The 144,179-nt window shown below is 43.9% G+C and overlaps 1 protein-coding gene across 2 annotated transcripts; it reads left to right on the plus strand.

Annotated features, from left to right (window-relative positions):
* Positions 1-14,073: 14,073 nt before the first annotated feature.
* On the plus strand, positions 14,074-93,865 carry Hfm1 (helicase for meiosis 1). 2 transcript variants are annotated; one of them, XM_075943348.1, is made up of 38 exons: positions 14,074-14,154; positions 14,940-15,052; positions 15,859-16,150; positions 18,134-18,321; positions 18,575-18,622; positions 24,308-24,378; positions 24,805-24,937; positions 26,119-26,270; positions 26,973-27,050; positions 27,256-27,411; positions 32,049-32,249; positions 32,332-32,420; positions 35,020-35,063; positions 35,499-35,600; positions 35,956-36,101; positions 37,994-38,088; positions 38,739-38,872; positions 42,209-42,256; positions 44,049-44,129; positions 50,572-50,663; positions 51,993-52,099; positions 52,183-52,230; positions 57,193-57,290; positions 57,370-57,501; positions 62,644-62,729; positions 63,246-63,329; positions 63,456-63,613; positions 64,936-65,039; positions 65,436-65,582; positions 74,948-75,028; positions 75,610-75,725; positions 78,080-78,159; positions 80,199-80,302; positions 87,610-87,843; positions 90,114-90,204; positions 92,153-92,264; positions 92,363-92,514; positions 93,742-93,865. In XM_075943348.1, exons 1-38 carry the CDS (start codon positions 14,084-14,086, stop codon positions 93,809-93,811), a joined length of 4,338 nt encoding a protein of 1,445 aa, XP_075799463.1. In that variant the 5' UTR covers positions 14,074-14,083; the 3' UTR covers positions 93,812-93,865. The 2 variants fall into 2 exon arrangements, with proteins under 2 accessions (XP_075799463.1, XP_075799462.1); XM_075943347.1 differs by lacking the exons at positions 50,572-50,663; positions 52,183-52,230; positions 57,193-57,290; ... (13 more) ...; positions 92,363-92,514; positions 93,742-93,865 and having other exon boundaries at positions 51,993-52,093.
* Positions 93,866-144,179: the final 50,314 nt, after the last annotated feature.

Here is a 144,179-nt window from a genome sequence, read left to right on the forward strand (position 1 = left end):
CAGTGGTAAATGAACCACACAGAACAGCAGTCATTCCACACGAGAACTGTACCGGTCAACATAGTAAATGAACCACACAGAACCACATCATCCCATACGAGGAGGACTGTATTAGTCAACAGTGGTAAATGAACCACACAGAACAGCAGCCATCTGAAGGCATAAGATGCTGGCAGACAACCAATAGGGATGAAGGTCAAGAGGATCAGGCAGAATGAAAGAAGCCAGACCCGAGATGCAGATTCCACTGCTAGAGAACAGGAAGTGCCCCTTAAGGATAAAAAGCAGGTCAGTGGTTGCTAGGGCGCAGGGCAGACAGGGCCAGTTGACTTTAGGAAGGAGGACCTCAGGGTCCTGGAGATGCTCTGTCAAGGCGGTGACTTCTTGAGTAGATACAGCTGTTATAACTCAGTGAGTTGTATTTTTAAGTGGATACAGTTTGAGGTACATAAATTATTTATTCATAAATTTTATGATACAAAAATTGGCCTTGTTCATTAATCTTCCGGGCTGGAATCTATTTCTCATTCAGCACTGGTTTTGACTTGGTGATTCTGGGGCTGCTTTCAGAAGCCATGCCTATGAAAACATGGCCAAAAAATAAACATAAATACACTGCTCCAAGAGTCCCCGGAGCATCTGGAAGAAACCAGCTATTTCCTGAGTCTTCTTCTCTGGGTTATAGACTGCTGGATTTCATCCCAGGCTGTGTTTAGATATCCTTTAAGTCCCGGGCTGCCTAGCTTGCCTATTTTCCCACGGTAGTTTGTCAACAGTCCTGATAGGACGAAGTAGAAGCCAACGCTCTAGGAACCACCTGTCAAGCTTTGCTCAAGAGGAGTAGCAAAAGAAGGGCCGCGGCCATATAAACAACGTGAGTTTTCTGGGTCGCTACTGTTTTTAGTCTTTACAATCATTTTATTTTAATATTCTCTGCGTATGGGCTTTGTGTCTGTCTGTATGCCTGTGTATCATGTGCATGCCTGGTTTCAGCAGAGACCAGAAAAGGGCATAGGATTCTCTGAACTGGAATAATGGATAGCTGTGAGCTACCCCATGGGTGCTGAGACTCAAACCTGAGTCCTTTGGATGAGGAACTAGTACTCTTAACCACTGAGGTCCCCAGGTCCTAAGTTTTAAATCTTAAAGAAATTAATTATTATAGAATTTGCAGTATAATAAAGGGGTTTAAATTATTTATTTGCTTAAGTTTTTGCTCCATTTTAGAACCCAGAAATGAAAATAGATAAGAATGTTCTGAGCGATCGTATCAGTTAGGAGACAGACTCCACTAGAGATAAATGCTTACAAGTGAGGCCTTAAGATGGCTTTGGGGCTGGGAAAGGGCGTTCAGCTCTGTGTCTGATCTGCAGAAGTGTGCGTTCCCCCATTCACATCACAATTCCTACCTCCTGGAGTCAAACTTCCCGGAAGCTCCATGATCTTAGCCTTGGCGAAGAGGCCAAGAAACCATGACTACACATATGTTTTATACTGAGGAGCGCAAAGCAATCTCCGTGGAAGGGAAACTCAAAGCATATGGTGACTGGATGGTTGGTGGTGGGAAATAAAATATTAACAAATGTCAGAGCGGCTGTGAGACTGCTGCGGCACATACATGTTTTATGTGATCTGTGCATAGGGTGGCAGAGCTGCCACTCAGGAGCAAAATCAAGAGAAAAATACTTTGTATACTCTATTTAAATCTACCCTGACAGTAGATGTTGCAAATACAGTGGAAATCTCTTCAAAGTTTTTAAACTTTTTTTTTTTTTTTTGATTTTCGAGACAGGGTTTCTCTGTAGCTTTTGGTTCCTGTCCTGTCCTGGAACTAGCTCTTGTAGACCAGGCTGGCCTCGAATTCACAGAGATCTGCCTGCCTATGCCTCCGGAGTGCTGGGATTAAAGGTGTGCACCACCACCGCCTGGCTTTTTTTTTTTTAGACAGGGTTTCTCTGTGTAGCCCTGGCTATCCTGGAACTCACTCTGTAGACCAGGCTAGCCTAGAACTCACAGAGATCCACCTGCCTCCAATTACTGCCTGGCCTATTAAACAAAAACAAAAACAAAACAAAACAAAACAAAAAAAAAAAACAATGTCAGTGTCTGTTTAAAGGCAGAAAGAAGAGCTAGGGGCCAGACAAAGGCAATTTCAGGTAATATAATATTCAATAACATTTTTTTTTTGGTATTTAAAGGCAAGGTTTCTGTGTGTATCCCTGGCAGCCCTGGAACTTGCTCAGTAGACCAGACTGGCCTTGAACTGGGACCCACCTGCCTCTGCCTCCTGAGCTCTGGAATTAAAGGTGTGTGCTACCACTGCCCAGCTTTGATGATAGAATATTTATATCAAGATATTTTCTAACTTACCTCTGGATAAAATGATTAAAGTCAGTAGTGTAGCTTAAAGAAGCAAAGTCACTTCTTGTTTTGCTTTGCTTTAAGAATTTATTTTGTGTTTGTTTTTTGCCTGTATATGTCTATGATAAGATGCTAGACCCCTGGAACTGGAGTTACAGACAGTTCTAAGCCATGATGTAGGGGCTGAGAATTAAACCCAGGGCCTCAGGAGAAATAGCCATCTCTTCAGCCCTATCTTTCTTCGTTTGAGACGTTTCTTCCTTTGCTGTGTAGTCCTGGCTGGCCTGGAGCCCACTCTGCAGACAAGCCTGCCTTTGCCAACGTTGACTCTCTTTTCATTAGAAAGATTGTTACCATGTTGGTACTTTGTAAAACTAAAGCTTAAGGAATAAGATCACTAAAAACAAAGCAAGCCACCCCACTTGCATTTGTATAACTGTCACTATCTTGGTATTTCTAAACATTAAATTTTTCACATTTGTATTATTTTGGTGAAAAGGTAAGGTTCTATAGAATACTGCATTCTTGTAGGCTTTTTGAGACAGGTTTTTTCTGTGTAGCCCTGGCTGTCCTGGAACTCACTCTGTAGACCAGGCAGGCTAGCCTGGAACTCACAGAGATTCTCCTGCCTCTGCCTCTCCAGTACTAGGATTAAAGACAGGCACCACCACCTGGTGAATACTGCATTCTTAAATGACTGAAAGTTTATTTTAAAGCAACATAGTAGCCATTTGCTGCTCTGTGTGCTGACAGGGACAACTTCTCTGCACCTTTCTGCTGCTGAGTTCCATAATTTAAGACAACGTCTTAGTTCGGCTGCTTTAACAAATTTCCACAGAATGGATATCTTAAACAGGTTAATGCTCTCATTTCCGAGATCTGAGACATCTAAGGCCACATGCTGGTAGATTTAGCTTCGGGTGAGAGACTTCCTCTGACATTCCATGCATCTGCTTGGTTTGTTTTGTAGACAGGGTCTAATGCAGCGCAGGCTGGCCTTGAACTGAATCCTGCCTCAGCTCCCCAGCTTCAGGGAACTCAGGCACGTGTCCCTGTGTCCGCCAACCTTTCTGATCTCCTACAAGGCCACAGATCTTATTCACTAAAGCTCCACTTTGAACTAATTGTTCCGCAAAGGTCCCACCTCTAAATACCATCACATTGGGAATTAGATTTCACCATTTGAATTTCTGCAAATTAGGTTAGTAAACATCTGGTCCATAACAAATGTATCCTGTTTTGCTAAGACCCTTGCCTTCATTAACCCAATGCATCCTGCTGCTAAAGAGACGTTCTTCCAGAGGGCCTGAGCTCTGGGCTACCACCCACACTCCTTCAGGAGACCCACAGTCCAACTCCAGCTTTAGCCTCTCAGGGAACTGCACGAACATTCGTGTATTTTTTGCACCTTAAAAAACAAATGAACGGCCGGGCAGTGGTTGTGCACGCCTTTAATCCCAGCACTCGGGAGGCAGAGGCGTGCGGATCTCTGGGAGTTCAAGGCGATTCTGGTCTACAAGAGCTAGTTCCAGGTCAGACACCAAAAGCTACAGAGAAACCTTGTCTTGAAAAAAAAAAACCAACCAACCAACCAAACAAACAAACAAACGAACAAACAAACCCTATGAAAGGAACAGTAATTCAGCCTTTCTACTATGAACTATTTATGGAGCCAGAATTAGTCAGGCCGGGCGTGGTGGCGCATGCTTTTAATTCCAGCACTCGGGAAGCAGAGGCAGGTGGATCTCTGAGTTCAAAGCCAGCCTGGTCTACAGACTGAGTTCTAGGACAGCCAGGTCTGCACAGAGAGATGTGGTCTTGGAAAAAAACAAACAAAACTCACAACAACAACAAAATAAAAGTTAAGAAAAAGTCCATTTATTAGTTTATGTTCTGAAATAGTAGGTTTCTCAAGTTACAAGGATTGATTTTTATAGTCCAGGAGAGTTGAAAGAAATTGATATTATTGAACATTTATGAGTTAGGAATTAATACCATAGAGGATGACAAATTAAGATATGAAGTTGAGTTTTTTCCCCCAAAGGTTATAGGTTACATAGCTGTTAGGCAGTAAACTCGCAAAGGGAAAAAAAAAGACTAAGTCAGAAGAATTATATGGGGCCTGGTGGACAGAGGTGGAGGATTTTTTTTTTTTAATCTAAACATCTCTGGGAGAAAGGGATCATTGAATCGCTATTTTACCAGCTACAAGTTTTCCTATAAAAATACACCGGGCCAGTCCTCACAGGACAACTTTGCTAAAGACGTTTAAAAAGGTAACTTAGGTTTGTAATTTGAGTTTGCCGTTCAAGAACACGCCATTCTTGACTTGGTCATTCATCTTTAATCAATTCAAAGTCACTGAGACTTCTTAAGGTTTTATTTGGTTGATGATTGATTTTCATTTTTCTTGACAGTGTCTCTGTAGCCTTGACCGTCCTGGAACTTGCTCTTTAGACCAGTCTGCGCCCGAACTCACAGAGCTGTGTCTGCCTCTGTCTCCTGAGTGCTGGGAGTAAAGGCGTGCACCACCACCGCCCGGCTGCGCTGCGACTTTTGAAAAATACTTATTTCTGGGGCTGGAGAGATGGCTCAGTGGTTAAGAGCATTGCCTGCTCTTCCAAAGGTCCTGAGTTCAATTCCCAGCAACCACATGGTGGCTCACAACCATCTGAAATGAGAACTGATGCCCTCTTCTTGCCTTCAAGCAAACACACAGACAGAATATTGTATACATAATAAATAAATAAATAAATAAATAAATAAATATTTAAAAAAATACTTATTTCTGAACTAAAGTTGTCATAGTAACGGTGACCTATTGGTTGCCATTTTAAACGAGACACTTGAGGTCCTTTTTAGGTCGTGAGAACACCGAGTCCCAGAGCAGCGGTGGTTAGGACGGTTAGCAGAGCCCTGGGTGTCCTGCCCTGGCATGCGCGGCTCGAACCCAGCGACCCTGCTGCGGGGAACGGTTGCGCTGGGGGCGGGAGGGGCGCCGCCAATCCATTCCTTGGAGTTTGACTGAGCCAGGCTTCGCGGGGGTCGTTGGAGGAACCGGCGGATCGGCACTCGGCGCTGCGGCCTGGGCCTGGCGGGCCTCAGGCGTGGGGAGCGAGTGAGCGACCGGCGGGTGTGAGGGGGCGCGTGGGTGAGCGGGGCCCTGAGTGAGTGGGGAGGGCGCGTGGGCGAGAAGGGGGCGTGGGTGAGGGGAGGCGTGGGTGAGCAGGGAGCGTGAGCGGGGAGGGGGCACGTGGGTGAGGGGTGGCGTGGGTGAGCGTGGCGCGTGGGGGAGCAGGGGGCGTGGACGTGGAGGGCTAGTGGGCAGCTCCGCCTGGCGCCCTCTGCTGGGCGGACGGGTGAGCGCGCTCGACATTCCTGTCAGTGGGAGGCCTGAGGCGCGGAGCTGTCCCGGACGGGGGCGTGGGGGGGTGAGGCGTCTCCGCGTGCACTGGGCCGCGAACCCGGACCGAGGGGTCCCCGCGTGCACAGGACCGCGGGCCCGGACCCGGACCGAGGGGTCCCCGCGTGCACAGGACCGCGGACCCGGATCCGGGCGAGGGGTCCCCGCGTGCACAGGACCGCGGACCCGGACCGAGGGGTCCCCGCGTGCACAGGGCCGCGGACCCGGACCGAGGGGTCCCCGCGTGCACAGGACCGCGGGCCCGGACCCGGACCGAGGGGTCCCCGCGTGCACAGGGCCGCGGACCCGGATCCGGGCGAGGGGTCCCCGCGTGCACAAGGCTCGGACCCGGATCCGGGCGAGGGGTCCCCGCGTGCACAGGACCGCGGACCCGGACCGAGGGGTCCCCGCGTGCACAGGGCCGCGGACCCGGACCGAGGGGTCCCCGCGTGCACTGGGCCGCGAACCCGGACCGAGGGGTCCCCGCGAGCATTGGGCCGCGAACCCGGACCGAGGGGTCCCCGCGTGCACTGGGCAGCGAACCCGGACCGAGGGGTCCCCGCGGGCATTGGGCCGCGAACCCGGACCGAGGGGTCCCCGCGTGCACAGGACCGCGGACCCGGACCCGGACCCGGACCGAGGGGTCCCCGCTTGCACAAGGCTCGGACCCGGACCGAGGGGTCCCCGCGTGCACAGGACCGCGGACCCGGACCGAGGGGTCCCCGCGTGCACAGGACCGCGGACCCGGACCGAGGGGTCCCCGCGTGCACAGGGCCGCGGACCCAGAGCCCCGGGTCCATTTTCCCCTCAGCTCCTATCAGATTCGCTGGGGGCGTTTGCGGGGCTCCGTCGTCACTGATGAATGACTCTAGCGAGGCAGTAATCGTGTGAGGACTCGTGCCCTTCTGAAATACGCATTTATTCGTTTGTTGTTTGTTTATTGTGTAGCCTCGGCTATCCCGGAGTTCCCTGTGCAGCCCTCCACCTGCTTCAGCCTCTCCTGTTGGCATCACCGTCGTGAGCCACCCACGTCTAAGTACGTTTTTAAATGTACAACTTTTAAGAAACCCACAACCCGGTAATTTTATACACTAAGTGAAAGATTACAGAGAATGGGATATTAAAGTTGCCAGTAGAGTTAGAGAAAGGTGTGTTAACTTGTACAAGCAGCAAACTATGAACTGTAAAAGTGAGGTGATTGCTTACTGCGTTTTGGACTCCATTTTGTGGGGAAACTTGGTTTTTGTTGTGCCCAGGCTGACCTCAGCTGAGACCTCCTTTGATGCTCCTGCCTCCACCTTCCCAGGCCTGGATTTTACACTCCCACCACCATGCCTAGATCTGAAATAAGAATTTTGTGGTAATTTAGAATATCTGAATATAACCCTGAAACATTAATTAAAAATTTATCAACTTATGTCAAAATGTGGCAGGGTTTATTTTAGATACTATGTTTTTAAAAAATTATTTACTTACATGATGTAAGTTCCAAATTCACCATCTTTTTAGAGCCTTAATGGTGTGACTACATGAATCTTGAGCTAGAAGAAAAATTCAAAAATTAAACTTAACATTAATTAGGGGTAATCAGTTAGCTGAAATTGTCTTATTTTATAAGTTGGTTGCTAGTACATGCATTCCAAATGAATTTTTATTGATTATATGCTTTCTGTCAGGAACTGTTTTAGGTTATTGAAACACATTAAGAAAAAAAAATCCCTTCTTTGCAGAGAGAAAGATAAACAACTAAGTACACAGTACCAATTATAGATAAATGTTATAAAGAAAAATAATGCAGGAGAGAGGGATGGGAAATCTGAGATATAAATTTTACCATAGTGCTTCAGAATAATATATATATTAATATATGTGTGTATGTTAATATATATGTGCTGTTTTTATTATGTACTATAATGTTTGCTGTTACTTTGTACTAGAGCTAGAAAAAATTCTTGTGACAGTATTTTCTGTTTATTTAGGTCTTTTTGTATAGTATAACATTTAAAATTAGTTTTAATATGTTTTGTTGTCTTATTTTCTTTTAGAAGAAAAAATTTGATCATACATGATAGTAATGAGATTTTCTACTTAAACTCTGAGGTAGCAGAGCCATGTAAACCTGGTTTGATGGGTTTTAATAAACTTTTTGTTGATTAAAATACAGTTCTGATGCTAGACGGGAAACATTGCAGCTTCTTGAACAATAAATACCAAGTTGATTAGCATAGGTTTTTCAAATAGCTTTTCAAGTTCTGAAATTGTTTGCATAAGTAGACGTAAAGATTTGTTAGCTGTTTCAGGATGACTCCCTTGTTCTTTCTGCCATTTTCCTAGGCGTGTTATCATGCAGTCAAGATGGTGTTTATAGAATCGTGTTTACTTGTTTTATTTTTTTGCTTTCCTTTTGTTGGTGAGTTTCCGAGAGCTTTGGGGTCCAGCCCAAGGACTCTCTTCAGGGTTCAGATTGGACGCTACAGCAGGTGAAAAGAACTTTTTTCTTAGGTTATCTGAGGGTGACCTCTCTCAGTATGTGCTTTTCCTCATCCGTCTCTTTATTGTTCTGTTCCTCCTAGAGTTTTTTTCTCCTAGTTCTTCTCCTAGCTTCAAAACTTGTCTCCTTACAGGAGCCCTGAAGCAATAAAAAATTACAAGAGTTACCTCTCATTGGTCAGAAGCACATTCCTAGATTAAGCAATAGGGAGCTTGTAGGACGGAGGCTGTTCATTCATTTCCGGCTGCCCAGACCCTAAGTAATCACACAGAAATTGTATTAATTAAATCACGGCTCAGCCTATTAGCTCAGTCTTATTAACCGACTATTACATCTTAAATTAACCCTTTCCTATTATTATGTATTTTGCCACGAGGCTCGTGGTTTAGAGGTAAGGTTCCAGGGTGGGGTGTCTGTCTCCTTCGGCAGCTACAGACAGGTTTTGAAGTGGCTATGGTCCTTGTAGGACAAATAGATCTAGTTATGAAGCATGTCCCAGCACATTGTCTGTACACCAAAATTTTATAGCTAAATGAAAAGTCATCTTCCTGACCACCCACAGATACGTGTGCCCACACAACTGAGATGCAATCATGAGATTACATGTAGACATCACATGAAAATGCATGTTACTGGAGAGACACCAAACTACTTTAGCAAAAGTGCGCAACAGAGTCCAGGGTTGATGTCCTCCAGACCTGGCCTGGACAGGGTTAACCTCCGTCAGGGTCACTCTGGTGGGCTGATAGCTGGATTATCAGTTGTCACATGCTGTATGTTTCCACAGCCTCTGACAGGGACTGGGTGATTAATACATTGAGAAGAGTAAAATAAATAATTAAATATAATCCAAATAACTAAAACAACGAACCCCCCCCCACAATGTTCTGGTTCAGTAAGAGTCATCCTAAAGTGTGTGCAGGGTTGAGCCTCTCTCCTGCTGCATCTTGTCAAGATCTGCAGCGGAAATAGCCCTCCTTCTACGTTCTCCTACGTGTGATTATGTCTTCATTAGAGAACTCTCAGTCCTCCTATGTGTGATTATGTCTTCACTAGAGAACTCTGTTAGCTAGCGGGCTACCGGCTTGAGTTGGGGGCAAAATAGCCCGACATTGGACGCCAAAATGTAGCGGCGTAAACGAATGCAGACAGTTTGTAAAAATATATATAGTTTTAATGTAGAAATAGACTTACAGAACCACCATTCCCGCGGAGACCAGGAAAGTAGAAGAGACAGCTCGGAGCACGCTAGCCAACTTTATAGGCAGACATTAGCCTGAGGCGAACACGCCCCCTAAGGGGCGGGACTTATCCCTACAGAACTCAATCTTGGTGATGTATTTTCTAACATGAAATGGCCTTTTGCCATGAGAACGTATTTACTTAGTTTTTAAAATTTTAATTTCTGTCCTGAGGACAAGTTATTGACTATCTCATAAGAAATGGAAATGTAATTTATGTTTTATGATTTGTTTATCCAATTTCATGTTTTGACCTATATAAATGTGATTATGTTTTAGGATTTAGAAAATGAGGTAAGTTTTGATGTGTAGTGGGGGTAATAATTAAAATGAAAAATGAGCAGTGTGTGGTTTAAGCAGTGGTGAGGATTTGTCAGGTGAATATACTTTCTGAGCATTCATGCAGTATGAAGACAGGAACACGTGGGAAACAAAGGAACGGACAGGCATTCGTGCAGTATAAAGATGGAACACACGGGAATCACAGGAACGGACAGGCACTCGTGCAGTATAAAGATGGACCACAGGAAATCACAGGAACGGACAGGCACTCGTGCAGTATAAAGATGGACCACAGGAAATCACAGGAACGGACAGGCACTCGTGCATATAAAGATGGACCATACGGGGAATCACAGGAACAGACAGGCACTCGTGCAGTATAAAGATGGACCACAGGAAATCACAGGAACGGACAGGCACTCGTGCATATAAAGATGGACCATACGGGGAATCACAGGAACGGACAGGCACTTGTGCATATAAAGATGGAACACACTGGAATCACAGGAACAGACAGGCACTCGTGCAGTATAAAGATGGACCACAGGAAATCACAGGAACGGACAGGAACTCGTGCATATAAAGATGAACCATACGGGGAATCACAGGAACGGACAGGCACTTGTGCATATAAAGATGGAACACACTGGAATCACAGGAACAGACAGGCATTCGTGCATATAAAGATGGACCACACGGGAATCACAGGAACGGACAGGCACTCGTGCATATAAAGATGGACCATACGGGGAATGACAGGAACAGACAGGTACTCGTGCAGTATAAAGATGGACCATACGGGGAATCACAGGAACGGACAGGCACTCGTGCAGTATAAAGATGGACCACAGGAAATCACAGGAACGGACAGGCACTCGTGCATATAAAGATGGACCATACGGGGAATCACTGGAACGGACAGGCACTCGTGCAGTATAAAGATGGACCACAGGAAATCACAGGAACGGACAGGCACTCGTGCATATAAAGATGGACCATACGGGGAATCACAGGAACGGACAGGCACTAGTGCATATAAAGATGGAACACACTGGAATCACAGGAACAGACAGGCACTCGTGCAGTATAAAGATGGACCACAGGAAATCACAGGAACGGACAGGCATTCGTGCATATAAAGATGGACCATACGGGGAATCACAGGAACGGACAGGCACTTGTGCATATAAAGATGGAACACACTGGAATCACAGGAACAGACAGGCATTCGTGCATATAAAGATGGACCACACGGGAATCACAGGAACGGACAGGCACTCGTGCATATAAAGATGGACCATACGGGGAATGACAGGAACAGACAGGTACTCGTGCAGTATAAAGATGGACCATACGGGGAATCACAGGAACGGACAGGCACTCGTGCAGTATAAAGATGGACCACAGGAAATCACAGGAACGGACAGGCACTCGTGCATATAAAGATGGACCACACTGGAATCACAGGAACACACAGGCATTCGTGCATATAAAGATGGACCACACGGGAATCACAGGAACAGACAGGCACTCGTGCATATAAAGATGGACCATACAGGGAATCACAGGAACGGACAGGCATTCGTGCATATAAAGATGGACCACACTGGAATCACAGGAACGGACAGGCATTCGTGCATATAAAGATGGAACACACTGGAATCACAGGAACGGACAGGCACTCGTGGATATAAAGATGGACCATACGGGGAATCACAGGAACAGACAGGTACTCGTGCAGTATAAAGATGGACCACAGGAAAACACAGGAACAGACAGGCACTCGTGCAGTATAAAGATGGACCACACTGGAATCACAGGAACGGACACGCACTCGTGCATATAAAGATGGACCACACTGGAATCACAGGAATGGACAGGCATTCGTGCAGTATAAAGATGGACCACAGGAAAACACAGAAACGGACAGGCACTCGTGCAGTATAAAGATGGACCACAGGAAAACACAGGAACGGACAGGCACTCGTGCAGTATAAAGATGGACCACACTGGAATCACAGGAACGGACAGGCATTCGTGCCGTATAAAGATGGACCACACTGGAATCACAGGAACGGACAGGCATTCGTGCAGTATAAAGATGGACCACAGGAAATCACAGGAACGGACAGGCACTCGTGCATATAAAGATGGAACACACTGGAATCACAGGAACAGACAGGCACTCGTGCAGTATAAAGATGGACCACAGGAAATCACAGGAACGGACAGGCACTCGTGCATATAAAGATGGACCATACGGGGAATCACAGGAACGGACAGGCACTTGTGCATATAAAGATGGAACACACTGGAATCACAGGAACAGACAGGCATTCGTGCATATAAAGATGGACCACACGGGAATCACAGGAACGGACAGGCACTCGTGCATATAAAGATGGACCATACGGGGAATGACAGGAACAGACAGGTACTCGTGCAGTATAAATATGGACCATACGGGGAATCACAGGAACGGACAGGCACTCGTGCAGTATAAAGATGGACCATACGGGGAATCACAGGAACGGACAGGCACTCGTGCAGTATAAAGATGGACCACAGGAAATCACAGGAACGGACAGGCAGTCGTGCATATAAAGATGGACCATACGGGGAATCACAGGAACGGACAGGCACTTGTGCATATAAAGATGGAACACACTGGAATCACAGGAACAGACAGGCACTCGTGCAGTATAAAGATGGACCACAGGAAATCACAGGAACGGACAGGCACTCGTGCATATAAAGATGGACCATACGGGGAATCACAGGAACGGACAGGCACTTGTGCATATAAAGATGGAACACACTGGAATCACAGGAACAGACAGGCATTCGTGCATATAAAGATGGACCACACGGGAATCACAGGAACGGACAGGCACTCGTGCATATAAAGATGGACCATACGGGGAATGACAGGAACAGACAGGTACTCGTGCAGTATAAAGATGGACCATACGGGGAATCACAGGAACGGACAGGCACTCGTGCAGTATAAAGATGGACCACAGGAAATCACAGGAACGGACAGGCACTCGTGCATATAAAGATGGACCACACTGGAATCACAGGAACAGACAGGCATTCGTGCATATAAAGATGGACCACAGGAAATCACAGGAACGGACAGGCACTTGTGCATATAAAGATGGAACACACTGGAATCACAGGAACAGACAGGCACTCGTGCATATAAAGATGGACCACACGGGAATCACAGGAACAGACAGGCATTCGTGCATATAAAGATGGACCATACAGGGAATCACAGGAACGGACAGGCATTCGTGCATATAAAGATGGACCACACTGGAATCACAGGAACGGACAGGCATTCGTGCATATAAAGATGGAACACACTGGAATCACAGGAACGGACAGGCACTCGTGGATATAAAGATGGACCATACGGGGAATCACAGGAACAGACAGGTACTCGTGCAGTATAAAGATGGACCACAGGAAAACACAGGAACAGACAGGCACTCGTGCAGTATAAAGATGGACCACACTGGAATCACAGGAACGGACAGGCACTCGTGCATATAAAGATGGACCACACTGGAATCACAGGAACGGACAGGCATTCGTGCAGTATAAAGATGGACCACAGGAAAACACAGAAACGGACAGGCACTCGTGCAGTATTAAGATGGACCACAGGAAAACACAGGAACGGACAGGCACTCGTGCAGTATAAAGATGGACCACACTGGAATCACAGGAACGGACAGGCATTCGTGCCGTATAAAGATGGACCATACGGGGAATCACAGGAACGGACAGGCATTCGTGCATATAAAGATGGACCACACTGGAATCACAGGAACGGACAGGCATTTGTGCAGTATAAAGATGGACCACACTGGAATCACAGGAACGGACAGGCATTCGTGCAGTATAAAGATGGACCACAGGAAATCACAGGAACGGACAGGCACTCGTGCATATAAAGATGGAACACACTGGAATCACAGGAACAGACAGGCACTCGTGCATATAAAGATGGAACACACTGGAATCACAGGAACGGACAGGCATTCGTGCAGTATAAAGATGGACCATACGGGGAATCACAGGAACGGACAGAGAATGACGTGTTTCGTGTTGAGGCATTTTCAGAGAATTTACAGAAAACAGAACTAAAGAGTTGCATGTGGCTGTATTTAGAAAGCATTCTGGGAAATTAGTGATTCTCATTTACCTGTCTAAAAATCACCTTTACATCCCTGTAAATGAATATAAACCTTTTCTTGTATCTTGTAGATTTCAGACAGAGTCTGGTGTTTTGCAATGCCGAAATCAAACGATTGCTTGTTCCCCCTGGATAATTTGTTTTTCAGCAGCCCAGATGAAGCTGGAAAGTAAGTGTGTCTGAAACAAGGGTCGTGCAATGTTTTCTTTTCAGTTTTATGATTTTAGGGGCTTCCAATTTTTCATACTTATGGGATTAATCTAGAATATAGTAATGGTGACATTTACGTGTTGATTACCTGTAGTTATTGGTGAGGTATGTCACAAGTGGTTGTCTGCTGAAGCTGAGTGAGGGGACAATGGAACGGGGTCCAGCTCCCATTAAGCTAGTGTCCCCACACAGCGGTGTGTGTCAGTCCTGTGACACAGGGACAGATGAGAGCATTGCCATACAGGGCAAAGCAAAACCATGGCAGAAAACTTATTTACAAGAGTTTGTGTAACATGAGGGCCTGCTTGTTGGGGTTTCTGTCCTGCTCGGTTCCACACAGGGAGTCTAATGATAAACTGATTGGCCCATTAGCTCAGGCTTCTTATTAACTCTTGTAACTTATATTAACCCATTATTTTTATCTGTGTTAGCCACATGGCTTGGTACCTTTTTCAGCAGGGCAGGTCATATCCTGCTTCTTCTGTGGTCTGGGCAGTACTGCAGGAAGAGCTTCCTTCTTCCCAGAATTCTCCTTTTCTCATTGTCCCACCTCTACTTCATGTCTGGGTTTTTCCACCTATACTTCCTGCCTGGCTACCAGCCAATCAGTGTTTATTTAAAATATAATTGACAGAATATAGAATTGTCCCACACCAAGTTTTTATTTGAGTCATGTTTAATAAATAAGTGATTTTTGATAGCCTGTCCTTATTAACATATACTCACATTTTGTTTTCTATGTAGCTTCCCAGTTAAGGGGAAATCACTGGATTGGTTTCTCCCTCCAGCTCCACTGATTTCAGAAATTCCAGATATTCAAGAGTTAGAGGAAGAAATTGAAAGTCATAAACTGTTAGGTAAATTATCATGTTTATTGTGAAGTCAAACTTGTATAGTTGATGCCAGTATAAAAAAAACCTACTAGCATATTAAAGTATTAATTCCTTTTTTCACGTGTCCATCAAATCTCAGGATCTAGAGCATTTACTTCTATAAACACACTCACACACCACACTGTCACACGCTTGTGTGTAATGCTGCTGACACACTCACAGAGTACAACACTGTCACACACTACAAAAAATTTCTCCCCTAAAGAAGCACGTTCAAATAATATATATTTCTTATACGATAATATTCAACACTTTAATGTTTTAATATGGCTCATAATTTATATATGTTTGCATATGAATTTTTTTATGCTGGGCTCACTGTGTAGCCTTGGCTAGCCTGAAACTCACTGTGTAGATGAGGTCTGTCTGCCTCCAGAAATAAGCATCTTTGTTTTATGACTACAATGTACAGATTATAGTACTATTGTACTGAGTCTTTCAATTCTTGTATTTATCTACTGGGCTCTTTAGAAAAATTTGAACTTTGTTATGTTTATTTAGTATCTGTGTGTATGGGAGCTACTACCACAGTGTTTGTGAGGTCAGAGGATAAATTATAGAAGTCACTTTCCTCTTTCCACCATGTGGGTCCTGGGGCCAGAACACAGGTTTTCAGGCTTGACAGCAGATACTTTTACCCACTAAGCCATGTCACTGGCCTCCTTTAGAAACTTTTAATTGAGACTTTCTGTCATTATTTAGAAAATTTCTTTTCACAAAGAACATGGAATATGTAATAATTAATAATTAGTATATTTCTTTTCTTGTAGGCCAAGAAAAGGTACCAAAAATGTTAACATCAAATTTGAAGATTATTAATGAAGACAAAAATTGTATTTCACCAACACAAAAATCCCATTTTCCCTATAATATGGGTACACATGACTACCTACATGTAGGAGGCTCAAGTAACAATGACTCATCCCGTATTGCTGGCAAGCTGGTGTATAGCTCGTCTCAGAGATATAAAGACCACGTGGGCGCTAAGAATGGTCCTGGTGATTCAGAATCACCTAATGTCGCAGAGGATAGAGGAGAGGGGACAGCAGCATTCAAGAAAAGGTAACTAACAGTTACACGGTACTCTGAGCAATCTGAGTACTAGGTGTACGCTGAACAGAGTTACATTCAATAGGAGGTGGGTGAGAAAGACAGCAGCAACATAGTCCAGGAGCTGACATTACCAGGCCTGGAGTCCACTCCCAGGGACCTATGTTCCTGCCTTTCAGGATCTGACATTACCAGGCCTGGAGTCCACTCCTAGGGACCTACGTTCCTGCCTTTCAGGAGCTGACATTACCAGGCCTGGAGTCCACTCCTAGGGACCTACGTTCCTGCCTTTCAGGAGCTGACATTACCAGGCCTGGAGTCCACTCCTAGGGACCTACGTTCCTGCCTTTCAGGAGCTGACATTACCAGGCCTGGAGTCCACTCCTAGGGACCTACGTTCCTGCCTTTCAGGAGCTGACATTACCAGATGTGTGTATTAGTTATTTTCTGTTGTTATAATGAAGTACCATGACCAAGCGACTTTCATAAGAAAGTGTGTTTGACTCCTGTTCCAGAAGAATAAAATTGTGTCATGGCAGGGGCTGTAACAGCAGGCAGCAGGAGATCAGGTCAGGAAACTGAGAGCTAACATCTTCAGATGCAAGCACAAAATAGAAAGAGAAACCCGGTGGTGGCTGAGGTGGCTGCGTCATCTAAACCTCCCCAGGCTGCACAGCCAGCTGGGAACTAATGTTCCAGTATCAGAGCCTGGGGGACACTTCTCATTCAGACCCCCACAGTAGTATTTGGGGAGTTTAGTTTGTTAATATACTTAGCTCATGGAGCTAGAAAGATGGCTCAGTTTGGTCAGAACACTGACTGCCCTTCCAGAGGACCCAAGTTCAACTCCCAGCACCCATATGGTAGCTATCAACCATCTGTAACCTTAATCATAGGTTATATCTTCTGGCCCTCCATGGGCATTGCACACACATACACACATACACAGACACACACACACACACACCACGTGAATATAGGCAAGGTACCTGCACACATAAAAATTTTAAACATCTCAAAAAATTCTTTAAATAAAAAGATAAGAATAAATATACTTAGTTTACTTCTTTTCCATTTGTAGGGAAAGGAAGTTGGGTATCCAGTACAGATGTGGTTGACCAGGAACTGTACTTATGAATATATGTATTAGCATCTTCTGGCACAGATGGCATGATTGATAGTTATCATATGCTTTACAAATGAGAAGTTTTGCTTGTCAGTAATACCCTTTCAATTTGTAGATAACAGGCATCTTCTCTGTCTGGTCATGGCTGGGGATCTCTCCAGAGAAAACACACACACACACACGACTGTGTTAAAGACAAAATCCTATTTCATAACCTAAAGACCAACCTAAGGCTAAAAAATGAAAAGAAATATGACTGAAGGCAATATATAAAAATGGGAGGAAAAACTGTCTCTTTAGAGCATTGGTTCTCAACCTGTGGGTCATGACCCCTCTAGGGGTTGAATGACCCTTTCACAGGAGTGACCTAAGGCCATTGGAAAACACAAGTATTTACATTACAATTCATAATGGTCAAATTGCAGTTATGAAGTAGCAATGAAAATAATATGTTTGGGGCCACCACACCGTGAAGACCTGTATTAAAAGGTCGCAGCATTGGGAAGACCGAGAACCTCTGACAGAGAGTACTTATAGAACTACATGCTAGACTATGGCTGGATCATGGTCAGTTCTGACTCAGTGCCTCAGCTTGTAGATCATAAAGCCTGTGACTAAGAGACAAGGATCACTGGATCCATCTTGGAGACAAGCTGTCATAAAATCTTAGATGAGTTTTAGGAAAATAAAGAGACATATCAGTGATAAATTGTAGTTATGGACATTTTAAGAGGGTATTTTGTGCTAGTTTGTAAGCAAATGTTAGAAGCAGAAAACGTGGGGTTTTTTTTCAGGTTATTTAGAACATATGGCAAAATACATGAATGTGATTGTGCTAATGAAATTATAAACTTGGATTCTCGTGTTAGCCCAGTGAAACTTACCCAAACAAAGATAAACAAGGAGAAATCATGGCACGGTAGCAACAATAAACAGAAACTTCAGTATTCCACAAATAAAGGGAAAGCAAAAGACGGGTTTCCTGCTTCTGAAACTGGAGAAAACATATTCGAAGTGCCGGCCTTCTCCATCACATCCCAGCCTCGTGACGTTCAAGGTAATTGCTTATCAGTTGCTTTTTGTGAAAATGTAAACTAATTTGCATTTCTTAGCATAAGGAAGAATACAGAATAGAGTAAGTTTTCTCTCCATGTGCAATTTATGCATTTCTTTATTGTTGCATTATTTATAGCTATATCTTAATATTCTTCACTTATCTCTTAGTAAAATGTTATACAAATTTTATTGGAGTTGTTTTATGGAAATGGTTAAAAATATCCATATAAATATGTTATATCTTTTGGTTTTAGGTATAACTCCAAGTGGCTTAGGTTCCTTGAAGGCTGTCACAGAAATTCGTATCCTTTATTTTAAAATAGCTACTTTATATTTATGAAATTGTATATTTAAAATATTTCATTTCATTATACTCCTGTGTGTTTATTTGGTTAGCATAGAAAAAGATGGAAAAGTAAATATTTTGGGCCATGTAAGAGATACATTGTATGCTAATCAGTGCTACTCCAAGTGTGGTGTGCAGGCTGGTCCAGTCAGGGAACTACTTTCAGTTTGGCAATTTAAGCACAGAAATTTGCTTACATTAGATGGTGGGATAAGAATAGAGATATTGGGTTAAATCAAATAGGGGAACTTAAAGCAAATGGACATTTTGTGGATTTGAGGACAATTTTGCTGTTTTAGAGGGAACCTCATTTGGACGTTGCCTATGATCAAGTTTGCATGTTTGGGCATTTCTAATGTGATACCTGAGTGCATTCAGATTATTCTGGTGGTAATATCCCTGTTACATCTGAAAAGCAGAAAGTAAATTTCAGATATTGAGCAGTGTCTTTGTTACTTTTCTACTGCTGTGATAAAACTCCACGACCAAAGCACTTTATAAAAGAAAGCATTTAATTGGGCTTCCAGTTTCAGAAGGTTAAGAATCACCCATGGCAGGGCAGAGCGGCAAAGCATCTGAACTCACATCTTGATCAGCATGTGGAAAGCAGAGAGCCTAAGAATGGCTGGAACCCACCCCCATTGACACACCTCCTCCAACACCTCCTAATCCTTCCTAAACAATCCCACAAACAGAACAAATCTCAGAATCAAGTAAAAACTGGATTGGCATGGTAGCCTGTCACAGAACTAGAAAGGTGGAGAAAGAATCACCAGAGCAAGCTGACCAGCAAGCTCCAGTTTTAGTAAGAGTACCTGCCTCAATATATGAAGTAGAGAGCTAAGAAAAAAAATCACCTGAAGTCAGCTTCTGGGGCACCACATTGTGGTAGATTGAAAGAAAATAGCCCCCAAAGTGAGTGGCACTATTACAAGGTATGGCTTTGTTGGAGGAAGTGTGTCACTATAGGGGTGGGCTTTGAGGTCTCCTAGCTCAAGCTACTCCCAGTGTCACAGACCACTCACTTCCTGTTGTTTCTGAATCGAGATGCAAGGACTCTTAGCTCCAGCACCATGTCTGCCTCCATGCCACCATGTCCTACTATAATAACAGTGGACTGAAGCTCTGAAACTTCAGCCAGCCCCTATTAAATGTTTTTCTTTATAAGAATTGCTGTGGTCATGGTGTCTCTTCAAAGAAATAGAAACCCTAACTGTTGCACCAGTAGAAGGGAAACAAATACTTTCATAGTAGGCAATTAACTATTATCTAGTTAGTCCTAAACATCCCATCTCTGAGGACTAGCTTTCATAGTACCAGAAAGCACCATGCAAGCTTCCAAGAGGGAGCAACCAACCGGTCAGCTGTGACGCCTGCACCACATCAGCAACCAGCACAGCACATGAACACAAGGTGCAGTGTGGCTCATACGCCTTGTAACCAGCAGCTCAGAAGACCTGCTCCGTGAGAGAGAAATCATGCTGATCCTGGAAACCTAGCTCACAACTTAGTGAAGTCATGGATCTCAGAGGAGAACCTGCCAGCATTCTAAACTTTACCTACAGATACCTTAACAAGGAAGCTTGTAGTGTGAATTCTGTTTGGTCCTAATAATAAAAACCCAGAGTCAGATATCGGGGTAAATGCTGAGAGATCAGAGAAGTAAAGGAGCCAGTCACTAAAGAGACCTTTTGCCTCTATCAAATCCTCAGACCGAAGGGAGCAAAATCCTGCTCTACAAATCCTCAGACTGAATCCTGAGCTCCCATCTCCTGCTTTATAACCTCTCTCTGCCCAGCCATATCACTTCCTGTCTCTACCTCCTTAGTGCTGGGATTAAAGCCTTCACCACCTGGCTCTGTTTCTCTTTCAGATTAGATCAATCCTGTGTAGCCCAGGGTGGCCCTGAACTCACGGAGATCCATCTGTCTCTGCCTCCTGAGTGCTGGGATTAAAGATGTGTGCCACCACTGCTTGGCCTCTGTGGCTAACTAGTGGCTTAGTTCTGCACTCTGATCTCAGGCAAGCTGTAAATGTTAGATCACAAAATATCACTACAGAAACTTCTCTTTGCAGCAGACAGAGACTATTACAGAAAACCACAACCAATCAAATTGCAGAGTAGTGGGGTCCAGTCCCAGTGAATAAATCTACAAAACACTCCCACACTTAGGGCTCAAAGAATATTGCAGAAGAGGAGCAGAAAGCTTGTACGAGTTTCCTGTCAGAGTGTGGCTCCTAGTAACTGTACTCGTGAAGTTCGGGCAGCATGGCGACCCAAACATGAGCTGAACAAGGATGCCACCCACAGACATGGCAATGTGGGTGGGGAAATCCCAGGAAGCCTAACCCTACACGAGGAACAATAGGCAGCTGAGGAAGGCTGGGAGGGGAGAGCACACCAATCGTTTGTTCAGTGCCAACAACCCTGAAGACATATACACAAATAACATCATATAGGCCGAACAGGCAGTTTTTATAAATGTATATTATATAGACATATGCATACAATGATGGTAAAAAGAGGCCATGGATTGAAGGAGGGCGGGGTATATGAAAGACTTTGGAGGGATAAGAGGGAAGGGAAAATTTAATTGTATCTCAAAAATGTAGTTAAAATATTTTCTGATTAGCTCTATGATGGGAAGTTCTTTTGTTAGAAACATGCTCATAATTTAGTACTATCCTTTGACAAGTTTTAAAGACTTTTCATGTTAAGGCAGCTCACTGAAGCAGTGCTACAGGCACCAACTATCTGTATTTGTATCCACTGGCTTATTTTTTAACAGCTTCCTATACAGCCAGAGCCACTGATCTGGTGTACTTCGTTATTTAAAAGTATGTGTTCAGAGTAAAAGACAGAAGAGTTTGTGGGTTGCTTAGACTTGTGTATTTGCAGTTCTCTCTCAGTATGTTGCTCTTGGTGAGATTGCTCTGGCTGTCATAACCAGCTCAGTTGTGCAGACATCCCCAGTGTAGCAGTAACTGCAGTAGTGCTGAAACAAAAGAAAAATGTGATGTTGGGTGCTCACCGTGATGAGAGATGTTGTATTTAATGGCAGAGGTTTGTCGTGCACTGGGAGACTGAGTCTGCCTGTACTCCAAATCAAAGATTCACTTCTGTGAATGTAAACTGATGCAGACCTACTTAATGAGAGAAATCCCAGCATGATTGGCCACTCCTAGGCTTGTTATAAATAAATATTTTATATGGAAAAACTTCCTTGCAGGAAAATGGGATTCTTTAGAATGCTGATGGACTAACTCTAAATTTTGTGGGTTTTTGTCACATTTTCAAATATGTTTTTTAAAGCTTTTATTTTCACTTGTGTTTGTGTGTGTAGTTGTCTGTATATATTATAGCATGCTGGAAGTAAAATGAAGATTTAGAAATTAACCATTTGGTTTAATAAGTGCAAACCTACATTGTTAGGCACTGTTCTGGACTTATGGGATATGGCAATTAAGAAAAGAGAGTGAATCTTTGTCCTTGAGTTACTATTTTCACAGTGGAAGACAGGGGAGAGATAAAACTGAACAATAGCACTGTGTAAAATGTCATATGATATTTTAGAAGGTGATGAGTTCTGTGGGAAAAGAAAGAGTAGAGTAAGAAAAGAATTAAATTGAGACTGCTGGAATTGAAGGCTGAAGGTACAGAATTTAATAAAGCAAACAGGACACACCTAAGATGGTGAGGAGTGAGCAATAAGATGGATGATGTCATGGAGGTGTGAGGCTGATGATGTCATGGAGGTGTGAGGCTGATGATGTCATGGAGGTGTGAGGCTGATGATGTCATGGAGGTGTGAGGCTGATGATGTCATGGAGGTGTGAAGCTGATGATGTCATGGAGTTGTGAGGCTGATGATGTCATGGAGTTGTGAGGCTGATGATGTCATGGAGGTGTGAGGCTGATGATGTCGTGGAGGTGTGAGGCTGGTGATGTCATGGCAGGCGTGAGGATGATGATGTCATGGCAAGCGTGAGGTTGATCCTTTGGAGAGTGCAGGAGAGGAGTATGAAGTCAGAAGAAGAGGATCAGAAATCAGAGCAGTAAGGGCTGGTTGGAGATGGGATGAAGGGCCAGGGGGAATTTAGACAGAAAAGTCATATAATCTGTTTTAAAAGCATTACTGCAGCAACCCACGAGTATTTAAATCCCTCAAAAAATACTTTTTAGACAACTATGTTCTTTCAAATATATGTTTTAAAGGTTTTATATTTTCATTTGTGTGTATGTGTATGTATGTATACCTGCTTGTGTGTATGTATATGTGTATGTGTGTATACCTGTTTGTGTGTATGTGTATGTATATGTGTATATATGTGTGTGTGTATACCTGCTTGTGTGTATGTGTATGTATATGTATATGTGTGTATACCTGTTTGTGTGTATGTGTATGTATATGTGTATATATGTGTGTGTGTATACCTGTTTGTGTGTATGTGTGTATATATGTGTGTGTGTATACCTGCTTGTGTGTATGTGTATGTATATGTATATGTGTATGTGTGTGTATATACCTGCTTGTATGTATGTGTATGTATATGTGTATGTATGTATACCTGCTTGGCTATATATGCACTACCTGCATGAAGATGTCCGTAGAGGCCAAAAGAGGGCAATGGATCCCCTGGAACTGGATCACAGGTGTTTGGGAGCCACATGATTTTGGTGCTAGGACAGAATTCGGGTTCTCTGCAAAAGCAACAGTACTCTTAACTAGTGAGCCGCTGTTCCTGCCCCAGTGCGTCCTGAAGGCCTCACTTCAGGAGCTCCTTTTCTGTAGTGTCCTACATCTAGTAGTGCCAATAAATGTAGTTGACCAGCTGCAACTTCATGCAAAGAGTGCCATTAAAATATCCTGAGTCTGGCAGTAGTGCCTCACCTTGGAGATGGGATAATTATTTACTATCCTGTTAAAATTTTTAAACTTTGTAACAATCCAAGTTCATTTTACTGAGCAAATATGCTGATAATTATAATTAAATCAAACAACACAAATAATATAAAAATGCAGAGATTCAAGATTAACTAACCAGAATCAGAAATGCAGTAAAAAACAGTTAATAAGTGAAAATTTGAACATTAACAGCAACATAAAAATTAAGTGTCTTAGTCAGGACAAGAAACAGACCAAGAATAGTTCTAACAGGCATGTCTCCATATGTTCAGATCTCCATCATAGTTAACTCTCAAACTATATTCCTTATATCAGGCATGTTTAGAATAAGGAATGTGGAAGCAGAGTAGAATAATTTCCATTACTTTTATTTTACCTTTAAAAAATTGTATTTTATTTGTATGCGTATTTTGCCTGCATCTGTGTATGTTGCACCACATGTGTGCCAGGTGCCTGGCAATGTCAGGAGAAGGCATCAGGTTCCGTGTAGCTTGAACTTTGGCTATGAACCACGATGTTGGTGCTAGGAATCGAGCCCGACTTCTTTGCAAGAGCAAGTGTTCTTACCTGCCCAGTCTTCTCTCCAGCTCCCTTCCATCAAATCTCAAGATGCCAAAACGCAATTGTTAAAACCTTCTCATTGGATAAGGACAATAGCATTAAAACTGAGTTCTTAAATTAAAAGTAAACATTTCTAAATTCTGAAATATTTAACTCCTTAATGTTATTCTAAGCGGCAAAATTTAGGAGTATATTCAAAGAATTCCCTTACTTCAACTATATACAATCCAAAGCCTTTGATGATGTAAGTATTTTATAATTATTTACATATCTTCTCTTCTCACTAACTGTGACTCTTTGAGGAGAGGGAATAGTCTCTACCACATTCAATTACTAGCACCTTTTAGGAGATTAGAAAATCCTTGTTAAATGAGTGCATGTGAGTCACATCGGTGGACTGCTTATATTTGCTAAGTTCATTATAATTTCTCTTAAGGGTAAAGGAGTGGTTTTTTCTTAGATCCAGTATTGATTTTGACAAAATAGTATGATATGGCAGAATATGTTGTTTTTGAGGTTGAAATGTCCAGCACAGGACCACACTTAGCAATTGTAGAGGTAAACATATTTGAAGCAATATTTCTAATCTTAAAGCATGTTTTCCAGAATATTGAGAATGTAAATAAAAAATCTATAAATTAATAATCTGTTGACTTTTTTTCTCTCTTAGCTTCTTTACACAGATAGGAATTTTGTGATTTGTGCCCCCACTGGTTCTGGGAAAACTGTAGTGTTTGAACTTGCAATAACTAGATTGTTAGTGGAAGTTCCATTGCCATGGTCCAACATGAAGATTGTTTACAGTGAGTATATATTATAAAAATGTTGATTTATCATAACCAGAGAGTGAAGCAGAAATGAAGTCAATTCAGAGCATAGAGATTATCATTTGGTACAGCTTGGTAGCTCATACATTAAGAAGTGTTATTAATTTATGTGTTTATGGTACTCTGAATGAACCTATAGACAAGTGCTCAGTGCCTACAGGGTCTTTCTCTGCTCCTGTGTCTGGTGTAGACGCTGAGCTTGGGGAGGGACTTGCACGTGCTAGGTAAGAGCTCTACCACTGAGTTGTAGCTCTGGCCCTTTGTACATTTTAATAGGAACATGCCACAATTAGCTTCATCTGTTATATTAAATTTGAAGCACCTTTTCCCAGAATTGTACATAAAAATAGTATTTGAGTTGAGGATTTGAACTTTACATTTTAAAAAAGAGGACAGTCAAGATGTGGTATAGGAGGTCCTTCTATCTATGTGTTGCTTTCATTGGTTAATTAATAAAGAAACTGCTTGGCCTGATGGGGCAGAACGTAGGTAGGCGGGGTAGACAGACTGAATTCTGGTAGGAAGAGAGCAGGCATAGAGATTGCTGCCACAGAGCTAGCCGCCAGGTCAGACATGCTGAATCTTTCCTAGTAAGCCACGACCTCGTGGTGAAATACAGATTATTAGAAATGGGTTAAATCAAGATTGAGAGTTAACCAATAAGAGGCTAGAGCTTATGGGCCTAGTAGTAATTTAATTAATACAATTTTGTGTGGTTATTTCGGGGGTTAAGCTAGCTGGGTGGTGGGATGCGGCTCATACCTTCTACAACAAAGATGAGCAAATAATCATATATTTCTCAAATGTAGAATTTTGTATAGAAACATTTGTTTCCTCTTTTGGGTGTATATTTCATAAGACTCCCCAAAGTAGTGTATGCACACAATGTAAAGAAATAGCTGATCACAGAAGGCTTCATAGGAAAAAGCAACAATCACTTGTCCATCTCTCCCCATCTTTACATGGCCTGAGCGGTCACTTCTGTTTCAAACTTAGCTCTTTTTGGTGATTACTTTTTAGCTTACTGTGTTTATTACTTTAACAATATTACATAGCAATAATAAATACACACTTATTTTTAGACAAATTTATTAACTAGAGCTTGAGAAAACAATTTTAAAATTGCACTGGTGTTCAAAATAAATGTATTATTTTAGTGGCACCAATAAAAGCCCTTTGTAGTCAGCGGTTTGATGACTGGAAAGAAAAATTTGGATCATTGGGCTTGAATTGTAAAGAACTTACTGGAGATACAGTAATGGATGACCTATTTGAGATTCAACATACCCATATAATTATGACTACTCCAGTAAGTATTATTTGTTTCATTATTTACTTGAAAATAAATTTGTTTGTCTTCATTAAGAAAAATTGTTAAAAGAAAATGCCAAGTACAAGCATGTATTTGTAATATAGACAAATTACCATAAAAGTACTATTATCCAGGTTATGGAGAGACTATCCATAGATAAAAAACGTGGAAGAGAAATGATCACATATATGAGCAATGAGTAAACAAAGCAGTTTGTAGTTGTGGATAATCTATAACCATGTTTTTCCTTATATTCATTTGCCCAAGTGTGTTGTAGAAGTAATACCTTGACAGGGCTTTAATCTATGTAATTAATGGGTTGGGGAGGGGGTTCACTGGGGAAGAGTCTTCGTTGCTCTTCTGGAGGCCCTTAGTTTGACTCCCAGCACCTCTCCTCTCAGGACACGCACTACATGCACTTGCTGTACAGACATAAGTGCAGACAAAGCACCCACACATCAAGTGTGGATCCATCGCGTAGTTAGTTCTTGACTTGTGATTATTTCAAAGGCTGGAGACCTTGCATTTTAGGACTATTAAAATCACTAACTATTAATCCATGATTCTTTGGGAGAAATTTTTAAGGAATCCACCAAAATGTTCCCTTGTTTGTAATATGTCTGATAAAATTTATCAGTGTCTTAAACAATATTTGTAGTTCCTTATCAGAATAAACTGCTTGTGTTTTTTTTTCTGTAGGAGAAGTGGGACAGCATGACCAGGAAGTGGAGAGACAACTCTTTAGTCCAGCTGGTTCGACTGTTTCTCATTGATGAGGTAGTGAACGCATTCGCTTTCAGGGATAAATATAGAATGTTATTTAAAATGGATAGAGAGAAATGACATTTTCAGTAAAATAATGTTTTTAGTTCTTCAAATTGGAAAATATGTATTTTTCCAGGGAAAAAAAGTTGGGTATTTTGATTGACTAATTAGAGTTTTAGTTTTATTCCTAATGATTCCTTCTTGATTTCTTACCTAGGTGCATATTATAAAAGACGAAAACCGTGGTCCAATTCTTGAGGTTGTTGTTAGCAGAATGAAAACTGTCCACTCTTCATCTAGGGCTTTGCAGAATGCCAGCCCTGTCCCTATGAGATTTGTAGCTGTGTCTGCAACCATTCCCAATGCTGAGGACGTAAGTCACAATCTTCACTTGCTTCACGTTGCATTATGTATGGAGTATTTAGTCAATTCGATCTCAGAGGAGATGGAACTTTCTGTCAGTCACTTAATGAATTGTAATGATATTTTCTTTGTATTTTAATAAACAAAGCTTGCCTGAAGATCAGAGTGCAAAGCTAAGACACTAGACATCAGGCAGTGGTGGCTCACACCTTAATCCCATGTTTGGGAGTCACACACCTTTAATCCAGGCATAGGGAGGTGGAGACAGGAGCAGTATGGCTGGATGGAGAGAGGAATATAAAGGGGAAGAGACAAGAGCTCACTGGAGTGTGGATTCTGAGGTTTGGTGGAGACACAGTACAGTCTAGGTAGTCTTAGGATTGCCCCTTTGATCTGAGCATTAGTAAAGGTAAAAGGTCTATTTAGTGGCTTACAGCTCTGCTTCTCTGGTCTCTGAAATCTATAGGGGTTAAAGTGGAAGATCAACGATTACTAATCTTAACTGAGACACCTTTTACCTCTAATGAACGTTTGGGTGCCATTTGTAGATAGAAATTTCTATCCCACCCAGTCCCGTATCCATTTAGTCCCAAAGAAACAAACAGAGGCTTATATTGGTTTTAAACTGTTTGGCCTATTAGCTCAGGCTTATTACTAACTAGCTCTTACAACTTAACCCATAATTCTTGTCATGTTTAGCCACGTGTCTTGGTACCTTTTCTCAGTAAGGCATTCTCATCTTGCTTCCTCTGAGTCTGACTTGTGACTGTGTCTCTCCCTTTCCTCTTCCCAGAATTCTCTTAATCTATTGCCTTGACTAAACTTCCTGCCTGGCTACTGGCCAATGGGCATTTTATTAATTAAACTAATATGAGTGACAAATCTTTAGAGTGTACAAAAGTATTATCCCACAGCTTAACTGAGACCAAGGGGTTAGCCACTGGATTTTTCTTATTCACACTACAATAAATTTAGTATATGTAGAAGGTTAATGCTAGATTTCATTGGTATAACAAAATTATGGCCATAAAATTTGATAAAATTTAATAAAATATTTTCAATGCAATGCAAATCTGTTACTTGCTTTTATCTAAAATTCCTAGTTTTCACTTATTTTGGACACCTTGTAACTTGGATAGTAATGTGTCATGATCATTGAATGAGCTGACTTTTTTTCTTTTGGTTTTTTGAGGACAGGGTTTTTCTGGGTAACAGTCCTGACTGTCCTGGAACTCTTTCTGTAGATCATGCTGGACTTGAACTCACAGAGATCTGCCTGCCTCTGCCTCCCCAGTGCTAGGACTAAAGACATGCATCACTACCACCCCGGCTAGAATGAGCTCTTAATTGTACAATAGAATGTGGTGGAGGGGAAAAAGCAATGGCTGAAGTGACCATCCACTCCCTCAGTCCTGTGCCCTGTATGTGGCAGCATCAGTGGTTGTTTCAAAAGGACAAATATGTGGACTTGTCCTTAGGTAACCACTAGGATGATTTCACGGTTATTGGACATGGTGTTTAGACCAAGAGTTGTTTGCTGTATTATACTTTCTATAATAATATATGACTTTTTCCTTAATTCCTAAACAATCTTTTCTTTTTATTATATGTGTATAGGTGTTTTGTTTGCATGTATGTTTGTGCATGTTTGGTGCTCTTGGAGGTCAGAAGAAGGCATTGGATCCTTTAGAACTGGAGTTACAGATGCTTGTGAGCCACTGTGTGGTTGCTGGGAGTTGAACTCAGGTCCTCTGGAAGAACTGCTAGTGCTCTTAACCTGTGAGCCATCTCTCCAACCCCTAGGCAAACTTCTTAAAAGCTAGTATATGGTCTTACAGTTTGTCACTCCTGTTTGCTTCTCAGCCTATTATGTTTTGGGTACTACTTAGAAACTATTTTTGTAAATAGTTGCTATATTGTCTCTTCCAATAGCAAATTTTGTTTTTTATCTTTAAGTTTCTTCTTAAAATTACAACTGGTTTTGTTCATGTTCAAGAACAGTATAGAATTTTTTAAGCAGGTAGACAGAGTATAGATGGCAGAAATTTCTATGCATACAGATAAGCACTGGAGAAGCCAGAAAAAGTTGAACACTCAGATTATTGCTTCAAAGGAATGAGGTTGTAACTGGAGGTTTCTGTCCCGCCCACCAGTCCCTAAATAACCACTCTGAGGATTAATATTAATTACGAACTGTTTGGTCTATTAGCTCAGGCTTATTACTAACTAGCTCTTACAACTTGAATTAACCCCCTTTTATTAATCCACATTTTGCCATGAGGCTCATGGCTTGTTACCTCACATCTTGCTTCCCCAGTGACTACTGTCATCTCTCAGACTGTGCCTTCTTTTTCCCTGTATCTTTGTTTGGATTTCTCACCTGGCTGTATTCTGTTTAGCTACTGGTAAAATCGGCTTCTTTATTATTAACCGATATAAAACATATTCACATCATACAGAAGGACATCCCACATGGTGAGGTGCTTAGCTGTTTGTCCTGGAATGCTGGGGGACAATCTAGTTTATAACCAGATCCTTTGTTACCTGTTGAGCCAGGTTCTGTCCCATATTCTCCAGGATTCATTTTGCTTATCCCAGACCCTTCTGCCCTAAATCTTGAGTGTTATATCTAGGCCATAAAACCCTTCCTTATGAGTGATGTTACTTGTACTTTATGATAGCCTAAGTAACTTCTGTGTTACCTTAGGGCCAAGCCAAGTACCCATCTTTGTGGAAGAAGCCAGGTGTACTTTGTAAAGAATTTCAATGTAGACATGTCTTATTTTATTGTTTGAGAGGGGCCGTGCAGGTGTCAGTGCAGGTGGTGGTCTGCAAAGAGGTGAGAATGAACTCAGTTCAGATGGCTCCTCAGCGTGGATCAGACTTGGGGAGTCTGATGCCAGGTAGTTCTTATTCAGCATATGTGAAACAGTATAATTTGGAAAACATTTCTGGGCAACAATTGTTCCTGTTCCAGATCCCCAGGCAGCCATCATTCCAGTTCCAGGTGCACAATGAAGCTTACGGTGTGACTACTTGGAAACTCCTGTACAGAGTGCACGTGCCCACGAGGGTGGGTTCTAAAGGGTCTAGAATCTGGTGTGGTCTCTGACCAAGGTAGCAGAGAGGTCAGCAGGCTATAAAGTACCGTGACACCCCTAAGGATGGGTTCTGTTAACAAGGAGATAAAGTACTGTGACACCCCTAAGGATGGGTTCTGTTAACAAGGAGATAAAGTACTGTGACTCCCCTAAGGACGGGTTCTGTTAACAAGGAGATAGAGATAAAGGTCTAAGGAGGGAGAGTCTGAGGTAGCCGGTCTGGGAGGGAAGACAGGTGTTTTATCTCCTCACTGAGAAGAGAGGCTTCAGTGTTTAACATTCCTGGCTTCCCTAGCAATCTGTAGGCACAGTGACCTTTGCGCCTGCAGCATTTGTTCACTTGGGACTGAGTTAATTCTTATAAGATTTTGTTTTCCAAAACTGTGCAATGCTTAAATATAGCTAAAATAAATCAGTTGATGTCAGACTCTTGAAGTTTGGCCCAGCACCAGTTACTTAAATTGGGCTGAATTGAGTCTCATTCTCACCTCACCTGGATCCTTTCCCACTGTGCAGCCTGCAGGAACCTTCACAACAGGGTCTTAGTGGGAAGCCCTGACTGACCTGGAGCTCACAGGGGTCTCTATGCCTTTGCCTCTGAATATTAGGATTAAAGGCACATGCCACCATGCCCCAGACAGTTTTGACTTATATAAAAAGAATAAACTTGAAATGTATAGAATATTCTTCTATATCTACATGTGTTTCAGCCTGTTTTCTGTGGCTGTAACAAAATACCTAAAGCTAGACAGTTGATTTTTTAAAAGAAGCTTATTTTTCGCATAGTTAGGAAAAATAAGACTTTAAGGCTGAGTGACCTCATTTGTTCAGCCTGGTGACTGCCCTCCTGGCTGCCTCGTAACGTGACAAATGGCTCGTAATGAGCCAAAGAGATGCTTGCTCTTTGGTCTGAACCTCTAGCCTCACGGATGCTAGGGAAGTACTCTGCCCTGATGTACATCCCCTGCATTCTTTTTCAGTACATTGTCTCACCCTGCAGCTCAGGCAGGCCTTAAATTTTATAGTTTCCCCACCACAGCCACACACATTGCTGGGATTTCAGGCCTGCAGCACCGGAGCTAACTAGACTCACTCTTTTCTAACAGGACTTCCTCTGTAAGACCAACATCCCTCTTCTCTAGGGGTGGCATCCACAGTGATGTAATCACCTTGCAGTAGGTTTTATTTTTAAAGACTCTCTCTCTACATTGTTGCTACAGTGGGACCAGGCTTCTAACATACAAACCCTTGGAAACATGTACAAAGTACATCTTTACCATAGCATCATGGAATCATCATACATAGTTTTGTTTTACCTATAAACATTCCCATGTTATCAAATATTCTTTACTTTTTGTGGTTTTACTTTTATATATTTATTTAACCTACTAATACAGTGTCATTTCCCTTTCTCTGTTATAAACAGTGCTGAAGTTAATATATCTTTGAAAATACTCATACTTATTTCCTTAGCATGATATGGACTAAAATAACTAAGTGAAAGGCTAGTTTCAACTTTCAGGAGACATTGCTTCTGTTTTCCCAGATCGCAGAGTGGCTTTCGGATGGCGAGAGACCCGCCGTGTGTCTGAGAATGGATGAGAGCCACAGACCCGTGAAACTTCAGAAAGTGGTGCTGGGCTTTCCCTGCGGCAGTAGCCAAACGGAATTTAAGTTTGACTTAGCCCTCAACTATAAAGTGTACAATGTGATACGAACTTACTCGGATCAGAAGCCCACACTTGTGGTATGGATTATTAGTTGCTGGTTTTGTATGTGATGTTCAGTTTTTAACCTGGTTGATACAGAATTCACTAATTTATTTCCAGTTTTGTGCAACAAGGAAAGGTGTGCAGCAGGCTGCTTCTGTTCTTGTGAAAGACGCTAAATTTATTATCTCCATGGGACAGAAACTCAGGTTTGTACTTTAATTTGTTCTCGGAAGTGGGAGGACTTCTGGGGATCACTTAGGGGAGATGAGAAAGTGGCTCGTCCTTAACCCTGGGCAGGGTACTTGATATTTTCAAGCCTAGGATTCTGACCCGCACAGTAAAAATAGTAGTGGCTTTACAGACTGGGGGAGAAAGTGTGAAAGGAGAAGGAACACCGAAAGCACAGGTCTGAGGAAAGGAGGCCGTGGGTAGTTGTAGGTAGTTCGGAGCCCTTTGCTTGTAGGGAGTGCACACCGTGTTCAAGTTGTGCTGGCCCCTGCAGTCAGAAGTAAGACGTGGCCACTTAGAAACTCGGCTCCTTGTCCAAACGCTGATTCTGAAAGCAGTGTTGGAAGATGTGTGGAATTGTTGTGCTATGGGAGACTCATTTGCATAGACGCTGTCTTCTCAGGCAAACACTTCCTGTCCTTAGTCGAATCCACCTGGGAGACGGAAATGTGCAGGCTGTAGGCTCCCTTAGTGTGGGGCCACAGACCTCCTCTCTGTCACCGCACGCAGCGTCTCCAACAGGAGCATTTCCTCTTCTTACCTCATTACTTAAGGAAAGTTTCCTTGACTCTTTTCTTCTCTCTCCCACCACATTTAATCTTTATTTTTTTTCGGCTTTGAAGGTTTTCAGCAGTGAAGTGCCAGAATTGGAAGGAGTGTGACATTAGAGACACAAACATAAATTGCACACTCCACTTCCACCTCTGACGAGCCAGCGAGCCGTCTCTCTCAACTTCAGTTTATAAAGCTTTCTCTTTTCTTTCCTTTCTGCGTGAGACTTTTTTCAGCACTGGAGATGACTCCTAGGGCTTTGTTCACATAGGCAGGCAGGCTGGCAGGGGTTACATGCTCAGTCTTCCAGCTTCAATTCTTTGTTTTACTTTACTTTGGAAACAGAGTCTGACTATGAAGCCCTGACTGGCCTCAAATTTGCAGTCTTGCCTCAGCCTCCTGAATGCTGGAATTACAGCATGTATCACCATCTTGGGATCAGTTAGCTTCAGTATCTTAACCAGTCTCAGTATGAGTATAAACTACCTTATAATAATTTGATAGTCACATATGGCAAAGTTTCTATAGATCCTGTGTGTAGTACAGTTCATGTCGCTAGTAACACGGCGTGTCTTCTTGCCTCCTCTTCATTCCGTTGTGAATCCGTAAAGAAAATCGTGACTGAGAAAATCGTATCTCATAGTTTTATATCTGCAGTAAGGAAATAGAAAACAACATGGGGTTTCTTAGATGTGCTCAAGAGCCAAGCTTACCAACCGTCTACATCCTTGAGAGTACCTAGAATTCCTTTCCAAAATTACCAAACCTCTTTAAGGACTTCCTCCTGCCCTTTAGTTTTCTTTACATAGTAGAAATGTCGTTAGGAATATATGCCATTGGCAGAGATGCATGCAGTGCAATAAAAAGTTTGTCTGTTTTTTTGTTTCACTTGCTAATGATATAGCAGCTTTAAAAGTTGCCCTTTTCCCCATCTCGTTGACACTCGGAATTGAGCGGGCTTTCTTGCTGACAGCCTCCCCAGCCCTATCTTTGCTTTTACTTTGCAGCACAGGCAGTGCTTGTGCTTGTGGTCCTTCTGCCTCCATCTTCTGTTGTGATTGGAGGATGCTCTCCCACCCGCCAGTTCCCGAATAACCACTCAGAGGCTCAATATTACTTTTAAATTCTTGGCTGATGGCTCTGGCTTATTATTAGCTAGCTCTTAGATTTAAATTAACCCATATTTTTAATCTATGTTTTGCCACATGATTTGTGGCATGTTGCCTCATTTTCTGCATGTCTTGCTTCCTCTGTAGCTGGCTGGCATTTCTAAGACTCCACCCTTCTTCTCCTGTATCTCTGCCAGGATTTCCTACCTGACTCTATCCTGCCTTGCCATAGGCCAAAGAAGCTTTATTTATCATCTAATGGGGCAACACATATTCACAATGTACAGGAAGACATCCCACAGCTGTCACCAAGACTGGCTTGAAGCTTCTTATTTCTTGCAGGCATTATTAGACAAATTACAGAGTAGCTTTCTTGTTCTGATCCCATGCACACAGTAATCATTTGCATTGGTTTTTTCAAATGTGGGAAAATGAGAGAATTTTTTCTAAATTTTTGGTTTAGAAGTGAGTTTAAATGTTAAGAGCTAATACATTCTGAATAGGAAAGCTAGACTTTCTATGCTTTCCCTGTTGGTATACATTTATTAGGGCATTTTATATAGTGTGTTCTGTTTCTATTCCTCCCCCCACTTTTACCCCCCCTTCCCACTTCTCCTTGACATGGCCCCTGCCTTTTAAAGCTAGCTTTCAATACTTTCCACTGCTGTAGAGTAGCTGCCAGTACTCAGGGGATTCCCTTACCACTGGAAGCGTGCCAGGACAAACTCGTAAAAAGTATATGGGTAAAGTTTTTCTTTAATAAATCTTGTCAGAACTTGTGGTTCTTGTTTGTTTGTTGTTTAAAGATAGCTTTCAGATGATGGCATTGTGAAGGTTATTTATTTTTAAAATAATAGACTATTTCAGATTTTTCTAATGTTACAGGGAATAACTTATTAATTTTGTATTTTAAAAGGTTACAGAAGTCTGCATATTCTATAAGGGATTCGAAACTTAAAGGTTGGTTTAAAGACAGTTTTCTCTTTGTTCTGGAAACTGAACTTGGAACCCTTAGATGTGTCAGGCCAAACATTCTACCACAGAACCACACCTCCAACCTAGAGATAACTGAATAGCATGTTTAAGTGTAGATAGTCAGGTCAGTGCTGGCGAAGTGAGAGCAGTGGCTGTCGGGTGTGTTCCTGCTGCAGATGTCGTGGTGTGTAGTGTCGCCTATCACCATGCTGGGATGGGTGTGAAGTGGGGCTGACGGGTGTGTTCCTGCTGCAGATGTCGTGGTGTATGGTGTCTGTTATCACCGTGCTGGGATGGGTGTGAAGTGGGGCTGACGGGTGTGTTCCTGCTGCAGATGTTGTGGTGTATGGTGTCGGTTACCACTGTGCTGGGATGGGTGTGAAGTGGGAGCAGTGGCTGACGGGTGTGTTCCTGCTGCAGATGTCGTGGTGTATGGTGTTGGCTACCACCATGCTGGGTTGGAGCTGTCCGATAGGAAACTGGTTGAAGAACTGTTTACTTCTGGAGATCTCCCAGTTCTTTGTAAGTAAAACATTTCTTGCATATATTAAAATGTTTTGGAAAATTATTCTTAAGAGGAAAAGCTTAAGTGTTCTGATGAATTTCTTCCAAGAACTGAAAAAGAGTTGTGAATGCAGGTATCACACCAACCTCCTTGGCAAAGTTAATGCTTATCATTTAGTTGAATATGGTGCAATTTGAAAAGATCTTATTAGCTATTTTATTTTTAGGGTACATTATTATTTTAGATTACAAAGTCCTGTATTCCTTTTTCTAAATTTAGTTTTCATTCCATTTATATCAGTATATCTTTTATAATAAAACACCATCCTAGGATAATAAAATTATATCACTTGATTATTCTCCAATTTGCTAGTTACCACGAGCACTCTTGCCATGGGGGTGAACTTGCCAGCTCATCTGGTAGTTATAAAGTCTACCATGCACTACACTGGAGGCATGTTTGAGGAGTACAGCGAGACAGACATCCTGCAGATGATCGGGAGAGCCGGCAGACCTCAGGTAAGGGGTAATTGCTTTCTCTTTTTAACATTCTAAGTATAGCAAAGAAAGGGGTTGTCTGTTTTTAATTTGCATCTTATAAATAATGTAACTTAAAAGTCAGATTTAATTGAGGAATAAACAAGACTCATTCACTGAGATTAGAAGAGTTTAAGTGCTCTTGCTATTCTGACCTGTCTGAACTACTCTGTTTTTGTAGTAGTGATTATCAATCACTGCCCTCCCTCACTTGTGAAGGACCCTTTATGTCCCTCCAAGTCACTCTCAGGTGTTTGCAAACCAAGCCAGCGGTTATTTTTTTTTATTGATTTTTATTGAGAGCTACATGTTTCTCTGCTCCCCTCTGTGCCTCTCCCCTCCTCTTCAGCACCCCCCCCCCAAGGTCCCCATGCTCCCAGTTTACTCAGGAGATCTTGTCTTTTTCTACTTGTTTTTTTAAACCCTTGTTTATTTATTATGTATACAGTGTTCTGTCTCATGTATGCCTGCAGGCCAGAAGAGGGCATCAGAACTATTTATCAATGGTTGTGAACCACCCATGTGGTTGCTGGGAATTGAACTCAGGACCTCTGGAAAAGCAGCCAGTGTTCTCAACCTCTGAGCCATCTCTCCAGCCCCCCTAAACTACTCTCTGAATGTAGATGGATGGATGTTTGAGTGAGTGTACTGGTAAATGAAATGTTGGGTTTTTTTGTTTTGTTTTTGTTTTTAGAGACAGGGTTTCTCTGTAGCTTTGGAGCCTGTCCTGGCACTAGCTCTTGTAGACCAGGCTGGCCTCAAACTCACGGGGATTCACCTGTCTCTGCCTCCCGAGTGCTGGGATTAAAGGCGTGCTCCACCACCGTCTGGCTATTGGTAAAGGAATGTTAAAAGGCTTTTTTTTTATCTTATTTTTATTCTGAATAAGGATGTTTTTGCCATTTTTGTGTCTATTTTAGAAACTGGATCTCTGTGTGTAGCCTAGACTGAACTCAGACTTGCCATCTTTTGTCTCACCTCCTAAATGCTGGTCCGGCATTTGGGGGCAGTTTTTCCTTGTGAAGGATTATTGTACATTACAGAACATGGGCCATCCCAGGGTTGTAGCTCTAAATGCTACAGTTCAAAGTCTGCCAATATTTATCTCAAAATATGTTTGACAAGTGCTTGAATGGAGTCATTCATTTAGATGCTATAAGAAAATCCTGGAAAAGTATCTTTTTCAAAGTATCAAAATGTTATTTACACAAGTTTTTAATTTTAGAGGAAAAATTAAATATATCAAATTATGTGGTGTCCTAGTTAGGGTTACTATTGCTGTGATAAAACACCATGACCAAACGCAGCTTGGTGCGGAAAGGGTAGATTGGACCCACGCTTCCCCATCACTGTCCGTCATCGAGGAGGAGTCAGGGCAGGGGCTGATGCAGAGGCCGTGGAGCGGGGCTGCTTACTGGTTTTCTCAGCTTGCTTTCCTATAGAACCCAGAACCACCACTGCCCAGGGATGGCACCGCTCACAGGGAGCTGGACCCTCCCACATCAATTGCCTACGGCCCAGTCTTACGGAGGTGTTTTCCTAGTGGAGGTGCCCACCTCAGATGACTTTAGCTTCGTGCTAGCTTGTGACATGGAACTCTTCAGCAAATATGGAAACTATACTAAATCTTAAGTTTTTATTTCAGCTTACAAGGTTTGACATTCACATTGTCAAAATTATGTTCCATTGAAACAAAAGTGGAATTTGCAGTTATACTCTTGGGCGTTTTTTAATTAAACTTTTTGTAAATATTAAAGTTCAGAAGCAGATTTTAGTCCTTTTGTCCTGCTCCGTGTGAAATGTAAGTGTGGGGAAAGGTTGGCCCTGTTGTGTTCTAGTCTTTGCTGACCTCTGTGCTTTGGCTGCTGTTGCAGTTTGACACGACAGCTACTGCAGTTATCATGACCCGGTTAAGCACAAGAGAGAAGTACGTTCAGATGTTAGCGTGTAATGACACCGTAGAAAGCAGGTAACAAAGAACAGTTCAGAAAGAAAATTAAACTAATAGGACTTGTTGTTTCCTTTACTATCTGGGAAGGATTTCGTTGTGGAGTTTTCTAAGGCTGTTTTCTTGAAATAATTTTAACAATTTACCTGTAAAGCATGTCATTTAAGGAATTAAATAGTTTTATGTATTGACAACATAGTTTTATTTGGTGTTGGTTTTTAGTACACAATAGGACATATCTTTGTTATGAAGTCCTAATAGGTAATAAGGTCTTGCTAATTATCATTCTATTATCACTTAAGAGTATTAAATTTGCAATCACTCACTTTTAATAAGAGAAATATTTTCACACCTTAAACTTTGTTTTATAATGAGAGAATATGAGTGTCTGGGACAGTTTTCAGTATGTCGTAAGTGCGCCTCTTTGGGGAAAATCAGACATAATTCACAACCACACTATCACCGTGCTGACTTATTATACAAAAATGTATCTTCTAGAACTATGAAATAAGGAGAAATCTCAGATTTTTAAGATGTTGAACTGACTTTTTAAGATTTCCTCCTATATTTTTGAAAATTACTTTTTATGAATTATTAAAGTAGCAACTAGTATATATTATATATTATTAAAGTTTAAAAAGTAAGTTTTATGTTTTTGAAATTCATGTTAGTTTGCACAGACATCTGATCGAGCATTTAAATGCAGAGATAGTGCTGCATACCATCACAGACGTGAACATTGCTCTGGACTGGATCCGGTCAACCCTCCTGTACATCAGAGCTCTGAAGAACCCATCTCACTACGGTTCGTGACTTTGACCTCGAAATTCAATGACATTTTTCAGACCAACTGGGTTCTCATTCATACTGTTAAAGACTAGATTATAGAAACTAATAAGCAACAGGAAAAATAGTTACCAGTCCCCAATGTGTTCAGAGGCAAGAGTGGACGAAAATGAGAACACACTGTCTGCTCTGTACCTATTCTTTTAATGTTTTAAAATGGACTCAATGAAAAAAACCTTAAGTACCTAAACTAATTTGAAATAAGTTAAAGTTTTAAGTTCTGATTCTTTTTCATACTTAGCTGCTCTCTTGTTTTAAATTTGTAACTGTTAATTTTTCAATTTTAAGAACACAAAGCAAATAAGGTGTAATTTTATTTTCCATTTTTTAATGCAAGCCATGTCCCGTTGTACTAGTTTTCCAACAAATTACTTAAAACATAATTTCAAGGAACAGCCAGAATTTGTTATCATGTGCGTGTAAGTAGCCAAGAGTCAGCCAGTGTCGTCAACACACCTGTCAAGGCTGCAGTTGTTTGAAGGCTGTGGCGGGGCCTGAGGACTCTCATCCAAGAAGGTTGTCTCATGCAGCTCTTGGTTGGAGGCTTAGTTGTTTCTTGTGGACTTTTCCTGTATCTCTCTTCCTGCAAGATGAATAATGCAAGACAGACTCGCTAAATAAAAATTGCCTTTCCTTATTTGTAGCCGTGGCCACACATTATCATTTATTTTAAAACAAGTTACTATTCCTGGCCACATGAAGGGAAGAAGGACTAAAGAATTCAACTTTTGAAGGCAAGAGTATCAAAATTCTTATGAACATTTTTAAAGAGATAAGTTCTTGCTTTGTAACCTGGCAAACTGCGAATCACAGAAATCTCCCGTCTTAGCTGCTCAACATTTAGAGCTGTGTACCACTACCGTCGTCTGTGGATTATTCTCTGGTCTGCACTGCTCTTTGTAGTTCCCCCCTTATGTCTTGGAGGCTTTCTGATCAGTTGGCTTTTAGACCAGCGTATAAAGTGGGGCTCCTCTAGGAGCCATCGAGCTTTCTTACTCTTCTTCTCTCCCACTGCTCTCCCTGCCTCCACCTCCACCTGGTGCCGAGAGGTCACCTGATCCATCACACACACACACGCACGCACGTGATAGAAATGTAGTCTTGGGCTTTCTGAGCTGGGCTTACTTCACTTAGCATAGTGTCTCCAGCTCCATCCATTTTCCTGCAGATGTCATGATTTCATTTCTCTTTATGGGCAGAAAAACGCAGTGTATGGATTACTGTACTTTCTTTATCCATTCATCTGTTGATGAACATTCCGTTTCTTTCTGTTGTGATAAACACAGCAACGTACATGGACAAGCATGTGTCTCTGTGTAGTATGTTGGCTAAGAGTCTTTTGTGTATTACCTTGGAGTGGTAAAACTGGGTCATAACCTAACTCTGTTCTGCTTGTTTCTTAAATAAATACCTAAAGATTTGTTTCTTCTACTTACATATTTTTGTGTGTTTGTGTCTGTGTGAGTGCTCATGTACAGGTGGGTGGGGTGAGTGCTCCAGGTAGAAGAGAGCCTCCCACGTCCTCCTCTGCTACTCTCTCTAGCTGAACCTGCAGCTCATGTTGTCTCAGCTGGGTCATCCTCTGCCCCACCCCCTTGAAGGTGTGTTTATGGGCTTGTGGAGGATGTTCAGCTTGTCCTGTAGATACTGGGATCCAAATTCCAGTCCTCATGACTGAATAGCAAGCCTTCTTTTTTGTTGTTTTAGTTTGTTTCTGTTTCCCTGTGTAGTCCTGGATGTCCTGGAACTCGCTCTGTAGACCAAGCTGGCCTTGAATTCACAGAGATCCTCCTGCCTCTGCCTCCCAGGTGCTGGAATTGAAGGTGTGCACCACCACCACCCTGCCAGCAAGCTTTCCTAGCTGAGGACATTTCTCTAGCCTACCACCCCTTTTTTTGAGGAACTTCCACACTGACTTGGAAGCTTTTAAAAATAGCTAATAACATTCCTTGTTAGCTGTGTATTATTTCTATGTTTGTGTATAGGGCATGGGTTGTGTGTGCTCATGAGTGCACATGCCCACAAAACCCAGGAGAGGACATTAGATCTCCTGGAGCTAGAGTTACAGGCAGTTGTGAGCTGCTGATGTGGGTGCTGGGAACAAACTCAGACCCTCTGAGCTCTCAACAGCCCCATGTGTCATTTCTAAGCCGTTCTAGTTGGTGAACATGTTCATCTGAAAACTTATCTGCTATTATCAACAATGCATTTTCACATGTGTAAATTCGTTTGCATGCTAAATTCTTGGAAATGAAGTTTCTAGATCAGCGGGTACATGCATTTTAAAATGTAATAGCTGTTGCTAAGCTGCTGTCCTTCAAAGGTTACATGGTTGTGAGCAGTGGCTGAGAGCACGTTGTTCCCACAACCCTGCAGGGTTTATCTTATATCGTTTCATCCATGTCACTCTGGGTTCATTTGGGTCTTACCTGCACTTCCTTCTTCTCATGAGCACTTCATTTTATAGTGATTTTTATGTTGCATTATCACAGTAAAGTGCACAAATATTAGGCATGGAAGTCAATTAAATTATACACATATAGACACAGACACTGACATATAATCACAGTCCAGCTCAGTATATATAGAATATTTGTTTTTTTTCCCTTATTATCTTCCTTCCTTCCTTTCTGCCTTCCTTCCTTCTTTTTTTTTCTTTTTCAATTCAGAGTTTCTCTATGTAACAGCTCTGGCTGTCCTGGAACTTGCTTTGTAGACCAGGCTGGCCTCAAACTCACAGAGATCCACCTGCCTCTACCTCCTGAGTACTGGGATTAAAGGCATGCACCACTGCCCAGCATGTCTTCAGTTTCCTTAAATTCATAGTATTCATGAGATTGCTTCATATAATTGAGTCTCTTGGTAATAATTTTGTTATTATAACCCCAGTTATATCAGTATCTCACAGTTCAGTCAGCTGTTTTGTGGATGGAAATAGATCATTTCCAGATTTTGATGTACACCTACCTCAAGTGTACTTACCCCCACACAAATACACATGCACATAACTAAAAATAATAAAAGTAAAACTTTAAAACTGACTCTACATGTTTTTGTTGAAATATTGTATTTATGATTACTTAATACAGTTTTAAAAAACAAAGCCAGTTGATATTGAAAAGATTTCAAAATAGTGGTTGTGTTCTATGAATAATTGAGCCTCTCTGAGCTCGTTAGATTGTGATTAGTCTATATGAAGTGTAGATGCTTTTCTTTATGTGAAGTTTAAATTGAACCTATAAAGATTAATTAAATACATTTCATTTTTTAAAATAAAGTTTCATGACTTATACAGGTTTTGTATCTGGATTGAACAAAGATGGAATCGAAGCGAAATTACAAGGTTAGATATATTTCCTTCTATTAGCTCTATATATTATATAAATTTTTAGGAAAAATGTCAGTTACTAAAGAAATACAGATATGTAAATTACTTTTAAAAGTAAACTTATCTGGATAAAAAATGTTGAATTGTTTGCTTTCCATCACAAACTTGGCATGTGTAGCTTTTCTATATTTGTTGAATAATTCTGTTAGAATATCTGCCCATATATATATAATATAGTAACTTGGCTTATTTGGGCTTTGTCATTAAAATTATCCTGATCTTTGAAAACATTGCTAATAAACACTTTATTTTTCTTTCTAACCTTAATTTTAATTTAAAATATAATCCTAGATTTATTGTGGAGTTCTCATCCAAATCTGTGCAATATTTCCTTTTCAAATTTCAACTTTTTGAAATTTAACTTTAATATTTTATTATCTGTCTTTAACTATAAAATGCAATAAGCACTTATAATTAAATATTAATATGTCTTCATTGTGTTAATACTTTCAGTAAAAGCAATAAATTTTTGATCTACTAAAATATTAATTTTAATTTGTTCTCTGAATATTTGTATATAAAAATAAAAATGCAGAGATAAGGATAAATAACAAATTGTCTCACTTGAAGAATAAACACATTGCTGGGTGTGGTGCGTATACTTGTAATCCTGGTGCTCAAAAAGGTGCAGGAGGAGGACGGCAGGCGTGAGCTCCAGACAGACAGGCCTGCATGGTGAGACCCTGTCTCAGCAGTAGAGAAGAGCCAGTATGGCATTTAACATGCAGTAGTCACGTGTACTTATCATGCTGCCGTGAAAATGTTTATTAAGTAGTTCTTTTATTCTCTGGCACCATTTTGTAATTGAAAATTTAAAATTAAATAGTACATTAATGATAATGATAATTGCACATAAGAAATCAGATAGGTAAAATTATATCTTTCTCTGTTCTGATAACTTGAGTGTTTAATTTTCTGTTAAGTTAGCAAATCACTGTTAATATTTGCCTTATTTTCCATTATCAGTTGATACAGTGAGTTGTCAGTATAGAGGAGTATGTATTGTATACATTAATAAAAAGATATAGTTATAGGAGAGGAAAATAGTTTTTGTTTCTCATTCATTGCAAAGCCCATGGACAATTTCCCTATAACAAAAGGTTGAAACATAATAAATTTTTTAATCAAAGTTTTGCATGCCATGGGAGCCTCTGAAAGTGAAGACCTCCAGACCTGGGGGAAATTGTCCTCTTTTGCTGACTGATGAAAGAAGTGGACATCTGTGATGTCACATGACTGAGTAAACAGCCATCATCGTGTTGATAAGCATGGGAGAACATGCCCTGCTGTGCGTGCTTAGACTCTGCTTGGCCTCTCTGTGTGAAGTCTCTTCCCTCAGACGTGGAGTAATCTCTGGAATGAAGGTTCTGTGAACGTCTCTGAGGACAGAGCTGCTCTGTGACTCTTTGTGGGATGTCAGGGTAGCCGTTCTGAGACGTCTCAGTCATCCTTCGAAGGATGCTGGGCGTAGTGTTTTCTGACAGTTCCCTTGGAGTCTGCCTCAGGTCTCAGGATGGACAGAGCCACAGGGTAGGCTACTTCCTAAATGATTATGATTCTTGGTCAGTAGCCTCTAAGAATTACAACAGAGGTTTTCTTACATATATTTCAAGGGTTTTTTTTCTTTTTAAAAGACTTCAGCTCTTCCAGAGCAGTTATGCTATAGCATACCTATTTAATAGTAAATTCTATTTTCATGTCTTCCTTATTTTACTAAACTTAAAATGTGTTTTCTATAATTGAACAGAATTGTGTTTGAAGAATCTGAAAGATTTATCATCACTGGACTTAATAAAGATGGATGAAGATGTTTATTTCAAACCAACAGGTATTTTTCCTTATGATGTCATTGAGTTTAATGCTTGCTAAGACTAAAATTTAGACAACAGTAAATAGACTATCATTATTTTTAGCTGTAAGGCATCAGTTCATGCAAGTTCCTTTTGAAACTACAACTTCTTGACACAGGATTGATCTCACTGATTCTGGTGACTCTCAGCTGAAGATTTGAGTCTGTAGGCCAGTTATAACTAATAAATTCCTCTGCCCCTTGAGTGCACAGCCATGGATTATCTGAGTGGCGTCGCCTTTCCCATCACAGGTTTGTTGACCGAGGGTCTGTGAGCTTCGTGCTTTATGCTGGGAGACTCAGTAACTCCAGCCTTTCTCACTCTCTGTGGCCTTTGTCCTGCAGGCACAAGGCGGGACCACTCTGCTTCTGGCAGTGCTTGCCTAAGGTGCACTGTGTGAGTTCACTGTAGCCTTGCTTCTAAAGACACACATGTACTTTGCACGGCTCATGATGTCACCCCATGGCACACTTACACACAGCCTTAAAATACCCCAGATCTGAGACTGTTGTATGTTACACAATGTTTTATATGTACAAAATTTTATTCTCTTATAAAATAATTAAATTATGGAAAAGAAAGACTTCCAATATCTTGAAAAGGGGGAGGCTCCAGGAGGTCATGCCTATTTTATGCTAACTTTACAAGTCCTTCTCGCCCAGGCTGTGTCTCTGTTTAAAGCCTTCAGTCTGCCAAGACACTACGTGTTCACGAGCTCTCTCCCCCTCTCTGTCTCCTCTCAGCCTTTCTCTTTTGTTCTCAGCTTAGTTTTGTTCAGTATTTAAGGAAAAGAATGAGGGGAAGTGTTTCACAGTTTTTAGGATTTAGATCTAGAACTGATTATGGAGGAAAATACTGACTTTATTATTATAATTAATCATTGTAAGGAAAAGTGTATGGAAATTTTTTTATAAAATTCAGAATCTATTTACTTTTGGCATTTATCCTTCTATTTTTAATGAATATTTTACGTATTTGTGGCCATTTCCTAGAAATGTGGAGTTTGTGTCATGCTTCATTTATAGTCAGTGTAAAGTTAGAGTCTAAAACAGTTTGCTGCCAAGTCTCAGCCTTGTGTTTTAAACCTTTCTGTTACAAGGGAGAGGGCCCTTTTGTTTGTCCTGCCCGCCCAACTAGCTTACACCCAAAATAACCACACAGAAACTGTATTCATTAAAACACTGCTTGGCCCATTAGCTCTAGTTTCTTATTGGCTAATTCTTACACCTTAATTTAACACATTTCTATTAATGTGTGTATCGCCACGTGACTGTGGCTTACTGGAAAGATTCTAACCAGCATTCGTCTCAGGCAGGAGATCCATGGTGTCTCTCTGACTCTGTTCTTCTTTCCAGCATTCAGTTCTGTCTTCTCCACCTACCTAAGTTCTGCCCTATCAGGCCCAAAGCAGTTTCTTTATTCATTAGCCAATGAAACCAACACATGAACAGAATGTCACTCTGTTGACATGCCAAAAATTCCCTTCTTCAGGAAAACCTGTGGGTCACATACACTTCTAACCGTTCCCTTGAAACCTGTGGCTCACATACACTCCTAACCGTTCCCTTGAAACCTGTGGCTCACACACACTCCTAACCGTTCCCTTGAAACCTGTGGCTCACATACACTCCTAACCGTTCCCTTGAAACCTGTGGCTCACATACACTCCTAACCGTTCCCTTGAAACCTGTGGCTCACACACACTCCTAACTGTTCCCTTGAAACCTGTGGCTCACACACTCCTAACCGTTCCCTTGAAACCTGTGGCTCACATACACTCCTAACCGTTCCCTTGAAGCCAAGTGTGCTGCTGCTTTTTCCAGCTCCTTTCTGCATGCTTGTAAGGACTGGATTCTTTGAGATCTTCTGAACAATAATTAGATTTATTTCATTCTATCAGTTCCTCTTACCTGCTGCATTCATCCCCCTCCTCCTAACTTCCCTACTGTTTTATTTCCAAAACAAGTTATTCTGAAGCTCCAATTTAACTAAAAATATTGCTCAAGAATTGTAAGTAAGCCTGTTATTTTACAAATCTGATCCAAATTTTGAACTCCTTTAAATAGCCATAAAAGCTCCTTATGGCCCCTCTAGTTTATTATCTATCATTTCTTAATTTTAAAAATTAGGCAACATTTACCAAGCATTAGGCACTACAAACAAATTTTGAGGTATGTACTTTTGTCACTCAGTATATTAAGAAAAGTGCGCACTATCTTCTGCCATGTACTAAATGGAGACTCAGGCCAGGCCAGCTGCCCGGAGCTCATGATGATCATCAAGCCATAGCCCTTTCTAAAGCAGGCACAGATAGTCGTCTTCATTCCTCTGGTTTGATAAATCTTGATTCTCCCTAAGATAATGGCTTTGTTTCCTCTCTGCCAGGTCATATTAATCACTTTAAAAGTCCTGCTTAAAACTCATATTTCCTATTAGGTTATCTCATACTGACCTGGATTTTGTTCTCTGTCTTACCTGTGGTTATATCTAAGGTTCATAGATTGTGTTTTCTACATTTTTGAGGGTATCTTCGCTCAGGGGTTTATGATATTTTGTTTATGCCATAACAAATAAAGCTTTCCTAAAGATCAGAGTGCAGAACTAAGCCACTAGATGCCATAGAGGTCAGGTACTGATGGCATGCACGTACCTTTAATCCCAGCATTCAAGAAACAAAGGCAGCGGGATCTCGTGAGTTCAAGGCCACCCTGGTCTGCATGAGATTGAATATGTGTAAAAGAGAAACAGAGCTCAAACATGGGTGATCCCAGCACTTGGGATTCCATGCCTTTAATCCAAGCACTAGGGAGGTGAAGACAGGAGTGAGATGGCTGGACAGAGAGAGGAATATAAGGTGGGAGGAGACAGGAGCTCAGAGCAGTCTGAGGACAGGATCACCCCTTCTGTCTGAGCATTGATAGAGGTAAGAACTCTAGTGGCTGCCGCTCTACTTCTCTGTCCTTCAGCTTTTACCCCTTGATGGCTGACTCTGAGTTTTTATTTAGAATTCATGCAATACAGGGGTCATTACAAGCACACAGCGCCCACTAAGTAGGTGTTAAGGAAATACTTGTTTAACTGATTGATGTGGGATTTCCCTTGGTATGCTGTGATTACCATTGATAAATAAAAAAACTGATTTGGACCTACAGCAGAGCTATAAGAAAACAGAGCTGTGTGGGGGAAACTAAGCTGAATGCTGGGAGAGAGAAGGTGCGGTCAGAGAGAAGCCATGTAGCCCTGCCTGAGCCAGATGGAATGTTGTAGGAGCTGCGGGCTGCTTTCCTGCCACCCAGCTCCCAGCTGCCTTGTTAGCTTATGCCCCGAAATAACAACACACAAATTGTATTTTTTTAAACACTGCTTGGCCCATTAACTCTAGCCCTTACAGGCTAATTCTCATATCCCAATCAACCCATCTCTAATAATCTGTGTAGCATCTGTCTTACCGGGAAAGATTCAGCATGTCTGACCTGACAGCTTGCTTCATGGCGTCTGGCTCTGAGAGGAGCTGCATGATTTCTGAGCTCGCTTCCTCTTCCTCCCAGCATTCTGTTCTGTTTACTCCACCTATCTAAATTTTAACCTATCAGGGCCAAGGCAGTTTCTTTATTTAACCAATGACCTTCCTCCATCATTTCCCCTTTTTCTGTTTAAACAAAAAGGAAAGGCTTTAACTTTAACATAGCAAAATTACATATAACAAAACAGTTATCAAGTAAAAATTACAATATTTACATCTATTTTATCTTTTTTCATAACTAAGGAAAACAATAACTATCTATATATTCTTTAACTCCATCAAAGACTCCAGAAGGATATAATATTAAATGAGAAGTAAGCAACTTACAAAACTCTAGAAATTACAGAGATATCTCACTGCCTGGACAGTCACCCAAAGTTCCTCTGCACCATTGGGGCATCCATCTTTGGCCTACAGTCCCATAGTTTCCAGCAGATATTTCCATGAAGCAGGAAATTTCAAAGGCCGTCAGTCACTATCTGTTGTGTCCTGCAGAATGTCTCGCAGACTCCTTCATGAATCAGGAACCCTGAAAGATCATCTCACCTTTAGGCAAGTTCAGTAGTCCTCTCTCTGCGGGTTCTCTGTGTCCAGTTTATGCAACAGTCCAGGCAAGAGCAGTTTCTTGCCCAAATGGCTATCAAACTCCATAAGGTGCCTCTTTGATGCCAATCTTCTTCTTGAAGTAGATTGGTGCTGCCAGGAGCAGACGTGTCTCATTGTCATGAAAAGCCCTAAGTTATTAAAACATTTAAAATGCCATATTCTATAATCTTTTAAAGATATGAAGAATGCCTATCTAAAATATATCTATGTACATCTAGAAAACCTTAACTAACATGACTACAAACTTGACTATTATGATTATATATTAACAACCTATATACATTACATTTTTAAATGAACTACACAATCACAATACCTTAATCAAGAGCAGAAATACATATACATATAACAAAATTGACCTTAAAATCCATACCAATGCAAATTATTCATATCTATATAATATCCTCCTTTAAATGTAAAAGAACATTTATAAACAATATTTGGGAACATGGGCACAGTTTTTTCTCTCCAAACTGCTTCCTGCTGAATGGGGCATCATTAATTAGGTCTTTCATGGTATAACCTGTGTGCTAGTTTAATCTCAGTTGGCAGTTGAGCAAAGCAATTTTTTGAGGGTGTTCACAGCAACCTTTCAGGAGGACGTGGTCTATCATAACATATTGGGATAGATGCAATCCACAGGGTCACATCCTCTGTGAAAACAAAAGAAGAATCTCTTTTCCAAAGCATCATATCCTTAGATCCAAATTCTGAAGTCAAGGTATTTTCAAAATCTCTACGTTGGATTAGTTCAGCAACATTTATAAACAAATATCTTTTAGCAGCTCTTGCTCCTTCCTCAGCATTCAAACAATTCAAAGAGAGCACAATAGCATACAGTATCAAAATTCTATGTTTATTTTCCATCTTTGTACGGCTTCATTTTAACTCTATTTTGTTTATTTTTACTTTTATTTTATATTCTCTGTATATCTTTGTCCTGGAATAACACTGTAGACCAGGCTGTCCTTGAACTCTCAGAGATCCACCTGTCTCTGCCTCCTAGGCATTGGGATTAAAGGTGTACACTACTACACCTTGAACTCACAGAGATCTGTTTGTCTCTGCCTTCTAGGCACTGGGATTAAAGGCGTGTGCTACCACACCCAACTACTCTCTTTCTTCCTTTTTTTTTGTTACTTTAAGAACTTTAACTTTTAGCCTGCATATATTTTTAACACACAGTAAACCATTTAGAAATTTTCTTTGTCTTTGAATCTCTCTTTACTGTATGTCTCTCTTTTTCTGACCACACGAGCCTTTAAATTACTGAGCAATATTGGTAGGACTAAAGCTGTTGCTTTGGCGGCTGGATTCAGCCCATTCCTTAGTTTTCTAGCCTCATGGCGGAGATACAGGCTGTCGCCATGTTTATCGCCACAACTCTGGCATTTCAAGGTCCCTGCCAGCAAGCGAGCTTCAGCAGCCTGTGCTGGCAAACCGCACGAACTGCCTGCGTAAAAGAGTCAGAGTTTGCCCTGGCAGGACGGCCCAGAAAGTCGGCATTTTTAAACAGCGCAGCTTTTTTCCTGCTATGGCTGAAAACCGAAAAGCATGCGTTCAGCTTTTCGTCAACACCATTTAAGTGTTTCATGGCAGGACCTCTTAATGAGCTGCAGGGTTTTGCAGCTAAAGCTGAGTCAGGAAGCCTCTCTTAGATGAGAGCGCTTGCTTGCCTCTAGCAAGCAGAGTAGACCCAAGAAATTGTTGCTACCAAGAAAACATGCTTTACTCTTTCCCAAGCTTTCTCAGGCTTTCAGTGGATTCAACTGTCCACACGTCTGGGCACCATTCTGTTGTAATAGGAGCTGCGGGGCTGCGTCCCCAGCACCCCGGCCGCCTGGCTAGCTTATGCCCCGAAATAACAACACACAAATTGTATTCATTTAAACACTGGTTGGCCCATTAACTTTAGCCCTTACAGGCTAATTCTCATATCCCGATCAACCCATCTCTAATAATCTGTGTAGCATCAGTCTTACCAGGAAAGATTCAGCATGTCTGACCTGTAGTACACACCTTTAATCCCAACAATGGAACTTTAGCCTGTAAGCCACAGCCACATGGCAATACACAGATTAATAGAAATGGGTTAAATTAATATGTAAGAGTAGCCAATAAGAAGCTAGAGCTAATGGGTTAAGCAGTGATTTAATTAATACAGTTTCTGTGTGATTATTTTGGTTCTGGGCAGCCGGGATGAACAAGCAGCCCCCTACAACAACTGATTTCTTAAAAAGCAAGTTGTTCAGCTAATGTGAAAATGTTTGTCTTTCCGTCTTTCCTAACAGAGGCAGGAAGACTAATGGCTTGGTACTATATTACATTCGAGACAGTGAAGAAGTTTTGTACAATCAGTGGAAAGGAAACTTTATCAGATTTAGTAAGTTTTCATTAGAAGTTAATAATTGTAGAACAAATGTAATATTGGAGAGACAACTGATTTATATATCTCCTATAGTTTAAAATTGAATGAGCAGAAAGGAAAAATGATTTAAATGGTTATTTTTCCCTTTGATCCTGAGTTAAGGAATATAATGCCTAAGAATATATTATATTGTCATTTGTGTTTCTTATCAAAGTTAAGAAAATTTATATACAAATAGGTGTGGCTACTACTCTGCAACTTAAAATTGACTTGGTAATGACGATTACCTCAGGAGTGCCTTCCTCATGTGGTATGTGATAAAGACTCCACGAGAGTATGACAGGCACGCTAGCAGACCTGCCGTGAGGGAGTGGCTGTGACTTCTAGCAGGACGGCGTGTTGCTGTGCTGCCCGTGTCTGCTGCCATCTGCCTGAGTGCAGCAGTAGCAGTGGAGATTGAGTGGTGATGGCCCAGGAAAAAAGAGCAGATTCTGGAAGATTCTGGAGAAAGAGACCAAGAAATAGATTGTGCTTACAAGTCAGCAGGACCAGGCTTGCAGCTACAGTAGAGGACAGACCGGGCATTCTGCTGGGTCCTTCCCCTGTTGCTGTTGCTGGAGACATGAGCATAAAGGAAAGGACTGGTAGAAGAAGATATTTGTTCTCAATTTTAAACCATGCTTTTCTATTTTAATTATCAATTAGTTACCACAATAAGGTTATTATATTAAAGACTGCACAGTAAGAAATCTGTTTATTGTTAGGAGTCATGTGAGCAAGCTTTGATGAAGTAAAAGGTTTGTATTTTTGGGTAAATATTCTTCTCTAAGAAGATTCAAGATTAACAAATATTCAGTATCAGCACCATCTGGCTGATCTTATTATGTGAGAGGTTTAGAGCATGTAGTCCCATCTCCCACTACCAGTCTACAATTCCAAATCTCTCCGCATGTGAAGCCTCTTTCCGTCACTAAATTATCGGAATGGCGGTTTGCCGGCTACGGGAGGTGCGGAGAGCAGTGAGGAGAGCAGCCTGCTCTGCGTGCCTCCCTCTGCACCACGTAGGACCCAGCAGATCTCCTTCAGCCTTGTAATCTGTCGGATGCCATCCTGATGCTGCTCACATTATATGCTAATGTCTAGCATTTAGAAGCTTCTAAGTGTTTGGTAGTGATTGAATTCTTGAAGAGGTAAGATATATAAAGCCGTCTTTTAAATTCTGCTTTGCTAATGAATAAACCTAGGGTGCCCCTTGGCAGCATGAAAAATAAGGAAATTCAGAGAAAGGGGCTAAGAAAAAGTTTAAAATGAATTTTTTTAAACTGGCAAATTCTTAAACCATAGATTTCGATGATAGCCAGCTGTAATGAGTTCCTGGACGTGCAGCTGAGGACGAGCGAGAAGAGAGCCCTGAACACTTTAAACAAAGACCCGAACCGGATCACCATCAGGTGGGAAGTCACACAGACTGGATGAAACTTCAGAGGCTCTGTTCAGTTAAATAACAAAAGCTCTCGTGTGTTTTTATTTGCAGATTTCCAATGGAAGGAAGGATTAAAACAAGAGAGATGAAAGTAAATTGGTAATGAAAATTTTCTAGCATCCTAAAATATTGTATACCTGTTCATATTTCATATGTATGAGGGTTTTTCTCCTCTCCTCCCCCATTTTTTTTGAGACAAAATCTGCATTAGTTCCAGCTGGTCTCAAAACTCAGTTTTCTACCATAGCCTAATGTAGCACAGTTAATAAAAACTCAGAGACAGAAATTGGGGTTCAACCTGAAGGTCAGAAAAGCAAAACAGCCAGCTACTGGCTCTTACCTCTACCCCAGTACAAAATGGCGATCCTGCCTCCAGGAATCTCAGATGAGACTGAGACTGGAGAGCTGTCTCCCCCGTTCTATAATCCTCTCTAGTTCTGGGACTGAGGGCGTGCGCCACTACTTACTGGTTTCTGTGGCAAGCTGGAGTGGCTATGTGGATCAGAGGTGTGTGCGACCATAGCCTGGTCTGTGGCTGTTTTACTTTTCTGATCCTCAGGAAAGCTTTGTTCATTAAAATACAAATGAAATGAAGTACATTTCCTCTTTCTGTCTAAAATAAAAAGAGGCTATAATAACATAAAGGATTATATACAATAAGTACAGTAACTATATACAATATATATAGGCAGTAACTACATCAACATGTCTAGTCCATTTGCCTCTGACAGACTCACAGAAATACTCCATTATCCTATCTTGTGAGTCCAAAGTCTTGTGCCTAATACTATAAATATTTAGTCTTCAACCCCCTCGGAGACCCAAGAAGGAAATAATACTAACTGAGTTAGCAGGAACTGCAACAAGCAAGCGACTTCCAAAAAATGTGAAGTAATGACAGAAACAGCTGGCTGCCTGGACAGTCACCCAAAGTTCCTCTGAAATGTTGGCTCCATCTTCAGCCTACAGGCCTTGCATATTCGACAGACTTTTCTGTGAAGCAGGATATCCCTCCTTGTCTTTACAATGTTTGACAGTCACTTTCTTTTGTGTCCTGCTTGTCTGATTAGGACAGCATATTGTCAACAGTTGAGGCAGGGACATTTTCTTGCACAGTGGCTTACTTTTACCACAAAGAAAGTAAGCTTCATCTTTGATGCCCATTATCTTAACTGACGTAGATTGGTGCTGCCAGGAGCAGTCATGTCTCATTGTCTTAAAAAAAAAAAAGGACCCTAGGGTTATCAAAACCTCTTAAATGCCATATTCTGTATATCTGTAGAAGTATTTGAAGATGACCTATCTATCTAAAATATATCTTTGTTTGATCTTGAAAACATACCTAATGTGACTGTAAGTTCAATTATAATAGGTGACTGATTATTAACCTGCATTTCCTTGTTATCCCAAACAGTTGGTAATAATAGCTTTCAAAGACGAGGAATTTGCATTACATAGTTATATGAGATATATAGGTACAATGCCTTGAACAAAAGTAGAAATATATGTACAGTATGTTCTAACAAAATTAATCTCAAATAGATATCAATATACAAAATTTGTATGCAATATAAAAACATCCAATCCAATGTAAAACATTTTAAACCAGTAAGGTTAATTTAGGTTGTAAGAGCTGATTAATAAGAAGCCTGAACTAACAGTCCAAACAGTTTATAATTAATATAAGCCTCTTCTTTGGGACTGAACGGCTGTGGGGCTGGGCAGGACAGAGACTTCAGTTTACAGCCTTCTGTGTGCCAGGATGGCTGGTAGGAGCTACCACGCCCAGCTTCTTCTGTTTTAAAGTGTATTTTCTTTTCTTTATTTTAAAAAATAATGTGTTTATAGAAAAATAAGAAGTCAGAATTTATATGTGAATTTAATTTCCAAGAACATTCAGACTTTAGTTAAAATAAATTGTGAGTCTGGGGATGTAAGTGAGTGGTAGAGTGCTTGCCTAGGTATTCCAAGTGGTAGAGTGCTTGCCTAGGTATTCCAAGTGGTAGAGTGCTTGCCTAGGTATTCCAAGTGGTAGAGTGCTTGCCTAGGTATTCCAAGTGGTAGAGTGCTTGCCTAGGTATTCCAAGTGGTAGAGTGCTTGCCTAGGTATTCCAAGTGGTAGAGTGCTTGCCTAGGTATTCCAAGTGGTAGAGTGCTTGCCTAGGTATTCCAAGTGGTAGAGTGCTTGCCTAGGTATTCCAAGTGGTAGAGTGCTTGCCTAGGTATTCCAAGGCCCTACCCTCAGCCCCACTATTGTGGAAGGGAAGAGCAGGGGAGAAAAGAAGGGGAGGAAAGACAGAGATATAAAGAAATAAATGAAAGGAAAAAATGTAATTAGACAAATCTCTTGCTGACAATCTGTTCTGCTGAGGGAAAGCAGACAGTAGAAAGACATGTGCTTTTGTTCATCAGGGTCTCCAGTGAGCATGCATGAAGCATGCGTGAGGATAGGCAGCATCAGAGAACAGCTAGCGCAGCCTGCTCAGTGGGAATGGGATTCCCGGAGAGAAAAGTGCATGGCTGACTGGGTGACCCTTCTGTCGAGGTGGGGAGTTTGTAGCTAAGGTTTGCTGTGACCTCTGCCTTCTGTCGAGGTGGGGAGTTTGTAGCTACGGTTTGCTGTGACCTCTGCCTTCTGTCGAGGTGGGGAGTTTGTAGCTAAGGTTTGCTGTGACCTTTGCCTTCTGTCGAGGTGGGGAGTTTGTAGCTAAGGTTTGCTGTGACCTCTGCCTTCTGTCGAGGTGGGGAGTTTGTAGCTACGGTTTGCTGTGACCTCTGCCTTCTGTCGAGGTGGGGAGTTTGTAACTAAGGTTTGCTGTGACCTCTGCCTTCTGTCGAGATGGGGAGTTTGTAACTAAGGTGTGCTGTGACCTCTGGCTTTTGCCCAGTTTGTAATTACAAATGCAGAGATTTACTTTTCTGCTATTAAAAGTGATTTCCTGGGTATTTAGGCATTGACACTTAGGTATTTTGATTTAAATGATGTATTCAAGGTAAAAAGCTTTTTGTTTGTCTTTGGCTTTTCTTTTTGTTTTAAGACTGAGTCTCTCTATGTAGCTTTGGCCGTCCTGGAACTTGCTATTTAGTCTAGATTGTTCTTGTACCTACAGAGAGCTGCCTGCCTCAGCCTCCCAAGTGCTAGAATAAAAGCTGTGCACCACCATGCCTGGCCAGTAAAATGATTTTTTAACTTAACTCAGTGAAGCCAGTTAACTCTGGAATTTTTTCTTCTTTAGCTATAGGAGGTCATTCTTTCTTAGGTACTTTTCAACCTCTTAGTCAATTTTATCTCCCAGATATTCAGAAAACAGCCTTCTCCCCGCAATTATTCATGCAGATCTATGGCTTGGAACTAAAGTTAATGTGGATTATCAACTGTATTTCTGCAACAATTCAAACAGCTTCAGAGATCTTAGAAATCATATGACCCAATCCTGTTATCGCACAAATGAAATGACATTCTGATAAGCAGTGACTTGGCCAGGAATGTGGCTGTGTGGGAAAGTAAGCCACAACTGGAGCTCTTGAATTGACGGGTTTTCCCAGTGTGCTCTGTTTCATCAGTTACTGAGTCAAATCAAGATTTCTTCCCACAGACATCTGTAGAATGCTTTTTTTTTTGTATTTGAAGTGCTTCCACCAACCCTGCCTTAAGTTAGACAACATATTCTTTTATATTAAGTTAGACAACATATTCTTTTATATTAAGTTAGATAATATATTCTTTTGTTTGAGGCAATGAACTTAAAAGTTGGTGGTTTTTTCCGTGGGAAACCTTACCCTCTCTCAGAATTGGGTGGGGGTAGGGGAGAAAGTAGAGGGTGCAGGAGGAAGGGAGGGAGTGGGAACTGGGATTAGTATGTAAAATGACAAAAGATAGTTTTTTTAATTAATTAACTAATTTAAAAAGTTGGTGACTCCACAATTAGTTTCACCCATATAAAATATGTATATATAATATACATATATATAATATTCTACTTTTGTGCATCTTACTTGAGTATAGGCAAGGAAAGAGTGTGTATGGTGGAATTAGTCTTCTCCTAATTCAGAGTTTATATAATGCATTCAGTAGATACTGGTGTCTGGTTTTATCACTTTCATGGCTTCCTTGTCCTTGCTTTAGTGAATTTCAGGTCTGTTCAAGTTCCTGAATGTTGTACACCCCTCTGTGCACTGCTCTGGTTACTGCGCCTTCCCTCTTCAACACTAGTTGCTTTCTTGAGCTTGGGTATTGGGTGCAGTGGTTCTAGGAGATGGCATGGCACCCTACACTGACGAATTCTAGCAATTTGTATTGGAACCATCGTGGTCTGGTACGTTGAAGCTAGTCCTCTCTGAATCAACACTTTATGAGTTAGTCGTTACTTAACTGCCATGCGCCTCCTTTACTTGAGATGGCAGAGGAACCACCTTGCTAGAGAGTGAGATTTCTCTTTCTACTGAAGACAACACAGGAAGTAAACTCCTATAACATTACTGTTTAAATTTTTTTTCTGAGACAGTCTCTCTGTGTAGCCCTGGACATCTTGGAGCTTGCTGCGTAGACCTGACTGGCCTCAAGCTCATAGAAATCCCCCTCGCTCCTACCCCTGCTTTACTGTTGCCAGTTTCGATATGGTTTCTAGCAGGCAAACATGATTTTGAAATGTTCTACTTATTAATGAAGTACTGTTATTAAATGTAAATTTTAATTTAGAAGTAGTTTATGCCATTAATTTTACTCATATCCTACATTTGTGTCTGTAGATAGCTTTACAAGGACATCCCTGCAGTGTTGAAAACACCTCATTCAGTACTTCATCCATTTTTTGCTAAATACTTTAAATTTTTGAGACAGTGAGAAATTGGCTGAATAAAAAGTGTGAGAAGCTAACAAGAACTGAATTTTGTGAGGTTGGGAAAGGGAAGTCAAAAGTGACCTCCAACGTAGTGACATAAACAGAATCCCATAGCACCATACAAATCAAAGCAGAGCGAAGTCCTGAGGAACGCTTCAGCAGTCATGCCGAGTCCTGTGCAGTAACGTTTCAGGGAAATAATGAACTGTCTTCTCCCTAGTCTCATACAGGCTCAGCTGGGATGCATTCCTATACAAGATTTTACTTTGACACAAGATACCTCGAAGATTTTCAGAAGTGGCTCACGAATTGTAAGATGTATGTTGAATCATTAATGGATTTTCATTTTTCTCAGTAAATTAATATAGTATATTTAATATTGGAAATTTTGTTTTAGGGTTGTCAGATTTTGTGGCTTGCCAGGAAAAGAAGTTTGCTGTGCTTTTAAACAGTGTGATTTTAGCTAAATGCTTTAAGTGTAAGCTTTGGGAAAACTCTCGACATGTATCTAAACAGCTGGATAAAATCGGTAGGTACTCAAGACAGACAGGCTGTTTGTCATTGTCTGTAGTTTCTTCTATATTTTACTATTAATATTACTTTATGATGGTTATAGAACTTAAGGAAAACATGCCTGTATAAAGTACTGTGCTTATATTTGAAAACTAGAATGTTATTTGTTCTTGCTTAAATGATTACCAATGAGAGCTGGTGAGATGGCTCCATGGGCAAAGGTGCTTGCTCCCAAGCCTGGCGACCTGAGTGCCGTCCTCCAGACCTCATGGTGCAAGGAGAGCCTGCTTCTCTGCCTCAGCCTCTGTGTTTCACACATGCACACACACACACGTAAATAAACAAATGCAAAACAGTCAATTATGCTGAGTGGTGGTGCAGGCCTTTAATCCCAGCACAGGCAGGTGAATCTCAGTGAGTTCAAGGCCAGCCTGGTCTACAAAGTGAGTTCCAGGACACAGAAAAACCCTGTCTTGAAAACCAAGAGAGAGAGAGAGAAAGAGAGAGAGAGAGAAACCAATTAAGTGCAAAAATATATGAGAAATCTAATCTTGTTCTTCTATTGACAGTGCACTGTGTTTTAATGATTAGGTAATATATGACATTATCTCTCACTTCTGAGTAATAATTTACTGTTTCCTTAGTGACAAGATACAAAACTTTCAAGAACAAACCCAGGTCTTGTGTAGTCTAGAAAATTATGCCATTTATTTGACTTTTTTTTCTGTTTTCAGAAACAGCAGGATATTAGTGCCCATCTTAGTGGTTCTGCAGACAGGAGGTTACTCTGTTTCTGTTTTCAGAAACAGCAGGATATTAGTGCCCATCTTAGTGTTTCTGCAGACAGGAGGTTACTCTGTTTCTGCTTTCAGAAACAGCAGGATATTAGTGCCCATCTTAGTGGTTCTGCAGACAGGAGGTTACTCTGTTTCTGTTTTCAGAAACAGCAGGATATTAGTGCCCATCTTAGTGGTTCTGCAGACAGGAGGTCACTCTGTTTCTGTTTTCAGAAACAGCAGGATATTAGTGCCCATTTTAGTGTTTCTGCAGACAGGAGGTCACTCTGTTTCTGTTAGAACCCAGTGTAGGGTGTGCTGTAACATGCTACAATGTGCTTGTCATAAAGCTGGATCAGACTGAAGATTGACAGCCTCATTGGTCTTGTGATTGTATATGTGTCTTGGGAAGATTAAAAATGGAAATTATATAATGGAAGCTGGGTGTGGTGGTGCGCTCCTATAATCATGCCATTCAAGATATAGACCAAGAATACAGGAGTTCAAGGCCAGCACTGGTTATAAGTAAGTTTAAGGACGGCCTGGACTATTAATTCGTGAGACCCCTGTCTCAGAACCAACCGAAGAGCTGGGCATTGTGGTGCACGCCCTAGCCCTATCACGTTGGCAGAAACAGGCAGTTCTCTGAGTCTGAGGCATCCTGATTTATGGAGGAAGTTTCAGGAAAACCCCAATAAACAAAACAAAACAAAAACCTAACTAAACAAAGTATTATGTGATGGATCTTTAGGGATTTCATTCAGTTGGTTTGGGTGGGGTGCCAAAGGCGGGGGAGTCAAGATCAGACCAAGGGCACAAGCTACACAAGCAATCTACCACTGAGCCACAACCCTACCCCCTGTCCTGTTGTTTTTGATTGAATATGTAGTTAAGACTGCTTTGGGGAATTTGTGATCCTTCTGGCTCAGTCTCCTGAGGGTTGGAATTACAAGCATTCGCTATCACAAGACTTTTTTTTAAAAAAAAAATTTATTTTCTTTATATTTTAATGTATGCATAGGTGCCCACAATTATTACAGACGAGAGGGCCAGATATTGTAGAGCGGGAGTTACAGGCACTTGTGAGCCGTCTGCCATGGCGCTGGAAACCAAACACAGGTCTTCTGGAAGAGCAGTACTGGCTCTTCACAGACAAATTCCCTTAACTACAACTTTGTTATTTGAGCAGAGATCTCCAACTGCTTTTTTTTAATCCCACTGTTTTTTTTTTCTTTTTTTGAAACAAGGTCTTACTATATAGCTCTAGCTGTCTTATACCTCACTACATAGACCAGGCTGGCCTCTAACTCACAGAATCTGCCCGCCTCTGCCTCTTCACTGCCGGGATTAGGAGTGGAAGTGAGCCACCATGCTCTGCAAGTTCTACTTACTGATTTCTATGAAATTCACAGTCAGTGAGGGTGACAGAACTGGGATAGTGGCGGTGTTAGCTGCTGAGAGTAGGTGGAAATAGAAATCCCTGTTGGGGATTCAGTGTATTAGCTGCGTTTCTCTGCTGAGTCCATCAGAAAGGAGGAGATTGCTTAGGCTCGTGGTGTGATGGGATAAACTCCATCATGGGGCAGACCAGGGCAGCAGAATGTGGTGGGGCTCCTCACACTGCGTCTGCAGTCAGGAGGCGAGAGAAGTGACTCCTGGTGCCTGGGTTGCTGGCTTTTCTCCCTTTTCATTCAGTTCAGGACCCTGGCCTTGGTGACAGACCCACTGCATTCAGAGGGGTTTTCCTTCATCAGCTGACCCTCTCTGGTGTTACCCTCGTCAACATGCACATAGATGTGTTTGCTAGGCGGTGTTTGTTTTATTTTGTTATTTTGTATGTTGGGAGTGTTTTGCTTGTATGTATGCCTGTATACCACATGCATTCAGTGCCCTCCTGGAGGACAGGAGAGGGTGTTGGATCCCCTGGGACTGGGATTACAGGTGGTTGTGAACAGCCAAGTGGGTGCTGAGGATTGGAACCCCTGGAAGAGCCATTGCTCCAGCTCCTCCCCCCAGCTCCTCCCCCAGTTCCTCCCTCTAGTTCCTCCCCCCCCCAGCTCCTCCCTCCAGTTCCTCCCCCTCAGCTCCTCCCTCCAGCTCCTCCCCTAGCTCCTCCCTCCAGCCCCTCCCCCAGATCCTCCCTCCAGTTCCCACCCCCCAGCTTCTCCCTCCAGTTCCTCCCCGTCAGCTCCTCCCTCCAGCTCCTCCCCCAGTTCCTCCCTCCAGTTCCTCCCCTCAGCTCCTCCCCCAGTTCCTCCCTCCAGTTCCTCCCCCCCAGCTCCTCCCTCCAGTTCCTCCCCCCCAGCTCCTCTTCCCCAGCTCCTCCCCCTGCTCCCCCCTCCAGCCCCTCCCCCCAGCTCCTCCTGGTGGTTCTTACTCTAGTCAATCACGGTGAAAATGGCCCATCACACTGAAGGCCAGGCAAACTAAATGTCCCAGTCATCTATAAAGATAGGCATTCTAACCTGGGAAGGAAGTTCCATACAAGATTTAGAAAACAGCATCTTATAGAAAATTTTGAAAGTAGTTCAAGGCATCTAATAAGTTTTATTCTGCTAAATTACTGTTTTTGGCTTTCTAGAGAACTGTTAGCCTGGGTGTCTGTTGTATTCAGTCTTTCCAGATTAATGAAAAACCAGTCTGCTTTCACACATGTAGTGGTATTTCAATTGTATAGATAAAACTGCCTGAAGATCTGAGAGTAAAACAGCCCTACTGGCCAGCCTTACAGACCAGGTTATGGTAACACACACCTTTAATCCCAGGAGCCACCCTAGTTGCCATAGAAATCGGGTGATGCATGCCTTCAATCCCAACCCTAGCGAGGAATATAAGACGGGCGGGGCAGGGTGAGGTGAGACAGCTCTCAACACAGTCTCACACACATGAATCGGTACTATTGAACATAAAAGAGAAAGTAGCTCTAAAACCAAACTTGAAAGAAGCAAGGAGTATGAAGAAGGAGTTGCTTATACTAGAAAGTGACTGAAAAGTTAGAGTAAGGAATGAGATGTCTGTCACACCTTCAGCAGTAACGCATGCTTAGATCAGTAGGCCTTGTTTGGAATCTCTTTAAATAGGATTCATGTAAATTTATTGTAAAACATGAATTTAAAATTATAGGTTCTGAAGGTGTAAACAGGTGAAGTAGTCCGAAGTAACATGGACTTAATGTGTGTAAGGAGCAGAGAAAAGGAAATATGACCCAAGAATACTCAGCAAGAGCGAGGAACAGGGAATCATGTGGAGGCGCTCAGCCTAGGAAATCCAGCTCCAGAAGCAGAGTTGACGCTTGATTCTGAATGCATCAGAGGTTATGCAGGGACATAAACCGTAACTTCAGCACATGGTCTTTGGAGGACACACTCAACAGTACACAGACTACAGCTGTTGGATATTTAACTAAATGTTTTTAAAATATTTTTTATTTAAATTTTTTAAAATTTTGCATAATAACCCCTCCCTCCCCTTCCTCTGCCCCTCCCCACATCCTCCCATCCCACCCCATCCACTCCTCAGAGAAGATAAGGGCTCCCTTGGGGAGCGAATAAAGTCTGTACACCAGGTAGAGGCAGGATCAAGCCCCTTCACCCTATATCAGAGCTGAGCAAGGTATCCTACCACAGGGAAAGGGCTCCAAAAAGCCAGGTCATGCACCCAGGACAAGTCTTGACTTAATGTTTTTTTTTAATTGTTTTTTAAATTTATTTATTTATTAAGGATTTCTGCCTTCTCGCCACCGCCTCCCATTTCCCTCCCCCTCCCCCGATCAAGTCCCTCTCCCTCATCAGCTCAAAGAGCAATCAGGGTTCCCTGACCTGTGGGAAGTCCAAGGACCGCCCACCTCCATCCAGGTCTAGTAAGGTGAGCATCCAAACTGCCTAGGCTCCCCCAAAGCCAGTATGTGCAGTAGGATCAAAAACCCATTGCCATTGTTCTTGAGTTCTCAGTAGTCCTCATTGTCCGCTATGTTCAGCAAGTCCGGTTTTATCCCATGCTTTTTCAGACCCAGGCCAGCTGGCCTTGGTGAATTCCCGATAGAACATCCCCATTGTCTCAGTGTATGGGTGCACCCCTTGCGGTCCTGAGTTCCTTGCTCGTGCTCCCTCTCCTTCTGCTCCTGATTTGGACCTTGAGATTTCTGTCCGGTGTTCCAATGTGGGTCGACTTAATGTTTTTTTGTTTTTGTTTTTGTTTTTTCGAGATTACTTAACAGTTAATTTTTGCAGCCCTGGGGATTGACACGAGGGTCCTATATATTCTAGGTAACTGCTCTACCACTGAGTACATACCTAGCTAAAAAAGTTTTTATTCATGTAGTTGCTGAAGTTTCTATTTCATTTAAAATAGCTTAAAATCACTCTTTGGTTAATTTTCCACAGGTATATCATTGTCAAATACCATGGTAAATGCAGGTTTGACTTCCTTTAAAAAAATAGAAGAAGCAAATGCAAGAGAAATTGAACTGGTATGTAGTATTCTCTGTTCCTAGTGTTACTGGGTTCTATTTAAATTCCAAACCCCACTGTGTATGTCTTTATTTCTATTAAATTTATTTGTTTGGGCGATGACTCTGTCAGTGGAGTACATGTACACAGGCCCGAAGATCCAGGTTCAGAGCTCAGCACCCATGTCAGAAACTGGACCTAGGAGCACACACCTGTAACTCCAGCTCTAAGAGGTGAAAACAGGGCAGCCTGGTCTTGCTGCTCCTGTGGCTGGAGGAGTCAGCAGGCACCAGTCCTCCTGAGACAAAGGTGGTGAGCAGTGCAGCGATAGCCAGTGCTGACCTCTGCTCTTCTCACACTGCACAGACTCTTGGTGCTACATCACACACACAAATATTTTCTTCTTCATTGTAAGCATTTCAGTTGCTGGTGTTTGGGGTGGGTGACAAACCTGATTAAGCCTGTGAGTTCTAAGAAATATTTCAATGAGAGTTTTAAGTGTTTGTGGTAAGAATATAATGATATAATATGTTTAGATTTTAAGTAGACTTCCGCCTTTCGGAACCCTGATAAAAGAAGCTGTGATGTATCTACCAAAGTATGAGCTTGAAGTGGAGCAGGTGAATATTCTCTTTCTTAAATATTCTGTCTCCTTAAAAGTAAAGCTTCCCATGGCTAAAATTGAAGCTGGGTATGAATAGTAAGATTATTTTAAAGTTTTTTATACTTGTTATTTTTTTTTTAAGATTTCTAGATACAGTGACACCAAGGCCGAGATATTGGTGACTGTTGTATTAAGAAACTTTGAGCAGCTACAGACCAAAAGAACAGCACCAGACTCTCACTACACTACCTTAATCATAGGCGATGCAGATAATCAAGTCGTTTTTAAGCACAAAATTATGTGAGTGATTATGAAATGCTTAATTAATTTTATTTTTAAGTATATTGTACATGAAACTTTTACTGTAAGATACAATAATTAGATCATCACATAATCAGCTAAATTACAGTTCCCTGATGTTAGAATAGCAAGTGTTCCATTTGTCTGTTGAGGAGGGTCAACGCTAACTTTAGGTCTCTATTTAGAACTAGATGAAGAAATTATAAAATTTGTCACCATGGAGGGATTGGTAACAAGAGAACAGATGCCCCCGGGGCCTTTCTGATTTGCTGTTCTTCTTCTCTTTATGGCCTGACTCCTCTTTGAATACAGTCTTCTACTTAACTGAGAATATAGCCTCTATCTGTAGATTCTATCTCCAGATTAACATGTAAACAGCTCCTGTAACTCATTTTACCTAGTTCCTCTAGTGGGCCTTTTGTAATTTTTACTTCAGCGTCTTCTAAATATTATTTTTCTCTCACAATGTAAATCTCAAGATGTCAGTTTCTGTCATCGCCAGTCCTTTTTTAGTACTTAGTAGGCCACAAATGGTGATTTACTTAATATTTGTATGAGATAGGTGCTATCATAATTCACATTTTGTAGAGGAAGAAACTGTAGCTAGTTGATAATAAAGTCCAGATTGACCCTGCCTGAGCTCACGGTATCACTACAGCGCTAAGTTAGGAATGGCAGAGCCTGTACGACTGGAATCTGCTAGCTGTCAGGATGCAGGAGGATCCATGATGATTTCTAAGGGGCTGAGCAGTAGGATGCTCTTCTCAGTCACTGCTCTCCCATAACCAGCCTCACACACTTAGAACTTTGTACAAATCCTTCATCCTGGGGACTACGAGAATGAATTAAGCTCACTAATTTTTTCTTGTCTGTGTCAATATTAAATATAAACTATTTCGAATTCAATTTAAAAGATTGTTGAAGTTGTTTCTCACAAATAAATATAACTTATGCACAATCAAATTAAAGAAGCAACTCGTGTCTTAGTAATAACAACTGTGTATTTTTGTTTGGCCTCAAATGAGTTGGTGCAGCTTGGGATCAACAACTGTTAAACAATTAGCTCCGTTGTCAGGTGTAGCTTATGCCTGTAATCCCAGCTGGTGGAAGGGGAGAATGCAAGAGGATCCGCACTTCCAGGTCATTCTGTGTGAGGAGTGAACAACGATCCATTGACAACTCTTCCTCCTCACAACTTGGTGGAAGTCCCAGTGGTCGTTTACTGCTACTGCAGATCTGTCTTAGAACAGCTCAGCCCTGAATCAGTAGATTAGTTCATTTAGGGTTTGCGTCGTGTTAAAGTTGACATTACTGTTTTTCAGGGATTCTGTTTTGTTAAAAAATGGAAATTGGGCTAAAAAAATTGATGTGAAGAGAGCTCTTATATCTGAAGATCTTAGCATTAATCTAATTAGTTCTGATTATGGTAAGTTAATTGACAATACAAAAATGTGACAGCATTTAAAATTATTTCCTTTATGCTAGCCGATACAGAAAAATAATAAAACTAATATACTTACTGTGAATAAGCGTTAAGGGAAATTTCATATACTTAGGTAACATAATTCAATTTTCTTTATTCACTTAAAGACCTTTGTTTTCTAATATAATTAAATTTCAATTATAGCATTTAAAAATGTTATTAAGATAAATGTACATATTTTCTTTATCATATTTTAATCTTTTCAAAAATATTGAAATTTCCTGTACTTCTTACCTGTAGTGCTACAATAATAAGGGATATAAATTAAAATAAATAACCTCATGTAAAGACTTAATATGATTTTAATAAGCATTTGCATGCATCTTTTTCTCTTTCTAGTTGGTCTTGATATTCAGCAGAAATTTACAGTCTTTTATTTAGGCCCCAGGAGGTGTGTAAATCAAACAGTTATGCAAGGAAGGTTAGAAACAGACATTTCTCATCCCAAGCACTCAAACAGAGCTGCTGCAGCGGTGTACAATGAAGGTAAACAGCACTATTCATTTCTGCTTTCCATTACATCAGTGTGGCCTGGAGGGGTGTGACCATAGGATCACTCTCTCAATTGCTGGTCTCTGGGATTGCGTATTTAGGCTTCAGATAATAACAACATACTAATAGTATATAGTAGTAATTATCTGTTATGATTAATATTTTTCAAATTGAGATGTTAGTTGAGCAATACATTATTTGATCAGTCTTTATATATATTATCCATTTTCATGTGTATTTCACTTTTTGGGTCATTCTCTGGGGAGGATGGTGATGTATGGGAGTCCTCAGACTTGATGAAGCAGACCAGAGTGAAAATGAATTTAGCTTTTTACCAGGAGTAATTTTAAACATACATAAAGTGTGTAATGAACTCCTGGATACTCAATAGCTACCTTAAACAAGAATCAAGTCATAGCTTTTACTGTGTACCTAATGTCTTGTTCAGTTTTCACCTTTTGTAATCTGAAGCCAATACCAGATAGTGCACCATTCCCATGTAAATGTTTCATTGAAAATTTGTAAATGGTAACGATTTGTAAAGCTATCTTTTACACATAAAAGTTAATGCCATCCATTACTTAGTCAGTGTTCAAATTACTGTCTCATGGCCATCTAAGGACTGCGTCTGTCATCTTGCTATGATGTAGGTGTGCAAACTCTGGGTCCTTTCGGCTCGCAGCTAGTCATTTCAGCAGGTGTTTGACTGCACCACGACAGGGGCAGCTACGCGAATCGCAGGAGTCTGCACTGGGACTCGGTGTCCCAGTGGGCAGCCCTGAGCTAACACTGGGACCTCTGCAAACATCACAACTGTTAGCTGCAGTCAGTTCTCCTGAACATCATCCAAGTGAAGACAGTCAACCAGGAATAGTCGCATTAAAAAAAAAAGAAGGGGGGGGCTGCAAACAGGAGGACATACATACTCCAGAAGATACGCAAACAAGAGTGGGGGGGACTGCAAACAGGAGGACATATATACTCCAGAAGATACGCAAACAAGAGTGGGGGGGGACTGCAAACAGGAGGACATATATACTCCAGAAGATACGCAAAAAAGAATGGGGGGGGACTGCAAACAGGAGGACATACATACTCCAGAAGATACGCAAAAAAGAGTGGGGGGGACTGCAAACAGGAGGACATATATACTCCAGAAGATATGCAAAAAAGAATGGGGGGGACTGCAAATAGGAGGACATATATACTCCAGAAGATATGCAAACAAGAGTGGGGGGGGACTGCAAACAGGAGGACATATATACTCCAGAAGATATGCAAAAAAGAGTGGGGGGGGACTGCAAACAGGAGGACATATATACTCCAGAAGATATGCAAGAAAGAATGGGGGGGGGACTGCAAATAGGAGGACATATATACTCCAGAAGATATGCAAAAAAGAATGGGGGGCACTGCAAACAGGAGGACATATATACTCCAGAAGATATGCAAAAAAGAGTGGGGGGGACTGCAAACAGGAGGACATATATACTCCAGAAGATATGCAAACAAGAGTGGGGGGGGACTGCAAACAGGAGGACATATATACTCCAGAAGATATGCAAAAAAGAGTGGGGGGGACTGCAAACAGGAGGACATATATACTCCAGAAGATATGCAAAAAAGAATGGGGGGACTGCAAACAGGAGGACATATATACTCCAGAAGATACGCAAAGCAAAACAAAGAAAAGGTAAGAATGTGAGACGGCTTCCCATCCTAACACCCTACAAGCTGACCGGCCCCTCAGCACCCGACAAGGGAGATGAAGAACTAAAGGTCATGGCGAACAATGAGGGCTGATGAGAAGCCAAGGACGATGGCAGGGGGTTTTGATCCTACTTCATGTTCTGGCTTTGTGCAAGCCTAGCCAGTTTGGATGTTCACCTTCTTAGATATGGACGGAGGGGGGAGGACCTTGGACTTTCCACAGGGCAGGGAACCCTGACTGCTCTTGGGACTGGAGAGGGAGGGGTAGAGGAGTGGAGGGAGGGGGAGAAGGGTGGGAGGAGGGGAAGGGGATTGGGAGGCTGGGAGGAGGCAGAAACTTTTTTTTCCCTTTTTTTCAATAAAATAAAATAAAAAAAGAACTAAAGGTCAGCGGCTACAGGACTCGAACAGATAAGGAATTAATTTAGGACCTGGCCAAGAATGTTAAAGTAAGTTTAACATTTAGACAACAAAGTTGTCAAAAAGTAGATAAAAGAATCAATAACATCGTGGAAACTTTTAAAACATGGAGGGTAATTATAGGAATTACCACAGAAATTGAGATGCTTAAAAACAAAAGAAAACAACAAAAAACCCAAATTCTGGAAGTGAAAGGGAAACAACAGCAACAGCAGACAGAAACCGAAGAGCAGCTTCAGGGATGGAGAGCAAGGCTGGAACAGGAACATACAGTCATATGTAGAGTGGGGAAATTAATGAATATGACCAAAAACTTGTACAAAACATGCGATACATTCAGGAGACCAAATTTTAGAATTCTCGGGATATATGATGTCATAAATAATTTAGACAATCTATTGATGAAATCATGGGTGAGAATTTAAGCCTACAAAAAGACGCTTAAAGGAAACATTTGGAACCCCAAATAGATTTGACCAGAAAAGAACCTTTCTATGATTTATCATAGTCAAGATGTCAAAAGTAAAAAACAAACAATACTAAAAGCTGTAAGGCTGTGGGCAAAGAGGCAAAAAGATCATAATAGCATTTAGATCTGTCTTCAGCAACCCTGAGCTAGGAAACATAAATGATGCCTTTCAAGCCCTGAGAGTAAATATCAACTGTCAAGACTGCTGTACTCACCAAAGTACTCTGTTCACACTGGAAGTAATATCAACTGTCAAGACAGCTATACTCACTAAAGTACTCTGTTCACACTGAGGAGGAATGGGAATATTTCAAGACAAACACAAGCTAAAGCAATTCATGCTAAGTCAGAAATACAGAAAATCCTTAAAAAAACAATACAGAGAAATAAGAAGGACAGTGTCACCCACTAGAACATAGGAAAGAATACACAGCACAGATGAGCGCCAGGAAGCTGGGAGGGAATGAATATTGTCTGACACAGCAAATTATCAAGCATCCAGTGCCACCAGGAGAGAAAAAAGAGTAACCAATAAATCAGCGAACAAGAGTGACAACCAATAGACTCATCAGTAATAGCAACAATATACTCATTAATAATAGCAATAATACTCATCAATAATAGAAACAATATACTCATTAGTAATAACAATAGACTCATCAGTAATAACAACATATACTCATTAGTAATAGCAATAACAGACTAATCAGTAATAGCAACAATAGACTCATTAGTAATAACAACAATAGACTCATCAGTAATAACAACAATATGCTCATTACTAATAGCAATAATAGACTCATCAGTAATAGCAACAATACTCATTAGTAATAATAATAGATTCATTAGTAATAACAACAATAGACTCATTAGTAATAGCAACAACAGACTCATCAGCAACAGCAATAATAGACTCATTAGTAATAGCAACAACCAATAAACTCGTCAATGATAGCAAACCCTTCACTAATTTGAAGTCTTTAACTTGTAGGGCTGGAGAGATGAGTCTGTAGTTAAGATCACTGACTGCTCTCCCAGAGGACCTGGGTTCAATTCCCAGCACCCACATGGCAGCTCCCAACTATCTGTGACTCCAGTTCCAGCGTACCTGACACCCTCACACAGATATGTTTGCAGGAGAAACACCAGTGCACATAAATAAAAAAATTATAGAAATGAAAGAATCAAAACAGTAGAAACTGTCATCAGCACCTTGAATGAAAATGCACTTACCAATGAGAAGACACAGCCTGCCTCCTTTGCTTCCTGTTGCTGTGATAAACCGTCAACCAAAAGCAGTCAATTTACGTGTTATGGACCATCTTCCCCTAGAAGCAGAAACTTGAGACAGGAACCTGTAGACAGGAACTAAAGCAAAAGCCATAGAGGAACTCTGATTACTGGCTTGTCTCCTAGATTACCACTCAGCTACGTTTTTTATATAGCTCAGACCCACCTGCCTAAGCCCACAGTTGGCTGGGCCCTATCGTATCAATTGGAAATCAAGAAAATCTCCCCACTGACACTCCCACAGTCCACTCAGATAGAGACAGTTCCTCAATTGAGATTCTCTCGTCTCAGGAATGTCAAGTTGACAGTCAAGATTAGCCACCACAAAGACTAAATAAATACAAAACAAACAAAAGAAGATCCAATTATCCCTTGTCACCCAAGAAACTCACATAACTAGAAAAGACAACCAAATATTTAGAGTCAAAGGTTAGAAATAAACTTATCAAGCAAATAGAAACCATAAACAGGCTGGGTTAGTGATTCCCATCTGATAAGCAGACTTCAAAACTACTCAGAAAAATATTAACCACATATTAATAAAGGGAACCATTCACCAAGAGGATATAACCATTGCAAATATTTATGTACTGGGTCTTGGGACCCACAGTTCCATGAAATAAACAATAACAATTTCAAAGGTCACATCGGTCCTGACACAATAATAGTAGACTTCAATAACTCACTCTCATATCTAGAGAGGCTTTTCACACTAAAACACAGCAAATGAACATAAAACAAATTATATCACCAGTCAACAGGGCTTAACAGGTAGATACAAGATTGCATCATCAATAGATAGAGCATAATCTCCTCACTCCTGACAAGACCTTGCAAACCTGTCTTGAAATACTGGGGAGCTTGTGGAATTCCTGTCAGGCTTCTAGACCCAGTTAATTTCTGCTGAGGGGATTGCAGGTGCATACACTGCCCTGGTACACCATCTTGTGGCAGTCTTACAAAATGCAGCTTGCAAATATCTTGATTTATGACAAAAAAATTATAAGGCATTTCCTCGTGGTCATCGCATCTTTCTCTAAGTGAATTAAATGAACCCTTTGGGAGAGAATTAACACTGCTAATGTAATTCAGGAGGTGGAACAGCTGATAGACAAGGCTCCAGAAGTGGGCTGTGGAGATCACTCTCTCCGTTGTCTGTGTTAAACCCACAGTTTGAGCATGGGCCCTGCATCTGCTATGGGTTAGGTTCTCACATGTGCAGTGGATATGCAGAAGGAAGACAGCTGAGGATGATCAGATAGTGGAGGAAAACGCGGAACATAGAAATCCCAGAGTAGACAAAAGTGGTGAAAGAGTCATAGGATAATCCCAGAATTAACAGATTTAATATTAAAATAGCAACCTTAGAATAAGAATAGGTACAGAGAAGTCAAATCTGTGATTAGAGGCAAACACTGGAAGCAAAGTACAATCTAAGTGAAAGCAAATCAGAGATCAAGGAAACAGACCAAGAGGCAACCTAGGAGCCTACACTCAAGTAAGTGTCCTAAAAAGAGAGAACAAAAAAATCAGAGGAAAAAGTAGGGAAAAATTTTGAGACCTACCATAAGGTATAAGTCTGTCCATCCAAAAAGAAAAAGAAAAAAAAGCACTTCCTGTTAGGACAGATGAAAGAAAATCTATTAATGAGGCATTATCACAGCATTCAAAAGACCATCAGGGTCAGGAGAAATGGCTCAATGGGTAAAAGTGCTTGCTGCCATGCCTGAGGACCCACGTGACAGGAAAGAACCAACTCAGGCAAGTTGTCCTCTGACACACACACACACACACACACACACACACACACACACACACTCACCTTGCTTTGTTTTTCAAGACAGGGTTTCATATGTAGCCCCGGTTTCCTGAACATGCTTTGTAGACCAAGCTGGCCTAGAACTCACAGAGAAATGCCTGCCTCTGCCTCCCGAGTACTGTGACTAAAGGCGTGCACCACCACACCTGGTCTTTTTATTTTGAAAGTATATTTTTAAAGTTAGTAGTCATCTGTATTAGCCAGAAGATGGGGATATTCCATTATTTTTGTGCTTCTTTCTTATCTCTCACTTCAGACGTCTTACCTGTCTTCACTGTGGTCACAGAATGACTTTATCTGAGTGTTGTTTGTATTTTCAAAGTCAGGTTTAGTTAACACTATGGTGTAATTATCTACTTTCAGATGCCAGGGATTTGTTATTATAATGATGATGATGATGACTTTATCAGCAACAGTGTGTGATGGTTGTCCTTTGCTGTGGATTTGATTGGATTTACCTTCGGCTAGACAACACATTTCTGGTTTCAGAGAAGTGTATATCATTGTGCTTGGTATGTGCACGTGAGGCTGGTGGTGTTGAATCTTCTTGGAGCCAGAAGTGCAGGCAGTTGTGAGTCACCCCGTGTGGCTTCTGTGACCTGACTGGGTCCTCCAAAGGCAGTGAGTGCTCTGGTTGTCAGCTGTCTGTCACAGGGACAAGACACGTAGCTGACATACCATCAGACTCCATCGCTGTGACACCTGGACCCGTTTCACAGAGGGAGTATTTCTTTCAGCTTAGTGGTTTTAGTGCACAGGGCCAGCTGCAGTGATTCTGTGCCTTGTAGTGGGGTAGCACCCCATGGGGTAAGGGTGTGGTAGAGCAGAGCTGCCCCCCTGATGGCATCTGGAGCAAGAAAGACACAAGTGGGAGCCAGGGAAGAGACGGGCCCTTCACAGTCATCTCTCTAGCAAGCTTAGAGCCAGACCCCTGCCTCCCATAAGGGCACTGGATTAGTTCACTGGGGAAAGTAGGAGCCTGCAGGCATCAGTCACATCACAATGGTTGTACTCAGCAGTCAGGGACCAATACGGGAGCCTTGGGGGACCTTTATACCCAGACAATAACAGAGCCTAGCACACTGACCTTCTCAGTCCTCAGAGACCATACATCTGCCATTGTAGTGAGAAGCCTCATCCATTAATCCCAGGCTGCTAAGGATACAAGTAACTAGTTGTTCCATGACTTGACTGAACAATGACAATGAAAATGAAAAGATCCTCAGAGCTGTTCAGTATTTCTAGGTCGACTAAAGTTTGTGTCCCGCAAACTCAGATCCAGGCTATTTGAAGGTGTGGCTGTATAAGGCTGCAGACTTTTCGGGAGGACACGTCTGGGTTTGGAACAGAGCAGAGATACAAAAGCAGCTGCTAGGCAAGTGAGGTGCTGCTCTCAGTGGGGCTGCCTACCACAGGGTTGCAGCAGGTCTGCAGTACTTGCGTGCAGACCCAGTTCCTGAGAAAGATTGTGTTGTCTCATTCTTTGGGTGGTCTCAGCTTTGCAGTGACAAAATGTGTGTTTGTCACTTAATCCCAGTTGTTCTGACAGTGTGAAAGCAGGCGGCAGGGAAACAAAGGGTTCTTGACTATCTCAGACTTCAGTAGCAGTGCTCAAAACATGGCTAGATCAAAAACTTCTTGTGGGGGTGGAAATGTTAAAGCCATTGGGAGTGTTGTCAGTAGTCATAGAAAACTTACCAGCAATAACTGAAAAAGCAATTCTTATTCCTCAGAACTTCTGTATGCCTTTACTTAGTTGTCAGTGTGATGATAATTAACTAATATAGAAGTTTCCTAGTCTTAATAATTTTCCTGAGACTTCATTGAGCATGATTGTATAACAAATAGACCTCATACTTTAGAATCATTTAAGAGCATTATTGTCAACTCGGTTCAGTTGCTTGCATTTACCTTCCTTGTCACTAGCCCCGAGAGTGTAAAATCACCTTGCTCTCTGGCACACCAGCCTGCACACAGTGGTGTTCTCTAGACACTTGCTGTGCTTAATCCCAATCGAAAACTACACCCCCTGGTTTGCCAACCTCAGTGCCTTTTATGAGTCATTTTTAACTTAACTGAATTTAGATTTTGAGATTGTACAAAATGCAGCTGAATGGGTGTTAAGATTCTTTTTTGTTTGTAAGAATTCTGTTTGGGAGCCAGGCGGTGGTGGTGCACACCTTTAATCCCAGCACTTGGGAGGCAGAGACAGGTGGATCTCTGTGAGTCTGAGGCCAGTCTGGTCTACAAGAGCTAGTACAAGGTCAGGCTCCAAAGTTCAGAGAAACCTTGTCTTGAAAAACCAAAAAAAAAAAAAAAAAATTCTGGCTGGGAATCGGGCTGTGGTGGCTCACACCTTTAATCCCAGTACTCAGGAGGCAGAGACAGGTGGATCTCTGTGAGTTTTGAGGACAGCCAGGACTGCAAATAGAGACCTTATCTCAAAAAAACAAAAAACAAACAAACATCAAAATAATTCTGAGTCAAAATGTTTAGGGTTTATTTTAATGTGACAAATGAGTCAGAAATACTACAATTGAGATTTAGGACTTTGGATTCAAAGTTTATTACATGAAGGGTTTTTATTTCCCTGTGTAAGCAACAAAATATAGTGACCTACAAACAATCCATTTCTAAAAAGATTATCTTTGTTCTCAAAAGAAACCAAAATCCATACATTATATATCCAGCTATGATCTTGTTTCCTTACCATTTTGTTTTGTTTTGTCAAATAAAAATTGAAGTACTAAAAAAATTAAAAAATTAAAAAATAACATTCGTGGTTTACTGTCTTTGAGTACTGCGATCTGTATCTGGAATATCTTCCCCTTGTCCCCTTCGCATGTCCAGATCCCGTCTATTCTATGAGGACAATTAAAATAGTCTCCCTTTCCTAATGTTACTAGTCAGAACTAAGATCAAGAAAAATGTCTTTAAAGCATAGCAAACATGGCAGGCCTGTAATTCTGTTTGGGGAACTGAGGCAGGTGGCTCAGGAAGGAGTTCAGGGCCAGCGCAGGCAATAGAGTGCCTGTTTAGCATCCACAGCCAAAGGCTCAATCCCTAGTGCTGTAACACAGCGAGAAACCAGAACGCCCACATATCGGTGGATATCATATACATATATTATAATAAATCCTATATTTGGATACGTTTGTTACAGTTTAGAGACACCAATCCGGAAGTGGTCTTTTCTTTCTTTGAATTATTGTAGCAAATTTTGTGTCTCTAAATCACTTATTAATAACTCAAAAATATTTATGACGTCCTCTCTACTCAGGATGCCGTTACAATGCTGTGAGATTCGTTGGTTTTCAAATGCTCAGCCTTGAGTAGGGAACGAGTCTTCACTCTCACTTCCATGAGGATAAAACTTGCTGCCACTATCTGCTGCATTGGTTGTACTTACATTAGATGTAATAATTATATTAGCTGTGGGCGGCTAGAAGCGCCATGTGAGAAGCTGGGAGGGACTGAGAGTGGAAGGAGTGTTACTAGAATATCCTTTTTAACTGTGTGTGTTAATATGTAAGGAAGTATGAAAGTCGTGTTCTTGCCACTACCTAGAAAAAAAGAATAAATTGAAAGACTTTGTATTGAATTTGTAAGAGTATATATAATAACAAATGTATTTTTCTCACATTAATTTAGGAATGGCTACCTGCAAAAAACCTGGGAACCGAGAATGCAATCATCATTGTAAAAATAAACATACATGTGCACATGATTGCTGTGAGTTCTGCTAAGATTATTTCAGAATCGAAATGTCTGTAGTGAATATGGAGTGGAGAATGGTTCAGTGGTTACCACCTGCTCTCACAAAGGACGAGTTTAGTTCCCATCACCCACCGCTGTCTGCAACTTCAGTCCCAGAGCTCTGATACCCTCTTCTGACATCCAAGGGCCCTTCACTCTTGTGCACACACACACATTTATAATGACGGATAAAATAAATAAAAAATAAACGTCTTGAGTTATTAATAGTGATATGCTAATTTTTTATGTATGATATTTATACCATTCCTACTCAAAACTCTCCAAAGAATTTTCCTTTGTGGTAAGGAGAACAACAGGAAAAAAGTAGACATTAAATTTCATGTTTCAAAGACATTTAGGTTTTTTTCATACTACCAAAAATGTAATACAAAAATTCTAAAATTGCACTGACCATGTTGGTCAAATCTATTGTCCAGTACTTGGGAGGTGGAGGCAGGAGGGCTGTAAGTAGAAGACCAGAATGGGCTGCATAACAAGATCCTGTCTTACTTAAAAAACAAAAACAAAAGAAGATAATCTACAATCTCTTTTAATAGGTAAAATCGGAGTTCCACAAAAGGCAGAAGTTAAAGAGTCAGCAATGTCTTCGTATTTGTCTGACTTAAAAAGCAGAGATGCTGTCTCTTCTCTTCCTCCAGTGAAACGACTCAAGGTTAGCTTTAATGGCATCTGTCCTTTGCTCTGCATCAGGAAGGGGGGTGGATAATCATATCATCATTATAATCGATCTATAAATCTACTTTTGGAAGATAACTGTCCAGCTCTTTCCTCACCTTAGTTTAGAAAGAGAAATCTGAGCTTGACTTAGTTTAGTCACGGTTGGAACTAGACAGTCTTGCCCTGTCTTGGCTTTGAACTAGAACAAACTGGAAATTCTGATGTTAACTTGGACTCTTGGCCTTAAGTATGTGAATGAACAATGAAGAGCCTTCCTCCCAGGTGATGAGAGAATGAGCATCTCCTGCTCGGTAGGACAGTCGTAAGCAGACTTCCTTTAAGCCCAAGTCATCACGTCCTAGAAGAGTCCTTGTGTGGGCTTCATACAATGACAGATTTCAGTGAGGCTAAATTAAGGGCGGACTGGGAAATAATCATGAGATGTAAAGTGATCACCACTTCTTCTGAGAAAACAGTTTTGTGGCCTGGGTGCTGGTGGTGCGCATCTCTAATCCCGGCACTTGGGAGGCAGAGGCAGGTGGATCTCTTGAGTTTGAGGCCAGCCTGGTTACACAGTGAGTTTCAGGTCAGCCAGGGCTACACAGAAAGACCCTGTCTCAAAAAATTAAAAAGCAAAATAATTTAAGTTTTCTCTCCCTCCCTTCTTTCCTTTCCCCCACCTTCATGCCTACATTTCTTCCATACTCTTGTTTCTTCCCATCTTTAAAAAAAACAAGTTTATAGTGGTAAGTAGGGCAGATGTAGTCTCTGTCCTCACTGAGTTTCTAGTTGAATAAAGAATACACATAAGCCTTTGCCCTAGTGTAATGAGTGTTTCTGTAAAGGAAGCGTAAGACATGTGATTTTAGGTAAAAAGTGTGCTCAGCCCATGTCTGATGATCTGGGAAAGGCTCCTCATAGATGTGACTGAGGCTGAGGATAATCCAAGGATACAGAACGGGCACCAAGATAGTGATGGAGACCTATAGACTAAATTTTAAAGTTCTGGAGTATTTGGTGGCGACAAAGAGATCTTCCAAGTAGCTGAAATAATATAGTATGTCTGGAAATTAATTTTAGATAGTGAGCATTAAGGCTGAAGGAGTAAATAGGAATTAGATCATGCAAAGCATTTTGTTATTTTAGAGATTTATTTTTTATCCTCAAATTATTTAGAAACATTAAAGTGCTTTAATCAGTGGCCTGATCTGAGTTGGGTTTTTTAAAGGACATTCTGTTTGTAATGAAGAGAAAGAATTAGAAGATTAAAAAATAGGAACATGGAAAGCCAATAGGTTGTTTTGTGATAATTGAAGCAAACTGATGGTAATGTAAGTTAGTGGTGGCAGGTAATGGCGAGACGTGACTGGACTTGAAACATTTTTCAGAGGTACATTAGTTTGAGGGGTGAGGTGGAAGAAGTCAAAACCAATGATCAGCTTTCTGGCTGATTAACTGGGAGGAGAGGTGGGCCCCTCTAGGACAGCGAGAGTAAAGGGGAAATCAAGTTTGGGGGAACAAAGGCAGAACAGATTCAGTTTAAGAGACACTAGATATCAGGCTGGGATAATAACATGCTCAGTGGTTTAGTCTAGCTAGAGAATTGTATTCGCTACTTCTCTCTTGATAGGGTAAAACAACATGGCCAAAGCAACTTACAAAAGAGTTTATTTGGGTTTATGGAGCAGTCAGCATGGTGGCTGAGCAGAAGCTAGAGGCTCACATCTTGAGCCGCAAGCATGAAGCAGAGAGAAAAGAGTAATTTGCAATGGTAGGATTCTTTAAATATTTAAATTCTTTAAAAGCTACCTCTAGTGGCCTATTCCTCCAGCAAGGCCATTCTTGGTAAACCTTCCCAGTCAGTGGCGCCAGCTGGGGCCAAGTATTGAAATGCTTGCACCTGTGGGGGGCTTCTCATTGGAATCCCACCTTCAGTTCCCAGTGCCACTGCCACAAGAAATGAGATACCCACGCAGAGGTGTCCTAGAGGAAGCTGCCTAACTGGAAATCAGAAGGGAGGCTTAAGTAGAAATGCAGACTTGAGAGTTGTCCATAGTGAGATAATAACTTAAGTCTTGGGAGTCAAAGATCTTTTTCTGAAAATGTCACATAAATAGCCAGAAGAGAAGGCAACCTTAAACAAACAAACAAAAAAAAAAAAAAAGCAAAAGCAAAATGAAAACTGTCTCTGTTTAAGAAGGGCCTGAGAAGAACATCTGAGTTGAGAACTAGCCCAACACTCTCCAGTCCCTTGAGTTCGGGGCTTTATTCACCAGTGGTGTCTTTACTCTTTGGTTCACTTGTGAAAGTGATAGTTGAACTTGGAATGGTATTTTTTTTTATCAACAGATACAGATGAACAAATCTCAAAATGTGGACCTTAAGGAGTTTGGTTTTACTCCAAGACCATCCCTTTCCAGTATATCAAGGTACAAAACCAATATTAATATCTAAGATAAAGTGTTCATTTAACTGTTGCTCCTCCAGATAACCACTTACTCAAGGGAAGTTAGTCACTGACTATTCAATGAAAATCACAGTAACCATTTAATTTCATTATAAAGCAATACTACCAAAAGGGTTTCGGTATCTCATATGTTGTCATTCCCTGAGTGCCCTCTTCCCTAGGAAACTACCCATCCCTAGGTCCTCCCCTGTTCTCTGAGACAGGAGATACTGTGTTTTAGAAGGAAAGCCTAACCTTTCCCTGCAGGTGCTCATTCCATACCAATAACACCTTAGGCTTGAAAAATACTTTCTAATTTGAGATTTTGCTTGTGCAATATATCTTCTGACTTTCATGACAACCTAGCTCATAAAATAATTTTCTTATGCTATTTTTAATATCTATTTACTGATTGATGTTTTGAGACATATTGGTTTGTAGCCCAGGCTTGGTTTGAATTCATTATATAGTCTAGAGTGGTTTTGAATTAATAATCCTATTGTCTTAACCTCTTAGGTGCTGAGATTATAATTGTATACCTCAATACATAATGTTTATCTCATTTTCTTAATAAAAAAGCAGACCTCACTCCCAATTAATAAGAAGAGGACCTCAGATGATAATTCATTGTTCTTTTCTTATATTATGATTCAGAGAAGAGAATATTTTATATATAATTTCCTATTCATCTTATCCTATTCAGAATATTCTTTTCTGCATTATAAACTAATTTTTTATTCTTTGCAGTTTAATACTTGCACAAAGTGAATTTTAGTTCCTTCACTCTATTCCCCATCTTACCCACTTTCCTTCCCCACTGAAACACTTCTTTCCTGCACACCCTCCTGCTTTCATGTCTTGGCTGTGTGTGTGATCCACTGAGATTAATTAGAATTCTTTGCATAAGCATTTGTGGGAGATTGTTTGCTGGAGCATAGGCAACTTACCAGTGTCTACCTCACTGAAGAAAGTGATTCCCCTCCCTCCAGCCAACAGGACTTGTCCTGTCTCTCAGATAGGAGGAGGATAGCAGAGTCCTGTCTGCCAAGATAACATTCTGTTTATTTAGCAACCAATATGGAGCAAGAGCCAACCAATCAGAAATCTAGATCCAGCACTATTTCTAGAGATCTTGACTTCGGTTATCTAACTGAGAATAGCCTTATTAATAGATTTTTAAAGACTGCATACTGATGGCAGGTGTCTACTGGGGCACGTAAAGATGATGGAGTATTGGACTCTTCCATCACAGGCTACTGGAGGCCAGGCAGTGGTGATACACACTTTAATTCTAGGACTCAGGAGACAGAGGCAGAGGGATCTCTGTTAGTTCAAGGCCACCCTGGGCTATAAGAGATTGAATCTGTCTGAAAGAGAAACAGAGCTCACATAAAGGTGATCCCAGCACTTGGATCCCATGGCTTTAATCCCAGTACTAGGGAGGTGGAGACAGAAGTGATATGGGTAGACAGAGATGTTGAAAGAGGTTTTCTGTCCCGCCTGGTTCTGTGGTTGTTCAGTCCCCCCAAAAACACACAGAGGTCTACATTAATTATAAACTGGTTGGCCTAGTAGCTCAGACTTCTTATTAACTTTTATATCCTACGTTAACCCATAATTTTTGTCTGTGTTAGCCAGATGGCTTGGTACCTTTTATCAGTGAGGCAGTCACATCTTGCTTCTTCTGTGTCTGGGTAACAACAGCAGACTCAGCCTTTCCTCTTCCCAGAATTCTTCTGTTCTCGTCGCCCTGCCTATACTTCCTGCCTAGCTACTGGCCAGTCAGCGTTTATTAAGGCAGTACAAATGATAAATCTTTACAGTGTACAAGAGCACGGAGAGAGGAATATAAGGCAGGAGGAGATAGGAGCTCAGGGCAGTTTGAGATTTGGTGGAGACAGTAATGAATTTCCCAGAATTGTCAAGTTAGTAGACCGTGCTCTTTTTATTTATAGGAGTATCTAGTTTCCAAGGTCAACTTCATCAATACTTCTTCTCTGTGGCTTTGTTTTCATCGTAAAGGTCTGGATCTTTAAACATCCCAGAGTTGCCAATGTCGAAACCGTGGAGTGAGCATGAAATCTATGGAGAAGTTCCACAGGAACCATCTGAATATCATGGCAAAGGTAGATTATTGTTGCTATTGACTTGTGCAGGAATTTGGCATTACTTAGGTTAACAAGTCATTTAAACAAAAACCCAGCATCTAAAAAATTATGAATATCAACTGACCACAGTTTTTTCTTGTATTTTTCAGCCAATTTTAAACTCTTAGGTTATTTCAAATTGTCATGTTATCAAAGATTTTTCAGTATCTTCCCTACAAAGTGTTGACTGTTTATCTAAAACTAATGTGAGGGACAACTGGGAGAATCAGAAAGCCTTGTGTGAACAAAGTCTTAAACCGATGAATTACTACTTTTACATATTTTTAGAAATTTAAATAATGGCTGTAAAATTAGTCCAGTTTCATAAAAATAGTTGTGTGACCTTGGGGAAGTATTGGGAGCCAGTGAGGGGGTTTAGTGGATAAAAGTATTTGTTTCTGATGACCTGTTCTCCAGAGGTCACTCGGTAGAAGAAGATTTCCCTCCTGCATGCTGTCCTTTGACCTCCACATACACACAAGGGCATGTGTGCAATCACACACACACAAATGTAAAAAAATATTAAAATGAAAGTATCATGCCAGGTGGCACAGCCTTTATTCCCAGCACCCAGGAGGCAGAGGCAGGTGAATCTCTAAGTTCAAGGACAGCCTGGTCTTCAGAGTGAGTTCTAGGACAGCCAGGCCTACACAGAGAAACCCTGTCTCAAAAACAGAAACTATGAATGAATGAATGAATGAACTGAGAGTATCAATATGGCTGACTGTTAGTATTTCCTCCATTCCTAAATCTATGATTCTTACAATCTCTAGGCACAATGAGACGATTGCTAGTTTGAGAGGCACAAAAGTTTTGTGATCTAGATTTGCTTTTATCTGTGTCTTATCATTAAAAATGCAGTAATACATAGGAATTCTTCAGCACATTTATGTTGGATCCCCATGTTATTAGTGCTATTTCCCTGGTTCATTCTATTAATGGTGTGATATACTAAAAGATGAGAAATAGCCCTAACCTGTGAGTGGTTTGTTCAAGAGGCTGTATGTCAATATAAATGAAGGTGAGCTTTGGATTTCCTGGGCACACTTTCATTCTGTTACTTTGTTTCCTTTGGTCACAGTTTAAGGCCCTGGGCAGCCTCATGTGCAGCTCAGCGGAGCAGGGCTTGCACGGGTTCCTGACATCCTGGGTTCCATAAGTAACTGGATATGTAATCTGAGAGGCGCAGAGTTAGGTCTGCTAACTCTGATGACATCATGACCTTCATTAGCCCTCTGACTGTGCCTTTCTTACCCTGCTGCAGTTCTCTCTGCTCCTCCTGTGCACAGCTTCTTCTCCCCCCCCCCCGCCCCCCGACTGCATCTTCTATGCCTATTGTTTCCCACTTTCTTCTACTCATTACTCTAACTTAAGTATGATAGAAAAGCCTTGTCCGGATAGTTTAACCCCAGCAATAGCCGTGTTCTTGTTTTACTGAACGAGCTGCTTTGTCTTTCTCTCTCTCATCCTCCCCCCCCCTCATTTTAAGGAAGGAGCCATATGCAGGATAGTGAGGCTGACAGGACCCAGACAGTCGTTCTGGGTCTGCATTCTAATTCTGCCGTTCACTGCAACCCCTCCTGGTGCACCCAGGACCCTTATCTCAAGTCTCTCACCCAATTGTCTCAGATGTTTTAGGATTAAATGAGACGATGCTTATAAAGATCCTGAAGTAGCATCTGCTGTTGCTAATGGCGGCAATTACGTGTGTTTGTTATACTTCCCACACGTCAGTCTTTATTGTGAAAACATTCTAAGTATTGGGAATGTTTTAAGAAAAACATGGCAATTTTATTATCTGTATTCCAGTTTCACAAAGAGAAAAAGGAAAAAGTATTAGAAATTATATGAGAAAGCATTTTGAATCATAAGATTTAATTTGGAAGGGACCTTTGTGCAGTTTCTCATTTTACAGTAAAGGAAGCCAAGATTCTAAGAGATTAAATGACTCGCCCAAAATCACACACCTAATTAATGGCAGGGCCAGAAATAGATTCCACATCTCCTGATTCCCAGTCCAGTGCCATCTCTAGAAAATGAAATTGACTTTTAGTTATCAGTAGAAAATTGAGTGTTGAACTTCTAGTATATGAACTCTTTCGACTTCCCACCATCTCATCCCACCTCACCCAGCTGATGTATTTCTCTGATTTTGCATCTCTCATTAACCCTCTGTTGTCTTAAAAGAAGAATTATTTTTTTCTTCTGTTCAAGGCTTAATGTGAATTCTGTCTAATCTTGCTTTCTCTGGGAATTTAGAAGGTCACTTATTCTCTCCTCTATCCAATATTTGCATTGTCTACGCTTTGGTTTTGGTTTATTTTTTGAGACAGGTCTCTCTGTGCACCCTGTCTGGCTTAGAACTCACTATGCTGTCCTTACCACCTTTTAATTTGTTATTCTTTTGCCTCTGCCTCCCAGGTACTGAATTTTACAGGTGTGCGTCCCCCACACCCAGTTTACCATCTGCTTTCTATTGTCCTTTTCCCTTTAGCGTATAAACATGCTTAAGGCTTTTCCTTCTTCAGCTGTAGCAAGTTTCCCTCTAGCTAATCATGCATGACCTTTGTGATAACAAGTGATCTGAAATTCAAACAAAGGGACTTACACACAAAGAGATAACTGGTTACTCCATATAAACTGGAGGTCCCAGTAGGCCTCTGGCTTTAACCTTCTAGCTCCAGGCGCTCAGACTGTCCTACCACACCTCCGGCTTTCTCACACAGTAAGTCCTTCCAGATTTCCATCTTCCCAGTTTAACAGTCTCATAGAGAAAGATACTTTGCACTTGTAGGTGTACAGACCTGAAACACTCTGACCAGTCTGTTTGGAGTAATATAAATCTCTATAGCTGGAGGAGTGGTCATTCTGTCCCTGTGGCCCCAGGAAAATCTGGGAATCGTGATCGGTGACCTCATCAGGCTCGCCTAGAGTGACAGAGGCTGTTTTCCCTATGGGAAAGGAGGGTGCTTCTACTCATGGGAAGGTTAGCATGCCAGAAGGATGATGATGGCGATGAGGAAGAGGAGGAGGAAGAGGAGGAGGAGGAGGAGTCAGCATCCCGTGCTCTCCCTGTGTGTCTTGCTTTCTTGTCAAATTAAAAAGTACGAGAAAAATTCACACTCATTTCTTTCATCTTGGTCCTTTCTTACTCACTAAACTTTGGGTTCTTCATCCTTACTTTGAAACTGCTCTTCCTTCGGACCATTTAGTGACTCAGGTTTATGAGTTCTTCTCTGGAAGATTTCACCCTTCTGTTCCTTCCTTTGGAAAGCGTCTCCCTGGGTTCCAGTGAAGCCATCCTATTGATTTCTTTTCAGACTCTTGTTGGACTTTTCTTGCCAGTTGATGTTCCACATGGATCCATCTATCCTCCTGTCTCTGTCTCCCCTCCTCTGCTTCCTGCTTCACCCCATCTCCTCCTTCCTCTCTCTATATTCTTTTTACTGTCAAATGTCTACACAGATCCTCTGAAGCCATGTCTGAAATCACCAGCTAACCCTTGGTGATTGCTAAGCCTGTCTTTTTCTCAGCACAAATTCATGCCTACAGCCACACTCCTGGCTATAGCTGCCTGAAAGTAAGCAGTTCCTGCGCTGTCCTCTGGTCCTTGTGTGCCGCGTTCCATCCCTTCTCCCCTCAGGTCAGTGCATGCTCTGAGAAAGGCAGAGAGCGGATGACTATGACTCTCTTACTCGACGTGTGCCTCGTCACCGCGACCTGCACATCTGTCCCTTCTGCTCCTGTGTTTACTGGTCCTCTCCTTATTTCACTAACTTTCTTACGTTTCCCTGCTGCACCTTCCTGTCCTCCAGTCCAGCGTCTGATCACATGACCTGCTCGGAGAAGCCTCTTCAGCAGCCTCTTCACATGTCGGGTGACTTTGCCATCATCTGACACGGGCTGCCTGTGCAGTTCCCGTGGGTCTTCCTTTCTCTTGCTTCGTGCTCCAGAATTTCTGAAGACTCCTAGGTCCGGCCTCTCTCGCCTCTCCCGCTGTTCCTTGTCCTCTCTGCGCTGCTCACCTTCAGGGAATGTTGTGTCTGCACCACAGCCGCAGTCCCACAGCCGAGAGAGTGCTGCTGCTTGTTCGCATGGTTAGATCTTCAATGGCTCTTACTCTAATTGTTCTCTTCACTGTACTCCATGGCATTAATACCATTTCTGTTCTTAGTGTGCATCAATCAAGTGTACTAACATGAACTGCAGTTGTGGGCACACCTGACAGAAGAAATGGGCGTGAACAGATGGAGATGAGGACGGGATAGTTGAGAAAACTAAGGCTTATACCGCCTTAGAAGTTCTTGTTACATTCTCAGAAATCTTTCAAACACTGTTAAAGTACTAAGAAAATACTAAACATTTTATGATAATTTAAAATGAATTCCTACCAAATAAATCATGTTATAAACAAAGATGATAGTACTGAAAATCTAAAACTTTCTAATCTACTGTATGTTACTGTTACTGGTGTTCTCAACATTTTTCTGTACAGGAAAATACTGTAGCATGTGCTGCCACAAAGCTATTTACTGTAGGAATTAAAATCCATTAAAATCATGGGACTGGCAAGATTGCCCAGTGGGTGGGAGCTTGTGGTGGCAAGTCCAGAGACCCGAGTTCAATCCCCAGGATCCATGTAAAGGTGGAAGGAGAGAACTGACCCCACACAGTTATGCTCTGCTCTCCTCCAGTGTTCCTGGCATGTGCAGCCTCAGGAGCACACCACATACGCATGCACAATAGTGATGATGCACACCACACACGCATGCACATAGTAATGACACACACCACACACGCATGCACAATAGTGATGATGCACACCACACACGCATGCACATAGTAATGACACACACCACACACGCATGCACAATAGTGATGATGCACACCACACACGCATGCACATAGTAATGACACACACCACACACGCATGCACAATAGTGATGATGCACACCACACACACATGCACAATAGTGATGATGCACACCACACACGCATGCACATAGTAATGACACACACCACACACGCATGCACAATAGTGATGATGCACACCACACACGCATGCACAATAGTGATGATGCACACCACACACGCATGCACATAGTAATGACACACACCACACACGCATGCACAATAGTGATGATGCACACCACACACGCATGCACATAGTAATGACACACACCACACACGCATGCACAATAGTGATGATGCACACCACACACGCATGCACATAGTAATGACACACACCACACACGCATGCACAATAGTAATGACACACACCACACACGCATGCACAATAGTGATGACACACACCACACACGCATGCACAATAGTGATGATGCACACCACACACGCATGCACATAGTAATGACACACACCACACACGCATGCACAATAGTGATGATGCACACCACACACGCATGCACATAGTAATGACACACACCACACACGCATGCACAATAGTGATGATGCACACCACACACGCATGCACATAGTAATGACACACACCACACACGCATGCACATAGTAATGACACACACCGCACACGCATGCACAATAGTAATGACACACACCACACACGCATGCACAATAGTGATGACACACACCACACACGCATGCACAATAGTGATGATGCACACCACACACGCATGCACAATAGTAATGACACACACCACACACACATGCACATAGTAATGACACACACCACACACGCATGCACAATAGTAATGACACACACCACACACGCATGCACATAGTAATGACACACACCACACACGCATGCACATAGTAATGACACACACCACACACGCATGCACAATAGTGATGATGCACACCACACACGCATGCACATAGTAATGACACACACCACACACGCATGCACATAGTAATGACACACACCACACACGCATGCACAATAGTGATGACACACACCACACACGCATGCACAATAGTGATGATGCACACCACACACGCATGCACATAGTGATGACGCACACCACACACGCATGCACAATAGTGATGATGCACACCACACACGCATGCACAATAGTGATGATGCATACCACACATGCATGCACAATAGTGATGATGCACACCACACACGCATGCACATAGTAATGACACACACCACACACGCATGCACATAGTAATGACACACACCACACACGCATGCACATAGTAATGACACACACCACACACGCATGCACAATAGTGATGACACACACCACACACGCATGCACAATAGTGATGATGCACACCACACACGCATGCACATAGTGATGACGCACACCACACACGCATGCACAATAGTGATGATGCACACCACACACGCATGCACAATAGTGATGATGCATACCACACATGCATGCACAATAATGATGACACACACCACACACGCATGCACATAGTAATGACACACACCACACACGCATGCACATAGTAATGACACACACCACACACGCATGCACATAGTAATGACACACACCACACACGCATGCACAATAGTAATGACACACACCACACACGCATGCACAATAGTAATGACACACACCACACACGCATGCACAATAGTAATGACACACACCACACACGCATGCACAATAGTAATGACACACACCACACACGCATGCACAATAGTAATGACACACACCACACACGCATGCACAATAGTAATGACACACACCACACACGCATGCACAATAGTAATGACACACACCACACACGCATGCACAATAGTAATGACACACACCACACACGCATGCACAATAGTAATGATGCATACCACACACACATGCATGCACAATAGTGATGATGCACACCATACACGCATGCACAATAGTGATGATGCATGCCACACACGCATGCACAATAGTAATGACGCACACCACACACGCATGCACAATAGTAATGACGCACACCACACACGCATGCACAATAGTGATGACGCACACCACACACACATGCACAATACCACACACGCATGCACAAGAGTGATGACGCACGCCACACACGCATGCACAATGGTGATGATGCACACCACACATGCATGCACAATAATGATGATGCAAAAACTAATTGATTAAAAATGAAGTTTAGTGGGCCTATCAGTTCATGTTCCAGTAACTAGAACTGTCTGAACGAAATATCCGTCAGTGCTTGACAGCATGTGCCTTTGAAAATTGGGGCTCAAAACCTCTGCATAGCAGTTGAAAGATGTATCGCATATCAGTTCAAAATGCTGCTTGTGTGGTTTAACAAGTGCCTACACTCTTGTACACACATAACAGATTTTCTCAGGTGGAACTCTTGTATAACTTCAAATGAAAGGACTCCTCAAACAGTGATGTTCAGCAGACACGCTAACACATCTGGAAACCACAGTGTTGCGGGCGAAAGCAGGTGTTCTGAAGGTTTGGATGTGAACTTTGAGTTGGGAAATGAAGTTTGGGATGACTTTGATGACGAAAGCCTAGTAGAAGTTATGAGCGTTTCAGCCGGTGCCGAAAAGACAGCTGTATCAGGTAAAACTGCTTTTTTTCTTTTCTTTTCTTTTTTTTTTTTTGAGGTTGAATGTTTATTCAGGGAGTTATGGAAGAGGAAGGGTGAAGGGGGGACAGAGAGAGAGGGAGAGAGGGAGAGAGGCAGAAGCAAAGCTGCCTCTCCGAGAGGAAGATGAAAAAGAGGGCGAGCTCAGGCCGGAAGCTGAAGATCAGCCTGTAAAACTGCTTTTTTTTCATAAAGTCATTCATTAGAAATTCTTTGGCTATTTTTATTTTGGTCCCTGAGACTCCTTTTTCTTGCCTTTTTGTATGTGTTTATTTAAGTAAGGTTATAATTTTTATCAGAACTAAAAAGAGAGGTGTGTCTTCCACAAAGAGTGTTTTCCCTTGAGGGTAGAGGCCAAGGTTGTTCCCTTGTGAGGATATGAGAAACAGAGTGGGCTTTTCTGCCCTATTTTCCCTCTCTTTTTTAAAATTTGTTTTATTATTTTACCTTATATGTATAAATAAGTATTTTGCCTATATGCTGTGTACATACATGCAGTGCCCATAGACACCAGAAGAGGGCATTTGATCCCCTGGACCTGGGTTACTGTTGGAATGAGCAGCCCTGCGGGTGCCGAGACTAAAACCCAGGTCCTCTGGAGGAGCAGCCAGTGCCCCTAACCATTGAGCCATCTCTCCTGTCCTCTTGTCTCTTCTTAAAGGTTCTATTTAAATCCATTCTCTTTATTAAGCTTTCCCTCATAAAATGGGATACTTTGGCCTTCCTTCTGAGTTCATACAGGTCCACTACTCTGTGGAATAAAAAGGTACTATGATTTTAAGAATATTTTTCTGCTTGCAAGAAAAGAAAATAGCCTTGGCTTCTGGTGGAAATGCTTACTTTTCAGGAATAAATAATTGAAAAGTAAGGAAAAAGGGCTTTATCAGAAGGTGCATTTAAATCATACATAAACCCACAGTCATGAGACTTCACTATTGGATACAGACAAATTTGCTAAAACAGATAATTGAAACTCTTAGTAGTTATGTGACTAGGGGTAAAAATGGTGACCCTCTTCCCATGGAGGCAGAGAGAAGAAGCCAGTTCCTCAGCCTGTGGAACATCCTTCCTCCCATGGTTGCTTCTTGATATGCTCCACCTGCAACTGTCTAGACAATCAGAGAAGAGCAACAGCCTCAGGAGCCAGCGAGAATTCAGATGTGATTGTCTTGGAATCCTGCAGAGCGCAAGCTTTTCTCAGGACATCAGAACTTGTTCAGCTACACAGAATAGGCCTGGAAATGTGTGATGTGGGCCACTGGGTGTATTTCTTACATCCCGAACTCAAGACTGGATGTGTCCTGCAGGCTAGAAGTCGGTATATGCTGACCTGTGAAGATGTAGAGCTGTTGCTGGGAGACCACTTTCAGTGAATACCTCTTCCCCATGTGTAGAGTACTTAATTACATGCAGACCATTAAAATACTGAATAAGTTTCCATTTGTTATATGCTTGAATTTTAAAAAAATAACTAAATAGTGGTTGCTTTAGGATTTGAGACATAGTGGCTAATAAACTAACTTATGTGCTTCATAGTTTCATTTTCTTAGCTTTGCCTGCACTTACATCCTCTGTGTAAATCAGTGTTGATTACTAAGAATTAGTCATTGTGCTGGCTAGTGTTTTGTCAGCTTTACACAGATTAGAGTCATCAGGAAGAGAGAGCCTCAACTGATATGTGGGAGGGTACCATGGGCAGTACCGTCCCTGAGGAGGTGAAAGCAAACTGAATAAGCCATAGGCAGCAGCCCCGTGAGCAGCACTCCCCCCATCCCGTGGTCTCCAGTCTCCTGCTCTGATGTTCTCCATGATGATAAACTATAAACGTCCTTCTTACCATCCTGGGTAGAGAGAGAGTCCTTGCAGAACGTGTACCGTGTGTCTGTTAGCTGTCACCACTGACCACATCCTTCTTACCATCCTGGGTAGAGAGAGTCCTTGCAGAACGTGTACCGTGTGTCTGTTAGCTGTCACCACTGACCACGTCCTTCTTACCATCCTGGGTAGAGAGAGCCCTTGCAGAACGTGTATCACGTGCCTGTTAGCTGTCACCACTGACCACGTCCTTCTTACCATCCTGGGTAGAGAGAGCCCTTGCAGAACGTGTACCGTGTGTCTGTTAGCTGTCACCACTGACCACGTCCTTCTTACCATCCTGGGTAGAGAGAGCCCTTGCAGAACGTGTACCACACGTCTGTTAGCTGTCAACCTGCATTGTGTTTCTAAAGCTTCTCTCTTCTCGTAGGATTTGGAGACACTTGTGATTCGAGTCCCTGGGGAAGTAAGCTACCCTTCCAAAAGTCAAGCAGCAAATTCCAAAGAGAAATCTCAAACAGGCAAGCTTCAGAACTTTGGTCTATAAGTCTTAGAACTTTATACTTTCTTGAAACAGAACTGGAGATGGGTTTATCTCATTAGATGTCAGAGAGGCACTAACGTGTTAACCAAGCATTGCATTGCTAACATTCGAGGTCCCTCTCAGTGCTGTTGTCAGCCCCTCATCAAAGTCACCTGGGAACGCTGCTCACATCAGACCTCCTGAACCATGGTCATTTCATAGTGTCTAAAACAAGTAGGAAAGAGACAAATAGACAGACTAGGTTTAAAACTTTAAACAAAAGGACATAGGTCTTAAAAAGACAGGCCGTGCACGAGGGTCATTGAGGTGTGTTTGTGTGGCCATAGAAGTAAGGCTGACACTGTTGAGTGGGAGGCCTTGGGTGCTGTAATAAGGAGGAGATCTAGCAGGACCAGATTCACAGACTCGGGGGCCTGCAGGATTTGGGGAACCAGGGTGAGCCGTGGACTATCCCCATAAGGGGAAGACACTGTTAAGCTCTGGCTGTTTTTGCTGTCTGTGAAATAGGTTTAGTCTTGGCAGACATTGTGATTTTTCAAGGGAAGTCAGGAGTGTGACATTTATGTGACATTTTGCAATTTTTAAATTTTGGCATCTAATGCCAAGAAATGAATGCCCTTCACATCACTTCCATCACAGCACCACAGTTGTCTCTGTAGATCAGACTCAGCTCGGGAGTTCCAGTGGCTCCCCCATGACTGCTGGTGCAGTCATTCAGTTTACTCATAAAAGAATTAGTTATTCTAGCAGCAATTAAAGAGTGAGTCACAGAGGGCAGGACCATCAGAGGTGTTGTGGCCAATAAGACAGACAGCCCTGGGGGGCTGACGGCGGAAAGGGCTGGCAGGTGGACTTCTCATGCATCTCAGAGACGCTCCTGTGGGATGGTTGGCTGGAGAGCACTGGCCACCAGGCTGGACGACTGGGTCCATCTTCAGAATCCACTTATTGGAAGGAGAGAGACAGCTCCACACCTTATCCGTTGACCCCCATACTTGTACCCACACATGTGCAAATGAGCACCTGCCCCTCCCCCCCCAAACACACAAAGTAAAACAAAAAGTTTGTTGAGACAGGATCTCTCACTGGTCTGGATTTCCAAGTAGACTAGGCCGGCTGGCTTCCATAATCCTCCTGTCTCCATTTCCCAAATCCTGGGATTGCAGCATGCACCATGTCACACAGCTGATTGTACCTGAGTTCTAGAGCTCAAACTCAGGTCCGCGTGCTTACAAGCCAAACACTTTCCCAAGAGAACTGTTTTCCCAGCTGTGATGTTTACGTTCATGTGTGGTCTGTTTCTGTGTGAGATGACCTCACCCGTGACTGTTTACTGCTTTGTGTCCAGCTCCTAGCTAATATATGGTGTGAGTAATAAGTGTATTCTAATGTGTGAATATAATAAAATGTTGTGAGTTCTAGTATGTGGTTATATGAAGGAAGATGGTAACTGCGCGAATCCAGACACAGAAGGGGGATAAAGGTCAAACAGTGGGAGTTTAGAAAGGACTTACAGGTTTCTAGGTAATAGAAAATGAGCAAACCCTGAACCGTAATATTGTTAGATGATTACTTCTTAAACTAGGACTCCGATCTAGTCTGGAATATGTAAACTGGGTTTGTTCTCAAGAAGAGAAATTAGCCAGGTGTGGTCTTGGCACACCTCTGTGAGTGGAGGCCAGACTGGTCTACACAGTGAGTTCGAGTTCCAGTACAGCCAGAGTTATGTAGTGAGACTCTGTCTCAAAAGGAGGAGGAGGAATAAAAAGAAGAAAGAAGAAAATATACTAGTTCTCAATGAGTATAGGAAACAATATCAACTCTTTTGTAGTAAATATAAGCTTTATATTCTCCAAAGTAACTGTTAATATAGAACAGTTTGTTTTTCTTGTCATATTTCATAAATAATTTATTTTAATTTTCAGTTATGCTTCATCACATGAAAAGCCAGATATTTATCTATCAGATTGTGCCGTGTCCAAGTCTGGTCCATCTCCCGTCACAGAATCACCTCTACAAACTGGAAGTGCAAACCTTGTAAGTCATGTACTTTTGGTTTTTATTTTAACTTTTGTTTGAATGCTTAACTGTCAGTGATTGCTGTTTGATTGTTTGTTTTTTACATTAAAACATAGGTCAATTTTCAAGAGAGAAGGCAGCCAACTCTCTCACCAGTGATTGAGAGGGTAAGTTTTACCCGCTCTAACAAAACGCCACAGTCTCTCAACCTTCAGGGAGTGGATATTTTCATTGGAAACGGTGACTCTAGAAAGGAAATTGATCTCAGGTAGGAACTCTTCAAACACAGTCCAAGGCCTTACCAGCAAATACTTTTACAAACAAATTTAGCATTGTTTGATTCATTTTAAAGATGTGTGTGTGTGTGTGTGTGTGTGCGCGCGCGCGTGTCTACTAGTGAGTGTAGGAGTCAGGTCCTTCTGGAACTGGGATTACAGGCAGTTGTGGGCTGTCTCATGTGGATGATGGCGTTGAATTCGGGTCTTTTGGAAGAGTAATGCATGCTCTTAACGACTGAGCCACTGCTCCAGACCCAAGACCAGAGACAAACCCCTTTGCTTACTAAAAGCATGGAAATTGTGGATCTCCTGAGAATAGAGATCCTTAGTACCATCAAGAGTAGATACTAACTTTCAAACCCTATGCTATTTAACTGTAAAACGCTGAGTTGATAAAGCTGTTTTTACTCATTTTATTGACAGTATAAACTGTAGTGTCATTGGAGAAATACAAATGACATCAGCCAACTTATAGATGTTACAGTCAGCCGTCCCACAGCTCAGCAGGCTCGGTGTCTCTCTCTCTCTCTCTTTCTTTCTTTCTTTCTTTCTTTCTTTCTTTCTTTCTTTCTTTCTTTCTATCTTTCTTTCTTCCTTTCTTTCTTTCCTTTTTTCTTTCTTTCTTTCTTTCTTTCTTTCTTTCTTTCTTTCTTTCTTTCTTTCTTTTTCTTCCTTCCCTTCTTCTTCTTCCTCCTCCTCCTCCTTCTCCTTCTTCTGTTTTTTTGGATTTTTGAGACAGGGTTTTTCTGTTGCTTTGGAACCTGTCCTGGAACCAGCTCTTGTAAACCAGGCTGGCCTCAAACTCACAGAGATCTGCCTGCCTCTGCCTCCTGAGCACTGGGATTAAAGGTGAGCGCCACCACCATCTGGCTACTGCTGGCCTTTTTTTTTTTAAGGGAATCTCTGCAGCAGTTTCTCTCTCTGTGGAGAGTCCGAGTTTAGAAACCTGCTCACGCTTTTATTGAGTAGCTTTACTTCCTAATGTAGTTAAAGAAATAATTAAGAGGTTTGTCCCTTACCCTTCGCAGTGTACTTTCTTTCTTGTAAACTTTTACCCACAGCCAAGGTCATCATACTAAGTATGTTTGTTGTGTTAGCTTGACAGCAGTTTTCACACTTACCCACACTGTAATGTTACGCTACTTACTCTGTGTTCTAAAATAAGCTGGCTTACATACACACACACAAATCATTTTTACATTTGCTTTTCCCTCCAGTAAGTATTATCCTGATGATGCAGCTGAAGAAATGAAGGCTCTTCTGGGAATATTTAGGGATATTTTCTAAAAAAAAAAGAAAGAAAGAAAGAAAGAAAAGAAGAAAAGAAAAAGAAGTAATTATTTTGTTAATAAGCAAAGTAAAACATGTGTAATCCCCAAAGAATGCTTTTTTATTTTTAAAATAATTGACAACCATTCAAAATTTTTCTCTTAAATTTGATCCATTTCTTGACTTTCTTATAACACAATATGTGAACTGATGTATTTTTATTTCTGTTATAAATTCTTGAAGAATAGTTTTGCTTCAGAAAACTGGTAATTATTATTATAAGTAATTTTTATTAAATCAATATTAATAGAAACTAAGGTTTCATGTTGTATTTCTTAAGAAAGGTGTCTGAGAGAGACATAAAGCTGTGAGTCTGCTCGGTGTGCAGCGTATCACGAACGCGTTCTCACGTGTCCTGTCCTCTCTCTGGGCTTTCAAGAGTCCAGCTTTTGAGCAGTAATAAATGAAATGTTAATTGGTATGGATTATTGTTTAATTTGCCTTGTTTTTAAGGTATTTTATTTATTTATGTGCATATGTGTGATCCTAGATGAGATTATGTGCACCATGTAAGTGCAGGAGCTCACAGAAGCCAGAGGCTGCACTGGATCCCCTGGAACTGGAGTCACAGGTGGCTGTGGGCCGTCATGTGGGTGCTGGGAACTGCAGTCACAGGTGGCTGTGAGCCGTCATGTGGGTGCTGGGAACTGAAGTCACAGGTGGCTGTGAGCCGTCATGTGGGTGCTGGGAACTGGAGTCACAGGTGGCTGTGGGCCGTCATGTGGGTGCTGGGAACTGGAGTCACAGGTGGCTGTGGGCCGTCATGTGGGTGCTGGGAACTGGAGTCACAGGTGGCTGTGAGCCGTCATGTGGGTGCTGGGAACTGGAGTCACAGGTGGCTGTGGGCCGTCATGTGGGTGCTGGGAACTGGAGTCACAGGTGGCTGTGAGCCGTCATGTGGGTGCTGGGAACTGGAGTCACAGGTGGCTGTGGGCCGTCATGTGGGTGCTGGGAACTGGAGTCACAGGTGGCTGTGAGCCGTCATGTGGGTGCTGGGAACTGGAGTCACAGGTGGCTGTGGGCCGTCATGTGGGTGCTGGGAACTGGCCCTGGTTCTCCGCAAGAGCACGAGGTACTCAGCCGCCACACCATCTCTGCAGCCATGGCTTTACCATGGCAAAAGATGAAACAACTTAAGAAATTTTATACTTGTGATGTGTCTCTAAGCATAAAAATATAGAAGCCAGAGAAGAAACGAAGAGGAATTTGTTAGTGAAATGATGATTGTCATTGCTAACAAACATTAGGGAAGTGTACTAATCTCCATCAGAAGCTTGGACAAAGCTGAGGAGTCTGTCTCTGCTGAGGAAGCCTGGGGTCTCTGTGTCTGAACCCAGGACACACAGCCTGTGGAGGTCCTTCACATCCATAAAATGAAAAGCAGTGCACTGAAACCTGCTTGATAACAGTTTGATTCAGTGCGATCCGTTAATGAAAAGCACTGTGTTTGGTCCTTCAAAGGACGAGGCACCGTCTCTGCTTTTACAGCGTTTACACGCTAGCAGAGACAGTGACGCCGTTTCCTGGAGAGTGTAAAAGCTACGCTTATACTATGCTGCAGTCTGTTCAGCACACAATATCATTCATAGGTTTAAAGCCACGTGGGCATCATAATTTAAAAAATACTCTGTTGCTAAAGCATGCTAACAGTCGTCTGAACTGTTGGAAAACTGGCAGCAATAAAATGCTCCTTGCAGGTCGTGTGACCTGCGGGTTGTGCACGATGCAGTATCTGCAGAGGACAGTGCACTAAAGGAAGACGGGGTGAAGTGTGCCTGCAGAGGTAGCATATAGAGTGCACCGCCATCACTGGAGGGATGGCTTGCAGACAGCGTGCTCTGTGGTGTGCCCAGGGTTTCTGACTTAGGTCTGGAGTGCTCCTAAGCGGTTTTCATTTCCAACAATTTCCCCATAGGTGCTGTGCTGCAGACCCAGGGACCAGACTGTCACCCAGGTTTTAAGAACTGTGGGATACGGTCCTGGCTGCGAAGTTAAGGTGACCTTCAGAGAGAAGTTAAAACTTGACCCTTAAAAAAATGACTGATACTTTGTTAAGGGAATATATAAGAATGGACACTCTAGAAAGAGGTAACAGCCTGAACACAGAGCCAAGGAGGAAGTATCTGTTTGGGGAATAATGAGGTGTGTTTTACAATAGGTCAGTGCAATCGAGGTTTAGATTGTAGCAATGCCGTACTGTGAAGGCCTCAAAATGAAAGCCACGCTTTAATCAGTAGACTAATGTTTCTCAATATGCGTTTTCATCAAAGTATGTGTAGGATATTAAATATATAAATTCCTGGGCTTTATCTCAGGTCTAGTGGATCCCTCCTTAGAGGGACTAGGAAATCCTGTACTTTAAATAAGCACATCAAATGGGTTCTTGTGGAGGGGTTAGAGACAGGAGACAGGGTTTCTCTGGAGCCCTGGATGTCCTAGAACTCGCTCTGTAGACCAGGCTGGCCTGCCTCTGACTCCCGAATGCTGGGATTAAAGGCATGTGCTTCCCCCACCTGGCATAAATGATACTTATAATCAGATCAGTTAGGGAAGTCTCACACAGTAAATTCTCATCTTAATAAAAACCAATGTCAAGTTGACAGTGTTGTAGCTGTGTGCCATTTTACAAGAGTTTCCTGAACAAGTGTTGGTGTGTTCAATGTGTGCAATGCCAACAAAAAACCGGTTATTTATACTAACCCCTTATAGGAAACCAATTACTGCTGTTCTTTCCATAAAGTGAGTAACCACCCTAAATATTCCTAGTTACAAGTCAGGTTTGTGTTTATTCATGGAATGAATCATATGTTAGAGCTGCTAATAAAATCTCTGTGTGGAGCTGGATGCAACTCGGTGGTAAGAGCCCTGGCTACTCTTGCAGAGGTTTGGTTTCCAGCACTTCCATGGCCTTACAGCCACCTCTAAATCCAGTTCCAAGGGATCCAACAGCCTCTTCTGCCCTCCATTGGCACTGCACACATTCGGTACACAGATACACATGCAGGCAAAACATTGTACACTTTTAAAAGTTTCATTTGAGAGTTAAATGTCTTCAAACGTTTCCTCATTTTAGACGTTCCTCAGGGGCTATATTTGTCATCTTGTTAGCATAATGGCATCCGCCTAACAGGTATGTATTAAGAATTTAATGAGCAGCAGGCAGTGGTGGTGCACACCTTTAATCCCAGGACTCAGGAGGCAGAGGCAGGCGGATCTCTGTGAGTTAGAGGCCAGTCTGGTCTACAGAGCGAGTTCCAGGACAGCCAGGGATGTAACACAGAGAAACCCTGACAACAAACTTAATAAGTAGCCATTGCATAAAAGCTTTTAGATCAAAGATGGATGGCCCCAAAGTAGCTGTTGGGGTGCACACATACACACCCCCCACACCACACCTCCCACACCACACACACACTACCTATACACACCACACAAACACACCCCCCACACACATACACCATACACACACACCATACACACACCACACACAAATTCACACACTACACAGACACACACAGATGTTTTTGAAAACCACTTTAAAATGGTCTACTGAACAGTGGGGTAGGAGGAGATAATGGAATATTCCTTTGAATTACATAAGGACTTGAGAAGCAAACCTTCAATAGATGTGTTATCGGCATAAAAATACTGTTCCTAGACCTCACTCCTATACTTTCTAGTCCTCTCAAACATATCTCACTACTCACAGATGCTCTTCATCGACTGCTAGTTGGTGTATGATCACAACATATAAATTGTTATTATTAGCATAAATGAAATTAATTACAAAATAATTCTGGAAGTTCTATTCTAGAACCAAATAAATAACTTGAACTGTTCTAAATTTTGACATGATATACTCCTTAGTAGAGTCATGTCTTTATTGTGAGCCTGTCTCTAGGAAATATCCTCACCAGGCATAGTAGGAACCACTCTTTGCGAACCCCTAGCCTGGGGTCGTAGGGTCATAGTCACCCGTGGAGCTATAGATGCTAACTGGTGTCTGCATTTAAGGACATTAAGGGAGTATAAAAGTGCCAGGGAAGACGTGAGGGGAAGTACAAGTGGGTCTTAGCATCAGGCGAGGTCATCAAGCTAGGAATCTCAGCTAGGCTGTGGTCAGTGGAACAAAGCAAACATCCTCTAAGTCAGGGCGCAGGAGATGGACAGCCCAGAGCTCGGAAGGAATCTGGATGTTAACGGGGCTCCTGGTGATCTTGTGCATACTAAAGTGTAAGAAGCTCCTACATGAAAGAAGGGAGGCAATATTGCCATTTTAGAAAATTCAACCCAAAACACATCCCACAAAGCCAGCACATTACGTAGGATCAAAACCCCGTGCCATTGTCCTTGGCGTCTCATCAGCCCTCATTGTTCGCCATGTTCAGAGAGTCCAGTTTTATCCCATGCTTTTTCAGTCACAGTCCAGCTGGCCTTGGTGAGCTCCCAATAGATCAGCTCCACTGTCTCAGTGGGTGGGTGCACCCCTCGTGGTCCCGACTTCTTTGCTCATGTTCTCCCTCCTTCTGCTCCTCATTGGGACCGTGGGATCTCAGTCCAGTGCTTCAGTGTGGGTCTCTGTCTCTATCTCCATCCTTCACCAGATGAAGGTTCTATGATGATATGCAAGATATTCGTCAGTATTGCTATAGGCTAGGGTCATTTCAGGTTCCTTAAGCCCAAATAATTTTACTACTATTTTTTTCTAATTTGAAATAGCATGCCAAAGTTTTTAAACAACTAATTTTCAATTTCGTTTCTCTTATAAAAATATTTTTATCCTTTCTTTCACTAGTGGGTACAGTTCTAAGTATGGGGACTAGTTGAACAGTGCAATAAACGGCACAGAAAGTCTAGTTCAAAGCTTCGGTGTAGGCGAGAAAGAACCCTTCCAACGCTAAATTATTTGCCCCTGAATTCTTGGAAAATAACTAGTCGTCCCAGCACCGGAACCAGGGTTGTTTCTCCACCTTTCTGATTTTTTTTTCCAGGTTCAGTTATTCTTTGGAGCCTTGTGTTCCTGCTTTTCTTCATTTAGGGTGTGACTTCTAACAGAACACACATTTTTCTTCCTGTGTGCCTCTCTCCTTTGAAATTCTGTAATGATTCCGTATGTAACAAACGAGACTTTCATACTTAGTTCCCCATCTGTGCCATGTATTTACATACGGCCACCTTTGGCTGTGTGGACGGCGTTATCGGGCGTGGGGAAGCCACAGCGCATGTGCAGGACAGTGGGCGTGCAGGAAGGAGCCAGTTATTTCTTCCCGCCTGGTCCCAGGAGTCAACAGAGGCGGCCAAGCTCAGGTGGCAAGCTCGTTTCCCCACTGAGACCTCTTGTCACCTAGGAAGTCAGATGTCAGCAAAATACACTTAGAGGACTCGCTGGGATCATCTCGCAGCGACTGCGCCGTAAGCCAGAAGGGAAAGAAACGGTTTTTCTGATGCTTTCTGCTGTCACGTTACTTTAGCGACATCCGCTTTGACACAGAACTCCTATACCATGTTCTCCTCACACTGTGCAGTCACGTGTGACTTTTGGACCTCTCATTAGGTGTGTGATATGTCAAAGAAAAAGTCTGAAAGTTAAACACAAATCATTACTATTTGACAGCTATGTTATAAAAAGTATGGCTGAGTAAAGTTACTCTTGAACTTCTACTTTATCCTTAAATTAAACTTTAAAAAAAGAAAGGGATTAGCAGTTATTATTAGATTCTTAAGTTTAAAATTATGAACTTTCAGCATATAAACTTTGAGGTTTCCCCGCTGATTTCATTACTTCCTCCGCCTGTTCATCTTCCTGTTCTGTCCGTCAACCGTTCCCTACCTGCGGGAATCTTCCTTAATTTTTGTTTGCTTTATAATGTCATGTTTCTTTTATTTTAAATGATTTTCATTTCATTTCTCATATACGGTGAGGACACAGTGTAATAAGTTCATCTCACTGCTTTTCACTTTCAAATAAGTTTGTCTTTTGAAATTTCTGCCTCCGAGGATCCGTCAAGGACTTCGGAGTCTACCCGGGAGAAATGTTTGCTTTTTGCTTTGCATTTTCTACACCAACCATGAGGGATTTTTTGTCACTAACAAAGCAGCTAAGAGAGGAAGGATTTATTTTAGCTCAGTTTTGGACGTGTTGGTCCATGGTCTTTGGCTCTGTTGCTGCTGGGCCTGTGTGCTGTGCTGTGAAGCAGCTCAGCTCTTGGCAGACAGGTGGCAGAGGGACCAGGAGGAAGACATGGGGGCAACACAAACCCTAAGGTCTGCCTAAGGCTCCTGGGCAGAACTGTCCCTGTGGATGTGTGGGAGAGTGTGGTGGGGGTTGGGCAATCTAGGTAGGCAGTGGATATGAAAGAGAATAAAAGGATTTTCAGGCGATACAGAAGTGTACAGAGGAGGTGAAACCACTCCTGATCTCAGGGCTCGGTGATAACCATAACCCCCCCCCACACACACACACACAAAGAGACACATCGCACAGTGATGTAAGTTGCACTTCATCTTTAGGTAGCAATACAGTATGTGTGTTCATATGCATAACCATTTCATGCAGCACTTTCGTGGGTGTGCGTAATCAATATCAGTCCTATTGACTTGTGTACAATTTGAACTTTTGGAAACAATTATCAAATTGCTATTCATGAAAGTATCGTTTTCACATTCCTAGTATGATCCTTTCTGACTTCAAATCAAAGTCGTAAAGACTTTAAATGCTTGTTACAAAAACTCAAAAATCAGACCAGACCTGCTAGCGTCAGGTCCAAAGTAAACTCCATTTCCCAAATCCTGGCAGTTAGACAAAGCAAGCATTCCTCAGGAACTTGTGAAATCAGTTCCCTTATGGTGGAAGGGAAGGTGGATATCTGTGGGGCCTGCTAGCTTACCAAAGCGCATGCTGACCTGCAGGCTCCCCCAGTTTCTCTTCTCACCTCCTCCCTTACCCTAAACTCCGCCCAGCTCATGGGCTTCTCATTCTCCCTTTCCGGCCATTCTCAGATATGCCCCTGTTGCTGGTGCTGTCCTTGTCTTCCTCTCTCTGTCTCCCGTCTCCCCCACTCTCCGCTCTCCCTTGTTTCCCCTCTCTCTTTCCCGCAGCTCTGCCCCTGCTTCTCTCATGGCCATGTTCAGTCTGCTGCTTTCTCCCTCTGCTCAGGACTCTTCCAGATGCCTCCAGCATTCCCTCACATCTCCAGTGAAAACCTGCCCCTTAACCACACCATGAAGCTGTCAAGTCATCATTTTATACACTCACTCATCTCAGCACTCAGGAGACGGAGGCAGGAGACTCACCACAAGCTCAAAGACAGACTGAGCTACATCGTGAGTTCCAGACCAGCCTCAGCTACAGAGTAACACTCCATCACAGCCCTCCCCCTGGAAAAACAACAATCACAACCCAAATGCCCTGTTCTCAGCAATCCACTGCGCAGACTCAGAACCGTCTCTGTTCATTGTTTTGTGGAACAGAAGACCGTGAAACACGCTAATGTCAGTGTGCAGTGGACATTTGAATATTGTCTTCATCCAATCTAAACATCTGGGCTTGATAAAAACAGAAGGAGGTGCCTAGGACTGCATCCTGTTTTATGAATTCCCTTCACAACACACTGGTTTTATACTTCCATCAGAATCCTAACTTTAAAAGATAAAAGCTTTAACTATTAAAATGGGAAATGGCTGGATTTCCCAACCTTATCCTAAAAGGCCTCTTAATTTTTCTTAAGATCCTAACTTGGTCTTGTCCCTAACACAGTTGAATGTAGTTTCAAGCCCAGTTTCAATAGACCAATCAGAGCAACCCAATGAGGCCTGTTGCCCACACCTGCATGCGGAAGGGCCCTGGATAAATCACTCACTTCCTTAGTTTGGTTCCAGGAGGATAAGAATTTCAACTGGTTGCAGCTCCAGCTACTGGAGCAAATATTTCAATCAATAATTAGGAGCGAGCTGCAAGAAACAGGAACAATGAGTGTAAATGTCCAACAGTCAGAAAATGCTCGTTACGCCGTGGCTGCTGTTGAAGGAGAGGAGCAGACAGCTAGGAACCCCAATGTCCTGGCTGGTGGGAGTCCACACTTATGCGAGGCCAGCCTGAGTCTATGTGGGATCTACTGTTGACAGAGAGATGTCCCCAGACAGACTGAGCAGGCAGAGTCACCAACAGTCCCACTCACTATGAAGCGCCCATGTGGCTCTTAACAGTGTTGCGTTCAAATCAGCTAATGAAGGCAATGTCCTTAGATTAAGCTTGATTAAACTTCATCCTCCTAGTAACCATCACCCAAGCCAAAGCCACACTGCAGGAGGTCTGTAAAGTGCACGTGCCCTTAGCGCTACCAGACTGAAGTCGCTGTCTCTTTTCAAGGTGCGTCTTTATGGAAAGGGTATTATTTAAAGTCATCAGAATGGTAATTACCATATGAAGGCTAACTGGCCTAATTAATCCAGTGTCGGCCAGTGAAGATTCTGATCCAGCAAGTCGAGGGTGCACCCTGAGAGTCTTAACTTCTCAACTCTCAGGCCGTGGGTTGAGAAGCCCAAGACTAACGTTTTAGTGGGTTAGGTCAGCAGAAGCCTACCATGCTGGAGTCACCAATGTCACCAAAGAACTTACAGGTACTGATGCCTGGCCCTGAAGACATGCTGCAATCCAGCTCCTGGGGCTCGAGTGATGGCTCTGAGGTTAAGAGCACTTACTGTTCTTTACGGGACCCCAGTTCATGGTTCCCATACCCCGTTAGGCAACCTTTGTGACTTCAGTTCCAGGGATCCAATGTCTCTGGCCTCCATGGGCATCTGCTATCATGTGTCCATAGCCACATACAAGCACACACATATGCACGTGATAGTCATTTTAATCCCAACACCCAGGAGTCTGAGGTAGGAAGGTCAAAAGTTCAAGGCCAGCCCAAGTTACACAAGGAGACAAAGAGGGAACAGAAAGACAGAGGGGGGAGCCTAGGCAGTTTGGATGCTCACCTTACTAGACCTGGATGGAGGTGGGCGGTCCTTGGGCTTCCCACAGGTCAGGGAACCCTGATTGCTCTTCGAGCAGATGAGGGAGGGGGACTTGATCGGGGGAGGGGGAGGGAAATGGGAGGCGGTGGTGGGGAGGAGGCAGAAATCCTTAATAAATAAATAAATTTTTTTAAAAAAAAGAAAGGTAGGCAAGGAGAAAAGACTCAGACAGACTGACTGGCTGACGGGGATTGAATTAGAACCTTTGGTAGCTGAAGGTCAAGTGCCACACACCTTAAACCTTTCCAGGGGCTCTCATTCTGTAGATTAGGACTAACTGAAATACAGTCGATGTTTTCACAAGTGTCTATGTTATATTGTGTAACAATGTAAGTTCTTTGGTGAATGAGAAATAAAGACATGATGGCTCATAGGCGTGCTTGAGGGGAAGGTTTTATCATAGATATGAGGGGGAATTCAGCCATAGGCATCTAGAAGAGTCCAGACTGAACATGGTCAGCAGACTGAACCTGAACCAGGCGGGGGTGGGGGCTTGTGTAGGAGGCCAAGAGCTCAACGACGGTGTGTCGTCAAAATGACTGGGTTTTACAGAAGTCAAAGAAGCTGGGGGAAGGGAAGGGAGGCTCAGAGGCTGGAGAGGTTTAGGGTAGGGTGGGGTGTGCTACCAGGATGACTCCTAACAAGTCCTTGTGAGCATGAAATGAGGGAGGCCGGTGGCCATAGTCAGCTTTGCTATGGTAAATGTGCGCTTCAGTAAGCCATTTGTTCCGGGCTTTATAACTTCTTAGGTCTCACTATATAGAGAGGTAAATTATAGTCCATGTAATTAGAACTATAAATAACTTGAGAAGCAAATTGCACTTTGCATGTGTGTGAACATCTCAATTACTCTTTACCATAGTTGCAAATGCACTCAGATTATCAGCATCTCAGCTATGGATAAGACGTTAATTCCAAATGTGAACTTCCACGATTCCATTGAGCAAACTCTCTCGTACATTTCTGCATCAGGAAGAAAGCCAGTCTGTAACAGGCCACGCTCATTTGGATGACCACTGTACAATTTTTAAGAAGATAAAGAGGGCGGGAGAGACTGCTCAGCTAATGAAGGAAAATGAGGGCCTGGATCTGGATCCTCAGAGCACACATGAGGGCAGGCACGGTAGTGCACGCCTGTGATCCCAGCCCTGGGGAAGTCAGTCCAGAAGGGTGGGTGAGCGCTTTGGGGTCGGTGAGAGACCCTATCTCAAAAAACAGATGAAAAATAAGGAAGACATCCAATATTGACCTCTAGCCTATATGCGAACACACACACAGACACATAGACAGACAGACACATACGATCAATGTTGGCAAGAATACAGAGAAACTGAAAGCTTTTTTTTTTTGACAGAGTCTCATTCTGTGGCCCAGACTGGCCTTGATTCCTGTCTCAATTTCCTGAGAACTGGGATTTCTATGAATGACCTGCCACATCTGTCTCAGAGAAACTAGAACTTTTGTGAGCTGTGGATGGGCATTTAAAATAGCAGTGCTGTAGAAATGTGCTAGTATAGGAGCCAGCCATGATGAGCTAAATAGAAACAGACCGCCCAAAGGAAGTTCTTTACTTCCAACCACTATCACCTGCCAGAGTAGAACTCAGCCATCAATAAGTTTAGTGGAGGCCCAAGTCTCAGTAGTTTACCCTGAAGCAATACCTGGTTGCAGGAAGGACCATAAACTAAGATTACCCAAGAACAGACCATCCAAAGGAAATGCCTAATGTTCCAACCACTGTAGATAGGATCACCTGCCAGCACACACTCACCAGGACACCCTACACAAATGTCAGCCAATCAGGAGTCCTGAACCTCAGAAACCCCTCACCCCCACCTTTATTACTATAAAAACCCAACTGAGCTCGGGGCTCTGTTTATTCCAATACGTTGGACATGTGGAGAGACCGAGTTTGCAAACTTGCATAAAATAAAGGCTCTTTGCTTTTACATATGGGACTCAGTCTCCTTGTTGGCTTTTAGGTAACTTCGCGGGTTTGGGCATAACACTAGTTCCTCAAGAAACCAAGCATATACTTATTATATACCCCAGCAATCCCACCTGTGGATGTGCGCCCAGGAGAACGAGAGGCAGACTCTCGAAGAGACGGCTGCACAGTTGAGCTCACAGGTCACTCACGGTTCAAACAGAGAGGAAGTAACCCAAGCATTCACCAGTAGACAGACGGATAAGCAAGCGTGTGGACACACGAGGGGAGGGAATTTTTTCCCTTGCTTGGGAAGGGACAGGGACGAGGGAGGGCCGCAGCCTCGCAGATCAAAGTTTGGCTGTTACAGACTGAAGGAGCTCTGAAGATGGTTGTCAAAGACGTGAACGCTCTGTATGCCTAAAAGTGGCTATGCCTGCTAGCTTCGCGTAAATCCAACCCAAGCTAGAGTCGTTGTAGAAGGGGGTATCTCAAATCAGAAAATAACCCCACTAGACAGTGGACAAACCCGTGGTGCGTTTTCTTTGGTTGATGTGGGAGGGTCCGGTTCACTGTGGCCAGTACCACCCCTAGGTGGTCCGTCCTTGGTAAGCAGTATTCTTCATGGTCTCTGTTCTAGTTCCTGCCCCCAGGTTCCTGCCCTGACTTCCCTCACTGATGGAGACCTGAGAGTCTAAGATAAAAACCCTTTCTTTCTCAGGGTGCCCTTTGGTCAGAGAAAGCCTACCTCAGACAGCAGCTGACATGGTAAATTCCGTGTTCTGTGTTGTGGAGTTGTAGCCTCTGAATTGAAACCCTCCATCCTGGCAGGAGGAAGGAGGCTGAGATGCAGAAACCCGGGGAAACATACAGGGCTCAGGAAGACGAGAAAGCCCTAAGGCTGACAGGCCAGCTGCTGGGGAGAGGAGACGATCCCAAGGAATAGTTGTGCAGGGAATACCAAGGATACAGAGCCATGGTGGTTTGGTGATCTCGCCGTCCCGAGTCATCCACGCTCACTCAGATCATGAAGCTATACTCGGGCAGGATTTCTTCAGTCTGCTATGGTACCGTATCTGGTTGAATAGACATTTGGTCATGTCATGCAAAAAAGTAGCATGACATATATTTTACCAAAAAAAAATGTTAAGAAAATAATAGAAAAATTTAAATATAGAGAGGGTAACATCGTTCAACTTGGTGAACTCTAAGGCTCAATGGATAAAGTGTTGGCTGGACAAGCTTGAGAGCCTGAGTTCAGAGCCCGGAACCATAGCAGAGGCAGATGTGGTAGCAACACCTGTACTCCAGGACCCTACGCTGACAGGGAAGGCAGAGTCTCTCTCTCTCTCTCTCTCTCTCTCTCTCTCTCTCTCTCTCTCTCTCACACACACACACACACACACACACACACACACACCAGAGGCTGGCTGCTCCCTTGCACTCACACCTAGATGTGAACAAGCACATCACACAAGAGCACACACAGGTCACACACGAGCACACACAGGTCACACACGAGCACACACAGGTCACACACGAGCACACACAGGTCACACACGAGCACGCACAGGTCACACACGAGCACGCACAGGTCACACACGAGCACGCACAGGTCACACACGAGCATGCACAGGTCACACACGAGCACGCACAGGTCACACACGAGCACACACAGGCTAAAAATAGGAGGGTGAGAACCGGAGAGCTGGCTCAGCAGTGACGAGTCCTGGCTGCCCTTCCAGACCACCTGGAGTCAATGCCCAGCAAGCACAAGGTGGCTCACAACCATCCATAACTTCAGTCTCAGAGGGTCTGTGACTACTACCAAGCACACTGTTAAGAAAAAAATCCCAAGATGGGCCACTCCGCCGACACAAAGAAATCCAACTAGATCAGATTAAACCAAATTAAAATACCTATGTTTTATTAAGTACAGCACTCTCAGGTGGCCAAGAGCATGGCAGGGGAGACAGAAAACCAGGGACCACATGCAAACCCAGGACCACGTGCTCCTTCTCTGGGAGCACACCTAAATACCCTGTGGGAGTGGTCAGAACCTGGATTTGGAGTCCAGACCAATTTCAACTCCCAGGTCAGGTGGATGCCAGGGGCTAGGGTGACACTCCCAACAACACACACATGTGATGAATGCACATATATGCAGGCAAAATATTCAAAATACACACACACACACACATATATTAGAAACAATATTGTTGTCAAATTTTTGATACTTGTCCTGGCTAGCTTTATGTCAACTTGACACAAACTAAAGTCATTTGAAAGGAGGGAACCTCAATTGAGAAATGCCTCTATGAGATGATTGATGGGGGCAGGTTCAGCCCATGGTGGGTGGAGCCATCCCTGGGCAGGTGGCCCTGGGTTCTATAAGAAAGCAGGCTGAGCAAGGCAGGGTGAGCAAGTCAGTAAGCAGCACCCCTCCATGGCTTCTGCATCAGCTCCTGCTTCCGGGTTCCTGCCCTTTTGGGTTCCTGTCCTGATTCTCTTCCATGGTGGACTGCAATGTGGAAGTGGAAGCCAAACGAGCTCTTTCCTTCCCCCCTTGCTTTCTGATCACGGTGTCTCATTGCAGCAACAGAAACCCTAAAACAACACTTCTATTGTGACGACACAATCTGATTTTCAAATTACAGAAACCAAGATTGAGGAATGTAAGATGAGAGTACCTTATCTACAGGGCATAGAGCCTTCTCTTCTATGTTCCCTTGCGAGGTGTGTGTGTGTGTTCTATTTTCCAGATTAATATGTTGCCTGGATGCTTTTGCAATTATAAATACCTCTAAATGGTCGTCACGGCAGGGCTGTTTGCCTCCTTCCCGAGCGATGACAATGTATCGATAGTATTGTTAAGCAGAATCTTCAATGGTGACACAGTTATCAGACAGTGCAGCTGTCTCTGCTGGGTCATTGGCTCACACACCAGAAGTGAAGCTTCCAGAAACAGCCTCTCCCTGGACCAGGATAATAGGTCATCATTACCAAGTCAGCAGCCCTTGCTTTAAAAATACAAGTGAACGACACTGCTTCACGGGTATCTCAGGGTTGTTGTGCATCTAACAGCGAAAGATAATGACCTATTTTATATTGTTCCACTTTTAAGAAACATGTCCTAAACGAGATGTTTCCGGTGACCCCAGAGTGGAAGCATAGGTGGTTTTAGGGAAGTTCGGTAGAAAAGGATAGAATTTGTGCCCCTGCACATCAAGTCTGCACAATCATTTCTTCCTTCTTTAGCTTTGTTCGGAGCAGATGCAGTAGAGAGTGCTTGTGTCCAGGATGGCCCCTGGGCTAAACCTCCTGCACCACAACAAAAGGACAGGAAAAGGGTAAATCTACTAGGTGACCTCGTGTGTTGTTTGCTTGGGCAATCAGAGCAAACCTATGGTCCCCACCCAGGGCTGTTTCCAAAGGAGGAGCTCTCCGTTTCCCCAGGGCAGAGCTTTCTACCCACAAGGCCAGGGCTTTCCCCATGGGCTTCTCTTAGTCCTCACTGGCCTGGACAACAACTCTGTTGGCCATGGAGTCTGAATTAAGCCCCCGCTTCTCCCCAGAAGACCAGAGGTATAGGGACCTACAGCGGTGATGGGAAGCACTTGCCTCCAAGGAGGGGCTTTTTTTTTTTTCCTGAGTTGGGAAGGATCTTGTTTCTTGGCAACTGGGAAGCATCCTGTTAGGGGTGGCCGATCTGCTTTCAAACAAAACAGAGCTTGTGGCTGTAAAGGACGACTGTGGGCTTCTGCTCCTCCACGCGCTCACAAGCAAAACCTATTTATGAGGTTTTATTAAGTGCAAATAAGTCCCTGGGTTTCAGCTGGGACTCAGCAGCTGCTGAGAATGTGGACATTTGCATATAAATGACGTGATTTCAGCTCAGAGAAGAATATCAAAAATATCCTTGTCGACAATGGAATCTTGATAGATTCACACATATTAAGGTCAGATTTTGTAATTTTTAAGGCTGCTGCTTGCTGATGACTGCGTCGTATCACACATTCAATTCTGTTTGGGTGACATTAGTTTTATCTTCTATGAAATGGAGGATTTTTATTGTGAATTAATTAGACTGCTTTTTCCTCCCTAAAGATGAGAACATTTAGGTCAATAAGCTAAGTGCTCTACAAACACATCAGCTGTGTGATAGCCAAAGTTACCAACTCCAAACTTGGTTCTCTTCCTAGCTAACAGAGGGCAGCATGCCCAGGTCTTACCAGAGAGAATACAGAGATTTCCCTCATACAGGTCCATCCACTGCAAGAGCGGCCTTCCTTTGAATAATCAAAGAAATTTTGTTGCCATGTTCTTTGCACATGTGTGCACACACTCCCATACATGTGTGTGCACAGGTGTACTTGCATGCGCGCGCGCACACACACACACACACACACACACACACACACACACACACGACCAAAGGACAGCATATCAAGCGCCATTTCCTGTGAGCTTTCCACCGTTTCTTTGTTTAAGTTTTAAAGGCAGGCTTCTCACCAGCCTGGAACTTACCAAGGCTAAGCTAGGGCTGGGTTGGAAGACCAGCCGGCCCCCAGCACCCTCCTGTCACTGCCTCCCGGATGCTGCCGTTATAAGTGAGAATCCACTCCTGGCTACTGTGTAATTAAAATATAATTAGGTCATGTTCCTCCATTCTCTTTCCTTCCTCTGATTCCCCCATGTCCACCTTCATACATCCCCAAACTCCCTAATTATCAAATATAAATACATACGCACAAATAAATAGCTACAACCTGCTGACTCCATCCAGTGTTTCGTGATTTCAAGGCTGACCACCTGGTATTGGGTAAGCAATTAAGGGACTCCACTGTTGAGAAATTATTATTATTGTTACCAGGGCTCGAAGGACCTGAGCTGAATCTGACCTAGAAGCCTTATCCCAGGGAACTAGCTTTCATAGAACCAGAAGGGGCTACGCAAACTAACAAGGGCAGGAAGCACCCAATGCTGCCCATCCGTGAAGCCCATGCGCCACACAGTGATCAGCATGGCACAGATCCCCAGTGGTGCAATAGTGGTATCCGTGTCTCAGCGGCAACCAGCCGTTGTCTAAGCAGACTAGAAGGCCTGCTCAATGGGAGGGAAATTATGCCTGGTACATTAAGCCTAGCCAACTACCCAGGGCTAGGATCTTGGAGGAGAACCTAGTACCACTAATTTATTAAATTAGTATAATCCCTAACTGCATCATACGCAGAGCTATCCCTATTCACACGTTACACTTACCTACAGGAACGTACACTTCCCAACCTTTACCAAAGAAGCTTCTTTTTGCAATAGACCATTACAGAGAATCACTACTGCCCAAAATACAGAGAACAAGTGATTGCAGGGTGCCCAGCCCCATTGGATGCCCAACCCCAATGGATACACTCAAGACTCAGAGGACATCTTGGACGGGAAGCGGAAAGACGGTAAGAGCTGGAGGACCAGAAACTCTCCCATGAGACTGTGTCCTAGAAATGACAGGGAAGTTCACTTGTGGTACCTGGACAGCGTGGCGGCCTGAACAACACCAACCGATGTGCCCATGTGCAAAGGGGAAATCTCATGGGGCTCTTACCACAGGCAACTAAGGACGCTGAGAGCAGATGTGCTCCTGGAGTTTTAAAATGCAGGTTGTCCCTGCAGTGGAAGGACCGGGATAAGCTCAGGTCTTCAGGCTCACAAAGCAAGTCCTTAACCAACTGAGCTATGTTCCCAGGCTTCAGTTCCACACTACAAAGTTTTGTAACGACTTGGCCCAAAGAACAAAAGGGAGCTAGCATAGCTTGGACATTTCCAGTTTTCTACATGTCATTGTTTCCTTCCCTGGGCACTGTAGCTCAGGGTGCACCAGTGTGAGACCGTTTCTATAGCCCTGCACCATGCCCAAGCCTAAATACTGTACTGCTTAGAGAAAGTAGTTATCCTACCGTGAAAGATGAAGCCTCACCCTGCATCAGGCAAGGTGGGTCTTGACTCCTGCGCCATCGGCAGACTAGAGATGATTTACTATATTATTAATTATAATGAATAATAAGTTGGCAAACGTCTTTCTGTCTGTGAGTCACCAGGAAGATGTACTATTACCTACACAACCTCTGTCCTGCCAGGCAGACCACAGCTCTCAGAGAGAGAAAGACATCCTATAAAAGATGGCTACTCCCTAAGACCCCCAAACAATCTAGGCTATTGCGCTTGTTCTTGATTGCCTCCCAGGGCTTGGTGGTAAAAGTCTAATGCTGAAGACGCCATACACATTGGCCACAGGACATGGAAAAGTCAAGCTGGTGTCGGACAGGAGACTTCCTCCCGGCTTGCTAGCTCTCACAGTACTGGAGGGTGTTGTGCAGGCTTCTGGGGCAGAAACTCATTGTCTAGCTTTGAATCTTTTGAGTTACGTTAGTGACCATCCTGGCAAGACATGCCCACGGGCATAATAGCGGCACAGATGTTCTGGGGGCAAGTGGCCACTTTCTGGCACTACTGTAGGGAAGGCCCACTCTATAGGAGGAAGATTTTTTTTTCCTTTCAAAGAAAATCTTGCCAGGAACCCACGGTTGAGGAGCTCACAAGGCCCAGGAGTGAGCCAATTATTCTGATACTCTGGACATCGTAGCAAACTGTCGGCTAAATTCCCATCTCTCTACCTGCAGATTAGCACAGCTCTCATAGAGAAGTTCCTTGGTGCAATGGTGGTGGTTAAAGTGGAAACTCACAAATGGTCACAATGCCAAGAAGTGACTGTGGAAGGCTCAGCCACAGTGGGCCATCTGTATCATACCCTCTCCCCAAGGCTCAGAGGGCATCTCATAAGAGGGGATGGAAAGACCGTGAGAGCCAGAGGTCAGGGAAGACGGAGGGGGTGTCTGGACTGGACAGGACCCCAGGACCCTGCTCTAGCGAGCTAAGCAGCTTGGTTTCTTCACCAGCTCAAGCCAGTTGATGCACTATCACAGAGTGGGACAGAGTTCACGGCCCCCACCCCTAACTGAGCAGCCCTAGCCCGCTGATGGCTTCCGGGGAAGGAGACTCAGTTTCCTCTAAGGCTCTGAGTCCTGGCCGGTCAGCATGCGAGAACACAGGTGGCCCTCAGAGGAGCTACAGGGAGGGATTGGGGTGACTATGATCAAAATGCATTGTATGGAATTCTCGAAGAATTAATAGAAATATTTTAAAAAATAGTGATGGCTACTTATGTGAATAACTTCAGATTTTATCTTGGAAAATTGGTGTCCTGTAGTTCTTACAGTAACAGACATTTGCACTGGCTGAGACACATGATCTGAGGAGACACATGTGCTGGTTTATGCTTTTAAAAGATTGAAAACTATAAATCTGAAAAGCTTAATCCTGTAGTCGATCAACTTTACAGGGAGATAATAATTGCATTGCCCAATGTTGGTAGTCCTAGATTAGGAAGGTGACATATGCCACCGGGGGTGGACCTAGGCATCGTAAACCTGAGCCTAAGTATAGTTATATACTATATATAAATACACACACACATACATACACATGCATGCATGCAAATGCATACAGAACGTATCTGTTATCAGTAGAGAAACATTTCCTTTGTCTTCATAACTGGCAGTGGCTAATTTGATATACAGTTTCTCCTGGTCACCATCAAACTCAGGATCCTTCCTTCCCGCTACCTGTTTCCAGTGTGGTGACTGATCCTAAGCGGTGCCACCTCTGCAGGAGCCTGGGGACAGGGGAACACTGCTTTCCACCAGTGTGCCTTTGGGCCCTGTATTTTCGTGTCTCTGAAGTTGTGTTTCTGGAGGCCATCCCTGAATCAGAATGGCCAGCAACACCTCTGCCTGCCAGTATGTCCATTTAAATGTCTTCCGAAAAGAATGTTTTCCCAGCCCCATCTTGCCGCAGGTGGAGAGGAAAGACTTTTTTGAGAAGGAGCAGGGTCAAGTGGCTCTTTACACCTGCTTGGTCATGGCTGATTTACCACGTGTGGGATTTGTGATTCGCAAAGAAGGGCAGCGAAAGCAGGCATGGGAGCAGACTCCGTCTGGCAACAAGGGTTAAAATCAAGTTAAAAAGGCCAGGACACGGCCCAGAGAGTAAAGTGCTTCCTACACAGGCCCGAGGACCTGTGTGAGCTCCGGCTCCCTTGTGAAAAGCTGGGAACGGTGGCAAACATTTGTCCTGCTAAGAGTCGGAAGCAGAGGAAGGAAGGTCCCTGGTGATTGCTGGTCAGCTAGCCTCGCCCAGTGGGTGAGCCCCAAGTCCTAGTGAGAGACTCTGCGAGAAAAACTAAAGGGCGGCTCCTAGGGACGCCACTCGGGGATGATTTCCAGCCCCCACGTGCACGGGCACACACAATAAATAATCGAGTTAAAAGCTAATTAAAACAAAACAATTCTCCCTAGCTCCATGGAAACGAAACTGCTGACTCTCCCCGTGTGAGGCACCTTGGTTCCAGCAGCGCAAAACTGAACCCAGGCAAGGCCGACAACAGAAAGGTAGGTGGCCCAGGTGGCAGCTAGTCTCTCTGGGGTGCACTGAAGGATCACAGCCAGTTTTCTAACTGGTCAATGGCCACCGTGCCCTGGAAGAGCTTTGCTATAAAAGCCGTGTGTCCCGGAGCCACCAGAGATGGCATGAGCCTTCCCTCCACTCTGTTCTGGAGAGAAGATGGAGCCGGCAGTTTAGATCACTGAGAAACACTTTGAGATAAGCTTGTCGTTTCATAGAAATTAATCTGGGCCTCTAGACAGCACGTAGGCCTATTGGAAAGCTTCTTCAATTCAAGCAGTTAATAATATATCAAGTCTTGTAGCTTAAGGGATACAATTTTGAAAATTATTGTGCTGAGGGAATCATAAATCCCACCAAGGGGAAGGTTGGAGTCCAGATATTTTATTTTCGATTTCCATCCAGGGTGCATTACGACAGTCCGCATGAAAGTCAAATCGTCCATGTAAAATGGCTTTCAGGTGATGAGTTTACCCCTTGGGGTCCCGTACAGCAATGCATTCAGAGTTATATCTGACTTTCACAATCTATAAAGACTAGTTATCAATTTTTTGAAAGATTTGATAAGCAGGAACAAAAAAATAGCTTATGGATGCTGACATTTGTCTCATTAATGGGAACAGCCTACGAAACATGGGCTCCTACTGGATTTGGCTGTAAATACAGTGCTGACATACATTTTGGAAGGTTGCTGTTTTGTGCTGGTGGGAATGTATTTGTCTAACCTTGCGCTGACTGTAATAGACGGGAGAGTCGGTGAGAAGACTGTCAGCCACGTTCGGCTTTTAAAACAGGGGCACCCAGTCTGCCAGGATCTGTCAGATTCCAGGCCACTGCGTATTAAAAATTATGTCCCATCAACACAGTCTGGTCATGTATAAGTTTTATTAGAAAGTAATTCTCCTACTGCTTTGGGGGGAGGGCACTTTGCACAATAGAATTCAAAGGAAGAATGTCTTGTCTCTGTCTTCAGGAGGGAATGGCTACCCCTTCTCTGGCCAATCAGATGGTCTTCTGCCCCCAGCTTGCAGGAAGAATTAATATTAGACATAGGCAAGAGACTCAAATCCTAAGAAACCTCCAGTCTGGGCACCTCCTGCCGCGCCTCTCCACCTTCTGTAATAGGGTGCTGACAATGTGCCGGTCCTGTGTTGCGGGCGAGAAGGGCTAGGATCTCAGACGGCTCACATCCGTGTGCTGGCCGAAGCCCCTCATCACAGTTATCACCGCAACAGCAGCGCTAGGCTTGGCTCAAACTGTCAAAGGCAAAAGAGCTGTCTGGGAGGAAGCTGCTGGCCTGTGCAGACAGGGTTGGGGCTGCCTCAAAGCCTCAGGTCCATCTGATGAGATACAAGGAATGGCTCCATTATCCACCTTCAGAATTTAACACTAAACTCTTTAAAAACTAACCATGTAGTCAGGCAGGATGGTGCACACCTTTAGTCTCAGCACTCGGGAGACAGAGGCAGGCGGATCTCTGTGAGCTCATCAAACACTTCACTATGCCCTTAAACAAAGCAGGTAGCGGTACCTCGTTTATCTAATCCAGCAATAACAGAACATTTCCCTGAAAAGTGGATCACATATCTACATGGCATTTTCCTTCTAAACCATGTGTGGTAGAACTCAAGCCTCCCTGACAGCACCGTCCCCCACACCTGTGCAGCTGAGGGAGCCTGGGTTTCTTCCTGAGGACCTCTTAGTGACCTTCCTCAGTTAGGCATACAAGTGGTTCCGGAAGTGCTTTCAAACTCCTCCCTCCCCGTTCTCATTTCCTTCTCCTGCTCACTGCTGTGTTCTGACCTATACATCTCGTTCCTCTGAGGGAGGGAGATGCTGACTGGTGAGGCCTGGCTGGGGAGTCCACCACACACCACCTGGATGACCTTAAATTATACGCACCTCCTTTGTCAGTGTGGAAGGGCCCACCCTCGTGTTTCTCCTGAAACACAATGCTTCCAGGGGAGAGACTAGGGTCTGAGGCACCAACGCATCAGCTGTCCGAGTCTGTGGGCCCTGTGACAGCCCATCTGAGACTCTAGGGTCTGAGGCACCAATGCATCAGCTGTCTGAGTCTGTCTACCACACGGCCTTGTAACAGCCCATCTGACTGAGCTCCAGGGTCCTGTCTCCTCGCTTGTGCATTTTTTTTGCTGAAGTCCTGGCTGGTGGTCATTACAAGAGGGGCTGAATACAGAAACAGCCAGAATCTCCTTCTAGGAACAGGGATAATGTTTTGTTTTTTTTTTAATTGCTGTTGCTTTCTTTTTAATTTTTTTTAAATATGAAACAGCAAATTTTAATGAAGGGATAGTTTACAACACCAGGGATCCAGCGATGGGCAGGAAATACAAAAAAAGGACCAGCAGGACTCCTGCCAGCCAGATTTATATGTAAACATTAGCCCGAGGCGAACATGCCCCACATTGGGCTGGGCTTCCCCTACACTGTCAGAATGGCTAAAATTAAAAATACCAATGACAGCTTATGCTGGAGAGGATGTGAAGTAAGGGGAACACTCATCCATTGCTGGCAGGAATGCAAACTTGGACAACCACTTTGGAAATCAGTATGGCGATTTCTCAGAAAACTGGCATCTTTTTAAATTTTTTAAACTTAATTGTATGGCATTCTTCCTGCATGTATAACCATGTATTACGTGTGTAGACATGTGTAGTTCCTATGGAGGTCAGAAGAGGGCGACAGATGCCCTGGAATTGGAGCTACAGATGCTGGGAATCAAACCAGGCCCTGTGGAAGAGCAATCAGTGTCCTTAACTGCTGAGCCCTCTCTCCAGCCCTAGGTCTTCAATGGAAAGGTTCTGATGTGCGGTACAGTAGCGTAACCATCAACTTTAAGATAAAACCCTGAATGCTAGCTATATAGCAGAGTGGGTCTCGGCTGGGGTCTCGATGACAGGACAGCCCCACGTCTGTTCTGATCCCTGTCCAGTGGGAAGTCAGAGGACACAGTCTGGGGGTTCGCTGAGCTGCTGGGCTTCAGGGAACACTGGGCACATGGCCTGGATCAAGATGGAAGCTCAGTCCTAGGGCATGTACGAGGCACGTGCAACTCCTCAAGTTCCACCCCCACCATCCCTGGCACAAACTACACGTACATACACACACACACACACACACACACACACAAATATACGCATGTACACACACAGGCATGCACAGACAAAGAGGTGCCAAGGTGACTTCTGAATCCCCAAGTTATAAGTAGATTATGAAATCAATAATTCTTACTAATTTTCCTTCATCCTTATCCAGGTCTCTCAAACCTGAACAAAGTGTTCATTCAGTCACAAATATTTCCACATGATCCTTGGGGCCCAGCTGTGGGCAGATGTTGGGATTACCATGGCTAGCATAAGGTTGATCTCCAACACTGGTTGCTCCACGTGGCTTCCATGACCTAAACTGTGTTCTTCCCTGGCCTGGGCCTCCAGCTTCGCTCAGCAAGAAAGCTGGGATGAACTGTATAGACAGGAAACCATGTGTGTGCGGTGCAAACACGAACAGGCAGACTCTATGCGTCTGTCTCTCTTTGTCTCTGTCTCTCTCTGTCTTTCTGTTTCTGTCTGTCTCTGTTTCTGTGTCTCTGTCTGTCTCTCTTTGTCTCTGTCTGTCTGTCTCTCCATGTCTCTGTCTTTGTTTCTATCTGTCTTCTCTGTCTCTCTCTGTCTTTGTCTCTCTCTGTGTCTCTGTCTTTGTTTCTATCTGCCTTCTCTGTCTCTCTGTCTTTGTCTCTGTCTGTCTGTCTCTCTCTGTGTCTCTGTCTTTGTTTCTATCTGTCTTCTCTGTCTCTCTCTGTCTTTGTCTCTCTCTGTGTCTCTGTCTTTGTTTCTATCTGCTTCTCTGTCTCTCTGTCTTTGTCTCTGTCTGTCTGTCTCTCTCTGTGTCTCTGTCTTTGTTTCTATGTCTTCTCTGTCTTTGTCTCTGTCTCTCTCTGTGTCTCTGTCTTTGTTTCTATCTGTCTTCTCTGTCTTTGTCTCTGTCTCTCTCTGTGTCTCTGTCTTTGTTTATGTCTGTTTTTCTGTTTCTGTCTGTCTGCCTCTCTCTGTTTCTGTGTCTCTGTCTTTCTCTGTTTTTGTCTCTGTCTCTATTTCTCTCTCTCTCTCTCTCTCTCTCTCTCTCTCTCTCTCTCTCTCTCTCTCTCTCAGCAATCAGCAGAGCCTTCCAGGTTCCTGCTCCAGGCTCTGACATCGGCTGCCTGGGGCTAGGATTGCAGGTACTCGGTTGTTCTCTCTTCCTTACAGCTGGAATGAGTCTGGCCACATCTGGTTAAGGTGATGCCGCTTTTCCCAGACTCATTCTTAGAATATTTTTCTTCCTTGACTTAAAATAGCTTCAAAACACACAGAAAGCATGAGTTCCCTGTAGGGCTTCTCTGGCGGTCCTGCCGTGAGCCCTTGTCTGCTCTCTCTGTTTTGAGTCCTTTGTTTTAATTTTATTTTGTTTGAGAATTTTATACAATGCATTTTGCTCATCCCCACCTTCCCTCCCCATCTTGTTTTGTTTTGCAGTACTAGGGGCTGGACTCAAGGTCTTGACTGGGTTGGGCAAGTGCCCTATCATTCAGCTACAATCCCAAGCCCTCTTTTTATTTTGAGACCTCACTAAATTTCCCAAGATGGCCTTGAACTCACTCTGAAGCCCAGGAAGTGGTTGGACTTGTGATACTCCTGCCTCAGCTTCCTGAGCAGGTGAAATTTGCAGGTCCGTAGCACTAGCCTGGCTGTGCCCTCTGTCCCTGCTGATACCAGAGAAGAATTTAGGAAACACAGGCTGGCTCATTGTTCTAGGTTCCCTGCCAAAGTCACTGCCACCAACAACTTAGGTGGCCATTCCTAGCCTTGCCGTGCTGGAACTGGGGAAATATGTCAGGCCCCTGGGATGTGTTCTGCTACTGGTTATTTTGCCTGAGAGGAGCTGCCAGATCAATTAAAACTCAAACAAAAGAGAGGCCGGTACACACAATCCACCTCATGGAAAAGGGACCCTCAAAGGGAAAATAAAATTTGGGAGGCTTACTGAGCCCACTGAAGAGCTGATCCAGAATTTAAATTGATTCTATAATTTATTGCATTTTAATTAGCAATCACAGGAGACCAAGTATTGTTTACTCATCTTGTTAAGCGCTTCGACTGGAGGCAAATACCAGGGAGCCTTAATAAGCATGAGTTATATTTACTGTGTTCTATTGTACAGTCTTGTTATAATCATCACAAGAAGAGATTCATTTAGCACTCACCTGTTCTTGGCATGACATTTGTTGACCACTAGGGTGACATAAAATCAGAACATATCCCATAAGCCAACCCTCATCCCACTGCAAGCTTGTCCCTGCATTGCTTTCAACAGTATAATTTAATGAGAAAATACTTCTGGCTTAGGTTCGGCAAGTTCTCATGAGCCATTGTCACCCAAAACGCGTCTAAGCTGCTGCTGCTGCTGGTTATTTATTTATTTAGGCAAATAATGCCACAAACAAAGAAGGTGTTTATAAGTGTCACTCCGGTCCGGAAACACCAGCCGCATTCACCTGCATTTTCCACGAAATGATTTCGTTCTACAGTCAGGTTGGGAGGCCTGTTTCTTCTTTTAATGAAATTTCCCCAGAGGCGGGACACGACCCCGAGCCTTTCAGACAGCTCGTGCTGTGACTACTCGAGCAGGAGGGTGCTGAACCCTGCAGAGCAGCCTCTCTGGGAGCGCGGTGTGTCTGCTCACTGCTGAGAACGCTAGAAAGCTACTCCGTGTTGTTCCAGGGTTCCGTGTTCACTCTCATGCTCTCCTTGGGTTGCACCCAGCAGGAAACAGCCTTGCGACGTAAAGGGAGGACAGTCCCATAAAAAAGCACAAAGAGAAGACTCCAAGGAGAGCGTGTTTCATGGTTTCATGTCACTTGGATGCATCCAGAACAGACATCTTTCTCCAAAGGCAGAGGCAGTGGTTGACATCGATTACTTGCTTCTCTTTCTCTCTTTTAACCCAGTTGTTCCACCCACCACGGGCACAGTCTCACGCTCCTGTCTTAATTAAAATGTGCTCGCTGCTAAAAAGCTCCCATTGTCCTATCCATTTAAATAGGATTCTTCTTAGCTCTTTAACGAGACCACGGAGGGGTGATAAATCTGATAAGTGTCCTTATTAAGAAGAGATCATTCTCATAAGACTGGAACAGTCACCAAAGTAGCCGGAGTACCCTCTTCCTACCCAGAGCGGAGTGGCTCAGTCACACACACAGACACACAGACACACAGACACACAGGCACACACACACAGACACAGACACACACAGACACACACACACACACATACACACAGAGACATACACAGACACACACAGGCACACACACACACACAGACATACACAGACACACACAGGCACACACACACACAGAGACATACACAGACACACACAGGCACACACACACACACAGAGAGACATACACAGGCACACACACACACAGACACACACACGCGCACACACACAGATTTAGTAAGGTGACATTCTGTTTACTTTTCAAAGATTTCCCTAACAGAAAGTGGTTCTCTGGATGGTTTTAATCAGGTCCACAGAAAGAGGGGAACTTATCCACTCTGTCTCCCTCCCTCCCTCTCTCCCCTCCTCTCTCCTTCTTCTGTTCCCCCTTTCTCTCCATCCCTCTTTTCCTTCCCTTTCTTATGTCCTTTCTTTCTCATTCCTCCTTCCTGTGCTTCCTCCCTTCTTCCCTTTCTCCCTCTCTTTTCCTCCCTTCCCCTCCTCCTGTGTTTCTATTCTTCTACAACAGAAGCTTCAGTTGTCACTATACCTACCTCTCTGAGGGATCCGTTGTCCAATACGACAGCCATGGTCCCTGGAGCAGGTGCAGGGCTTTAAGGAGTCAAAGGCTGGGGGAGTCTGCCTTCCTGGGACTTAAAGTGCTCCAGGAATTTAGACGTGGACCCACGACTGTCTGGTCGACTGACAACGGAGCACAGAGCACACCTGGGGAGTTAGACATCCCCGCTCACTTCCTTGTGCCATCAACGACCAGATGCGCTTTTCTGCGCTAAAACTTCCTCTCATTCCCAAGGTTCTTGTGTGGTCAGTAGCTCCTACCATGCTCGGCTTTTATTTTAAACCCATGGCCTAAACCACCATTTCTCGGTAAGAGGGAGTTAATGTCTCTAGAACATAGCAGACTTAGAAAACTCTGATGCAGACTCAAGCACACACGTGCCAAGGCTTCATTTCAAGAGCACGCATGTCTGTGCTCTGGGGTAACCTGCCCTGAAAGGGGCCCTGCAGGGGAGAGCTACGGTCCGCAGCCTCATTAGCTTATATCCCCCCATTCTTGAGGGCACATCCTCAAAGGGCTCTTCATGCAAACTTCATGATGATTGCTTGGCCTAGGAACCACAACTATGAACTGGTATGGTTCTGAAGTTATGTAAAGTTAATCTAAATTAATAACCAATCTAAAATTGCTGGGAACATGAAAAACTGTGGGTGTCGATCACAAGGGCCACTCCTTGGGTGTAAAGAGGAAAAAACCCTCTCCTCAGCCACCTAGCACATCAGAGACTTCCTTAGAGAATAGAGGTGCCTACCTGCCACGTGGAATCCCTGTCTTCGTGGCCTGTCCACGGACTAGCCTGGCCTAGCACAGGCTCAAGACCTGCACAGCCCACTGGGAGCAATTATTACTTCTGAGTAAGGACTATAACGGAAGCCAGAAAGCTCAAGAGTTCCAGGTCCTGCACATACATTCTACTCCCAAAGTGGGGTCTAAGTTGTAACCAGAGCTTGCTGGATGGGGATAGAGTATAGAATGGCGAGAATTGAAGATGTCCAGACCAATGAGCCGCCTCTCAGACAGCCGCACCATCTTCATCAGATGTCCAGACCAATGAGCCGCCTCTCAGACAGCCACACCATCTTCATCAGATGTCCAGACCAATGAGCCGCCTCTCAGACAGCCACACCATCTTCATCAGATGTCCAGACCAATGAGCCGCCTCTCAGACAGCCACACCATCTTCATCAGATGTCCAGACCAATGAGCCGCCTCTCAGACAGCCACACCATCTTCATCAGATGTCCAGACCAATGAGCCACCTCTCAAACAGCCGCACCATCTTCATCACTGCACCTGGCCCTATAACTGACAACAGGATGCTCTGTGGTTAAGGGGAAGGTTTTGATTGGAGATGTAAGAGAGAGAACAGCCAGGGGCACCTGGAGGATCTGGAGCACAGAAAGTAGCAGATTGAACATGTCCAGCAGACTGGACCTGGAGAGAAGGAGGAGAGAGAGAGAGAGAGAGAGAGAGAGAGAGAGAGAGAGAGAGAGAGAGAGGAGAGAGAGAGAGAGAGGAAGAGAAGAGGAGAGAGAGAGGAGAGGGGGGGGGGAGAGGAGAGAGAGAGGAGAGAGGGGGGAGAGGAGAGAGAGAGAGAGAGAGAGAGAGAGAGAGAGAGAGAGAGAGAGGAAGAGGAGAGGAGAGAGAGAGAGGAAGAGAGGAGAGAAGTGGCAGATGAAGAGAGACAGAGGAGGAGGGGGAGACCGTGTGGGCAAAGAGAGCACATTGCTGGAATAGCAGGGTTATTAGGAGGGAAGGCCATGAGTTAGAGAAATGTAGGGTAGGAGGGGAGGTGGGAAGAGCTTGGATACAGGTACGTGTGGTACTGAGGTAACCTGGAGGCCAGCATATGGTTTGGTACGCTCATAGACTCCAGAGACTGTCATTTGTTCCTTCTGCCACTGATAAGGGAAATGGCTCCCTTTGGTGGAGGGGAACTGGCCTCACAAGTTCCTGAGGAGTTCTGGGTTTTGTCTAACCTCCGCCCCTGTCACTAACCCATTGACAGCAAGGCTCCAGAACTCCAAGAGCCATTGTTTCCTCTTAGGAGCTCAGTTATCTCTGATTTTCTTTGGCTCCCAAAGCGTGGTAGCATTCCCTCCTTCCTCAGGTGCACACAGTCATGGCTGTCATAGCACATTTTATACTGTTAATAAGAGCCAGGTTTGGAGGGAACCAATAACTCTCCTCAATGGACCTAAGGCTCGTTCCGGGGAAGGGAGATCACAGCCAGTACTGGGGAGCTATTGCTGACTGCCTGGGGCTAGTGAGGCATGGATTTTAGAAGAGAACCTCCTGCCATCACTAGAAGACAGCATAATTTCTAACTGTATCATAAATATTTATCCTTACACCCACAGATAAGTGTGGCTTTCACCCCTCATTAAAGAAAGTCCTCTTTGCAACAGGTGGCGACCATTACAGGGAACCACAACCAATCACAATGCAGAGAACAAGTGATCCAGCCACCTAGCCCCTGCTGGTACATCCACAACACAGTTCTTACCCCTGAGCTCGGGAGCATCCACAACACAGTTCTTACCTCTGAGCTCAGGAGCATCCACGACACAGTTCTTACCCCTGAGCTAGGGAGCATCCACGACACAGTTCTTACCCCTGAGCTCAGGAGCATCCACAACACAGTTCTTACCCCTGAGCTCGGAGCATCCACGACACAGTTCTTACCCCTGAGCTCGGAGCATCCACGACACAGTTCTTACCCCTGAGCTCGGAGCATCCACGACACAGTTCTTACCCCTGAGCCCAGGGAGCATCCACGACACAGTTCTTACCCCTGAGCTCGGAGCATCCACGACACAGTTCTTACCCCTGAGCTCGGAGCATCCACGACACAGTTCTTACCCCTGAGCGTGGGAGCATCCACAACACAGTTCTTACCCCTGAGCCCAGGGAGCATCCATGACACAGTTCTTACCCCTGAGCTCGGGAGCTTCTAGGAAGAGGAAAAAGCAGAGAAACCATAAGAGGCAAGGGACAGGAACTCTGCTGTGAGAACATGTCTCCTCGAAATGACAGAGTGGTGACCTAAACAGGACCTGAACAAGGACAACACCAACAGACTTGCAAACACGAATTCTTACAGGCCCTACCACTGGGCAAAGAACTACAGGCAGCTAAGGGATGTCTCTGGAGTAATTGATTATCCAACGCTAAGTGGTCAACTGTAGACGAAAATTTCTGTCCCACCTGGTCCTGCAGCCATTTAGTCCCAAAGAAATACACAGAAGCCTACAATTAATTATAAACTGTTTGACTCATTAGCTCAAGATTGTTATTAATGAATTTGTACAACTTAAATTAATCCATAGTTCTAATCCATGTTTAGCCACGTGGCTTGGTACCTTTCCTCAGTGCAGCATTCTCATCCTGCTTCCTCTGCAGCTGGCTGGAGACTGCAGACTGAGCCTTTCCTCTTCCCAGAATTCTCCTAGTCTGGTCACCCTGGCTATACTTTCTGCCTGGCTGAAGCTCAGAATTGAGTATAATGAAGGGTTGTTTATTTAGGGATAGACTCAGATCACAGTCTTCTGCAGGAATGGGGAACAGGAACCGAATCCAGCAGCCAGAAGAGATAGCCTGCATGCACTTTACGTAGGCATTTATAGTATAAAAGGCCGTGCCCAAGTGGGCTGGTATCTTAAAGGCTACTGGCTGAAGGAGTTCCTACAGCACCTGGCTACTGGCCAATCAACGCTTTATTAAATCAATATGAGTGACAAATCTTTACAGTGCTCAAAAACATTATCCCACACCAGTCAACCCTGAAATCATATATATATATATAGATATATAGATAGATATAGATATATAGATATAGATATAGAGCACTAAATGAACCAGGGAGTTTGTTTTAATGCATTTAGGGGTGTGTGTGTGTTTGTGTGTCTCTGTGTGTGTTTGTGTGTGTCTGTGTGTGACAATAACAAAGAAAAAGCAAAAAAGGCCGTGATTTTGAGAAGGGACAGGAGGGAGAGTAAAAGTGGTGAAGGCAGAAGGAAATGATGTCATTACATTTTAATTTTTAAAAAGAATGGGTTGGATTTGTGCATGTACCAGCATCCCGCAAACACGTGCGTGTGAAGACACGTGCACACAGTTCCTCGTGGAGACTCAGATGAGAAGATGCTGTCGGGAGCAATGACAAGGTCAGCAGTCACAGTTTCACTGAGTCCCTCATGTGACTTTCTCCAGGCCTAGGTGGCTCCACCCCTCCCATTTCTCTACCCTCAGCACACTTCCTGGGCTGGCTCTGCCCCATCTGACACTCTCCTTGGTAGACATTCCAGGCTTCTGGTGTCTCTCACATCTTGGAGTCTACAATGCATTCCAGACTTCACTTTCGCAGCTGCCCACAATGGCCTTGGGGCCTCCATGCAGGGAATCCTTTGACACGTGATGGAGGAAGGTCATTGGTTAAAAAATAAAGAAACTGCCTTGGCCCATTTTATTGGTTAGAACATTGGTGGGTGGAGTAAACAGAACAGAATGCTGGGAGGAAGAGGAAGTGAGCTCAGAGACGCCATGCTCCCCTCTCCCGGGCAGACGCAATAGCTCTGCTCTCTGAGGCAGACGCGATTAAGCTCCAACCCAGGATGGACGTAGGCTAGAATCTTCCGGGTAAGCGCACCTTGGAGTGCTACACACATTATTAGAAATGGGCTAGTCCAGGTGCGAGAGTTAGCCAGTAAGGACTAGAGCTAATGGGCCAAGCAGTGTTTAAATGAATACAGTTTGTGTGTTGCTATTTTGGGTAAAGCTAGCCGGTGGCGGAAGCTGGGTGGCGGAAGCTGGGTGGCGGAATGCAACCCGCAGCTCCTACAACAGCCACATGGTCTCAGTGGCTCTCCTCAACTGTGGGGGAAATTCCACAACTCCTTTGTTCCTTCTTGACTTTGAGGCCAGAGCTTCACTGGCCAATGGCTGCAGTGAGACTGGCCCTTGCGTTGCAGCTGCTCTGATTGGTTGTTGCTCCTTAGGCTTTTTTTTTCTTCCAACAAATTAGAAGCTTAGCTGGGTGGATCTTTCTCCAAGGGCACCACCCCTTCATTCTAGACCAGATCAGGTCTCCCTGATTTCCTCTCTCAGGCCTTGGCTCCCACACCCGTTTTCTGGTGCTCCTTTTCTCTTCCAGTTGTACATGCTGTATTGCCTTTTTCCTTCTGTCTCTCTCTCACTGGAGACCTGCACAAGAGTGACCACTAATGATGTCATGCAGTCAGTGTTAGGCTGTCTTCAAACCTCCTCCACCAAAGAACATCATCCATGGCTTTTTAATTTAGCCTCAGGGAAATACTTCAGACAAGGACGGAAAACAATCAGTCTTTGCGAAAGTACAGCAAGAATGGTCTCTAACACAGTTGCTGGTGTTGCTCCTCTCTGAAGCCTCAGTCCATGGCTCTCTATGCCCCGCCCCTGCTTACAGGGTTCAGTTGACTTTCTGGTCCACAGTCCCTAAGTCTTCCACATTCTCTAAAAACCACACGGTTAGGTCTGTCACAGCAAGAGCCTACATCCTGGTACCTTACCTTCTACCACACCGCTAGTGTTTTTATTAAGGAAATATTCCAGATGGAAAACCCGTCTGACCTAATATTTTGCCTTCATGGAACTGGGGCCTGAGCGAGTCCTCTTCAAGGCTGGGTCTAAGCTAAGAAGGAAGAGATCAAAGCTGGAATTGAGATGTAATCCTGCTTCCTCTGCAGATGCAAATCTGCACAGGATCTGAAGGAAGGGCACAACATGTTGAGAGACAAGGGACCAAACTCAAGGGCTTTGAGAAGAGAACTGGGAGAGCTGCACCTGCTGCATGGCAGGGAAGGGTGCATGGTCACAGTCAGAGAGCTGCATCTACTGCATGGCAGGGAAGGGTGCATGGTCACAGTCAGAGAGCTGCACCTGCTGCATGCCAGGGAAGGGTGCATGGTCACAGTCAGAGAGCTGCACCTGCTGCATGCCAGGGAAGGGTGCATGGTCACAGTCAGAGAGCTGCACCTGCTGCATGCCAGGGAAGGGTGCATGGTCACAGTCAGAGAGCTGCACCTGCTGCATGCCAGGGAAGGGTGCATGGTCACAGTCAGAGAGCTGCACCTGCTGCATGCCAGGGAAGGGTGCATGGTCACAGTCAGAGAGCTGCACCTGCTGCATGCCAGGGAAGGGTGCATGGTCACAGTCAGAGAGCTGCACCTGCTGCATGCCAGGGAAGGGTGCATGGTCACAGTCAGAGAGCTGCACCTGCTGCATGCCAGGGAAGGGTGCATGGTCACAGTCAGAGAGCTGCACCTGCTGCATGCCAGGGAAGGGTGCATGGTCACAGTCAGAGAGCTGCACCTGCTGCATGCCAGGGAAGGGTGCATGGTCACAGTCAGAGAGCTGCACCTGCTGCATGGCAGGGAAGGGTGCATGGTCACAGTCAGAGAGATGCACCTGCTGCACGGCAGGGAAAGGGTGCACGGTCATAGCGTGTTGGCTGTTCAGGAGCACATGCACCACATCTGAGGTGGGTGCTGATTATGAAAGACTATGCAGTCTTGAGGATGGGGTAATCCGTCCTCTGCTTGACTGCGCCTTCCCCGGGTGTACAGAATCTTCCATCTGACAAGCATCCCTCACCAAGGTAGGGCATCTGTTGCAAGTGTTGAACCTGCGTGGCTCATTCCCAACCCCCGACGTCCTCGCTTTACAGGACGGTCCCTGTGGGTGCTGTGCAGCCCACAGGTTTGAATGAGCATGTAGTGATATGTGCCACCGTTACATACAGAGTGGTGTGACTGCCTTACATGTGAGAGGCATGTTTTCTCCAGTGGACAAAGCGGCTTTGCCCCCAGCTCTCTCCTGGGACATCCTTTCTGCGCAAAGCCAGGAACTCTTCAGTTATCCACACGGGAAAGGGAAGTCCATCCAAGATCCTGCCAGACATTTGTGGGCCTGTGATTCCATTCCCAGCATTCTCTGGAGTTTAACTTGAGAAAATAATAAGAATCCTATAGGATCAGTGATCTCACTCAGTTGGACGACAGTAAATCTCTTCTATATTACTGCTCAGCCTCTGAGAATATTATATTGGGTCTCATTTTATTAAAGAATGCCATGCATACCCAGAAGTCACTGCTTAATTTTTAGCTGCAAGATACAATTTCAAAAAACCATTATCTAGAAAGTGCAATAATCAAACAATGTAATCATGGATGTTAAACCTCTTTGAAATATTATTTTAAACGCTTGCCAACTGGAAGGAAAGGTTGACAAGGAAGTATCTGACTTGGCTGCCTTTCTCATGCGCCCGAGCAGCTACACTTTATAATAAGATATATTTGCTAAAATGTGTTTTTCTCTCTGCTTGATTGTTTTCGAAACTACCAAAGAACGCAAAGCCCTTAAACTAGGAAGACAGATTTGCATTTCTGTTTGTTTCAGTCTAAGATTTAGGATTAACCCGGTAAGAGGCACAATTGAATCCTTTCTCAGAGGAGCCGGGCCGTTCACACACATCACCGAGTGCCTCTGAGCTCTCTGGCTGCTCTGGGAGATCAGACTCATAAATTTCATGACATATGGAAAATATCAGAAAACCGCAGCATGCATTTTAAGATGGCCCAGAGAACCAGGCTGTCAATGTCGTGGCAGACCCGGGCGATAGCCGCTCTTTCTACTGCCCACCCCTAAAGGGTCAACTTGGCCAGGGGCTGAGAATCTCGGACATGATCCAGCTATCTGTGGATAGCATAACGTCCCACCCAGAAGGGGTGAGGCAAGGGCAAGGTTCTGGACCACAGTGAGAGCTTCCAGGAAAAGCATTCTCTCCCTCTCTCTCTCTCTCTCTCTCTCTCTCTCTCTCTCTCTCTCTCTCTCTCTCTCTCGTCTTTGGCACATATTACTCCCATCTGGAATGCTATCCCCCACCACACATACACCCTGCTTCTTTTGCTGCTTTTCTCTTCTCTCTTTCTCTCTCTCTCTCTCTCTCTCTCTCTCTCTCTCTCTCTCTCTCTCTCTCTGTGTGTGTGTGTGTGTGTGTGTGACTGCATACGTTATGTGTGTGTACATGGTGCATACTCATGTAGAGGTGTGTTTCTTAACGGCTCTCCATTTTAGTTTTCGAGGTAGGATCTCTTGTAAAACCCAGAGTTCACCAAGCTGGCTGAGCTAGCCAGCGTACACCGGGGATTCCTAGTTCTATTTCCTGCGTACTGAATTGTCCATCGCAGCTGTTCAGCTTCTGCATGGGTTCTCGGGGTCAGAGCCGCAGTACCCACGCTTATGTGGCAAGCGCTGGACTCATGAGCCATCTCGTCAGCCCTGGAACGTCGCTCTAGCTCAGCGACACTCTGTCCCCACACACCTCCCGTGCCTTCTCCCCACTTGTCTTCCTGTGCTATAACATACATTCTCACACACTGAGGTCCATTTCCTTAGGTGATCTGGATTCTACAGTTGCATGAGCCTGGGTAGTCCATGGGAAGACACATGATGCACTTGCTTGGCTTGGAGGCCTGAGGAAAGACCAGAAATCAGTCTTGGCTCCTGGTTTCTTTTACTTATAGACGGTCTCGGCCTTAAGTGCGATACCAGGCCTTATCTATAAAATGTGGCTGATAATGGTGCCTACTTATAGGGTGTTGTGAATTCTTAATAGCCTAAACGTATATTAATATTATACTTAGATATCTTGCGCTACTCACAGGGTCATGGATCACAGTTAACTCTCGTTTGTCATTATGATGTCATTTTAAATGCTCTGACTCCAGTGGGTCCCTGCTTTAGACCAGGTCATCATGTAAATAACTCAGGGCTATTGAGATTACTCACTGAAGTAGTTTTCTGGGGTCAAGGAAAAGATGTGTTTTGTTCTTGCTCCTCCCCCGGTGACCTTTCTTTGGAGTTTAATTGACTAAATCACATCATTTAATCATTGCTTCATACATGAAAAACTCAAATCAGCTTTCACTCGCCCCTCCTCCCAGAACCTCTCCCCTGTGTCCTTCTGTGGGTCCTGGGGAACCTGACCTTGGATGGCACCTCAGACTCCAAGGTCAACAGAAGTCATAGGCCCAAGAAGGAAGAGGGAAAAGCGTAGCAGTTCCTCACCACCATGCACAGGCAGAGCCGTGCCCAGCGTTGTTTGGAGATAGCTGCTGGCTCCAGCATTGTGGTAAGTCCTCGGGCCCTCTGGCCTGGGCCCCATGCTGTCAAGGGTGCATAGAGCCATGCGTGGGCATCTGTGTGAGAAGGCAGGGCAGGGGTGTCAAGCCAGCCCAGATGTATGAGCGGAATGGGCCTCTGTCTGCTGCTGGCCCTTGAGTTACCTTTGAAGGGAGAAAGAGAGTGGAGGAAAGGGGGGCAAGGCATTCCTTAAGGGAATGGAGAAAATGAGCCGGTCTACCAGTGTGGCCAGGGGTTGGTGTGCCAGGAGTACTCCAGGGTGGGGACACCAGGGGTAGAAGGGGTGGACCTTAGTGTACAAACAGAACTTGCATTTGGGAATGGGCAATGTCACCCGTGTTTTCAACTGAAGATCCATGCAAGAATTCGGAGAAGGGATTCAGGGTCTGGCTGTAAAGAGGAAGGGCTGGTGAACAGGTCTAGAGGGGTTTTCTAGTGAGTCACTTCAAGTTTGATTTCACTAGTTCCTTGGCAAACAGCAGGGTTTCCCAGAGGCCATGGTACCAGAGTCAAAATGACAGTACATACAGGGCTACCCAGCACCCATACACAGGCAGCCCAATTCTCCTTAGCTACTTGAACCCCCCAATTCCAACGTAGCCATGCAGTTCAGGGCAACAGTGGGCGCACCCCTGGGACAAGAGACTTTTCCTCACATATGACAGACAATTGAGTGTGCCAGATCCTGGTGTTTGCTTTGAGAAAGGGCTAAGGAGGAAGGGAGATAAATTCAGAAGGAGGGTAAAGTAACAGCAAGGATGTTTGGAAAAGTCTTAGGCAATCATACTATTAATTATCTACCCGAAAACACCCATAATACACATAAATCTGCATAAAATATACACATATAGCTTAAATGAAATTGTTTCATCTGGGCTGATGGTGCTCCCTCCAAGGGCCAGAGACAATCTAACAAGAACTTCAACACCATGCATGAACAACCTTCATTTGAGTCGTTAGTCAGGGATGTCAATTAGACTCCCCAAACATAACAGGCTGTTGTTAGTGCCCGTGGTTCCCCCCCACACAGGAGGGAAGTCCCTAGTGATAAAGACACTGTGCACTGCAGACACAGGGCCCAGAGGCTTCTGAACAGGAACTGACCTGAATGCCCCCTCCCTGATGACCAGCTTTCATGGTCCCAGAAGGCATCATGCAAGCTTCCAAAGGAAGAGGCCACCAGCAGTGCTAGCCAGCTGTGACATCTGTGAACCCGATCCGCGACAGCACGGCATGGTACCGCTAAGTTAGCGGCAGTGACCACCAGTTCTCTGATTTAACTTAAGACCTGGTCAACAAGACGGACATCATGCTTGGTTCTGGAAACACAACCAACTACCCAGGGCTGGTGAGACCGTGGACCTTGGAAAATTGACAGCTGCCACTTAACCAAACGATACCCACAGGTAAATGTGGTCCTCACTCCTCGTCAACAAAACTTCTCTTTGCACTAAGTAGAGATTGTTACAGAAAGCTGCAACAATGCAGGATGAGTGTGGACCCACACGGATACAGCTACAAACACTCCCACACCCAAGGCTCACGGAACATTACAGAAGAGGAGAACCACAGGGTCAGGGACTTTGCTATGAGATGGTGTCTCCTAGTAACGTCAGAAGCTACATCCCCTGAGTCTCGCCCATAAGACTATTCAAACGTGAGCTGAACAAGGCCAGCACCAGCAGACATACTGGAGTAGATGGGAAGGGCTTCAATCGTGCATGAGGAATGCAGACCACCAAAGGATACTGAGGGTGGACAGGAGGAGCAATTTTCCCCAGGGAAGAGCACTCCAGTTGGTTATCCAATACCAAGTGGTCAGCCCCGAAAATATACATATAATTAACAGTGTGTGTGTATGTACATACATGCGTATCACAACAATTAATGGAAGAAGAGGCAGTGGGTTTGAAAAAGACCTAGAGGGAGTGAGAGAGAAAGACAGGACAGAGGTTCCTCCATCTTGTGTCCTGCTGAGGCCATTTCAGGCTTGACTAGAATTTGATCTCCTTGATAGCGAGCCCCTTGAAAATGGCCCAGCTCTGTTCTAGGAACCTCAAGTCAAGATGCCCGGCTAACTTGGCTTCTTGTGAATTGGCTTTTATTGTGCAAAACTCTCCTGGGAGCTGCTGAGTGAGATAACAGGGTGTAGCTTTGCCTTCAAAAGCCTCTTGCTCTCAATGCTCTCGGCTACACCTAGGTCTGTCTCTGAGCACAGACTTTCAACTGGCAATGGACTGTGTCTGTGTGGTCCTCTCTGGTGGACTCTCCGGATAACAAGTGGTGTATGGAAGGGTTCTGAGGGAAGAAAGGGAAGGGGCAAAGGATGTATTTATATCACAATCTCAAAAAAAACTAAAAGAAATATACTTGTTTTTAAAGAGAAAGAAGAGCTGGGTGGTGGTGGCACACGCCTTTAATCTCAACCTCTCAGAAGGCAGAGGCAGGTGGATCTCTGAGTTCCAGGCCAGCCTGATCTACAGAGTGAGTTTGAGGACAGCCGGGACTACACAGAAACCCTGTCTCAAAAAAAAAAAAAAGAAAGAAAGAAAGGAAGGAAGGAATGAAGGAAAGAAGGAAGGAAAGAAAAGAAGGAAGGAAGAGAGAGAGAGAGAGAGGAAGGAAGGAATGTAGGAAAGAAGGAAAGAAGAGAGAGAGAGAGAGAGAGAGAGTGAGAGAGGGAGGGAGGGAGGGAGGGAGGGAGGGAGGGAGGAAGGAAGGAAGGAAGGAAGGAAGGAAGGAAGGAAGGAAGGAAGGAAGGAGCCAAAGATTCAACCCAGGCCCTGGACGTGTGTTTCTAGGAGCTCAAAGTGAGCTGGATGACTAGGAGGCCAGAGCGGCTGCAGCTGCTTGGTGACACGAGGAATGGCTGCTCCAGGACAGAGCTGACCTACAGACAGGAAGGGGAGAGCGAGAGAAAGCAAGACTCAGAAACTAGGTGCAGTTTCCCCGAAGTCCTCTGACTGTTCAGCTGCAGGAGCAAACACACGTTTCTGGCTCAGAAACTCACAGGGAATAACATCTTGTTGGCTGCTTCTAAGCTTGGCTTTAAAAGCCACTAAGGGATTGGCTGACATCATTGTTAAAAAACTGTCGAAGCTCTGCACGGGACCAGGCCACGTCCTCCCTGGTCCTCTACCGCAGCGGCGCGCTGCCACCTGCTGGCCTCAGAGCAGAACGGGCCCCAGAAAGTCGCCTGAGAGTGAACGCCGGAAAACAACCTAGCAGGGTCTCTGTTAATGTGTTTTTCTGGGCGTTTATACCCTGGTCTCGTGCAACCTAACCCAGACTAGGCTCCAACTGCTCCACAGCCGAGGCTGACCTTGAACGTGTGATCCTCTTACCTCCGAGCACCTTCTCGGCCAGTTAGCAGGTTACCTTTATAATCAGAAAAATATACATCTCACTTTAGGAAACACAGTATTTCGTATCTAATGATATTAGCTTTTTTAAAAAAAAATGGTTTGGGCATATGAATAAATGTCTGACATTTTCTTGAGAAGTAACATCCGCGACCACGGATATCCGGTCTTGCAGTCTCCGTTCTCTCACTGATGGGCTCGTCCTGCCCCCCCCCCCCCCCCCCCAGCAGCAACCTCCGCAAGGGTAGGCTTGACTGTCTTAGACTTTCCCTAGTGTTTAAGGATTTTCGGAATGTCTGTCCTAATCCAGACAATACCGAGTTTGGCGTTTTGGAATCTGGCGTCTTTTAGAGTCACGCCACAGCCCAGAGTCACTTCCAGGATAACACATGAAGCCAAATTCCCTCTGGCCTCGGGCTGCAGCAGACAAGCCAGGATGGCGGCAATGGCCTGATCCCGCCGGCAGGTGGCGCCGCGTTGCCTGCTCCGCCCTGAGGCCCACGCAGGACCGTCAATCTTGCTCAAGCCCGCTTTCCACCCGCCAGTGTTAGATCTATCACACGGCTTTGGCTTCCGTCCCTGTAAGCTCTGCAACTCACCGAGGCCTGATACCCCCCAAACCCGGCCGGCCCCCTCCTCCTGGGACTGGCAGGACACCTGGCAGGCTGGCTCCAGAGCAAATCAGGTGACCACGGCTCATGCTCTATCTACTGGACAGCCAGCCAGCACTAATAGACACTGGGTTTTAAAAACACAGGCACAAGAAATTGGGAGGGAAAAGCGACGAGGAAACAGCTCCACAGCAATCCTAGGGCGCAGACACCCCAACAAGACCACTTCACAGAACGGCTGCAGGGACTCAGAGACAGTAACTTACCCGAAGTCTACCGCGCTAAGTGGAGAATCTGCCAATCTTCTCGCTATTTCAAGGTTCACCCACTTTCACCCGTCAGCTGCCAGGTAGAGCCTGGCGTTTTCTATCTGCCCTGGGGTGTTTGAGAGCCACCAAACGCCTAGAAGATACCCAGGCCCTGTCTTGAATCCCTGAAGAAGACGAACCCTCCCGCCCCCAGCAGCCACTCCCTGCCAATTTTCGGAGGCAGAGTCTCGTGGAGTCACAGCAGGTCTCAAAGACGATGATGATGTCATGCATCTTTCTCTTGAATGCTGGGATTCAGGCGTGTGTACTACACAGGCTATACCTGGCTTTGTGTCCCTTGGCAGCCAGCACAGCATCAGAAACAGAAATGAATCACAGTGGGTTCAGTGCCCACCAGCGAAGAAGCCCCCAGAAAGGTCCTTCATCCTCCCAAAGACTACCCTTGTCCCCCAACATGCCACATGGTGCCTGAACGGGTGAGAAGTGGCACCCGGCAGAGAAATAGGACAGGGCCACAATGCATGGCCCAGGACCTTAAAACATCCCTCGTTTCTAGCAACTTCACAAAAGCTGGTGCTACTCCTCCCCCAAAACCCGTCTTCTGGTTTCTCCTGAAGAATAGACAGCTCTGGTAACTTTGGACCAGTCTGTAGAAGGCAGTGCTCTGTGCCAGTTTCTGGTGCATCCCAAATCGTTGTTCGTCCATTGGCTTCTCTGGGTCCTGTGCTTTGAAATCTCACCTGGAAAGACATCAGATCTGGGCACGTCAGACACACCCAGGGGTCGTCAGCGCAGGCAGCTAGCTACCAGGTACCTTCTCTTCTATCAGTCACCTCAGCTTTTGCAAAGTCTTTGTCCTGGTATAGTGGTGTTGAGAACAGATAGGCCCACGCCCCAGCAACTTCTGACAATTGTGCAGACACATTGTGCAGGGACCCCCAAGCATCTCATCCCTTGACAAAACTCCACAGTGCTGGGAACGGTAGCATGAACTTGTGATCCCAACTTTCAAGAGGCCAAGGCAGGAAGATATCGAGTTGGAAGCTGGTCCGGAGTAGGTGGTGGTAGCACACTCCTTTAATCCCAGTACTCTGGAGGCAGGGGGATTTCTGTGAGTTTGAGGCCAACCTGGCCTACAGAGTGAGTTCCAGAACAGGCAGGGCATGTGTAGAGGGCCTGTTGCATAAACTACATCAGCAACAATCACCGCACCCCCCTTTTGTCAAACATTAACCCTGAAGCAGAGGCTGGTAGATTTTTGCAGCAGGAGCAGGTGGGCCCGAGGTCCATCCCCAGAACACACAGTAAAATGCCAGGCATGGTGATGTGCGTTGGTAATCGTCAGGGCCACCCTCGACCCGCAAGGAATGATGCGACAGCCGGAGCTCTTCTCACTGCAGTTTATTCCAGGACTTTTTACACTTCTCTCTCTCTCCCCGGGCAAACCTCTCCCAGCCCTTAAGTAGGCATGGGCTGCCAACCCCGAACTGCCAGGTGGGCACTACCCATAGGTTCACGCATATGCAGGCAGCTGATGATCATTGCGTGATCAGGCATAGGCCAGACTTTAGCCATAGGAGTTGATTACACATCTCCATCAGTTGTGATTCCATGCAGCTCGCTACAGGTAATCCCAGTGCTGGGGACAGAGACAGGCAGGTCCCTGGGTTTGCTGGCCAGCCAGCTTAGCGGCCCACTGAGTTCTAGGCCAGTGAAATAATGTGTCTTGAAGCCCAAGGTGAACAGCTCTTATGGTGTGACTCCGGAGGATGACCTCTGGCCTCTACATACCTCAGGTTTATACATATAATGCAACACATGCACATACATACATACACCACATACACCACACACCATACACACATTTACACACACATACACCACACATCTATATGCTACATACACACACCCCACACACATATACACAAACAACACACACAACACATGTATACATACATATCACACACACCCATATGCTACATACACCCCCCCACACTACATACACATATACACAAACCACACACACACCACAGACACACTACCTATGCACATACATACCCCCCACAAACCATATAAACCATATACACATTTACACACATCACACACACATACACACACCCATATGCTACACATACACTATACACACACAAATACACAAACCACACACATACCACAGAACATAATATACACAAACCACACACACACACACACCACACGGGTGCTTGGCCTGGTACTAGGAGGGTACTATGACAATACCATCCACTTCCCTCCTCTCCTCAGGTTTGGCTTCTGTTTATTTATTCTTCGACCCTTTATACAAATGCTTTTCTCACCGGTCACCTCAAAACTCATATCAACCAGGTCTCATTAGCAACATCGACACCGAGAAAGAATTCGAGAGAGGCAGTGAGCAGAAGTCAGAAAGGTGAAGGGCTAAAAACCAAACAAGTTTGCAGAGTAGCAGGTTCCAGGTTGGCGATCATTTCACTGGCAGGGAGCGCCCCCCCCCCCCCGCCAGTGAACCAGGTGACGCACCTGACCCCCGAGACATTTGCTTCTATCTGCCGCAGTTCTCGCAGGGACAGAATCGATACAGGAAAAGCTAGCCTTGTGTCAGTGGAGCCGTGTGTTTGCATCCTGAGACCTGGGAAAAGCTGAACGGCTGTGAGCTGCCAGGCTAGGGCTTAACAGCTTAAAGAAATCAAACATGTTAAAGCAACACAGCAAAAGCAGAAAGAGGCAGCCTCTCATAGGAGCCAACGTCCACCTAACACAGCCTGTGCCATCCATTCTTCTAGAGAGTGAGAAGGCCTCCAAAACTGGCTGCTGGCTTCACAGAAAAATCACAGTCCCTTGGCAAGGCTTTCTCATGACGAACTTCTTTCTGTCGTGAGTGTCAGCATTCTCATGTTGACAGAGACTCCGCATAGCGTCCCGCTCAGGCCTTTGCTAGACCTTTGTCTCCTCTGACTCTTCCCTCACTCTGATAGCTCTGAGCGGGGCGGCTCTTTGGCAAGCCACCACGTGCCAGCTCAGCTGAGCACAATGAGAGCATTCACCTGGCGTGACCAAGACCTGGCCCATCCTGACATTGTATTTTTTTAAAAAAAGAAAACAAACTATCTTTTTTCTTTTTACACACCAATCCCGGTCTCGGTCTCCTCTCACCCTGTCACTTAAGACTTGGTCCAGACTGGCGTCTGCTCAGGGTACGCGTTGTTCTGTGGAGCTGCTTCCAACAGAGGAATGCGCTCTACTGGGGTGAGGGAGCACAGGGTTAGTTTTCAGAGCTGGCGGTTGGAAGGGAATGCACTGTTTCCTGTTACTTTGTAACAAATAACGGCAAACTGGAAGCCTTAGAACAATACATATAAAGTGTACCACCGGCCTCCTGGAGGAATTGAGGTATTGGCAGGCTGGGAGGCACCAAAGAAGAATCTTTCCGTTGCTTTTTCCAGCTTCTAAGCCCACCAATAAATAGCTCTTAGACGCTGGCATCCTCTTCCCTCATCAGAGCCAAGAGCGGTGTTTCCTGTCTCTGATGTTGCTGTCACCATGGCTCTCTCTGGCTGACCACAGTCAGTGCGTGTGGCTGGATTGAGCCAGGGTATTATAGCCAGGGGAACTGCCCCACTGCAATGTTATCAACTTTGGTTATGCCTGCAAAATCATTGTTTGGGGTCCAGCTGTGGCCCGTGAATTCCTCACTCTCCTGCTTCACACTGTCATCTCAGGCGCCGTTAGTTAGGATGAGATCATAAAGGGGCCCCTGAGCAAGTGTCTCTGATGTCCTCAAGGAAAGGGGAGTTTAGACACAAGCCCGGAGACAGACATGGAGAAGGAAGTCAACACGGAGACGTTTGGGAGGAGGCGCCTATTACATGCCAGCATCAGGGAGAGGAGTTCCTTACTCGGAGCCCTCGGAAGGAGCTGGCGCTGCTAACACCTAGATTTTAGACTTCAGTCCCTAGGGCAGTGAGATAATCCTTCAGAGTCTCATGGAAGCCACCCACTTTGTGGTACTCTGCAGCAGAGTTCTTAGCAAGTGAACACATTCGCTGTACCGTGTCTCTGGGGCCTGCAACGTCTTTGTGCAGAGAAGACTCTGGCTGCCTGTTACAAGTTTAGAAAGTTAGCGTGGGCTCTCTTGGTTCATCTCAGTTCTGTGCTTACCAGCCCGTCGGCCTCTAATGAAATGGCACTCTTTCGGGGATGTCTAACCTGCTGACATTTGTAACACAACCTCGTCATCGATGAAGTCCAGCTGACAAGGGAGTTTTAAAAACCACTCCCCCAAAGCCTCACAACATTCTAAGCATGTTTAAATTGTGTAGTGGGCTGGATTTATAGCTGGACTTGGTTGCATGTGGACATGCCTGCCCCCAGATGAAATGTCGGCCTATTGCTACACGTAGCCTGTCAGCACAATGGCAAACTCCAGACAACTGGTGTTTGTAGTAAACACTGACCAGCCTCAGGACTTATAAACTACAATGAAATGTGTATTCTCTTTGTTTGTGAGAAGAATCCAGTGGGCATTGCTACTTACTTCCTAGAATAAATTCAAACCCATGTATAGTGTTAGCCTCTGAGGTGAGGGGTTTCTCTGTGAAAGCAAGCAAGGATCTCTCACAGCTTTTGGAAGCAGCATCCTCTCATCCGCAGGTCCCTAGGCTGCATATTGGTTTAGACAAGAGAGACTTAGTGACGGTTGCTGAGACAGGAAGAACAGCACAGAAAAATAAACCTGTGGTTGATAATTATGTAACAGGGCTGTACTTGCCCCCCGACTCCCCCCAATTCCAGGTCCCATAGCAGCGCACTGCCCAGCTTGAGCCCAGATTCCCTTCAGGTTGGATGGTGCTACAGGGCATCCTGGATGCTGCGTTGTCCTCAGCCGCTCGGTTCCAGCTTTGGTCCTCTAACCGGAAGGTCAAAGCAGCCCATGAGAGATCTGAAACCCCCTCACTGCCAGCTCAGGCTTAAAAACATCAGAGACTGCCTCCGACCCAAAAGCCCAGGTTCCTAATGTGGCACACGGGTCCAGCCTGTGTTTCCAGTGTCCCCGTCCACTGCTGCACATCACATGAGGTCCAGCCTGTGTCTCCAGTGTCCCCGTCCACTGCTCCACATCACAGCCTGTGTGTCCAGTGTCCCCGTCCACTGCTCCACAGCACAGCCTGTGTTCCAGTGTCCCCGTCCACTGTTCCATAGCACACAGGTCCAGCCTGTGTCTCCAGTGTCCCCGTCCACTGCTCCACACCACACAGGTCCAGCCTGTGTTTCCAGTGTCCCTGTCCACTGCTCCACAGCACACAGGTCCAGCCTGTGTGTCCAGTGTCCCCGTCCACTGCTCCACACACCAAGCCTATTCTAGTTGGTCCCTGAACATGGCAGTTGACTACCAGAATTAGCGTCACTTGTGGTACATAGAAAACAAGGCGGTCTCCTGATTCAGACTCCGTTAGCAGCTATCTAAAGTACTTTCTGTGTACGCTGTAGCTGGAGGCAGTAGCCAGGGCCCTTCTGTCTCTGGCATGCCCTCTCCTGTCCTGTCTGAGGTAGCATTCACATCCACTTTCTCCACATGGGGCTCACCCTTACAACACGGCTTTAACAGGGTCCTGTCTTTCTTCAGAGTTCCCGTTTCCTAGTTTTTAGAAACCATGCCTTAGCCATCTTTCTTTTCTAAGAAGCTATGCGGACTGTCTATTTCTACCAAAGGAGTTGGTGCCTGACTATGTGACCCTTTCCCCAAGGTGACCTAATGCACTGAGAGTCCCACACAGGGCTCAAGTGCAGCCGTCACGATGGCTCCCACTGGCTGTGCATCTGTGCTGTCCTTTCCCTCTGGACTCGACCCATTTCATTTATATTCCCTTGTTCTGAGTTTTACACGCTTGCACTTGGATTTTTATTTTATATGTTTCTGTCACAATCTGCCTCAGATCCTTCCTGAACCAAAGCAAAAAAGAAATAAATTATTCATCTCAATATTCATACCACCTGGACAACGTCTGGCAGACAGAAACAGCTCAACGACGATGTTAAATTTAATCGCTGCTTAGAGGAGCTTTTGCTGCTTTTTATCATCGTGTCCAGAATTAAGTCTGCTAGAAGGAGTTTTGATGGGGATTTCATATTTCTGTCCTAGATCTCAGCAGTCCAGTGGCTGCAATTTCCACCTCCACCCAATGAAAACCCATTTCAGGAACTTGGACTCTTCAGGTGGGTCTGTGATTAATTGTGAAATTAGGGGAATGGACAACCAGGAAATAAGGAAGGAGACAGAAGGATGTCTCTCGGGGAGCATGGAGCCCAATGAAAGTGCACAGGACAGAGAATACATCACAGGACAAGGTGAAGGATGTCTCTCGGGGAGCATGGAGCCCAAATGAAAGTGCACAGGACAGAGAACAGGTCACAGGCCAGGGTGGGGGACTCAAGGCAACGCCAACAGACCAAGGTCAGGCTGTGTCTGAAGACAGCAATTTAATGTCCCAAGTGTGACGGTAAAAACAAGTGTGCTCAGGCCCAGACCTAAAGACACCAACATCAAATTGCTGCACGATAAAACTGTGAAGAAAGAAGAGAAAGATCATGAGTTAAGAAAAAAACATCGATCTCACTTTTTATACTCATTTTTCTTCAATTTACATATAATGTTTCCTTGAGGAAAACCATCTTCTCCACTCTGATATATTATATCTGAAGAAATCACAGCAGCGCCCACATCTCTTTAGACTGGGGGTTTATTTTTTCTAGGGAACGTGTGAGCGTGTGCAGTCTTGACTTTCATTGTCACCTCAGCTTCCGAAGGGGTCCCTCACACTTCCAGCTAGCGATTTTCAAATTGGAAAATTCCACTCAATTGGAATTTTTCCCCATGGGGGAGGATCAAGGTATGCTTACTGATCGATTGTTACACATATCCAAAGACATGTGACACAGAGTGTCTAATTTAAATTCGCTTTCCAGATAGATTTATTTCTATCAAACATCAATTCAATGTGTTGACTTTAATCATATTTTCTCCATGAAAACTTAAGGAATCTGAGAGAATTCTTTGAACAACATAAAAGAAAAGTGTCAATTTTAAGTAGCTTACAATGGAAAATTGGTGGAAAAGAAATTGGCTATATCATTACCATTTTAGTAAGCATGAACAAGAGATGAAAGTCTTGGTCAGTTGTAATGAAGTCTATGGCGTCATCTTGGTCCAGTGAGCTACTTGCACTGGCTTGGAGGTTATCCTAGGTCTCAAGGGGTTGAATACTAACTACAGAGGAGTAAGCTCCTTAGTCATGCTCAACCAAGGAGGGGGTTGGTCTGTAGACTGGGCATGGGGTAAGGGTTATGTGCCAGTCACTTAATGGCAGGGCCAACCTGCTCAGTTGAAACTGATCAGACCCAAACAAGTCTCTGATTTTGTGACCTCCAGACCAACCCTCTATACCATACCAACGCCATCTATCCAAACCTAACTCAAAGTTCCTCTAATCAGTTTCTTTGGGAAAAAGACGTACTTCATTATATGGTGTGGGATGCCCCTCTGTATGCTGTGAATATTCTTATTACCATTGGTTAATAAAGAAGCTGCTTTGACCTCTGACAGGGCAGAATGTAGCTAGGTGGGAAGTCCAAACAGAGATCCAGGGAGAAAGAAGATGGAGATGGAGAGACACCTACAGCCGCCAGAGGAGTAAGATGCCAGAGCATTCTGGTAAGCCATGGTGATATACAGATTATTAGAAATGGGTTGATTTATAGGTAGAGCTAGCCAGTAAAAAGCCTGAGCCTTCAGCCAAACAATTATCATTAATATTAGTCCTTCAAATGATTATTTTATAAACAGCTGTGGGGACCAGTGGGCGGAGGAAAAACCGGCTCAGTGTGACCAGATGGGAAGAAAAAAGTCTCCAGCTATGGTTATAACTGTCTGAGACTTTCATTCCTACACACATGTACCCACATAGTAATGATACAAGTAAGGGCACCCCACACCCTTGTCTGGCTCTTCTTCGAGTGCCAGAACGTAACCCCTTTCCATCTACCTTGTGCCCCCCCCGCCCTTCCCACGGTGTGCTTTCCCTGTGGCTCCTGCCATGACATCAGAGTCACCTCAGTGATGCAAACCACCATTTCCTTAGTCCTAGCAAGTGTCCTGGGCCGAGAACTCAGCACACTTTCCCCAGCTCATCCTCACAACTCGTTAAGATGGCTACGCTGTCTTCATTTTCAGACAAAACTCACCCAAAGCTCAGTGAAGCTACGTGGTTTCCCCAAGAAACCGAAAACTCACCTTGAGCAGAACCCAGATTCAGACCTAAGACTGGAGGAGGTCAAAATCAGAGTTGCTAACTGTGTCCCCCACAACCAGCTAAGATGAAGAGGGTAATAGCAGCCCGGTCTGGTTCTTCATGGTGTTTCACTAAAATGGGTTGGCACACTTCAAATCCCTTCAGCCCCACCTGCTCCTCCCATTTGGCGCAGGCTCCACAGACTTCAGCATAATCGACCTCAGCGGTGGTTTGCCTCCGCTTGAGTTTCTGTTTCATGTTTCCTGCTTTGTGGTGTTTGGAAATCACACCAGGTCACACCACAGCACAGTGTTCCAAGAGGAACACCTCAGCCATGTAGACTTAAGCTTGGGGCCACTCATGACCAGGTGTGTGTGCTGAGAATAAATGTATCCTGTTCTCCCCATCATGGACATCCCCCCAAAACTCACGGGGCTCTGTGGGAAGTTCCACAAGGTCAGTCTGTGGCCAACCCACCAACTTGTCTATGTTGAATTCCCTTCCTCTCTGTTTTACTCGGTCTGGTCCCTCATTCTGACCTCAGAACCATGTTTTCAAGTAAGTTGCCTGCAAACCTTTGTGTCAGGCAGACAGGGAGAATGAGCAATTCAACAAAGAAACAGATCTTGCAAAAAAGCCAAACTTTAGAGCTGGAGAGCACATGACCGAAGTGAGGGTCCATACAGAGTTGTAGTAGCTGAGCAGACAGACAGGGAGCTCAGCTCAAGGTCAGGAGGGGGGGGGGGGGTGCCGTCCAATGAACCACAATGTATGTTATAAAGACCCAAAAGGGAATGGAGAAAATGAATTAAAAGCTGATTTAAAGAAATTCTGGCAGATCAAACCCCAAATGTGTAGGCAAAATGAACTCCAATAGCCTCACACAGAGTTCTCAAATGAGACACAATGTAACCAGAGGCTCAAAAGTCAAAGACAGGGCTTTAAAAGCATCAAAAGGAGATCACCCTGTGGATACAAGGGAACTGAATGCCATTCTCCAGTTTTGACAGCAGACAGTTTGCAGGCCAGGAGAGAGTGTCATGACACAACTGACGGGATGGGAAGAATAATTAATAAACAAATAATAAGATGGTCAGCCTAGAATACCACACCGGACAAAACTACAGGCATAGGCCAGGCATGGGGGTGCGCAGCCTTGGTCCCAGCCGTCAGACGCAGAGACAGGTCTGTAAATTTGAGGCCAGTTAGGACTACATAGTGAGACCCTGGAGGGAGGGAGAGACGAACAGACAGACAGACAGACAGACAGACAGATGGACAAGATAAAGACTTCCCCAGAAAAATAAGAGCAGAGGGAGAAATGCTGTTCAGAGCTTTCCAAGTTGAAACAAACATGCTAACCTGAAATCAGTGAACCTGAAACCCACGCAAAGGTAAGGCCACGGTGGCCTCGCCATGTTTAACTCCAGTGTAAACGTTAAGAGGGAAAATATTGAAATTAACTGTGGCCACATTAATTTCCTAGTGGTATATTTATGATGTTGGCTGGGTACCGCGGCATCAGCCTATAACCCTGGCTGAGGTGGGTGTGCAGGAGTGTCGTGCTCCCCCAGACACCTCCGCTAGCTTGTTTTCTCTGGCTCTGGTAAAACACTTGCCAAAACCAACTTGGGGAAGAAAGGGTTTATTTCGTTTTACAACTTCCAAGTCCCAGTCCATCCCCGAGAGAAGCCCAGGCAGAATGTAAGGCAGGACTCAGAAGGCAGGAACTGAAGCAGAGGAGGCCATGGAGGAACCCTCCTGACTGGCTTGTGCAGCCACAGGAACTGCCCTTCCAGAGGATGGATCAGGTTAGGGTTCCTTCCCAGGCATAGGCAGCTAACAGTGTAACTCTAGCTAAAGGGAATCCAAAGTCCTCTTCAGGGTATCCACACACAGTGGGGCGAGTGCGCGCCCGCGCGCGCGCGCACACACACACACACACAAAATCTTAAAAATAAAAATTTGGAAAGTCCAAAATATAAAGGAAAAACAATTTAGACTTTATAACATTAGGAACATCTGCTTTTCAAAGGGCCCAGATAAGAAAATGAGAAGAACGTTGCACGCTAAGGGAAATCTGTTTTAAAACGCGTGCTTACCAAGCGCCGTAACCCTGCATTAGGAAAACAAGCACAATTGAAAATGGCACCCTGGTCAGGCTGCACCCAGCGATTGCTCCCTGAGTTGCCCACTTATTTGAACAACAAATTCCCTTTCTGCCCAGGCAACGGTGAGCTGGTTTCTGTTCCTGACACAGGAGCTACTAAGGGGCAGAGCTAGAAAAG

The sequence above is a fragment of the Microtus pennsylvanicus genome, chromosome 12, assembly GCF_037038515.1.
Source record: "Microtus pennsylvanicus isolate mMicPen1 chromosome 12, mMicPen1.hap1, whole genome shotgun sequence".
Lineage (NCBI taxonomy): Eukaryota > Metazoa > Chordata > Mammalia > Rodentia > Cricetidae > Microtus > Microtus pennsylvanicus.

Coding starts and splice junctions, on each gene's coding strand:
- Hfm1 (XM_075943348.1), top strand. CDS start 14,084: ATGCCGAAATCAAACGATTGCTTGTTCCCCCTGGATAATTTGTTTTTC. Junction 57,291..57,369: donor TGGCTCACGAATTGTAAGAT/GTATGTTGAATC, acceptor ATTTTGTTTTAG/GGTTGTCAGATTTTGTGGCT. Junction 87,844..90,113: donor CGAAAAGACAGCTGTATCAG/GTAAAACTGCTT, acceptor CTCTTCTCGTAG/GATTTGGAGACACTTGTGAT.